The sequence below is a fragment of the Ixodes scapularis genome, unplaced genomic scaffold (assembly GCF_016920785.2).
Source record: "Ixodes scapularis isolate PalLabHiFi unplaced genomic scaffold, ASM1692078v2 PGA_scaffold5__190_contigs__length_132052651, whole genome shotgun sequence".
Classification (NCBI taxonomy): Eukaryota; Metazoa; Arthropoda; class Arachnida; order Ixodida; family Ixodidae; genus Ixodes; species Ixodes scapularis.
In genome coordinates, this window is record NW_024609880.1 from 106204406 (window position 1) to 106348584 (window position 144179).

Genomic DNA, 144179 nt, shown 5'->3' on the forward strand with positions numbered 1-144179 from the left:
CGATAATTGTAGATGTAATCGCTGCATGCTTTCATCAGCTGGGTGGTTGCTACAACGTCCTTTATTTTGCATTGCATGTTCTTGCTTACAACCAGAGTGTCGAACCGATATTTTTATCGGTTCGGTTCGGGTTCGGGTTCATGGATTTCGGTTCAGTTCCGGTTCAGTTCCGGGGCGCAAAAAATAACGGTTCAAACCGGTTTGAACCGGTTCAAACCGGTTTGAACCGCTAAATTAGGAATATATTTTTCGCGTTGTTCTGTCAATTAGCACTATTCAGACCTGATTTTTGCGAGGACCTAATTTTTGAGAATTTCGCGAATCGCCTACAATTCACGAAAAATGGGGCCCGCGAGCAATTTCGGTAAAATGTAAACACATCGGAATTTATATTGAGATTCCACCGCGTCGAGAAAATTACAACCCCCGAATTATTCCAAAACTTCAGCTTTGACGTAAATCGCGAAATATTGAGCCCACGAAAAATAAGTCGTTTACAGTATATCGCTTTTTTCTATTGTTTGTTCAATCCAGTTTTATTTTCAGGTACCAAAATTTTAAAATTGTTATTTATTTCTACACAACAACAAAAAAAATCTACATTAACATACAAAACGTCGTGTTTATACGACTCAACATCCCCTCGTTTTCCAGAGTCACATACATTGTACCTGAATCGCAATGTTTTCGCGAAGTGAAGTAGGTTGCCTAAATACCCGTGATTGGTACAACTTTGCATCGCAGTATTAGAGGTTGAATCGTGGTTTTGCCCTTGAACTTAGGAATTAATTATAGTGAATAAAATCATGAAATGGGCACCTCGTCGCCATATATATCATGAAATGTGTTTTACGGATTACGTTTCACAGTATATATATGGTGACGAGACGACTGAGCTTAAAGCAATATAATTTTCAAAATGTCACGAAAATCACAGGACAAGCCCTTCCAGTCTATATTTTATAGAAACACTGAGCGATAATCGCATTGCTTGTTTTTTAACCAGCATTGTTTGCTGTCAGCACCGTGATGCGGGCGACGAATCATGCAAAAAGGAGTGACTGAAATTGTTCACTCTAACCTATGAGCACCTTAGTACTGAGATATAATCTGGCCTAAAACAGTGCTTACTTATGTGAAGATTTTCTTATATTGGATAAACTGGCATAGCCTGGATGTTGAGGTTTGTTCTTGACAAGGTGCCGGTGAATTCAATTTGCAAATAAGCATCACCCTCGCTAATTGATGTTTTTTGTTAAATAGAACAAAGTGGTATTTCATGCTCTACTCGATTGGGGAGCTACTTAATTGGACACTTTCTCACAGTTTGCGTGTGTAATCGCCATAGTTCCACAATTCGTCCCAGTGTATTTTGTTTTGGCCCGACCCACAGACACGTAAAAGTTATGTTCACCACATAAAAAACGCGATAATAAACTTCTATATATTTTAGAAGTTATATATGCGTGAGGAACATATAGTTATTTAAATTAGCTTCAAAATAAAAAAAAAATATTTAAAGCTTTCCCAAATCACCTATAACGTGTCTATAGAGGATAAAAGCGCCGAAAAATATTTGCAGAACATCTTTCAGATAATTTGAAGGTGCATTTACTTATATATTTTTGAGATGAGGATCTTCTATTTATGATGCCAAATCTTCAGACAGGAATTAAGTATATTTTTATTATCATCGATAAATCTGACTTTATGGAGTTCACATAACCGCCCAAGACCGACACGGAAGGACGATACTCGAAAATGCGCCAGCTGTTGCGTCTTCGGAAACGTGCTTTTGTTAGCTGTTTTGCAGTGTAAAATACCCAGGGCCGGCCTTTGGGGTGGGCGACCTGTGCAGCCGCACAGGGCGTTATTCACAGGGGGGCGCCGAAAGGGCCGCCTGGTCATGCAGGGCTCAAACCTCGAGGGGAAATAATAAAAAACAAAAAAACGACCGCATCGCGAAGAGCGCCCCCCCCCCCCCTTCCTCTCCCCTCCCCCTATATGTAGAAGAAGGTGGTGTCGCTCGCCGTTTGGCATTTCGGCCGGAAAAGCAACGACTACGTTCTCGTTATAACTTACGTCCATCAACTCGCAGCCACCTGCGGATGTTTCACTATAGAGAACCTCTCCTCCGTGAGATTCAAAGCGCCATGGAATAAATCATGAACGACTAGGCAAGCGATCACCTCCGCACAGCTCTCGAATTACGAGCGGACTAAAACCTACTAGCAAAAAGTGATGGAGCCAGCATGCCGCACTCTTAGCGCAAGTTATCAAACGGTGGCGCCAAACTCATCGGCGAGCAAATCAGTGTGTCGGAGCGAGTCACGGGCCAAAATACTAATGGAACGGATTTTTGCTCTTAGTTATTACGTGCTTCGGTCATAGTCCCTGATTGACTCGCAGGAAATGTAGGCTTCGCCCTTTGCCAAGTTATTCTGAGCCGAAGAATGCCTTCGCTCAGGAGGTCCGACCGGGGGCAAAATGAATCCGATTCCTCCCGGAATTCAAGCTGTCCTTTGGGTAACGCTCGCTCTGGAGTCTCTAGCAGTAAGCTAAACGAATTAATGCCCCCTGGGCATCAGGTGAGTCTCTGTGCCCAGAGGCTACAAACCGACTGAAAATAATATGTGTAAAGAACTTTTGGATCCGCAGCTCTTTCTTTTTTGTGTGTGTGTGAGCGACCAGCGACGACTCTGGACTCGCTATGCCGACCAGTGTTGCCAACTCAAAATTCAGAAACCCGCCGCAAGAATCCCGAAAACCGCTAAAAACAACTAGATTTATAATGTTGCGCAAGAATGGCCGAATCACAGCAGGCAGACCGTTGCGTCCAACATGAAGACCGAACTCTTGCAGAGAAGCTCACAGACCTTAAGTTTCTCGTTTACATTGTTGTATGGTACGACATTTCTTTTTTCAAGTTAATGTTGTAAGCAAGAACATGCAATGCAAAATAAAGGACATCGTAGCAACCACCCAGCTGATGAAAGCATGCAGCGATTACATCTACAATTATCGCGATGTCGGGTACGAAACTTCAACTGGAAACTGCGAACGGTCTTCCCTAGAACATGGGTGTTGACATTGTGATGAAACCGGCCCCCCAACTGCGGCGGAAAAAACGTCAATTCTGTTATGAGTGCCAAGACGAGGTTAATGATATCGAGACAAAATTCAAGCGAGAGTTCTTCTACGAGATGATTGACATCGTAAGATTTCGATTGAAGAACGCTTCACGCAGATGGAGCAGCACGTGAGCTTCTGGGGGTTCCTTTACGGCCTCACCCGACTTCCCGATAAAGCAGGACTTCTTAAACTTTGCAAAGGCCTTGACCATCCACTGAGAGTCTGAGACACATAGAAAGTGCAGGCATCCACGGTACAGATCTCTGCGAGGAGCTGATCTAGCTATGCAGCCTGCTTCCCACTGGATGCAGGGCTAGCCAGGACATCCTCCAGTCATTCTGGACAACCATCTATGTGACAAATTCCCGTATACGTGGGTGTCACTGAGGATCCTCCTCACTTTGCCAGTGTCAGTGGCCACCGCTGAGAGTAGTTTCTCAAAATTAAAGCTACTTAAGGCATACCTAAGATCAGCCCTGGCAGATGGCAGCATATCGCTATTGGCAATTTTGTCCATTGAAAACAGGATAGCGCCTAGCCTGGATATGATGCAAGACGTAGACCAATTTGCGATGTTGAAGGCTTGGAAGTTTGCCTTCTAGGGTATTTGACATGGTTAACTTGTGCTTTTGTTTTCTCTGTCCATCAGACGTTAGCTTCCTATGAGAGACCCACAGCTGAAGTTTGGTTAATCTAAGAAATAATTGATTCTTGAACCTTTGAACCCGGTGCCGACAAACTCTCAATGCTTGCGAACGTCGTTCGTTTTTAGGATGTGGTTTTCGACTGACAACGACAAAATCGCGACCATTCGCGCTGGGTCACTGTGGCATGTTTGCAAACAACGTAGTGTTGGGTGCGAAAATAGTGTGGGGGGGGGGGGGGGGGCGCCACGGGTGCAGTTTGCCCAGGGCGCTTACTGCTCTAAGGCCGGCCCTGAAAATACTGGGTTGCAGGGTATGCCAAAAAAGACTGTGGTCACATGATATATCGAAAGGCAAATACACGAAATGTGCAGAAATAAGGAGATGACAGGTAATTTTTCTAAATAATCCCTTACACAACGCTTTACTGCAAAAAAAGATGCATAGAAATCCATAAAATGATATTCCTAATTAAACATAAATTGCGCGCAGGGCAAACGAAGATTCATAGAATCCTAATATAAATCGCTTTTGGGCATCAGCTTACCTCAGCTCGAAACGTCGCGAGATACTGCCTCGGGAGGCTAATGTTATCGTAGGTTTTACGTGCACTTGTTTTGGGACCTTACTTCACGACTCTGTTCTTTACCAGTCATGTGCTCTAAGATTTCACTAGGCTGCCGTATATCATCGCGAGACTGCCATAAATACTACACAACTTTACACCTTGGACGTTTACTGCTAGTGTTGCGGACGTCGCACTTCACCAGAAAGCTGAAGTGTTTAAAATGGTTTGCACGCGACGTAATCGCACTAAATGCTGGTGGTCCTTGCGAGTTGTTCTTGCTGAGAAAATCAAATCCGGTGGGGCGAAATGCACGCTGCAAAAGGTTCGCGCTGAGTGCAAGCTATGTATTTGAGAGGCACACATTTTTCTTGTTGGTGCATCGCCGTTAGGCACGGCGCGAGTATCTGGCGCGACGAAAACGTGCTTTCTGGCAGGAGTGTCTTTACAAATAAAAGTTGTACCAACTACCCATCTGTCACTATCGCTTCCAGGCCACGCTTTCTGGTCTGCGCCGAAAGTGCGGGGCAGAGGAACCTCTACGACACAGTATGCTCTAAAACTAACCCCCCCCTCCCCACTCCTTTTTCTTTTAGAGCGCAGCTCTTAGGGGCCCGTTCCCGGCTTGAGCGGCGTCGGCGTCGGCGTCGGCGTAACCAAAATCATCCCAAGGTCACGTGACCCCTCCCAAGGTCTTCTCAAGGTCACGTGACCCCACGTGACCCCCTGAAGGTCACGTGACCTTGGGGGTCACGTGACCTTGGGGTCACGTGGGGTCATCTTGGGGGCACGTGACCCCCAAGGTCACGTGACTCCTCCAGGTCACGTGACCCCTCCCAAGGTCATCTCAAGGTCACGTGACCCCAAGATGACCCCACGTGACCCTGTAAGGTCACATGACCCCCAAAGTCACGTTGTGACGTTGCTATCCGTCACAACACCTGAGTGTGTGTATGTTATAGAGGGTCGTTTCAAATTGGGAGACCATGTGAATATGAACAAGTTTTACTTTGAGAATTAGAATAAAATTAAGAAATCGGGAAGAAAACGTAGGAAAAATAAGAAAGTAAACTGGAATAAATGAAGAAGAAATACTATCTACACGAAGCAAGAGTAAATGTCATAGTCCGTAGATATCCACAGATCAACGTAGGTGACTCGGTCAGTGTTCGTCAGCATCACTCACAGTCAGCCGTCTTCCTTCTGTGTCTGCTCGTCGCGGGAGAAGAATGGAGGTCGACGTCGATGGAGGTCGACGACCCTTCGCAAAGTCGCGGGAGAAGAATGGAGGTCGACGACCCTTCGCAAAGTCCCAGGGTCGATGACGGCGTCTGTTCAGGCTTCCGAAGGTCGGCTTCCACCGCCTGCCCAACCGGCCCTTTTTGTTCGGTCCTCTTCTTCCTTTTTTTTTTCTCTTCTTCTTTCTTCTCTACCCCCACCGTCGCACCATTCTCGCACACCACACACGCTCAACCCAAAAAAAAATTTTCCTTCTAGAAAACATAGACATCTAGAAACAAGAATCCCCTTTGTACCTTCAACTAACCGCCTAAACATTCAATTAAGTTCTGCGGGAAACTAACTTTCACACTAAGAATTCAACACTATGTCGCGCCCTAAAACAACCACGGGTAACTAACTATCTGTCAGTATAAGAGAACTCTGTTCACACTGGTCCCCGACTGCGGAGGGCGTAAGAATGGGACATTCCAGAAGGTTCTGAGGGTGCCATTGGCAACTCTTCTATACGTTCAACCGAAGACATTGGGGGCATTGTCTGCTGCACATTGGTGGTCATTCTCCCGGTCACGTCGAGCTCTTCGAAAATCCCCGGTGCGATCTGCTCTCTATCTGGGTACCCGACCGTTGTTCCTTCGTTTCCGGCAGGTCCCCGTGGCGCCAAATTGTGAGGTAAGGATGCGAAAGAGCATCCCTCGTCTTGAGAGCGTTTGTGGTGGTTGTCTGCTAACTCCGGGATTCGCGTTTCGCCTGCCGTCGTTTTCCTCATCCTGTTCACGTGGAGCACTTTCCGCTCCCCAGTGCGGGCATTCTTGACACAATACGTAACCTCAGATAGTTTTTGAATCACGTGGGACGGGCCTTCTCACTTAGGAAACAGCTTCTTTGATATTCCTCGTTTAACGGCCTTTACTTCAATGTACACGAGATCGCCTATGTTGTAAGTTGCTCTTTGCGAATTTCGATCGTACAGTTCTTTTCTGTGTTCAGCTTATTTGGCTAGTTTCTCTCGTGCTGTTTCATGAGCCATTGTAAGTCTGTGACGTAGTTCATGGCAGTAATTCTGAGGTGTATCGTAATTGACAGGTGGTGGCTCATATAAGAGATCCGGCAAATCAGCGTTGCGTCCGTATAGTAAGTAGAAAGGCGTCTCATCTGTACTTTCATGTTTGGCTGTGTTGTATGCGAACATACAATATGGAATCCATTGGTCCCAGTCTTTCTGGTCAGCACGCACATAGTGGGATAGCATTGAGACCAAGGTTTGGTTAAGTCGCTCTACGGCTCCGTTGCACTGGGGATGATATGCTGTTGTTTGTAGCTTCCGTATCCTTAGCAATGTGCATACATCCTGGAACTGTCTTGATGTAAAATTAGGGCCTTGATCTGTCAAGATTTGCTGAGGCACCCCATGGCGAAGGATTACGAGTTCCACAAACGTTTTAGCAACAGTTTCGGCTTTCTGGTCTGGCATCGCGACGACTTCTGAATATTTGGTAAGATGGTCTACAAACACCAGAAAATAACGATTTCCTTCCGTCGTAGTCGGAAATGGCCCCGCAATATCCATTCCTGCCCTTTGAAATGGGTGTGCAACCTCTTCGAATACTTGTAGAGGGGCTCGCCTTCTGTTGTGGGACGCTTTGTGACGTATGCACGACACACACTGGGCACAGTAGTTCTGTACCTTCTTTTGCATTCCGTGCCAGAAGTACTTTTCTCGGACCCTTTCACTTGTCTTGCCCGTCCCTCGGTGTCCGGAGTAAGGTGTGTCATGATATAGTTGGATCACGTAATTTTTTAGCGATTCGGGGGCAACAATTCGGTTCTTCACAAGGCGGTCTTGCTTCAACGTAGTCTGCTCGCTCCGACAAAGAAGGCCTCGAGAGTCGATAACATAGCATCCGAACGTCTTATCCGGTTGCTCTTCGCACTTGGAGATGAGCGTGATTAACTTTCGATCCTCTCGCTGTGCACCAATAAAACGATCGACATCACAATGTGGTTCATATTGAATAACTTCTCTGACCACAGCTCTGCTTAATGCGTCCGCGTTCTGATTCATTTTTCCAGCCCGATGCTCCACTTCAAAGTTATATTCTTGCAGCAGTAAATTCCAGCGTGATAAACGAGAACTGGGGTCACGTGCGTTCATCAGCCATTTGAGTGCACGACAGTCGGTTAACACCTTGAACTTTCTTCCATACAGGTAACACCGGAACTGCCTGACTGCCCAGACTACCGCCAAACATTCTTGTTCCGTTGCTGCATATTTTTGTTCGGCCGGATTCAATTTCCTGCTTGCATATGCAATGGGGTGCTCGTTTCCTTCGAACTCTTGCGTCAACACGGCTCCCAGTGCACTTTGAGAAGCGTTCGTTATCAGAATAAATGGTTTCGAAAAGTCTGGGAACCTCAACAGAGGAGCTTGCGTCAGTTCATGTTTCAGAACCTCAAAAGCCGCTTCAGCTTCCGTGCTCCAGCTGAAAGTGACCTTCTTTGACGTGAGCGCAGTCAAAGGTTTGGCTTTTTCGGCAAACTCTGGTATGTGACGCCTGTAATATCCAATGAGACCAAGAAATTGGCGAACTTCTTTGACTGTTGTTGGTCTTGGAAATTCATTAACACAGCGCGTCTTTTCTGGATCTGGTCGAACCCCGTTTTTCGACAAAATGTGTCCGAGGTACTTCACTTCTTGTTTAAGAAATTGACATTTTAGGGTTTTAATTTCAGTCCTGCCGCTTGTAGTCTCCTCAGGACAGTCTCGATATCTTTAAGATGTTGGTCGAAGCTCTGGCTGAAAATGATGATGTCATCTAGATAGACGTAGCATGTCTTCCCAAGAATGCCAGCCAAAATTGCATCCGCCGTACGCTGAAAAATGGCGGAGCTATTAACCGATCCCATTGGCATCCTCTTCCACTGATAGTGCCCACTTGGTGTATTGAAAGCGGTCTTCTCTTTATCGCTCGGTTCCATCTCTATTTGCCAGTAACCGGCGGCCATATCTACGACAGAGAAGTAGTGAGCAGACCCCAAGAGAGCAAGCGTTTCCTCAATATTGGGCAGTGGGTAAGGATCAACTCGAGTCACTTTGTTCAAATCTCTGTAGTCGATCACAAACCTGAATGACCCATCTGCCTTCTGTACCAACAAAGCAGGAGCGCCCCACGGGGATGTCGAGTGTTCAATTATGTCCTTCTCCAGCATTTCCTTGACCTGCTGTTCCATATCTTCTCTCTTTGCATAAGGGATTCTATAGGCTCTTCTGTATACAGGTGCGTCTACTAAGGTTGGCACGCGGTGCTTTATCACGTCGCAACGTCCAAGGTCTAGTTTATGAAGAGAGAATGCGCTCTTGTACTTTGTAAGAAGATCTAGGACTGACGTTTTTTCTTCCTCTTGCAGATGGTCAAGATCGAATTGCTCAGTAGGACGCCACCCTTCTCTTGCCTGTGCGCTGCAACGCAAAACGGGCTCTCCAGTCGACCCTTCGTTCACAATACTTATGAAATCTCCAACTAGCTGATTCTTGGCTACACGAAGTTCCTGTAATGTCAGGTTGGCCATTCTCACCGGTACCTCGCCATCGCTATTGATTCGAACGGCCACATCTGCTCCTAATAGTCCGTGTGTACCTATTTCGCGCATCTCTACAACACCATCTCCTGAAATCGGCATCAAATGCTTCACTCTGGCAAGCGCCATCGTCTCCGACATTGGTGGTATTACACATTCCCTCGTAAGAAATACAGGAGAACGTACACTTTCGGTTGATGGTACATCAGATAGTGCGGGGTGATCGTCGTCTTTTCTCCAGTTAAGAATAGGGACGCTTTGCCCTCCTATCCTAAGAATGCCCTCCGATGCCAGAATATCTATGCCATACTTTCGCACAACATCTTGGCCGAATATTCCAGCAACTGGAAGCATAACATCGTCCGCGCATGCAAAACAGGGATGTTGAAAAGTAGTGGTTCCTATCTTGAAAGGAACGTCAAAACAACCGCTCGTTTTCAATGGCTTCCCCGTAATTCCAATCAGTTCGGTGTGGGCATGCGCTTCTGAAAGGCTGAAAGGAGCACCTCCCTTAAGATTTCGTAACACAGACTCTTTCATGAGCGTTACCTTAGATCCAGTATCGATAATAAATTCGGCCACTGTTGTTCCTACTTGGCACTGAACCATTGGACTGCTCTCACCACATAATCTAACTAACCCCGCTTTCGTATCGGCTTCCTTCTAGATGGGGTCATTTGAGAGGAGCCGTTCTAGTTTTCCTGGCGTCTCCCCGTGACTTGCCCACCTTTTTTTTTGACCCCGTCCTTTTCCCGTGTTTCCATCACTTCGAAACATCAAGGCCTGACAATTTCGTGCAATGTGGCCTAGTTGTCCACAGTTGAAACACCTGGGAGAGTAACATCTCTGTGCATAGTTCGAACTACTCTGGTCCCTAGTCTCCCGAGCTGCCGTTCCTTCCTGCAGCATTGCTTCGATTCGTTCAAGACGGCTTCGCACTTCTTTAAGTTCAGAGTCATTTGCAGCTACTGTCCGTACCGCTTGGTTTGATGTAACCTGTTGGTCATTCCTCTCCTCCTTATGTGCTAACGCTGACAGCCTCCTCAAAGGACTTAGGATCTCTAGAGAGAACAAACCGCCTCACTGGATCTCTTAGGCCATGCACATATTGCGTGAGCATTTGATCTTCCAACAATTCTCTAGCAGCGTCCTCCTTCTGTTTGGCCCGTTCACCTTCGTAAAGGACCAAAGTTCGCTGCCCCAGTCTTTGCACACGGGTCGCGAAGGCTCTGACATCCTCATCTGCTTGTTGATGAGCCCCCATAAACTTCTCAAGTCGAGCGCTTCGTGATTCGCTATTGAATCGTCCAAGGAGCAACTGTTTGAAGTCTGTAAATGATGCGACGGATTTCATCCTCTCTTCATGCCACGCGAACTCGTATGCCCTCTCTGACATTTTGCACTTGGCAATTCCTATTTTCTGCGTGTCGTTCCAGCCACCCACCTGTGCGACCTGTTCGAGCACTAAAATAAAATCGTTTACGGAGGTTCCGTTACCATCCCCGGAAAATATGGGCACCATTCCTCCCAATGCCAGTACAGTTGCCCCCAGAGATCCTGTCATTGCTTGTCCATTCCCTTCTCCAGGGCCTGAGGTTGCTTGATTCATTTTCACAAGGCTCGCAAGTAGGAGGGTTGCTCCCACCACTTTAGGATGTCGAAATTATTTGAAGTATCCCACCGCTGCCAGCATTTGTGACGTTGCTATCCGTCACAACACCTGAGTGTGTGTATGTTATAGAGGGTCGTTTCAAATTAGGAGACCTTGTGAATATGAACAAGTTTTACTTTGAGAATTAGAATAAAATTAAGAAATCGGGAAGAAAACGTAGGAAAAATAAGAATGTAAACTGGAATAAATGAAGAAGAAATACTATCTACACGAAGCAAGAGTAAATGTCATAGTCCGTAGATATCCACAGATCAACGTAGGTGACTCAGTCAGTGTTCGTCAGCATCACTCACAGTCAGCCGTCTTCCTTCTGTGTCTGCTCGTCGCGGGAGAAGAATGGAGGTCGACGTCGATCGGGACCCCTTCGCAAAGTCCCAGGGTCGATGACGGCGTCTGTTCAGGCTTCCGAAGGTCGGCTTCCACCGCCTGCCCAACCGGCCCTTTTTGTTCGGTCCTCTTCCTTTTTTTTTCTCTTCTTCTTTCTTCTCTACCCCCACCGTCGCACCATTCTCGCACACCACAACGTGACCCCCAGGTCACGTGACCCCTCTGAGGTCACGTGTCCCCTCTGAGGTCACGTGACCCCCGAGGTCACGTGGTCTCCTCCCCAAGGTCACGTGACCCCTCCAGGTCACGTGACCCCCAATGTCACGTGACCCCCTGAGGTTACGTGACCCCTCCCAAGGTCAACTCAAGGTCACGTGACCCCAAGATGACCCCCACGTGACCCCCCAGGTCACGTGACCCCTCTAAGGTCACGTGACCCCCGAGGTCACGTGGTCTCTTCCCCAAGGTCACGTGACCCCCCGAGGTCACGTGACCCCTCTAGGTCACGTGACCCCCTGAGGTCACGTGGGGGTCACCTTGGGGGTCACGTGACCTTGAGGTGACCCCCACGTGACACCCAAGGTCACGTGACCCCCAGGTCACGCCTCCCCGAGGTCACGTGACCCCCCTCCCCGAAGTCACGTGACACCCCCCACGAGGTCACGTGACCCCCCCCCCCGGAGCATATTAAAGAATGGGGGGAGGAGGAGGAGAAGGAGGAGGGGTCTACCCTCCCCGCAGTACCCTTCCCTCCTCCTCCTCAAGAGCTGCGCTCCAATTCGGCGTTACAGGGATTTGTAAACGGCTTTCACTTTTTTTTAGCTGCTCCTCAAGATACTTTTTATTCCTCAAGGATTGCCTGCTCCGTATTGAGTGGTGTTCATTCGACAATTATATTTGTGTCACTTGTTAACAGTAATACTTTTTTGCTTTTACTTTGCACCAAACTGTGAAGTTTAAACAAAATACAGGGCGGTCGAATCTTGGAGAACTTGAGAACGACACTCCTGTGAGACTTAGTTCGGCTATCCCCCTGAGGCCACTAGGATCTTTCTTTTCAGGTATCCCTCCCGTACACACTAATAGTTCTATGTAACGTCGGACTAATATGTCACATTTAGACCTTTCAACACTTCTATTCTCGGAACAACTTTCTGAGGCAGTTCAGCAACAACGAAAACATGTTTGGGAGCCTCAATGGTGTGTATACATGTAAAATGGGTTGTACAGCATTTTTAGAGCGCAGCTCTTAGGGGCCCGTTTCCGGCTTGAGCGGCGTCGGCGTCGCCGTCGCCGTCGCCGTCGGCGTCGGCGTCGGCGTCGGCGTAACCGCGCGGTGCATCATGGGAAATGTCCCATAATGCACCGCGCGAGCCCCCCACTGGGGTCACGTGACCTCGTGGGGGGCACGTGACCCCCCGAGGTCACGTGACCCCGGTGCATCATGGGAAATGTCCCATAATGCACCGCGCGAGCCCCCCACTGGGGTCAGGTGACCTCGTGGGGGGCACGTGACCCCCCCTCGAGGTCACGTGACCCCCCGAAGTCACGTGACTCCCCTGAGGTCACGTGACCCCCGCCGATGTCGCGTGACCCCCCAATGACGTCATCGTCACTGATGACGTCACCGGCATCCACATCGTCATCGTCATCATCACTGATGACGTCATCATCACTGATGACTCACCGGCATCCACATCGTCATCGTCGTCATCACTGATGACGTCACCGGCATCCACATCGTCATCGTCATCATCACTGATGACGTCACCGGCATCCGCATCGTCATCGTCATCATCACTGATGACGTTACCGACATCCGCATCGTCATCGTCATTATCACTGATGACGTCATCAGTGACGTCACTGATGTCGTCACCGGCATCCGCATCGTCATCGTCATCATCACTGATGACGTCACCGGCATCCGCATCGTCATCGTCATCATCACTGATGACGTTACCGACATCCGCATCGTCATCGTAATCATCACTGATGACGTCATCAGTGATGATCAGTGACGTCAGTGATGACATCATCGGCATTGGGGGTCACCCCCAAGGTCACGTGACCCCCCCCTGGTTAGTTTAACCCCCCCCCAGTGCCCTTCCCTCCTCCTCCTCAAGAGCTGCGCTCTAATTCGGCGTTACAGGGAGTTGTAAACGGCTTTCACTTTTTTTCACCTTAAGTTCAGTAGATACCGCTAAGATGTAATCCTTGACGTTGAAAACTTGCAAAAACATCCATTAGTTTGCCTCTCCGCGAAATGGGAGACGCAGTCAAAAGAAAGAAATGAAACAGCTTTCCCTCCTCAACTCGCAATTAGAACTATCAGCCACGTGATTTGATGCTAATATATACACCGTCAGTGTTTATCATAGTTATACGCAGGGTTGGCAAAGCATAGAGCATGGGCTGATCTTCAGACATAGTTTAAGTTGGGCTATAATGCCCGAGCCCCACTAAAGCGACAAACAGAAACAAACGACAGCGGAAAGCCTTAAACCAGAGTCTTTGGCAATTTGACAGCCTTTGTAGGATAAAGTAAGGCTATGCTCAAACACGAGCATTATGCACACGAGCGTACCATTTGCAGGCTTGTAAACACACGTGCTAACTTCACGAGCACCGAACAACTCAAAGCCGTATAAAGGTACTATCGCGAGCATGCTGCATGAGTCTGAAGTTGTCGCTGTCGTTTGTTTCTGTTTCTAGCTCTAGTGGGACTCGGGCCCATTATGATCTTTGAGTTGAACACGAGCCGTTACCCGAATGTTTGGCGATGCTGGTTGTCATGAACCAGAGAATTCGACTCGGGATCATGACAATCGGGTACATAATGGTGTCACGTGACTCTCAGTGCGAAGTTCTGATGTCATGTGACGTCACGGTATCAACAACGTTAATAGATCTAGCGACGTCCTCAATTTGAATCGACTTAACGCGGTGAGTCACGTGACGTCACGGGGTCACGTGATGTGACATTACTTGACATCATGACGTCACGTCACGTGACGACGTGACATATGGCTCATAGTTCCAATAAGAAAGCGCCGCAAAAACCCAGGAATTTATACATTGCAATTCTGTATATGACGATTTGATCAATACGTGGAGGAATGCATGTGCCAATTTTTTCTTCCCAAATATTAAATTTGTAATACAAAAAAAAATACCGTGAACCGTCTTGAACCGGTTACCGTTATATTTTTTTCCGGTTCAGTTCCGGTTCAGTTCCAAGATGGCGGCAAAGATTTCGGTTCGGTTCAGTTCCGGTTCGGCTCGAAATAACGGTTCGGTTCCGGTTTTCGGTTCGGTTCAGTTCCGGTTCGACACCCTGCTTACAACATTAACTTGAAAAAAGAAATGTCGTACCATACAACAATGTAAACGAGAAACTTAAGGTCCGTGAGCTTCTCTGCAAGAGTTCGGTCTTCATGTTGGACGCAACGGTCTGCCTGCTGTGATTCGGCCATTCTTGCGCAACATTATAAATCTAGTTGTTTTTAGCGGTTTTCGGGATTCTTGCGGCGGGTTTCTGAATTTTGAGTTGGCAACACTGGTCGGCATTGCGAGTCCAGAGTCGTCGCTGGTCGCTCACACACACACAAAAAAGAAAGAGCTGCGGATCCAAAAGTTCTTTACACATATTATTTTCAGTCGGTTTGTAGCCTCTGGGCACAGAGACTCACCTGATGCCCAGGGGGCATTAATTCGTTTAGCTTACTGCTAGAGACTCCAGAGCGAGCGTTACCCAAAGGGCAGCTCGAATTCCGGGAGGAATCGGATTCATTTTGCCCCCGGTCGGACCTCCTGAGCGAAGGCATTCTTCGGCTCAGAATAACTTGGCAAAGGGCGAAGCCTACATTTCCTGCGAGTCAATCAGGGACTATGACCGAAGCACGTAATAACTAAGAGCAAAAATCCGTTCCATTAGTATTTTGGCCCGTGACTCGCTCCGACACACTGATTTGCTCGCCGATGAGTTTGGCGCCACCGTTTGATAACTTGCGCTAAGAGTGCGGCATGCTGCCTCCATCACTTTTTGCTAGTAGGTTTTAGTCCGCTCGTAATTCGAGAGCTGTGCGGAGGTGATCGCTTGCCTAGTCGTTCATGATTTATTCCATGGCGCTTTGAATCTCACGGAGGAGAGGTTCTCTATAGTGAAACATCCGCAGGTGGCTGCGAGTTGATGGACGTAAGTTATAACGAGAACGTAGTCGTTGCTTTTCCGGCCGAAATGCCAAACGGCGAGCGACACCACCTTCTTCTACATATAGGGGGAGGGGAGAGGAAGGGGGGGGGGGGGGCGCTCTTCGCGATGCGGTCGTTTTTTTGTTTTTTATTATTTCCCCTCGAGGTTTGAGCCCTGCATGACCAGGCGGCCCTTTCGGCGCCCCCCTGTGAATAACGCCCTGTGCGGCTGCACAGGTCGCCCACCCCAAAGGCCGGCCCTGGGTATTTTACACTGCAAAACAGCTAACAAAAGCACGTTTCCGAAGACGCAACAGCTGGCGCATTTTCGAGTATCGTCCTTCCGTGTCGGTCTCGGGCGGTTATGTGAACTTCATAAAGTCAGATTTATCGATGATAATAAAAATATACTTAATTCCTGTCTGAAGATTTGGCATCATAAATAGAAGATCCTCATCTCAAAAATATATAAGTAAATGCACCTTCAAATTATCTGAAAGATGTTCTGCAAATATTTTTCGGCGCTTTTATCCTCTATAGACACGTTATAGGTGATTTGGGAAAGCTTTAAATATTTTTTTTTATTTTGAAGCTAATTTAAATAACTATATGTTCCTCACGCATATATAACTTCTAAAATATATAGAAGTTTATTATCGCGTTTTTTATGTGGTGAACATAACTTTTACGTGTCTGTGGGTCGGGCCAAAACGAAATACACTGGGACGAATTGTGGAACTATGGCGATTACACACGCAAACTGTGAGAAAGTGTCCAATTAAGTAGCTCCCCAATCGAGTAGAGCATGAAATACCACTTTGTTCTATTTAACAAAAAACATCAATTAGCGAGGGTGATGCTTATTTGCAAATTAAATTCATCGGCACCTTGTCAAGAACAAACCTCAACATCCAGGCTATGCCAGTTTATCCAATATAAGAAAATCTTCACATAAGTAAGCACTGTTTTAGGCCAGATTATATCTCAGTACTAAGGTGCTCATAGGTTAGAGTGAACAATTTCAGTCACTCCTTTTTGCATGATTCGTCGCCCGCATCACGGTGCTGACAGCAAACAATGCTGGTTAAAAAACAAGCAATGCGATTATCGCTCAGTGTTTCTATAAAATATAGACTGGAAGGGCTTGTCCTGTGATTTTCGTGACATTTTGAAAATTATATTGCTTTAAGCTCAGTCGTCTCGTCACCATATATATACTGTGAAACGTAATCCGTAAAACACATTTCATGATATATATGGCGACGAGGTGCCCATTTCATGATTTTATTCACTATAATTAATTCCTAAGTTCAAGGGCAAAACCACGATTCAACCTCTAATACTGCGATGCAAAGTTGTACCAATCACGGGTATTTAGGCAACCTACTTCACTTCGCGAAAACATTGCGATTCAGGTACAATGTATGTGACTCTGGAAAACGAGGGGATGTTGAGTCGTATAAACACGACGTTTTGTATGTTAATGTAGATTTTTTTTGTTGTTGTGTAGAAATAAATAACAATTTTAAAATTTTGGTACCTGAAAATAAAACTGGATTGAACAAACGATAGAAAAAAGCGATATACTGTAAACGACTTATTTTTCGTGGGCTCAATATTTCGCGATTTACGTCAAAGCTGAAGTTTTGGAATGATTCGGGGGTTGTAATTTTCTCGACGCGGTGGAATCTCAATATAAATTCCGATGTGTTTACATTTTACCGAAATTGCTCGCGGGCCCCATTTTTCGTGAATTGTAGGCGATTCGCGAAATTCTCAAAAATTAGGTCCTCGCAAAAATCAGGTCTGAATAGTGCCAATTGACAGAACAACGCGAAAAATATATTCCTAATTTAGCGGTTCAAACCGGTTTGAACCGGTTCAAACCGGTTTGAACCGTTATTTTTTGCGCCCCGGAACTGAACCGGAACTGAACCGAAATCCATGAACCCGAACCCGAACCGAACCGATAAAAATATCGGTTCGACACTCTGGTTGCAGCGCTCTCGAGTCGTGCGCTTTAACGTCGCGGCGCTTTCGTGTTGCGCGGGCTAACGTCGTGGCGCGCTACTATCGGCGCTCTACTGTCGGCGCTCTTGTGTCATGCGCTCTAGTGCTGTAGAGCCCTTTTTCAAAGATTTCTGGCTCGATGGCACACCCAGAGGTATCGTCAGTCAAGCTTGATGGGTTAAAATATCTCCGCCGTTCGTCGCGGATGATGGCGCGGATCTGTTGCAGGAGGTTCATGTTGGAAACGGGGCTAAGGGAAACTTCAGGAAGCCGTTTAAAACGCCCCTTGTTGATCTAGGTGCTCTGCATCTCTTCATACGTTTTACATTCTGATGAGTCGCTGTACGGTCGCGGGTATTTTCGGGGCTACAACAAAGAGAAGTTTCTGGGACAAACCTTTAAATAGGTGTCGCATCTTATCCTCCTCGGACATTTGCTCACCAACTCGTCGGCAGAGAAGAAGGACGTCTTCGATGTGACTCGTGGAAGTCTCCGTTGCAGCTTGGATGCGGTGTGTCAGCTTTTATTTTGCCTGCTGTTTGCAGCTCTCCGGCTTGCGGAACGCTTCTGGAAATAATGTCTTGAAGCCATCCCACGAGTTGATGTCCTCTTCGTGGTTGTCAAACCACTGAAAGGCCGCGTCATTTAGAGAGAACACCACATGAGAGTCGTCCCAATGGTTATGGACGCTTGCGCGGACGTAGTGTTTCAACCAGTCGTCGACGCCCCCTTGTTGGCAGCCGCTGAAGGTTGGAGGGTCCCGCTGGCGGTTCTTCACGTAGTTGCGAGGCAGCCGTGAGGGTTCACTTGATGTAGTTTGTCGCTGGTCTGGCATGGCGATGGTATGGTGAGTCCGCTTTAAAGCTCCAGAGCATGTTTTGGGGTAGCAGACACGAAAAAGGTAGGGGAACCTGAGCGCCTTCACCACTTGTAAGGGTATTTAATGAGGTTTTTAAGGTGGTAATGGGTGACCAAAACAGAACAGTTCCGACGGTTGAGTCCAGTACAATAAGCTGCTCCGTCGGCCCCGGCACGTGACTTGCTCTAGTGCGCCAACACTTCCCCTTTATCTTCCTGACAATATATATAAATATATATACGCTTACTTAACAGCGGTCACATTTAACGGTATTATGAAATAAAAGAGCGAGTATCAAAATGTAGGATTTTTAGGAAAAGTCGATTTCAACCAGAGTGAACATGTTACGTGACTACGTACGTCGTGATCTCTACCATTCCGGCAACTCAAATGTCTTCCCCAGCTGAAGGAGACGACGCTAGCTACAATTAAAAAGCAGACGAACTTTTCGCTGTAATTTAGTTATAAGGAAGTCGTAGATAGGTTCGGACCAACTTGGTGGAGTGGTTTACATAGACAACCGGGGTTTCGGTCCGCATACCGAAGTGACCGTCGCCCAATACGACAAGCACACGTAGTGCACAATAAAGTCATCATGCCCGTTCCTCGCGATTTACCAGGTCGATATATTTGTGGCAACATTTTACCAGCCCAAGAAGAGTCAGATATGCTACATTTTTCCTTAGGCTGTACTTAAAAGCGCGGAAAACTTTCAATATTGGTTTTGGAACCGCCTTTGATTGCCGTATATTTAACAGCTAGTGTAAATTTTGAGATAATACATAGCATACCAGAAAGAGTAAAATCCGGAAATTTTGAAAATGTAGTTTGTTGGAATAGCCACAAAACAGGACGGGAACTATATTTAGAATCGAAACCGCTTCGAATATATGCCATGGCAGTCGAGAAACACAGACAAAAAACAAATTTGAAAACACTCTTCGGTGTATGACATTTAATCGCCGTCATTCTATTGTATGTCTCCATGTCTTTCTCTGTTATTTCTTTATAAAAAAATCACTGACAGATTTTACCCTTGACATATCGTCCTAGTTGCGATAGTGTAAATTCGGAACCAACATCGACTGAAAGCACTGCAGAAGTTTTATTCACTAACGTTAACTTCGTCGAAGTTTAGTAACCTTATAGATACGCATAGAAGGGCGCTATATTTTAAATTTAAGCGCTTATATATACATTTGTTTTAAGCAAATAATACCTAAGTGGCAGGTTCAGAAATTTGGTTTACGTAATTACACGATTGATTCATTTGATTAGAGAACACATTCAAAGAAAAACCAAATTGACAAAATAAGCAGCTCTACGAACCTCACACACATGCCAATGTGCTGAGCAGTTATTTAAATTCACATCAAACTAAATATCCTTTACACTTTTTATTTTCGCCTTTAAAGTTTTGGTGAAGTCGAGATTGTCCTATTTCACGAATACGACACTCCATTAAAACATCTGTTTTTTTTCAGCTATACGACTATTCAGTATATTGTCGCGCGCGCAATATATCATTGCAGCGTATTAAGGTAATGTTATACTCTATAATCTACTTTTCAATAATGCTGCTCAATGAGTTATGCATTGAAACGAAGCGAAATATACTAAAAAAAATCGGCGTGCAAAAATTCGATTTGCTAATATTACTATTGTCAAAATATATAGTCACCTTCCTATATTCAAAAAAAATATCCCGCTATATTTTCATTTCAATGTTTTTTTTTTTGTGTTTCTTTTTTTTGTTTTACCCAGATAATACCTGGCTGGCATGTTCACCAGTACTGCTTACGCAATTATGTGATACATTTGTTACCCACACCTCATTCGAGATGCATCACCGGCTTCGCGTATCTAACGTGGTTTACACACTCAATTTAGTGGTATCTATATTTCTAGTACAAACCTGTTTTCGGAGAAGCATAATGTTTACCCCCGACCTTTAAATGCTACACAAACATCCTGCTGTGCTCTCATGTTGCTTTCGTTTCACCATTACATCCACAGCTGCGTGGCAGAAGATCAAAGACGGTTCTATGTACAGCGCTCATGTGTCACGGCTTTATGAAATAAAAGAGCGAGTATCAAACTGTAAGATTTCAAGAAGATCAAGATTCTAACATCAGTGAACATGCAGCGTGACTTTGCATATGTCGTGGTTTGTACCATTCTGGCATCTCAAATCTCTTCCCGGGCTGAAGAAAACTACGCTGACGACAAGGGGAATGCAGACAAACTTTTTCAGGTAATGTGTTTATAAAAAAGACGTATATAGGTTAGTAACAACGAGTTAGAGGGTCTTAGAGCGATAAACCGGGGTTCCTGCCCGCACACTTTTGTGTTCGGACCGTAACTCTCCCCCAGGCCGTCACCATAGTACGCCAATGTGGCGCTACCAAATACGAGACGTCAGAGGCAAGAGGGCAGCTCCCAGGCAATGCTTGCCCCAGCTGGGCTGGAGCTTATCGGATACGTCGTTCGCTGTTGTTGGTCCAAGCGAGTTGATTTTAGATGAGGGAGCCGTGATCTGAAGCCGGTCGAAAACAACTTCAGAGTTCGGCGTGGTTTCTCGCATAAGTTTTAACTGAAGACACGGCAGAACGGTGTGCATTTCGCTGGTTATTGGCGAAAATATTTAATAAAAATAGACATAATCGGTCCTGCATTGCTCGGTCATCAGATTGATTCGGATATCGCTAGAATAAATTTTCACGAGACGTTTTTGCGCTCTCCATGACTATCGGAATCTCCGAAGTCGTCAGTGAGGCGTTTGCGATGTATTTGGATACACAGTTGAGCTCCGCAAATTTCAGTCGTGCTTGGCAGTGTGCAGTCGTGGTGTCGTTCGTCCAAATAACCGGTAGCTTGCCTCGGTGTGCAGCGTAGCGAAGAACTGCTTTGAAGCTAGTAGTTTCTGTGGCGTGCCTGATGATTTTGTGCTGTTTTGTAAATTGCTCTGGCGTAGACTTGAGCTTTCACGAAATAGAGTCGTGGCAGTTCAATGCCAGAAAAGTGGTCACACACCTGTTTTTGTTCGGTTCGTCCACGGCAGTCGTCAAGACACCGAAGGACGGGGTGTTTTTGACAAGCTTGCCACTCAAGCAATGCATCTTCTTTACTGTTCAGGGTAAACGCTGTCTTGTAAGTTTCGTTATATCGTCACGGATGCCTTGTCCAGTCCCTACTTTTATCAGTCTTTACTATTCTGGACAGTATTCTGCTCTCATCGTGTGTTCCAGTGGAGGTGCTGGGTACTTTACTTTATGCCTTTTCCTCGTTCACCCCAAGAAGCCGTGAACTAAGTTTCGGCAGAAAAAACCGCACGACGAGCGAGTCCCACAAGAAAGGCGAGTCCCACAAGTAGACCGCGAAGAACCTAAACCCCGAGCCAGTCATAACAACCAGGGGGAACAAGCGGAATTTGGTTTCCGGTCGGAAAAAAAAAGTGAAAGCCGTTTACAACTTCCTGTAACACCGGATTAGAGCGCAGCTCTTGAGGAGGAGGAGGGAAGGGTACTGGGGGGATTGAAGTGACCTGGGGGGTCACGTGACCTTGGGGGGTCACGTGACGATGCCGATGATGTCATCAGTGACGTCACTGATGACGTCATCCGCGATGATGACGATGGCGATGCGGATGCCGGTGACGTCATCAGTGACGCCACTGATGACGTCATCAGTGATGATGACGATGACGATGCGGATGCCGGTGAGGTCATCAGTGACGTCACTGATGACGTCATAAGTGACGATGACGATGTGGACTCCGATGACGTCATCAGCGATGATGACGATGACGATGCGGATGTCGGTGACGTCACCAGTGACGCAACTGATGGCGTCATAAGTGACGATGACGATGTGGACTCCAATGACGTCATCAGCGATGATGATGATGACGATGCGGATGTCGGTGACGTCACCAGTGGCGTCACTGATGACGTAATCCGTGATGATGACGACGATGCGGATGCCGGTAACGTCATCAGTGACGTAACTGATGACGTCATCAGTGATGATGACGATGACGATGCGGATGCCGGTGAGGTCATCAGTAACGATGACGTCATCGAGAAGGTCACGTGACCTCGGCGGGGTGGTCACGTGACCTCGGGGGGTCACGTGACCTTCCGGGTCACGTGACCCTGGGGGAGGGGTCACGTGACCTTGGCGTGACCTTGGGGGCCACGTGACCTTGGGATGACCTTGGTGTCGCGTGACCTTGGGATGACCTTGGTTACGCCGACGCCGACGCCGCTCAAGCCGGGAACAGGCCCCTAAGAGCTGCGCTCTAAAGATGGTTTGATGCACCATGACTCACGGGACATCACAAAGTCAGGTGACTTCCTTTTACGTTGCAACGCAAAGTGACAGCGTGGCGCCGCGTGACTAATCATGGCCTGAGACGCATCAAGTAGTCAAGCGTGCCCTAAGGGTGTCCTATGCAAGTTACCAGCCTTCCCATAGATGGAAAGTAAAAATGAAAGCCGCTTACAACTCCCTGTAACACCGAATTAGAGCGCAGCTCTTGAGGAGGAGGAGGGAAGGGCACTGGGGGGGGGGGGTTAAACTAACCAGTGGGGGGTCACGTGACCTTGGGGGTCACGTGACCCCCAGTGCCGATGATGTCATCACTGACGTCACTGATGACGTCATTAGTGACGTCACTGATGACTTCACCAGTGATGATGACGATGCGAATGTCGGTGACGTCATCAGTGACGTCGCTGATGACGTCATCAGTGATGATGACGTCATCAGCGAGTGATGAGTGATGATGACGATGCGGATGCCGGTGACGACATCAGTGACGTCACTGATGATGTCATCAGTGATGATGACGATGACGATGCGGATGTCGGTGACGTCATCAGTGATGATGACGATGACGATGCGGATACCGGTGACGTCATCAGTGATGATGACGATGACGATGTGGATGCCGGTGACGTCATCAGTGATGATGACGATGTGGATGCCGGTGACGTCATCAGTGATGATGACGATGACGATGTGGATGCCGGTGACGTCATCAGTGATGATGACGATGACGATGTGGATGCCGGTGACGTCATCAGTGAGGATGACGTCATCGGGGGGTCACGCGACATCGGCGGGGGTCACGTGACCTCGGGGGGTCACGTGACCTCGAGGAGGGGGTCACGTGACCTCAGGGGAGTCACGTGACTTCGGGGGGTCACGTGACCTCGGGGGGTCACGTGCCCCCCACGAGGTCACGTGACCCCGGTGGGGGGCTCGCGCGGTGCATTATGGGACATTTCCCATGATGCACCGGGGTCACGTGCCCCCCACGAGGTCACGTGACCCCGGTGGGGGGCTCGCGCGGTGCATTATGGGACATTTCCCATGATGCACCGCGCGGTTACGCCGACGCCGACGGCGACGGCGACGCCGACGGCGACGGCGACGGCGACGCCGACGGCGACGCCGCTCAAGCCGGAAACGGGCCCCTAAGAGCTGGGCTCTAAAAAAGTGAAAGCCGTTTACAACTCCCTGTAACACCGAATTAGAGCGCAGCTCTTGAGAAGGAGGAGGGAAGGGTACTGCGGGGGTGAAGTGACCTGGGGGGTCACGTGACGATGCCGATGATGTCATCAGTGACGTCACTGATGACGTCATCAGTGACGATGACGATGCGGACTCCGATGACGTCACCAGCGATGATGACGATGACGATGCGGATGTCGGTGACGTCATCAGTGACGTCACTGATGACGTCATCTGTGATGATGACGATGACGATGCGGATGCCCCCCCCGAAGTCACGTGACACCCCCAGGTCACGTGACCACCCCCAGGGTTACGTGACCCCCGCCGAGGTCACGTAACCTCCCCGATGACGTCATCGTCACTGATGACGTCACCGGCATCCGCATCGTCATCGTCATCATCACTGATGACGTCAGCAGTGACGTCACTGATGACCTCACCGGCATCCGCATCGTCATCATCATCACTGATGACGTCATCAGTGACGTCACTGATGACGTCACCAGTGATGATGACGATGACGATGCGGATGCCGGTGATGTCATCAGTGACGATGACGTCATCTGGGAGGTCACGTGACCTCGGCGGGGGTCACGTGACCCTGGGGGTGGTCACGTGACCTGGGGGTGTCACGTGACTTCGGGGGGTCACGTGACCAGGGGGTCACATGACTGAGTGTCACGTGACCTTTGGGGGTCACGTGACCTTGGGGTGACCTTGGGGGTCACGTCACCGTGGGATGACTTTGGGGGGCCACGTGACCTTGGGATGACCTTGGCTACGCCGACGCCGACGCCGCTCAAGCCGGGAACGGGCCCCTAAGAGCTGCGCTCACGTCACTGATGACGTCACCAGTGATGATGACGATAACGATGCGGATGCCGGTGATGTCATCAGTGACGATGACGTCATCTGGGAGGTCACGTGACCTCGGCGGGGGCCACGTGACCCTGGGGGTGGTCACGTGACCTGGGGGTGTCACGTGACTTCGAAGGGGGGGTGGGGGTCGCGTGACCTCGGGGGTCACGTGACCAGGGGGTCACGTGACCCTGGGGGAGGGGGTCACGTGACCTCTGGGGGTCACGTGACCTTGGGGTGACCTTGGGGGTCACGTGACCTTGGGGTGACCTTGGGGGTCACGTGACCGTGGGATGACCTCGGGGGCCACGTGACCTTGGGATGACCTTGGCTACGCCGACGCCGCTCAAGCCGGGAACGGGCCCCTAAGAGCTGCGCTCTAAAAAGTGAAAGCTGCTTACAACTCCCTGTAACGCCGAATTAGAGCGCAGCTCTTGAGGAGGAGGAGGGAAGGGCACTGGGGGGGGTTAAACTAACCAGGGGGGGGTCACGTGACCTTGGGGGTCACGTGACCCCCAATGCCGATGATGTCATCACTGAGGTCACTGATGACGTCATCATTGACGATGACGATGCGGGTACCGATGACGTCATTAGTGACGTCACTGATGACTTCACCAGTGATGATGACGATGACGATGCGAATGTCGGTGACGTCACCAGTGACGTCGCTGATGACGTCATCAGTGATGATGACGATGACGATGCGGATGTCGGTAACGCCATCAGTGATGATGACGATGACGATGCGGATGCCGGTGACGTCATCAGTGATGATGACAATGACGATGCGGATGCCGGTGACGCCATCAGTGACGATGACGATGACGATGTGGATGCCGGTGACGACATCAGTGACGTCACTGATGACGATGACGATGCGGATGTCGGTAACGTCATCAGTGATGATGACGATGACGATGCGGATGCCGGTGACGTCATCAGTGATGATGACGATGACGATGTGGATGCCGGTGACGTCATCAGTGATGATGACGATGACGATGTGGATGCCGGTAACGTCATCAGTGATGATGACGTCATCAGTGATGATGACGATGACGATGTGGATGCCGGTGACGTCATCAGTGACGATGACGTCATTGGGGGTCACGCGACATCGGCGGGGGTCACGTGACCTCAGGGGAGTCACGTGACTTCGGGGGTCACGTGACCTCGGGGGGGTCACGTGCCCCACGAGGTCACGTGACCCAGGTGGGGGCTCGCGCGGTGCATTATGGGACATTTCCCATGATGCACCGGGGTCACGTGACCTCGGGGGGTCACGTGCCCCCCCACGAGGTCACGTGACCCCGGTGGGGGGCTCGCGCGGTGCATTATGGGACATTTCCCATGATGCACCGCGCGGTTACGCCGACGCCGACGGCGACGCCGACGCCGCTCAAGCCGGAAACGGGCCCCTAAGAGCTGCGCTCTAAAAAGCGGACTAAACTAACGATGACCAACTCGTTGAAGCAGGCCTCGGCGGCTCCCACCGCTATTCACATACCCGTCGCATCTCGCATTCGACGCCTTTCCACAGCGAGGTTTACGAAGATGTCGAGGACTGCATGGATTGACCAATACGACCCTGTTTCCCGTCACAACGGGTGGACAGACGACCAGAACCTCCGGAACGTGTATTTCTTGCTCGGAGAAACTGCCAGGCACTGGTTTGAAAACCCGAATCCTCCTTCACATTTGCCGGTGGTGACATGGTGCATGTGTCGGCACGGCGGATGTGATGGATCAACATGAACGTATTAGCTCCATGGATGGGATGGCACGATGAATGCATTGGTCCCAAGCGGTAGTGTGCCACATATGAAGATTGTCTCCGACCCAACGAAATAGAGGGGCTTAGGGTGACAAACCAAAGGTTCGAAAGTGGCACCCCCTGGTCGCAGCCATGTTGTACGCAAAAGTGACTACTCGTCACGCGACATCACAAGACCCGTGACGTTACCGGTAAGATGGTAGCTCTCAGGAAAAGGGGGGGGGGGGTTGGATCGGTACGCGGTAGTCGTGATGTGCCGCTGCTTGTAGTTGATTTCGGGCTTCTTCGAGCTCTCTGACGCATGTATAACGGGACGATCTGAAGGAATGAGTCTACATAGTGTTTTTGTGAAAACTGTCTGAAGATTAGCATCTGTGAGACAGCATCAGTCCTATCGCAATAGCGGAGCTAGGATTCAAGATGTGTTTGAGGTTTGATAGAGCTTTGAGCATAAAATTTACGCATTATCTTTGCTATGTTCGAACGTTGGAGTGTCTGAAAATCAAAGCGAAAGGTATGCGGCGCGTGTAGGGCCTCGGAGACGTTTATCCAGCCCAAGGTTGCCCCATAATGACAAGCAACGTTTTTAGTTCGGAAGCTCCTGCGATTTTTATCTTTTGAACTAGTCAGCGATTTTACGACAGCTTTGTGCATTAGGCTTTCACATTTTCCCAGTTGTGTTTGAACGTTGGAATATCTGAGGATCAAGCTAAAAGTACGCACCGCGTGTAGGGCCTAAGGGAAGTTGTTTCTGCCCTAGGTGACCCCGTACTCACAGCAACGTTTAGCGAGGAAGCATCTGCTATCTTTAACTTTTTATACTAATCAGTGATTTTAGGAATTGGCAGTTCTCAAGATTTTGATATAATGTTATTTTATTGCAGTAGCTTGCATTCTATCCCTGAATTTCTTTTAAGAAAATGATGGCGCTTGCTTAAAGGGGTACGTAGTCTGGCGATTTTTTAACTACCCGAAATAACTATCACCCGTATTCACCAGGCGCGACTAACTAGCGCCGTTTTAAGGTTAGTAGCGTGACTAGGTAGTGGCGAGCTAAACGAGAAATCCGCGACTAACGAGCGATTATTTCAGGCGGTATTCACGAGCACCGACTTGCTCTGTGCGAGTGGGCGACTATCTAGTCAGGAGCTACACGGCGGAAGTGACGTCAGCGGACTTTGCACGCACGCGCTCAGGCCCTAAAGGAAAAATAAAAACCGGATGTCAACAGTGCGACGCGCACAGTTGACATCCGGTTGTCGAGTTTAGCCGACAGAATTCAGTTCAATCCAATCCGACGTCAGCCGCCGCGCCAATTTGGTCAGGTGTTTTTAACTTTGGTCGTGCTTTGTTTCGTGCGTGATGGGTTCCTCCTCGGCTTCGAAGCAAAAAAGACCGCGAGGTGAAAACTGGGACCAGGCGGGGAAGTTAAGGCTCTTGGATCTGATTCTACCTTACGTTGCTGTCACCCAGGACAAGTGGTGCGACCACGCAGTCAACGTACAAAAAAAAATATTCCTGGCGAGTAATTGATTCAAACTTCAGAGCGGAGTCGACGACAAAAGTTCGCGACCTCGATCGTATAAAAGAGCGATGGAGACGCGTAAAGCTGACAACAAAAAAGAATTGGCGGAATTACTCAAAAGAACTCTCGAGGACGGGAGGGAGTGCACCACCGAAGGAGACATCCGCCGTGAACACCGGATAAAAGATGCTCTCCCTCACGAATATCTTAGAGACACGAGTGTTTTCGACTACGACGTGGAGATGGACGGAGAAACGTGAGTTCATCGAGTTATTTTACTCCGTTCTTAAAATAAATGTGAAACCCTACTTTTATACTTTTTTTTTAGAACGACCGCACCAGAGCAACGTTTCAACTGCGTCGAAGAAACTTGCGTACTGGTTGAAGAGGCCACACTGGAGCATGTACTTGCACCAGTGGAGTTGCTGCTGAGCACGTATGTCCTACTTTTGGGTGTATTTAAAATATAAATATTAAAGAAATGTCTATTTTATTGACTTTGCTTTAGTCGAGTAGGCTTTATCAAACTTTATTGCACAGGATTCCAAATTGCCGAGGCATTTTTATTTCTTGATATTTCCTACAAAAATGATGACGACGCAGATGAAAGAGTAAAAAAATTTCGCCAGTGCACAGAAAAAGACGATTACAACCCCCCCCCCCCCCCCCCCCCCCGAAAAAAAAAATTATGACGATGCAAACTATTAGTGGATTGGTTAGCTGCGAACAATAACTAACCAAGTATGGGTGCAATCCAAGCGAGAAGAAGCGTGAATCTTGTAATAGAGGTTACTCTACTACCTGCAGCCAAGTGCCTGCGCCGGAACCTGGAACGAATGTGTCACCCCGTCTTGAGGCCGTTGCAAGCACAATCGGCAGCAGGTAACCAGAGATTACGCTAAGTTTTGCATTCCCATGCTGTGGAACTTTTTTTCAATATTAGTTCATTTGCATACCCACAACTATGAATGTCCCATCTACAAAAAAGACTGGTGCACTGTTACTGATTTCTACTTCTAAAATGTGCTCCATCAGCTCATTCGAAACTAGAATTCTGCCTACAGCGTGTTCCCAAGACACGCAACTGGGCACACAGGAAATTCAGCTGGAACACCTTGATGAAACGGGAGAGTAGCTGCTGAACACGTAAATATGCTGATGCTGATACTGTTACCTGACAGGCAACATATCTGATGCAGGCTGAATGTGAAATAGTTTATTTATCTTCGGTAAGGAAATAAAAAAGAACCTGTATTGAAGTGAGTGCTCACTATCTTGACTTTTTTCTGGAGGTTGTGTGATGTCCGAAGTAACCTCACTAGTTTTCCTATGCAAAAGCATATTTTTGAGCTTTTATCTTTATCCTTGCAGCAAATTTGCCAATTTTTTAAAAAAGGACGGAAGTAGAAGCTGGTAGGGAAACTTGAATTTTGTCTTGAGAGTACCGATCTAATTAATCAATGATGGGACCTAGTATTTATGCATATGTGTGTGCGGTTTCTACTGTGTTGTGTTGTGAATGTAAGAAATTTAACAGTGCATCATCACTGATTGAACGTCCAGTGCGGTGCCTGTAAAACCACTGCACTCTTGTGCGTTCAGGGACTTACTTCCTTGTGATGTGCTTGGTCAAGTGCGTCCTACTTGTGCGAGCTTCAATGTGTGCATTGAGTGCTCCCCCTAGACCTGAAACTGCTCCCTGTTTTCTTCCTTTTTCTTGTCCAAGCAAGCCTACCACAAACGTTACCGGTCTCATCTATTTGTTCTATTTCCGTAATAATAAAAATACCTTAAAAGAATCTTTTGAGCTCTAGAATGGCTGAATGCGTTTTGCTAGTCATTTAGTAATTTGTCATTCCTAGATCATAAATCTATTCTTTTTCAGCCTGATATGCACCATCATGCCCAGGCTAGGGTGGCCGAGTCATGACATAGTAATCTGAAATGTCTTTAACAACGTGGTATGCAGCCAACCACCCAACCTTCATTTACCTCCTGCTGGATCCTTGGCTGTCAGAAGGAACAACGGTACTGCAGCTACAATGCTGCAACGTGCTGGGATCGGGCATCACAGAAGGTGTGCATTTTTGTGCTTGTTGCGAAACTTCGCGATAGGGAGTGAGTATTGCGTACGCTAAAAATAGCGTTGTCATATAAAACCTATGCTGACACTATTCTTTGCATACACAAAACGCTTGCGAATGCTATACTAAATCTCTCTAGTAGCATCACAGACAATACTTTGTCAGGGGCGGCAGTTGAGTTACTCTAGGACAAAACGTTTTTCTTGAAGCATTATACGCCTGAATTTTGGGGAAAAAAAAGAAGGCCTTGGAGCTCTTACTTTCAACCTTCCTTGGGTGACGTGTTCCCTCAAAAGCATTTCTCAGATTTTTCCCCAAAGACCCTTTCCCAGGTTTCAGTTACCCCAAGGCACAGAAGCAGCTAATTATATCATGTTTATTGTATTTCCACCGCTGAAATCACTTGCATTTTTGTAAAACGCTTTTGTGAGTGCAAACACGTTTTCTTTTGTTTAGGCAGCCAGGTCACCGTGGCAGTGCAACAAAGGGTGCCGAGCTCGTAGCCGACTGCTATAATGAAAAATTATAGCAGCAGATGCAGTTCGAACAGCAACAACACGATCTTCAAATGAAGATTTTACAGCATCAATTCAAAAGGGAGGTCTAGCAGCAACAATTCCTGGAAGAGAAAAACAAGCTACAGCTGAGTGTGCTTAGCGAACAGTTAAAATACTGTAAGCGAAAGAATCAGACAATGCTAGCAGAGGACTAAAACAACCGTGATGACTTGTGAGAAGAAAAAAAAAACATCTTTGTCGCATAACTTCGTTTCAGGCCGTGTTTTATTTTGGCAACTGGCAGGTGTTTGTTTCGGGCTAAAACTTGGACAACATTGCCTAGGTCATGCCTACGACATGTTTTAATAGTGAAATAAAACGTTCAAATCATCTTCATTGTTCATTTAAGCAGCATTATGTGGCAAGTATGCTTTCGTTTACAGGCAACCATAAATGTCTGATGTCCATAGTGTAAACCCTGTATTTTTTGGACCAACAACATGTGCTTTTTGTTATTTTTCAGTTATATCTCTAATACACTCTAGTTGCTTGTCAGCGCTTCTGTATTATATGGAAGTGTAGTCTATACTGCACAACACGCGCCTAATACGCCAAGTTAGTAGTTGTACTGGACTGGTAGCATTGTTCACGCCAGGGTGTCGCCATGCTTCTATGGCAGGCCAACTTCTCTTCGCCTAAACATTTATTTTTCTTGTGTTTGACCGGGTTGGCCGTGCTCTTTTCGTGATTTTCATCACTAGGTTTACATTTGTTTCAAGTACCTGGAGAAAAATGGGTTTGTATGAACTGCGACCTGAACGCAGTTCCACTTGGAGGATCCTCAGTAGTTTTATCACTTTCGGAGCTAGTGTCGCTTGAATCGCTTGATTCATAGTCCGTGTCAGAGTCTGAACTAAAATCAACTTCACTTAAAACAAAAAAAAAGATGTAGGACACATTGAGACGAGTTTTAAGTATGGATGTCTATTCCATTCATACTTTGTAATCTTACTACCGATGTGGTCCTTCGCAATGTAGAAGAGCACACATGCCGCTACTATCGCAGCCTTGGTTGTGTCTAAGGAGATTTCAAGTTTTCGGATAAGGCACCTGAACTTGTTTTTCAATTGCCCGATCACTCTTTCAATGGCATTCCTTGTAGATTTGTGTCGTATGTTGTGCTCTTCTTCTGGACTATTCGGCCATGCACCGAGGACTGGTGTCAAGAGATGCTCATGCACGCATATCTATTGCCTGCCAGTTGGAGGCCTGTCATTTTTTGTCTGTAAATATGTATAAAGTGCATAAACATTAAAATATGTTCACAAAAGAGAGATGTGTCTTTATTTCAGAGTGATTGAATCCCAATATTTATTATTTTTTTAAGGTTAGGCAGTAATGAGGCTATTATGTATCACTTTAGAATGTTGGCGAACAATAATCAGAGTGAACACTAGCTTACACCCTCTTGAAACTTCTCCCGAAGGGCACATTCCTCCCAGATCCTTGAATCGTGAGCACTAGCACGCCACCGTGCCACCACGTTGGTTATTTTCTCCTTAGCATCACAAACCAGCTGGAAAGGAAAATGCAGTGTTGCACATAACATACTCGTCTCAAGTTGCCCCACCCGAAATACTCTTAAGGGCGAGTTGATACTTTTCAAATAATTTCAAAAGCAAATAATTGGTAGACTAACCTATCTATACCTTTTGCAACTACGTTGTACTCATTTGCTACTTTGATCGTAAGATACTCCCACATTTTTCATCGGAAGGCGAGAAGGTAAAAATATGACTATAATTGTGGTGCTTTGCAATCACAGGCTTGTTTTTTTTCTGATATTCTTGGGTCGAGATGCAGCACCTACCTTTGAGGTAAGTACTGCATCTCGGTAAACAAATGTGCCACCACAGTGTAAGCAGACAAACGTCTCTTGGCAGGGCAGGACATCAAAGACATCTGCTGGCCGTTCAATTGTCGCTTTTCACGCCCGAAGGCGTTAGACACAGCCTAGATGTTGAAGTAGGAATGCCTGGAAGCGAGCACCAGGGTACGTATACAAAGCCAGGGTGGAAGGACGTATTCCTTATAGGCTCGTAGCCAGAAAGCACTGCCACAAAACACAGGTAAAAGCCAACAGTAAACTGATGTTCTATTTCCTGTATAGGAATCTGCTAAGAAAGGTGAAGTGACAAGGCACCTTTCTCTCTAAAGCTCTAGGCAGGTTTTTACTGGTTAGTGATTTAAATGGGTTCTACTTGATTACTTTCTTGAGAGATGAGTATTAGGTAGTTGCTGTTTTGCCTGGTACTCACTAATTTAGCTTAAATACTCTTTTTGGATATCGTATTGAATGTCCAGGAAAACGTAATGAATTTGCTATCGTACTAGGAGCGGTGAAAATAAATTTGTTTTCAGCTAGCTCACCTAAACATTTAGGGCATGGAACTTCTTCCTGCAGATGTGCAGGTTTCCTCAAAGTAAAACCGAGCGCCAGAGCGGCGTCCGAACTGCATCGCCGCGCTATCTGGCAGCGCCGACTGGAACTGATACGCTACATCTGCGCATGCGAATGTGCCTTCCGCTGTGGCCTTCGTTTTCTTCTTCCAACCCGCACGTTATCGGTGGTTCGAGCGGCGCAACGATCTTCCTAAAATCGACGCCTGATAGCACAAGGGGCGGTGCTCATCGACAACACTGGCCCTTTCCCACCTGCACTCAACGTTATCTCCGAGTGTGGGCCGAACACCTAGCGGTGTTTATTGGAACAGCGTTTGGCAGCTCGAGACGCCAATAATGGGAGGATCAAACAAGAAAGACAAAGGACACCGCGAACGGCACGCGCGCATGCGCAGACGGCACCTATCAGTTCCAGCATTGGCCCTCCTGGATTCTTTATCCGTATGTGAGTGCCGTCGGTAAGCCCAACTACAGAGGGAAACCAGTATCGTTCGAAGAAGTGCTGGATCGTAGAGCGCTGCTCTTTGCGGTTTTCAGGAAAGTGCACAGACTGGCGCGTCTTCGCGCGAGAGCCCGAGAGACCCGACCTACGATCCGCGACTGGGTGGGCTGGCTGAAGCCGTGGATGTCTCCAGCGTCGTCTTGATAGCTGCCTTTCGCAAAAAAGCGGAGGGCGCTGAGAACTTGAAGCTCCTGCTAGATTGCGTTGTTCACCGAAGTTTCGTTGAGGTCTGACCAAAGCAGGTTTGCAACAAACATCACAGACTCCTTCCTCAGCCTGTACCGTCTTTTTAAATTGTCGTCGCTCCATATAATAAATGGGTTCTGCAGGTCGCGTACAGTACGGGGCATCACGCGAAGCGCTTGCACTTGTGAAAGCTCTTTGAGCTCGAAAAGATCTCGCAGGTCGGCCATATTTGCCGCTAAACGCCCACTAGGGGCCCGCTAAACTAGCCCTACCCTATGACTAAGATTTGTTAGTCGGCTCCTCAGTCGCGGGGGCGACTAGACCCTAAACACGACCGGTGAATACCAAGCGCTCACGTAGCGGCGACTATCGCTCGCCACGTGATCATTTTAGTCGACGACGTCGCTAGTCAGTGGTTAAACAGGCGCTACTCGCGCTTGGTGAATATGGGTGTATATATTCAAAATCACCGGCCTTTACCCTTTCCAATATTCTATTTAGCATCGAGAAATTTAGAATGGTTCTCGTAAAATGGGCAAGTGTAAATGATGCCAAAGCCAACACAAAAATATGCCCGTGTTTTTAAATGCCGTGATGACAGGGGAACGTACGCATGCAGGTCGAGCGGGCAGTCGAAAAAGGAACTATGTCGGGCATTTCTTTCGTGCTGCTGGGCGGATGATGTAGCGAGCTTCCAAATCGTTCATTTGACTCCGTGAAACTGCTGGTAATCCGTCGGAAACAAAGACTAAATTTCAAAAAGTGAACTCCTGCTGCCCCTGACGTCACTTATGATTGTTGCGAATGGAAACTTTCACTTTGGAAAACGCCGTGAAAACCAAGATTCAGTAACTTTGCGAAAAAGAAATGGTTGTGCCCCAGTATTTTGGTCGCTATTTAGGCGATGCTTGAGGGCGTGTTTAAGACATTTTCAGATAAATCGAAGACTAGAAAAAAAAAAGAAAAAAAAAACGCCGAAGCACTTTTTTATATTCCATTCGCCCTTAAGGGGTGACTCAGATTTATCTTCACAGTCCCAGGTTTTCCTGAAAAGTTGCTCAACGAAGCAACAAACAATCGCTGAAATAGTCACCCAAATGTTGAGGTAAATGTTTATATTTTTGCGCGAAGTTTTTTAATTTATAATATTGACCCTCAAATTGTGCTTTTTTTTTAAGTAAAAATAAAAAGATGACGTCAGGGGAAGGCAAGGTTTCACTCTTCGGACTGTGCACTTCGTTCCAAACGGTTTTCAAGCAGCTTCATGGTGTCATCTGAATGCTTTGGAAGCTCCTTCTAGCACTAATGGAGCACTATAATACGTGTGTTCGGCATAGTCAATATTTAGAGTGCTCGCTTGGCCTAGCAGCCTGCTTTCTTCTGACGTCAAGCTACTGACAAGCCCGGGCATATTTGAATGTTAATTTTGGAATCATGTTCACTTGCCGATTTCACAATAACTATCCTAAATTTTACAATACTAAATAGCATACAGGAAAGGGTAAAGGCCGGTGATCCCGAAATTATAGTTAGTTACGGTAGCAAGAAAAATCGCACAGAGTACCCTTTTAAATTGAGACTCAAGCCAAAGCTAGAAGCGCGAGCTAGCCCGCGTTCCTGACTTTGATACGTGCCTTTCTAGCGCGTGTGCTCGTTCTGTGGAAGATCGCTTCAAAACAGCGACTTGGAGTTCTCGTGCTTGTGGCATGGCTGCTGTCTCAGCTTAAGGTGCAAAGGAGTATAAGTGACGTGCATGCGGATTCAAGCTAGTAATTTGGGAAACAGTTGATTACCAACGTCCTAAAATAGTTTATTTATCCCCTTGGAATCTACAAGACAGTCAGAAAGTACTCGCATTTTTGATTGGTCAGTACACAAATTACTGCACCCAACGCCCACACCGTTCGTCAGTTACGTAATATTCTATTACGAGGAAATCGAAATGAGAAAGAATAGAAACCAAGAAAAGGGGGTGTTGCTATTCCAAACTAATGAGAACGCAAAAAAGTCAATAAAGCTTCTTAACAAAAAAAGAAGCATAATTGCGTACGCTCTATTGTAACGCTAATAAAAAGTTGTTAATTAAACAATCTTCAAAATATTAAATTTGGAAATTTCCGTACTTCCACATTGTTTTCAGTGATCGATTGATTAATCTAGCTTCCTTCTTAAAAATACGCCTAGTAATAAGTGATCAATTTTTCTATCTACGGTGATAGGTATTGAATAAATCTTATTTACACTATAGATAAATATGTTTTAAATAAAATTAATTTGATCAAAATCAAAGAAATACGAACCAATCAGTTTTATAAACAAGCATTATTTTCCACCTTCGGTAGCAACGACAGTGAAGTCGGCGGGGTAGCCTAAATTCTGCAAGACCAAAGCAACGACTCCGGTCACCGACTGCCATGACGGCGCTTGGCGAAAGGTGCTAGCGTCGTCTGGAGGACGCAGGGGCGGCCACTGACAAACAGCGACTCCAAGAGGAAAATTATCAAGGGAACGTTTAGCTACACATTACACAGCTAATCCTCATCTGGGGCCCGTGGGAATCGTCTGTCATAGCTGGAGTGGAACCACATCCCCTGAATAAGCGGTAACCATTGTACGGTTTGCGCAATGTCGTGTAGGCTCTTTTTTATAGTATCGCACTGCAAGCCAGCGGATTGTACTTTGGTATTCTGAATGTGAATGGACTGTCGAGAACACGATATCAGCTGAGGCGCTTGGTGCTAGAATATTTACGCACAAGTGGTGGTATTTCGAAAATCAGCGAGGTGCAGAAGAAACAATAGGCACATCAGTGTGTACCGCAAAGTGCGACTAGGAGGTCGGGGGTGTCCGTTTATTTTTTAAGACTTCCGTTACCATCACGGTAGAAGTAACGGTAGATTCACACGGTGCATCTTCGTGGCGAGTCTAGTGCCACCAAACCAGGTTTCGGGAAACAGATGCACCATTTGAATGAGACCGGAAGATACGCGCTGATCCGGAAAAAGATGGGCGCGCTCCTCGCTCATGAAGCGAGATTTTGCTGAAACTTCACCGAGGCCGGTGGATCACCCGAAGGAGAAACACGGACGCTGCCACGGGCCGTTCGATAATGTTGTGACGTCGGATCATCGAGGTGAAGCGAGCTTTTGAAGGAACCTGGTCTTTGGCCAATCCCGTAACCGAGCCAAAGCCAAAAAAAGAAAACAAACAACCTGGTGAGCGACGAGCAAAAAGCGGCGTGTATACGGGCATTATCGGATTAAAATACGGGTTGGAAGCGCGGTGCAGGTTCCTCAACAGTCACGACGAACGGAAGCACCGCATATTGTGACGGACGGGGGAGTTGGTAAATGAATTTAAAACGACACGTTTCATGAGGCAAACTTGTGCCTACAAATGTAAAACGAAAATACCACACACATCTCGTGTCGGACACTGAACGGCGACTGTCCCGGCGCTGCCAGTCTAAGCTTCGTCTATACGTAGTGCGTAATCTAGAACATTCTGCAGAGGAGCGAGCGATACGTTAAAAGATTTTACGAGAACGTTTCTGGAAAAGCTGCCAAAGATAAAATAAAGGACTGCGCTGGTGGGGATCGAATCCCGTGCCTTCGTGTGGGTTCCGCGCGTGATGCCAACTTGGCCATGCCATCGGCAATGTGAACATAATGACTGGGAATTACCAGTCATTTGGCGGAGTAAAACAATCCGACATACTTCGAGGTGATCCTCCTGTTGTTTGAAATTTGCGATCTTCAAATATTTGAAGTTCGCGGCACTCGGCCCTGACGTCGCGCCGCCGAGGTGGCGCTACTATCGGCAGTACGCGTGCGCAAGGACGCTACACTTGACGCGAATCTTTCGTCTGCGCAGGCGCAGTGCCCACTCCTCGCGCGGGAACTGCATGTTTGTTCACACCTTGTTCGGGCTTGTTCGTAAACTGCGCGTTGGCCTATTAGCCCCGAGAAGTTCACGTGGCGTTCCTCACGGCGAACCGGGGTGACGTCACGGCAAGGAGAGAATTTTTGTCCGATTCGCCCCGCTCGCCCTGTGGAGGCTGTGACGACGCTAGCTGTCGGCGCGCTCGTTTCTATTTAATTATTTGTTGTGTGCGTTTTGCGTAGGAAGTGTAATGAATGAATTGGCAGGTTATGTATACTATTTTTTTTTGTATCTCTGTTTTTAAACAAGATCGCCGAAGCAGAAAAGCTGCATGTTGCGCGAGCAACATATCAAATACAGTCTGGGCCATGGGGAGAGAATCACAAGTAAGACAGCCCAAGTGCAGGGGCAAAGTAAAAAAACAAGGAACATTAATTATATACATTTCTCGCATTTCACTTTTGCTGGATTCGGATAGTATTTCAATAAGGGTGGTATCTGTGGACTTGTTTATATCAACCCTCAAGTAATGTATAACAGACGTAAGTGAAGGTGTCTAGCTCGTTATTAGTGTCTTAAGCCCTAAAATTGAGATTTTACTTAAATCGAATTGTCCTGAAGCTAAAATACCAGAAGCTTTTGTCACGCAGACTGTTGCCCTTCGTAGGTTCTACATTTTCTGCTACTGGTGCTGCATCTACCATTGGACAGACCTTGGAATGCTTGCTTTTACTCCTGTTTTCCTCTGCTGTCAGAGAGTCCAGCTGTAGGGAGTTTGGAGGCTGAGGAAGCTTTTGGGGAACTGCACAGTGTCTCTTTTAATTGGAAATGACAATTCAGACTAAACGGTGTATTTTCCGAATACCCAAGGCTGGAATGAAGAATGTCAGGAAAAAGTGTAAACATTCCAAATTACGGCACTATTGCTGCGCATATTTTGGGAAGTTCAATACTTATCATACAGGCAACTGGGGGCAATTCGGCCGTTTTTGCTGCAACCATACAAGCTAATTTCCAGCAATTGTGCTTCTTCTAAGAAATATGCCTGCATACGTGTATAAACTATACAACCAATTAACGAAGAAGTTACATTTATTTAAAACAACCCTGTTCCACGAGCACTTCCAAGATCATCAGACGCAGGGCCTTTAAAACATCTGCGAACCAGCGCATGCAGAGTGGCAGCGCACAGTCGGGGTCGCGAGCTAATTTGCCGACCACTTAAAGGCCCATGATATCAATGCCACCTCAAATGCCTTGAAAGCGGGATTTAATATCGTCCTAAATCATGAACATGCAAGGAACGGAATTCCAGCGGCTGAAACACTTGCGCCACCGCTTCACCGACCCCTCGCATGATTGCCTTGTGTCGTGTGGACGGACGGGGAGGCTCATCGGCGGATTTGCCTTCGCAGATAGCTTTCGGTATTTGTAACCCAAATTTAAAGGTAAAAGGAACATGCAGGCTTATAAAATGTACTGAAGCACGTCAATATCGGCCTAACTCAACGTCTTGCACACCGGGTAAACGAAGTCCAGCTCCTCGAAGCGCTCGCGGCACGCAACGCCAAACCAGGAAACCGGTGCTGTGAAGCGAGCCGATGCGAGATCGCGGAGCGGAGTCCTCTTCCTGACGTCACAATACGCCTCACCCAATCAGGGCGCGGCGACCGCAGCGACGCTTGCGTTCGCTCTCGGGGCTAATAGTAAACCGAGTGAGCCATATCGGTCGAGTTCATTGCGCGAAATTATCAAAGCAGACTGTCTCTCCACATTGTGCATACCGCATATAATTTGCTGCGAAACGCCTAATATTCCCAAGTGAGATGACAAGATTTGGTGAAATTCTCGCCAATCAATTCGTCAAGTTACCGCGCGTCAACCGTTGAAAATATTCACCGTGTGCATAAACCTTAACTTCTGAAAAAGGTGCTTGACTTTTTTTCTTTCTCTGGGTGTGATTTTTGTAGTTTATAACGGATGTCTTGTGTGATGATCATATACCATTCAGTCTATGAACGACGGGCGTTCGTTGAGAGTATTGTTGTTGTTGTTTTTAATGAGATCTAATGTTGATTGTGATTTTTGATTTTAAACTAACCTTACGCACATGAAAACATGACGCCTTAATGAAGGTGGAGGGACGGCAGCGGCGGTGTATGGAATGACCTAGCAGAGGACCACGATCATGAGGACTTGGCGCATTGTGATACAGCCGCGAAAGGAGGGCTTTCATTTGTAAGAAAATATGATTGCGCTTTATGACAAAGACAGAGAAAAAACAGACACCACAAAGCGCTAGCGCTAGCGCTCTGTGGTGTCTGTTTTTGCTCTGTTCTTGTCTTAAAGCGCAGTCATTTTTCTCACCTGCAATAACAACTCGCCCAACAATCAGCGCTTGATTTTCATTCATTTTCAACGGAGCAGCCACACGCAAGTAGGCAGGGCGTACGCTTTAATCGATCTTCCACTTCTGTGTGAAGCCTACAAGATCAATAAGTCACCACTGCCTTCAGTTACCACTGCCTGGTGGGTTTAGAGCTAAAGGAAAAAAAGGGGGAAAAAGGAAACCCCGGTTTAATTGGGAGAAAGGAAAATTTAACATTAACCTCCGTGAGGAAGATGCTTCTATGAAAGGTTAAAAAAGACAGAAAATTGAGGAACGTTTGAATATCGTACAATAAGCCACAAATGGGGATCGGTAAGACATGTTAGTGAAATGTGTTAAAAAGATCCAGTAAATTTAAGTACGTAGAAATGAAAGGAGAAAAATTGCTGCGGAAAAATCTTAAGAGGTTGGTTATAAGTATGCAAACCCTCAGTGTTATTCGTAGAAACATAAAGATATAGTAAAAATAACTAGAGTTTTTTGCTGTTGTTCTTTTTTTTTTTTTGACAGAGTGCTATAAATGTGTAATTGCACTTTCACCCGCAGAAGACAGATATCTCAAATCACGACTGAATACATGCAGCCTTTTTTTACAGCACGTATCTCAAACGCAAATTGCTCGAATTCTCCTTGGAATTTTTCTGCTTTGTTACAGTATCTTCAAACACACCAAAAGGATACGGATTTGGTTTTTTACACTGTAAAACGCTCCTATGCGAGCAATCTCCTAGCTACTCAAGGTAAAACTGAAACTTGCATCAAGGCTACAATAATATCTGCCAACGAAAGTGCTGCACAACTGTGTACGACATTTAAGACGGTTGGCGAAAATTCTGAGTAAGTATTTTACAACTCCTGAAATCGCAAACAACACGTGGGTTTATTTCCCAGTTGAAGAAACAATAAGGTAAAATATCACTTTCAGTAATTTTTCTGACAATTCGAGACACTTTCATCTTGTCAAAACGGTTATCTTTGTAGTCCTCGAAAGTGGAAAAGCAGGGGAACAAACCAGAAAGTAAATTTCTTTACTGCTCCACTATATAAAGCAAATTCAGGTAAACATGCGGAGAATCCCACGTAAAAAGGTTCTTTCTTTTAATACATTGTGCGGTTTTACGTAGGTCAAGAAGTCGACTGCGCAGGGATACCTCGTTGTACTGAACCAGCCGTTAACATATTTCTGCTTGTGTAGTGTCTTTCTTTTTGTACCGCTTCAGAGTTTCTACAAAATATCAGCACAATGTTACTGTTTTTGACGTCCAAGAAAGGTTAGTAATAAAAGAGTGTACATCGAAAAATCCGGAGTCAGGGTGTGAGAAGGCTTGTGCGAAAATACATTAGAAAGAGCGCTTTGCATACATTTTTATATACCATGTTTAAATAAATTTTAAGAAAAACGAGAATTATGTATTTAACCAAGCTCCCGATAAATTCGACATCAAAGTAAACGCATCATTCCCCCCACTCCAAAAAAAAAAGGAATTGGTACAGCGAAAAAAAATGAAAGCCGTTTTCAACTCCTTGTAATGCCAAATTAGAGCGCAGCTCTTGCGGAGGAGGAGGGGAGGGGTACGGATGCTAGGGTATGCCTCTCCTCCCCATCCTCCCCTCCCCTCCTGGTCTTCGGCTCCACTCGCATTTAGCGGGAAAAAATCCCCACTAAAGTTAGCAAAAATATTTTCCCGCTAAGTTCAGCGGAAAAAAATTTCTGCTAAATTTGGCGGAAAATTTTTCCGCTAAATTTAATGGGGACGTTTTTCCCCTAAAATTAGCGGGAAAATTTTTCTGCTAAGTTTAGCGGCGAATTTTTTCTGCTAAATTTATCCGGGAAAATTTGTCTGCTAAATTTAGCGGCGACTTTTTTTCGCTAAATTTAGTTGGGAGGTTTTCCCGCTAAATTTAGCGGATAAATTTTTCCGTTAAATTTAGCGGGGAATTGTTTCCGCTAAATCTAGCGGGAACATTCTCCCGCCAAATTAAGTAGGGGAATTTTTCCGTGAAATTTAGCGGGACATGTTTTGAGCTAAACTTAGAGAGAAAATTTTCCCCTGAATTTAGCGGTGAAATTTTTCCGCTATATATAGGGGAATTTTCGCCCTAAATTTGGAGTGGAATTTTTCCGCTAAATTTAGGGCGGAATATTTCTACTAATTGTAGCCGGAAATTTTTCCGCTAAATTTAGCGGAAACATTTACTCCTCCTCCTCCCTCGTGACGTCGCATGTGACGTCATTATGGAAAACATCCCATAATGCAACGCGCGGTTAAGCCGACGCTGGCGGCAACGCCGCTGAAGCCCGAAACGAACGCTTAAAAGCTACGCTCTAAAAAAAACGCATCGCTGAACATTTGCTTTTGTGCCAAAATCAAGAACAGTTCCACCAAAATACCTTTGAAGTATCAGAGAAAACCGTTGCCTTATTGAAAAGTTATAAGTGGTTTTTTAACGTCTTATTCAGGAAACTGTACCCGTCCCTGTAGCTGGCGCTATTAGTCTTCATGTATTTCTAGTTTAATCTTTGAAAACTATTTAATCATAAACCGACCAGCTCTGAAACTTTGGCATACGTACGGTCCGGACAACTACTGTTATATTTGGGCAGAGACATCTTCGGCGACGTGAAGTTTATTTTCGCGATGACAGGAACACGAAAGCGTTTCCGGGGATTGTACACAGAAAAAAAAATGCCGACTCCCTGATATTACTCGGCTATTGAAGTGCGGAATGTCAAGTTAAGTCAGAGGTCATAGAACAGCTGGGTAGCACGCCAGAAGAGTAGTCGCTAGGCGAAATTCAAAGATCGCACAAGAGCTTGGTTGCACAGGTTGTGACACGTCACCAGTTTAGTCCTTAGCGTTATCAGGGACGTCGGAGGTGTGATGACGCTGGCGATCGAAAAGGCAGTGCATTTGTTTTCCCGAATATCCAAGTAGGCATTTTCAAGGTCTTCTCTGAGGCACCCGGGGATACCTTGAAGAAAACATTATTAATTCTACTATTTACCAAATTAATAAAAGAAAACCTTATTTTCTTAGTGTGCCTCGAAAGAAATCAAAATGGATTTATTTCTAGAGGTCGCGCAGAGTAAATTAATAAAAATATAATCCCGAATGAAGTATTTGTATGAACAGCTTCTATAAATGTATGGTGATTCATGTTTTTTTGTTGTTTTTTTTTTAATATGACGAGCCTTTATAGTTAACAGATGCTTCAGTCTTCTATAACAAATTGTTTTGGAGTTCTAGACAATGAGTGAATAGAGTTTTAGTGCTGTCAATAATTTTACATTATGGTGTTCTCTGCTATTTTAGTGATATGGATTTGCATACGAATATTGGTTAAACTATCTATTGATATACGTCATGCTGTTCCCGAGTGCTTTTTTTATGACTTTTTGTTTTATGGGCAATAGTTTTGCGTGTGGTCAATATCATTGCGTGCCTGCAAGCTGTGCTTCTGCATAAGAAATTCAGAATACCTGTCTCTGCTTTAAACAGTGGCAGGGCATAGAACATATCGTGTTGCTATTTGTTTTTAGTGGTACTGCAAGAAAAGTGTAGTTGGAGTAACGTGGTAATTTGACCTAGTTGGTACATCACTAATATTAATAATATAATATTAGTGATAAATAAATATAAATAATATAATATTAGACAATCAGATACGGATACTACAAGCATACAAGGAAGGTTCCTTTGTGTTCATCCCAGAGGGAATGTTCCAAGACAAAGCTAATGCGGCCGTTAACAAGAACTTTCGTCCAAAGCCTGTTTCTCCCAAAGAGGCTAAACGTAGACAGTGAACCTCTGTTCTACGATATCGTTGCCCCAACTGGCAGCCAACATCAAGAAAGCGGAGGGGTTGCACCTCCAGGTGTTTTCTGCCAAGACACATAAGGAGGCCTGTCCTTTCCGGGCTATTGCCACGGAGCGAGGTACCTGGCGGCGCCAAGTGGCTGCCTACGTCCAAAAGCACCTCTCCAGATTAAGCCTCTCGGATCCATTTCTGGTCCACAATCGTGAGGCAGCGGTGCCGTCACTGCGGTTTGAGAAATATGGTCATCATGAGATTTTAGTGTGGATGTTCAAGATCTCTTTCATTTCATCCCCCATCCACCTCTGCTCGCCATGGTTCAATCGTGTATTCAAAGCAACGGAGGGCTCGCATTTCGAAATGCTGCCGGCATCTCCATCGAGGACTTCCGAGAACTTTTAATTTACTATCTTATGTCAACGTACATCGGGTGGAAGGACGACCTTTACCTACAAAAGTCCGGTGTGTGTATTGGGTCGTGCATAGCCTTTGTTCTCAGCGAGATCTTCCTCTCCAGGGTTGATCGAACTAGCCATGATTCCCTCAGTACCCTGCCTGTACAAACAGTGTTTCGATATGTCGATGATTTTTTATTGTGTACGAGAAAGGGGTGGAAGGTCATGGTGTACATTAGGTAGTCGAAACCTTCGTTAAGTGCGGTTCGGGACTAAAGTTCACGTTTGAGGAACCCAAGGATGCGACCCTGCAGTTTTTGGATTTATCGCTATCGGCCCAAGCCAACCACTTATGCTGGTCCTACTTTCCCCAGTCAAAAAAATCCATTCTGTCCTACACATCCTCCCACCCCAAGATTGTGAAAAGGGGCATAGCCATGTCCATTCTAGGCTCGGTCTGGGAAAAATCATGTTTTCATACCGTGAAGGCCAGTTGTCGCTCTCAACTTGAACGCCTTTAGGCATCCGGTTACCCTCACGCAGTTTTAATAGACGTCCTGGGGTACTCGTTGAAGAAGGTTAAAGGGGATAGCAGCGGCATGCAAAATATACAAAAGAAGCGCCCGGTCGTAGTACCGTACCGGCATAAATTGTCTGACAATTTAAAGCAATTCGCTTTGTGTTCCCGTGGTGTTTTCGGCCCTTCTACGGTTATCCAAGATCTGCGCGAAAGAGGGGTTCGTCCTCGACAATTGTTTACGAGCTGTATGCCACAAGAGGCACAAGAACAAATTCGTTACCTGCACGGACGGTGTGGTCTACAATATCCTTCTGACGTGTGGTAGATGCTACATAAGACAGACTGAACGATGCGTCAACAACCGGCTTAGAGAACATTTCTATTCACTTCAAGCTACGATAGGCGGGCACTTGCCAACACACTGTCGCTCCTGCCAGTGCACACCGACTTTCGGTGAAACAACTGTTCTTGGGAGATTTCAAGACCGGACCACTCGAGAGATCTACGAGGCTTTTCAAATTCAAAAAACAGGACAGCAATGCGTCAGCCATCCGTCCCTGTCGCCGGGTGCTAAGGAGGTGTCTTTTTTGGCCAAGGCCTATGCGCAGTAACTTTGGCCGGCCAAGGGCGAAAGTACCGTTTTCTAATTTTCCCATTTATATCTCTTCCTTCCTTTTTCTTTTCTTTTTTTTTTTTTCTTAAATCTATCGATCTAGTCTGTACATATTTTCTTCCTCTTCTTTTTTTTTTTTTTTCTTTTTTTTTTGATACCTTGTTTTTACGAGGGTTCAATTTCCGTTGCTTCTTTTTCCTCCTTTTCTCTTCTTTCTAAATAAATCAGTTGGGAGTCAACGCTCCCAACTGCTGTCCTTTTCTCTTCCGCCGACGTTTTGTACGCTGTTTAATATTATTAATTAGAAATTATACTTTTTCACTTTTAATGTTCCACACTACCTGGGCCTGCCATAGCCTGAAGTGTATTGTAAATCAATTAATCAATAAATAGAAAATATGTGTTTAATTAACTGAATGGTATACCATGGCTTACGTGTGGATCCATGAACAAACTAATATTTGAGCAGAAGAAACGGTTATAAATAAACGTCCATCCATGCTTTCAACCCTTAGCCAATCAGTATCAATATTTTGGGGGCTACAAATACAAAATGTAAAATACGTGTAGCAGAGGTCTTCTGAAAGAAAGGTAAAGTAGAGCAGGCCTGCATCTGGTCTAGCCAATATTGTTGGGTAGTCTACCCGAGGGACCAGATGCAGGTTTCCCGCTACTTGTCTTCTCCTGTTTTTGCTTGCGGTAAAAACGTTATTACCGCTCGAAACACTTTCAGTGCGGTTACTCAAACGTTAAACATCAGTGCATATGTAAAGTGAATTCGTTTTACGCGTAAAAGAGGAATAACACAAGTATTATAATATTATTTTCGTGTGTGTGAAACCATACGGGAATATTTTTTATTACAATTACGCGTAGAAAAAGCTAATAAATACATAAATTTGTAATGCGTTGACATACGTATTAAAATAAGATTTGACATTCAATGAAAACATGCGCGATAACGCGGTTAAATACGCAAGAGTCTAAGAGCAGAAGACGATCTGGCAACAAGAACCTTTGATCGTATTCCTGATACTCTTTCAATGCTTCATCTGAAAGAATGAGTGTAGACCATGAATAATTAATAAGAACTCCTTATTGTAGGTCTGAACGCCTCGTCCGAACTGTGGCCGGTACAGAAATATAAAGTTTTCCGAGCTGCTTCCGTGCTTTTCGACCCAGCATACACTGCGGCATCTATAAAGCGCTGGTCCTAAACCAAAACTTCTGGGATTAAAAAAAGAGAAGCTTCAATTCCAAGATTTCTGACTGCATATACTAAAGACTTTGGTGCCACGTATTAAGGGGACCAATATTGAGTTTGCGATTAGTAAAGATAAGACTTTTATCCCTAAAGGCTGCAACAGGAGAGTTACATAAAATGTTATACTGGTCACTTGCATGTGGAATATGGGGAAATATGCAAAACTGATCAACATGGGAACCATGCGGCGACTTCTACAAAAGATCACATTAAAAAAAAAAATTGTACGCCAATCAAAGGTGACAGACTTTTTGAAAAAGAACGAGCGTGACTGTTGCGTGCTAGGGCAGAATATGGCATTCATGCAAATTATGGTAAAGAAAATAAAATGTTGTGAACCTACTATCTCACATACTGCGCTGCCAAATAGCTAACACCAAGATGAAAGTAAGCTCTTAGTGGGCTTGAAGGACCCACGGATCTTTATACTTGGCGAAAGAACGAGAACGTTGTATCTGAATATTACTATGATTTAAAGATGAAATTCAATTTTTCGGAATAACTAAAACATCACTAAGGGGCGTGTATTACCAGCCTAGTGCTGTCTTTTAAGGGTGCATCAACGGCGACTTAAAAAAGTCACAGAACGTTGTCGTTGTTGTTGTTTTCTTGTAAAGTGTTCATTTCATATTTTGATGCCTTAGTTTTAATTATCTTGAATTACCAAGCGCTATAAAACAGCAGGATGATCTAGAGCTGAACCACTAGAGGGACCGGCTGATCACGATTCCTCGCGCTGTCCTCCAAAAGCCGGGACTTCAGGACGCTCGCGACCGTCGCTTTCGTAAAGAGGAGTGGGCGAAACATTTGCGGAATTTGAACAAACCTGATGGGAACGGCCCGTACCCGAAGTGATGCCATGGAACCGGAAGGCTTTCGTCTTCGTGGTCATGCAGTAGTTCGTCCATTATGAAGCCAAAATTGACAAACTCGGCGAAAAATCGGTTGGCATTCATGAGACCGAGGAGAAGATTCGAGTCTGGAGGACATTTTTGAAGTAGCGCCGACCTCACCTCGAGATTTCCGAAGAAACTGTTGGGTATTTTCATAGTAGAGTTAAATTTCATTCGAGCGTAAATTATAAAGCGCAATACAAGCTTCAAGTGGAGTTTCGAATGGGATATGTATCTGAGTACCGTTTAAGAATAGGACTGTGAGGCTGTTGCGTATATTTTTTTATTATGAGAAAAAATGAATGGTTATGAAGGCTCTTAGATTTTGCATATACGACATAAATAGTTTCTAAAGCAAATGATCACGTCCCATGGTAGCCTCAAAAATACAACATTTAAAAAAAAATTCTTATATTTCCACGCGTCTCTCCGAGCTACTGCGGCGTAGGTGCGCCGCTATGGTGCAGGAGCCTCCTGTTGAATTGCCCGCTCAACTTCTTAGCGGACAACGTCGGCTATCGACAGGGAAGCCGGCTGGTTAGCAGCAGGCAGGAGCTTCCTTAGCTCTTCTCAAACGACATCACGAATGATCTCGCGAATGTCTCGGATGCTGGAGCCAAGGAATGAGCTAGACAGCCCGAGGGCAGCGTCGCCGGGTATTTGCTTCTAGTGACGGGCTCGGGCTTGCAAGGCACGCTTGATGTTCATAACCTCGGCGAGAATATCATCGATTGTTGTCGGAGGGCTGCGGGCAGTGCCTCCAAAGATGTCGTCTCTGAGCCCATGCATGAGGAGCTGTCGGGCAGTATTCGATGCCTTTACGACATGAGCTACCAACGTCTCAGACATTCCGACGTCGGGAACGGCAGCCCCTAGGTCCTCCGCACCAAACAATTAGGGCCTAGGAACACGTATCTGTGTGTGTCACGGCCGGTCGACGACCAGTGCGTTATCACTACAGCGAGGCCGACCATGTCTACCGGAGCTGCCCATACCAACAAAATGGGCCTGCAAGGTTTTGCGCTGAGCGACACGCTACCCTGCCTTGAAGAGCGATCAAGGGACATCGAGGAGTACCTCCGACGACCTCTGTCTCCGGTGCCCACTCTACCACGATTTTGCCATTCGTCTTCGCCTCGACGAGCGATTTTGCCCTCCCGCCACTTGCGGCGGGACAGCCTGTTCTGCCTATCTCGACGGGAAAACTAAGTGCGGTAACGCCTGGAGGTGGAGTTTCCGAAGACGACCAAAGTAAAGAGCCCCCAAGAACGCCGGAGCGCTCCCACTCTCCTGACTTCAAGCTTTTTAACGACGCTCTTTTAACGGTACAAAGCACCCTAAACGTTTTATTGACGGCCACGATGCGTCGGCACTCGTCGACGTCGGAGCAGAATACTCAGCTTGAGAGGGAGGCTCTCTCCGCCTGCGAAACATAACGATGCCATGGGTTTGAGCTCAAAGACGATCCGCTGCAGGGGACCTTATCACACCAGTCGGGAGATTTACCGCTCACGTCGAGATTCATAGTGAGACGTGCACTGTTGAGTTCGTCGTTTTGCAAGACTGTGCGAGGGACGTTATCCTCGGAATGATTTTTCTCTTCGAGTATGGCGCCGCCATCGATCTTAGACCAAACCAGTTGACGCTGCGAAAGCCTGTTCCGCCGCCAGTGGATCCCAACGCTACGTCAAACGCAATCCGAGTAATTGCCGACCATAGGAACCCGCCGCCGCGATCGAGTGCTTTCGCAACCGTCATAATTGGCGCAGCCTTATGCGGTGAAGCTTTTCTGGAAGGTAGCGTCTAACTCCTCATTTGAAAAAGGAATTGGCGTCACACGGGACGTAAAGATCTTCAAGAAGGACGTACTGCTCAATTTGTGAAGAAATTTCGAGAGCAGCTGCAGCACATAACGAAGAGTACCACCATGGGCCACACCCAGGGGCTAAAAGCTCCAACCGAGGTCACCACAATCTCTGAGTAAACTTCTTCGTCGCAGTACAAAACCATGTAGCCGCCGCAGGTTTACATCAACCCCGAATTCCCAGCGCAAAATCACCGGAAACTTGTTGATCTCCTCGCTGAATACAGTGACTGTTTGGCCACGTCCTCGAAAGTCCGCCAAACACCAGAGGCAGAACATTGCATTGTTACAGTCAGTGACATGCATCCAGTCCCCTAGTCACCGTAGCGTGTCTTTTTAAAATAGAGAGAAGTTATCCAAGAACACGTTCATGAAACGCTTGACGGTGACATTATCCAGCCGTCAAGCAGTCCATGGGCTTCACTAGTCATGCTCGCAAAGAAGAACGAAAAAGCCCTGAGATTCTTTGTGGACTATCGTAGAACTAATGCTGTGACAAGAAGGACTTTTACCCGATCCCCTCCATCGGCAATACTCTGTACCGTCTACGCCACTCCCGATACATTCCGTCGATGGACATGAAGAATGGCTACTGCCAGATCGAGGTTGACTAACGGAACCAAGAAAGAACTGCCTTCCTCACGCCCGACGGACTGTACGGATTTTTCGCCCTTCGAACTATGCACAGCGCCGGCGGCCGCGCTGCGTGTTTTGGACACAGTGGTATCAGGCTTAAAATGGTGGAGCTGGCTCGTCTACCTCCGCGGCGTTATGGTGCTGGCCAGCAACATCGATAAGCACTTACGATGACTCCGTGCCGCACTTGAAGCCATCAAGGCCGCTGGACTAGCTCTCAAGCCAACGAAATATCGGTTCGCTTATGGTGAGTTCAAGTTCCTATTCCACGTTGTGAGCAGCGAGGATGTTCGTCCTGACTCCATGAAGACGCGCGCCGTTGCCGCAATTTTTTCGCCTACGGACAAAGGGCCGTAACTGCGCCTACTCCAGGCGCTTCGTTGGAGATTTTGCGAAGCTTTCTGCGCCACTGACTTATCTTACGAAGGACGCTGTAAAGTTTCAGTGGCAAGAGGGGTACCAGCGGGTGTTCGATGAGTTTAAACGAAGACTGCAATCACCTCCCGTCCTTGGTCATTTGGACCCACATGCGCAAACAAAAATTCACACGGATGCAAGTAACACTGTGCTTGGTGCGGTGTGTGTTCAAATACTGGAGCGAACAGAGTGGGTACTCGCCTATGCAAGCCGAACACTGTCCGAGGAGGAGAGTAATTACTCTATGGCGAAGAAAGAATGCCTCGCCATCGTCTGGGCCATTACCGAATTTCGCCCGTACTTGCATGGAAGACCGTTCCGAGTGGCTAGGGACCACCACTCGTTCTGCTGGCTCGCCAATCTGAAGGAGCACTTAGGACGCCTCGTCCTGTGGACTCTATGACTACAGGAGTTTGACATGACCGTGGTGTACAAGTCCGTCCGAAAGCGCAGTGACGCCGATTAGCTGCCAAGAGCCCCCGTGGATGCCGGTCCTGCCGATACGGAAGACAATGACGACGAATGTTTATTTGGCGCACTAGATGTCAGTGACATGGAAGCACTCCAAAAAGATGATCCTGAACTTGAAAGATTCATCGAGCACCTAGAAGAACAAGAAAGTGCGGTTCCCCACGTTTTGATACGAACACTGCCGACCTCCTCAGTCCAAGGTGTGCTGTACAAGGAGACCTTCAGCGACAACAACACGGCGTGGCTGTTTGTCATCCCTTCCAGTATTTGGGAAGACATATTTCAAGCCTGCCATGATGACCCGACGGTGGGACACGCTGGATACAGTAGGACTTTTGCCAGGATACACGAGACTGACTCCGGCTCGCCACTCGGAGCCCCTCATGTACACGCGTCGACTTCAGGAACAATCGACGCGAAAGGTTAGGCGCGTAGAACATTTAGATTTCGAATAAGCAACAGGGTGCTCGAATTCACCAGAACGCGACATTTACAGAGACAACAAAAAGGTGCGTCTGCTCCTAGGCATTGAACCTCGTGCCTTAGCCTTGGAGCCAGGCACAACTACATTGTGTCACAAAAGAAAATGTACACGGTCTTTTTTACCGCAAAAATAAACTAGGCATCGCCGAGCGCTCATTCTCCGCCCAAAGGTAGAGCTATAGGTCACAACCGGATGCCAAAGTTTTAGCTCGATCCGATAACTTAATCAAAAGTTATAAATGATTTTCTGAAAATTTTAATTGGAATATAGAGCCCACTTTTGTTCGTTTTTATTTTCTGGTGCCAAGAGCCCCATGTGTTCGAAAACTCCGTCGGCCGCCATTTTCCCATTGAAATTTTCAGAAAATCAGTAATAACTTTTGATTAAGTTATCGGATCGGGCTGAAACTTTGGCATCTGGTTGTGACCTCTAGCTCTACCTTTGAGCTGAGAATGAGCGTTCGGCGATGCCTAGTTTATTTTTTCGGTAAAAAAGACCGTGAAAATTTTCTTTTGTGACACCCTGTATATTCGGCCACGGGCGGGCTTGCTCGGAGACGCGCGTCGCAATACAGTGACATAATATTTTGATGAAATACTTCAAAAATAGCCCGCTTAGTGCTTAAAGAGATGAGAAAAAGTTAAAGCTGAAAATTAGTTTTCGTGACCCATTAACTTAAAACTGCGAATGCTTATTTCTTTTGGGTTAACTTTAGTTTGTTCTACCACAAAATAAAAAGAAATATCAAATTTTAGATTTATTTAAATTTCATAAAAGCAAAAATACGATCATAATATTGTCTTGTTAATTTAAACCGTTTTGCGTGACAACTTGTTTACATTCAAATTAACGTAAAAGTAATATGTTTGTTTTAACACATCTGTTACATTTATATATTGTATCAAAATATCCAAGCACCTATACTCCAACGAAAAGGGCAACACATTTTCATATTATAAATGTTTCATATAATGTTACAACACTAGAGAATTTCGACGACAGTTTTATATTTAAGTCTGAGGGAAACTGAAATATACTTTCACATTGCGTAGAGGTGAAAATGGCATTCGAAGTCCTCACAGATTGAAAATAATCTGAACGATGCAACGTGCACCTAGTCAACACCCCTCCTCCCCCCCCCCCCCCCCCCCCCCCCTTCGCCGTGCACAAAAGGCGTGCGCGCAGCTTCGTAAAAAAACTTCCATAAATTGCTTCTTGAGCCACACTGAAAACGTTTGCTGAAATCTACATTTTTCTGTGATTTAAATTTTGTAATAGCCTGCACTCGCTTTTAGACATTGGTGATGTCTGCTTTGCAGGGATCCATTTGTGATCACATATAAAACGACTGGCTCTGATACAATGGAAGGGGAACCTGGTAAGTACCAGTGGTTTCAGAAACGGATATACTACATATATATTACAGTCCTAAAACAACTGTCTTTCAAGGGAACGTTTAAGGGCAGTAAGTACCGGGTGTTTGTGAGAGATCGGAACCCGGCTTTTCGCACCGCAAGAATAAACTAGACATTGCGCGGACCTCCAACTTTGTCAAAACGTAGCCCCAGCCGTTCGAGCAAGATGCCAAAATGTCAATAGTTACTGCTACAGGAATAAAAAGTAGGAGGTAAAATGCTGTTTTCGCTTATGAGAGAACGCCGTCCGTGAGAAGCACCAGACAAAATTACCCTGTTTGCAACGCCTCTCACAGATGGCGGCTCAATCAGCCAAGGCTTTTGGGTGGTCAGTTTACGTGTTGGTCTGGCGGTTTGGGGCACAGCACCGCCACACCGTTTCTCACGCGCTTCGCTCGGTTTGGGTACAATTCCAGGTTGTTGGTGGACTGTTTTTTTAAACTCAGGTTAGGCTCGCTAAGTTGTTTATTTGTATAATTAAATTGTTTATCGTGGATAAAAATGTTTTGTTGCTTCATCAGCTGGCTCTGCGTTTTTGTTGTTGTGACCTGAGCCTTACACTGATTTACAGGTATAACATTATGCGCGACACCGGACTGTAAAAAGATGAAGGTAATAAAGCGAGTGATATTTGGGGAGGGAAGGGGCCACATACAAAAAATCCAGTTTGCAGGGGCATTCAGAGACCCGGGGGAGCAGGGTACCCCCCCCCCCCCTACCCCCCTAGATATTTCGGACTGATAAAGAAAACAATACGGAAAAAGAGGACGTGGTCGAGCTTGTTTTAATCTGAAATTATTTATGCATATGTATCGCTACTGTCGCTCTCCACTGCATAGAAGATAGCGCAGATGGTAATTGTTAGCAACTCATTGTCAGAAGGCACTAGTCGTGACATGCTTAGTGGTTCGGAGGTTCAAAGCTATGTCCTTTCGACCTAAATATTTAAGCTATTTGTAAAAAAAAATAATTATAAACATAACAATAAATACCAGGATGAAAAGCTGGAGAGAAAAACAAAAAAAAACTATCAAGAACCCGCCGGAAGTGTTCTATTCTTGCATATTCAGAGGCCCGGAACTTCGACACAAGTTTATTCTACCAAAATGTGTGCACGCTAAAAAAAAAAAAAAAACATGTCCGAAAAAAGTAAAATAATAAAAAAATGCCGCTTTTTTATGACGTGCTGAACTTGAACAATATTAGAAATCTTCCGCCATGAGTTAATTTAGTCCTGAACGTGAAAAAAAACAATAAATATATAATTTTCTATTCTGCACATGGTAATGATATGTACTGCCTGTGGTGTTAATTTAAATGCCATACCTCAAACAATTTAGACTACAAAAATGACCAATTTAGGGCATAATTGCCCACATTTCTTCGAAACACGTCTTGGACAAGAATAATCATATCTTAAGACGACCCTTACCGAGGCTATACATGGGTCATTCTTAAAAACGTTTAACATCTCTACCATAAATAGTTTCTGCTATAGCGCGCTTCAAATATGGCACAAACGACAATCATTAAAAACCCGTCATCCTTCCTCGCCCCTTCGAGAATTTATTTCTTTACAACTAAGCATGCCAGAACATTGAAGTAAACGACATTGTCTTCCGTAAAAAATGCAACACCACATGTAAAAGTGCGAAGAGAAAAATTACAAATGTACCTGCCTGCTTGAATCCAAATGAAACCGCCATCCGGTTTTTTGAAGTTCAACGAACTTCGAACTTTTACCCTATAAGTGCGAAGTTCGTCGAATTTTGACTTCTCAGAATTTGAAAATTCAAAAAATTTCGAATTCTTTATATAATAAGTTCTAAAGTGTTAAAATTATCGAAATTCTTAGCGGAGGAATTTCGAAAGTTCTAAATGCTTCGAACTTGTTAGTGCCAGAAAATAGAAAGTTCGAAAACCATAGAATTTTTTAGTCTATCAAGGCCGAAAGTTCGACAAGCATCAAATTTTGCAGCGTAATAAGGTCGAAAGTCCGAAAAGGATCGACCTCTTTAGCGGAGGAATTTTGAAAGTTCTAAATGCTTCGAACTTTTTAGTGCCAGAAAATCGAAAGTTCGAAAACCATCGAATTTTTTGGTCTATCAAGGTCGAAAGTTGGACAAGCATCAAATTTTGCAGCGTAATAAGGTCGAAAGTTCGAAAAGGATTAAACTTTTTGCGTAATAAGTTCGAAGGTTCGAAAAACACTGCATTTCTCAACGTGCAAGGTTCGAAATTTCGAAAAGCGTCGAACTTCTCAGTTTAAAAAGGTCGAAAATTCGACTTCCGTCGAATTTCTCGATATGGAAAGTTTGAAAACTCAAAATCTTTTTACACCTTTTCGAACCGCTTTATTCTATCACAGAACCTTCGGTTCGAAAAATGTTCGTGGCATCCCTAGTTTTGACGAAGTTGGATCTCCTCGCAAAATCTAGTTTATATTGTCGGTGCCAAAAGTCGGGCTCGGATTTCTTACAAACACCCGGTACACTAAATTGAAGGTTATATAAACAGCGCATATTAGAGTGAACAAGATAGGGTTAGGCTTAACGCACCAGACGCACTGCATATGTTGAAGAAATTGTGATGCTTAAAAGGAATAGCGAGACCGATAATTATTTCACATGTGTCAAAACATCTACAAGTTCATGTTTTCTTAATAAAAGCGGCGCTATCATGTAGGCGCACTTAAAGCTTCATGTTGCCAGTCGGCCTTCTCGCAGCTAGCTAGGGTCGACATGCGATTTCGCGGCGAGGGGTACACTGCTTAAGTAAGAACAGCACCATTTACTCAGAAGCCAGACAGTAGAAGAGCTTATTAGCAAACGAAACAATTGTGAACCTTGAGACTGGATTGATAAAAAAATGGCAAATAACGGACAACAGAACAAAATAACAGCGTTGTTTTGTTCTTTTTTTTTTTTTAATCTTCCACATTTCAGGTTTCAGAACCATATTATATACGATTCACTGATGGCCATTGTTGGCGAAGCCTACAATTGGCATAATTAGAATAAGTATTTTGCATATTCCTAAGACACGTTCAACTTCAAAAAATAGAAGAAAATTGTAATATATTATAAATTTCATAAAAGACGCAGTAGCCCTCCAAGTTTAAACATATTAGATGGTAGCATAGCAATTATTTTAGTTACGTAAATAGTTAAGGCTAGCAAATTAAACAAATATAACCACTCATTACGTAATTTAACTTCAATTTTAAAACCACACCTATCATTCAGCGAAACGTTGGTAACATCTAGATCAATTGAAAAGAGAGAACTAAGACATGTTATTTTATTAAGTTCGTTATAAAATCAAATAACCTGGCACCCCATTTTAGATGTAAGCACATAAATATGGGCCTTTTAAAATAAATTGAATTATGTTTGTCGATTTTTGTAAGTTATCTAGCTTGGCGAGATTAATTAGGTTATATTTAGCGTATTAATGTACCGGCCTGGTGTCCGAAACCCCGACGCTGGCTCTAAAACCGACTGGAAAATTTAGAGCTAGCACTTAGCGAACTTTAGGGTTTACCAAATGTGTATTTTATTGGTGCATTTCATCTTGTAAGACACCAAGGCGTATCTCTCGTTATGAAAAATCAGACCAGTAAACTTGCCAGGATCAATGGTGGGCGTCGATGGAGACGACCGAGCTGGGCAAGGGACACATGCGCGGTGAAATTGGGTGCGTCGCGGCACATATACCGCACGACGCATCACCTACCGATACACGGCGATATTTCAAATATTTCAATTTGAAATCAAAGATATCAAAATCGTTCCAAAAGGTACCTCTGTATATTGTACAAAACGTCCTTGAAGATATAATATGCATGGCTGTTCCACTTCGTTGTGAAAACTGGACACTTAGACATATATATATATATAGTAGTACGAAGTCCCAGGTGATGTTTGCATAGAGGCCCAAATTGGACAACAAAGGCTATGTATATATGTATATATATATATATATATATATATATATATATATATATATATATATATATATATATATATATATAGTAGTAATAAAGTCCCAGGTGATGTTTGCATAGAGGCCCAAACTGGACAACAAAGGCTTGAGCGAATTGCTTGTGTGAGATGTGACCAATTTTTATAACAGACACTTGAGCGCTTTCGTTTGAAATTACACGGAGATATTTGATTAACTTTATGCGAAGCAGGTCACACCGAATAATATAATGAATAGATGATAAATCTCCGTGACATTTAAATGAGCACCGTGAGAAGTGCTATCAGTCAGCTTCGTGATAACAATATGCAGAGGAGAAAACTGCCATCGATACAGTTCAAGATACTAACCCAGCAAAGATGAATTTCGTGCCACACACAATACACGTTTCTTCGCATCCCGGCGGCATTTAATGGCTGGCCCGACAAACCTGACGACACCAAAAATCTCTCCAGTGCAAATGGCAGTGCCTCGGTATTCTTTCTACACTCTTACCGTAATCGCTTTGCTGTACTCTGGAGTTAGCATTCTGCCAAGCCTTGAAGTTTGAAGTCAACCGCCCAAACAGATCTCGCCGTCGTAGCACCAATTCTCGGCACCGTCGTCGTCCATCAGGAAGACTTGCAGGTTGCTAGTTGAGGTAGTCATTTCGCAACAGCTTCCGTGTCAATCACGGGGCTTCGAAAACATATTCACGAGTGTGTTCGAGTCGCACACAGCACCGAACACAAACCGAACTGATCAAACAAACGGCCGCCATCGTTGCATTTAGGGCGCTCGCGGCAGTTTTCTAAACTGATCAGGTGAAAATTGTGTAGGGGCGTTAGTGACGGTTGTTTGAAAACAGCCCTGCGGCGGCACTCGGTTTCATCATAGACGCGGTCCCTGCTTTGATCGGACGTCTGCGTCGGCATCCGCCGCTGATCCTGGCAGGTTTGTTGGTCTCACTTTTCCCAGAAAAAGAGCTACGTCTCGAAATTTGTGAGTCTAAAATGCCTCATTAAAAGGCAAATTTAATGGAAGTTTGAGGTCGCTATGGGCAGGACCCAATTTTACGGCTAGTTTTGGAGCCATCCTCGGGATTTCTGACACCGTATATATCAGCTTAAGAAATAATGTTGCAAATGTAGGTTACACCATATTTGTTCATTAAACCCACCTCGCTCAATATTCCTTCTGGTTTTGTGGTTGCCCACAGCACGGTGTGCTTTGAATAAAGGTAAAATTATGTACTAACTAATGTGAAATACTATCGCGCGCAACATGAGCTGAAGTGTCATGGCGCGCTGCGCACGGTACAATCTGATACACCTGCTGCATTGTTCTGCAAACTGTGATGCACGCTGTGGCCAAGACAAACCTCCAACTACGCTCATAGTACTATTCTGCACTTCCGTGTAATCTCGTAGTGAACAAGTGGAGGTGACAACCCCTTCTTTCATCGAAACGTAAAAACAATGCATGACACAGCATAAATCTATCAAGCTCTTTCTCGAAGCAATTTTTGCGGGTTCACACAATCATTAGTTCGCATCTGAGTGGCTCACACACGGATCAATATCCGTAATTTGAAACTCGTCGAAACCGTCAAGAATGCCGGAAGAAGTGCGCCATACATCTCATCATTGGAGAGGCAATAGTTGACACAACGAAACGGCTTTTAGCGAACGTGCAATAAAGAATTCATGCGGGGATGAAGGTCAACCTAGGGATGCTCCCTCAACAAAAAGCGTTCTCAGGCTACAAGTGAGTAAGAGGACCACCCCTCATCGCAGCTCTATCAGTTAAATATCAGTTCATTATTTCCAATTGGCGCAGGAGCTTCGAGGTATCCACCCAGAAAGTGCTGTCAATACTGCCGCCAAACTGTACTTCGTCCGCCGCTACAGGCGAACTGAAGAGGTTCCTGAAAAACAAAAACGAGTTAGAGGTAAATTGTAAAGCATTTTATTACTGTGATTATGAATATCACGTTCGTCTTCCCCAAATATGTAACTAGACTAGAGAAAACACGAAAAACCTTCGACCAGTCGTGACGTCATACCCAGATCTTCCGGGCGCCAAGCGCGTGTCGCTGGTGTAGGAAGAGTGTGCAATTGCAACGGTGCCAGGTATATTCTATCGCACGAACACCAGTCGTGACGTCTTTTTCTGACCTTTTTCAAATAGTAAGAGTGCTCGCATAGTTTTGGTAGGCGGAGAAAATTCGCGCGAGCTGAGATTCCGAAAAATCTGGATATGACGTCGCGCTCCGGCAGGAAAGGGCTTCCTAAGTTCTTTGACTTTCTGCAGCCGCCGCGCACTAAATAGAAAAATAATCTTGATATTCGTAATCGTGCAGGCCCAAGGAAGACGATTTAAGTGTTTTTATTTCAATATGAAATTGTTTCAGTTTCCCTTTAAGCCGGGGTTGTATCCAATGCTACAAACGCCAGAGCACGATGTCGAGCCTTGGAAACGTTCTTCGGCAGAACAAGCGCTGCAGCCAGAAAAACACTTCTCAAAGTCGGGAGAGCGGGCCACCTCGCGCTTGCAGGTTTGGCTGTAGTCTCAGCTTAAAGTGGTCATGGGACGATATCAAGTTCGAATTTTCATGACTTTGCAGATGCGCACTAGTCCCAGTCTGGACTAAGTATACTCGCAGAGTCCGCTACTAATTCGGAAACTTCTTTGTCGCGGTGAAATTGCGAGCATAAAAAGGCATTATATCTTTCAGTTTTGCCTTTGCAAAGATGGATGGCGCAATTGTGAGATCGAATCGCCGGACTGATGACAGTCGATCGCGGCTCATGGATGGGACACGAGAACTGTGTGCGCACTCCGACTTCGGGTCCTAACAATCAATGCCTCGGCTGACACTCGGGTAGTGGCTCGTGTCCAACCATTGGGATCATGAAAATAGCCGAACTCTAACAACGCCTTGAGTTCAGCGCGCATTTTCTACTTTGCCAACCCCAGCGCGTGGGTATGATTAAGGTTAGAGGCATGGGATAGGCACCAGGCCACGTGGCCAATTGTTTCTCGCTCCGAGTTGAGAGGATGAAAAATGTTCATGTTTCGCGAATTTTTTTTTTAGCGACTGCAATTGCCTAAAAAGAAAACCCCAGACGAGTTCATTCAGTTATGAACGTTAAGGGTAGATTCTAAGCAGTATTTACCGAAAGTAGAGAGATCGTTTCATGGCTTCTTTAAGCGTGAACGGAGTATAGCAGATTACACGGAAGTGTAGAGTCGTGCAATGAGTGCAGGAGGGAGGAGTTGTCTTGTCTCAGCGCACATCACAGGTAGCAGAAAAATGCGACAGGCGGTTTTAATGGTACCACGCTCCACACGTCGTGGCCTTTCAGCTCTTGTTGGCCGCGATAGTACTTTAAGAAATTAAGCTTCCCCATTTCCATACCATAACTTTAGGCCTGAAGTGTGAATCTGGCGACCATCCACCAGTGCAAGTTTGATGCTTTCCGACTTGCAATTTTTGACAGTTTATAAGACTGGTTAATTTATTATTATTACTAAACACTTATTCAGTGAAATGGCTCTCCCCAATTTCACTTCTACTGACCAGGGAGAACGGGAGGAAGAGAAATGAGGGAGAGGGGGTGATGAGGCAAGGGACGGGGGTATTAGAAATTTTCTCGCATAGATAGAAACTTGTAGTTTGGCTGCCCCACTAAAGTCGAGCAGAGAGCCAAAGACTACCTTGCGGTGCTGTGGGGCACCCCTATAATGCCTTAGTTTTTATTATGGCTGCTTATTACTCGGCAAGTTAGGCAACCACAGCGACGTAAGGCGTGTAATCTCCAGAAGAAAATTTGACCACTTCATTAAGCGACCACTGTATGTTAAGGATACATATTCTCAAGTTTAAACGTCATCGAAGTGCGAAGGGGAAAAAAATGAATGAGTAGTAATAATAGTTACATAAAGTGCAATAGACTTTGGACAGTCACTATTGAGGTAAGATGTTAATGGTTGTTTGCGCAGTCAGGGAATCTAAGGTGTGCCTGAAATGCCGAGTCTTAATCTAAAATGGGCCGTAAAGTTTGGCGCCTGCATATAGCAATCTAAGCTTTTTGTCAAAGGTGTATTTCACACGTGGGTTTTACCTATAATTGCAAGGCCTAGCTTCATTTCTATAATAAATAAGGTCAAAAGTTGCCAGGGTGAACGGCGGATGGCGATGCAGACGACCAAGACATGTACGTAACGCCTTGGTAGTATCGAGTTACTTTTACCTAGTTTCATTTTTAGGTACCGAGTAACTTATTTAGTTACTTTTCTAGAAAAAGAGCGAGTAAAGTACTTGGTTACTTTTTAGTTCAAGTAACGTGCAACGGTATTTCGTTATATTTTAGGGGTAACATGTACAACACCATTTAAGCAGCTTCGTTTTTGATTTTAACCTAGGTATTCATCTATTACGACGAAGCCAGATGGGCTACCAGAAAAACAACGAAACAGGATGACAGTATAGCAACGTTTATCGCTGAACACGTCGGTCGAACTTTACAGGTGAAAATGCCCTTCTCCCAGCGAACACAATAAGGATCGTCGGTTGAATCCTCTAGAATCTTGTAGAGACCAAATGTAAACCCAGAGGTTGCCGGCGCGGCAAGGCACAGAACTCATGGTCAGGTTGGAACTTTAGCAGAAAAGAGAGCGAACGATAGAGGGGAATCCCAGATTCACCTGCTCTTCCTGAAGCACAACACTGTCGTTCTTTCGAGCGCGTCAGTAGAACGACTTCCTCTTCAATTTTACATGTGCAAAAACTTAGGGCTTGGAAACGATGGAGACGGGGGGGTGGGGGGTTTTAAACATATGATAAGCTACCCTACACCTGACCCCCCCCCCCCCCCCTCCCCCTCTGGAAATACCTGCGACCGCCCCTGCGTGCACCTGACGACTACTACGGTCCGTTTTGGATCGAGCCTCGGCTACGTTTTTTCTTTGCCTTCCCGTATATTGGTTTGGTCTTGAACCATTGTGGAGTATATTAGCCCAGATATATTTATTTTTATTCCTCTCGTAATTTGAAAGTTTGCTCAGTAATTATGAAACTTGCTGTGAGTAATTCTGTTCCGTTCGCAGTTCTTGATAGAATGGTGGTTCAATATGTCAACGAGAAAGAAAAATGTCTTATCGTTCAACATATGGGGAAAGAAACACGTAAGTACAAGCAGCATTTTTGAAACTTAAATAATTAATACGTAATTTCCTTGCTGGAAGGGTAAACTTATTGCAGCATATATCCTAAAAATAATGTTTATCCATGTTGCTAAGAAAACTTACGCCTACGAGTGATTTACATTGTTTTAATGTGGAATTAAGGCTGGTTCCCAGACTTGCGACTGTTTGCTACCGTGTGCCTTAAAACCTTTTAAAATCTATTATGATGAGGGAATACACTGGCGCCATCTATGGGGTGGCCGTGGAGCACTTGGTCGGTCCCGTATATTTTTTTTATTTCCGAGCATCATCTTTTTTATTATTTGAAAAACATCTGGCAATGTTATAAACAACCCTTTTCCACAAATAGTTTGCGCATTTAATCTCGTAAATACAACTAAACCTTCGCTCCAGTGCAATGCGGTTCCAGTTTTGCCTCATGAATTTCTCCAGCGTGCCAATATGTTGTAAGGTCATGAGAGATCGAAAAAGCTTGGTCTTAAGAAAACAGTCGTAAGCTTGATTGTATCCAAACGGGCCGACAAAGAGACACAGAGATACGCAAAACTCTATTGTAATTTGGCGTAATGTCAATCTACAGAGAGCAAGAAACATATGTAATTGCGTTAACTTGAAAGTGCTCTAGTTCCAATTCGTCTTATTTTCAAGCACATTTCCTTTTTCAGAGTAAATACTCTATTCGTAAAAAACAAAATGTGCATATTCCTCGGTGTGTAGGTTAAAATCCTTTTTTCTGCCTTGTGCTTTTAAGACATCAAATATCAGTGAAAAACCTGAGCTAAATAACAAAAGCCCCTTGTTCCATTAGACTAAGTTTTCTTGTAAACAAAAATTAATACGATATACTAGAAGCAGCGTGGTTCAAAGATTTAAAAAAAAACGCATATTTTATATAACTTTTGAAGTGTTAATTGCTTAAGCTTAATTTGTAGAGAGAGTTATTAGGTGTAGCCAAATAACCAGATTATTTTTACGTTCTAAAAGGTTTCTGGGCCGGGCTGCCCGCCGAGCCTTTACCGCACTTTGATGTCCACCCCATATGAATTCGGTGACGATTATTCCATCTTTTTTCCGCTGATTGTTTGAGAGTTCTCAAAAACAATTTTATACTGCACGTTCTAGTTGTTCTTTACTGTGTTAATCTTTGCGACCGCGCAGCTAATTAAATTATACAATAGAGCACAAACAAATAACCTATTTTATGGTTATGCTTTAATAATAAAATGGTAAATTTGAATCAACTTTCCTATATTTAGTTATGAAAACACGTAACCCTGCCCATCAATATTGTTGATAGAGTTTGGTCAAATTATTAGTCTAGATTTTTGTTTTCATTTAAAATCATCAAATTGTTTTCGAACGACATGCTTTTTTAAATGAATATCATGCGAAGTAATTGGATCAAAGGCTTTTTGGAGATAGCTCATAAATCGGTTTCTGAACATATTGAGCTAAGGTTTTGTAGTTCAGAGGTGGCAGAAGAACGTGCAGTAAGTTATAAATCTTCCACCGAACGAGCTTAGCTGAGTAAAAAGCTGAAAATGGAGAACTTGAAATCCCTAACTACGACGTCCATCTCCAAATGAAAGCATGACCTAAAAGATTTTTCACGCGCTGGCTGCGCTCCTCAGACCATTGCATTCGTCGGTAGAGACTGCTACTGTGGCGCGCTTGGCGGCGCTCGCAACCAAACCAAACAATACAAAGACATAGTCGCGGCTTATTATTATCACCATTATCACGGGACTACGGAACCTCGGAGCAGTGCAAAATGTGCTCTCCGCCTCTCGTAGCAACACACGGGCCCTTTGGCACGGAAGAAGTTGATCAAAATTTGAAGGTTCATATTTTGAATGCGCGAAATGTGTAGAACACATGTCTGCGCACGCCGGTGAAGTTCAGAAAGCTGTTCCCATGGATGATGACAAAACTATTTCTACGTCTGTCTCGCTGGCCCAGAAGAAACATATAGATTCGCACTAAATCTTGAATTCTGAGGTACGTCCTAGCGATACAAAGCAAAGTCCGGAGCAGCGAATAAAAATTACGAAACAGAGACCGACTTAACCTGTTTCTATTCTGATGATGACAACAATAAAAATGCAAGCTTCATCCCGCGGGCACACACTAGACAGCGTGCTTTGAGGCGATTTTGATTCCGTTTCTGGTTTGATTATAAGCACCGCTTATAATCAAAACGCTGCGAAGATCTACCGAACAGGCTCAGGTCGCATTTTCTGCTGGGCAGCCGAGCGTTAGCACAGGCTGGAGCAGAGCGCGCGAACAATTTAAGAGGCCATAACGAAAAGCGTCTGATTGGCGCAACAGCTGACAGCGACACGTAAGATCTCAGGGGGCTAGAGAGCCTAGTAATACAGGCTCTTTGGAGGCGGCCGCACGGGCGCTTCCTTCGAGCTCGGCGGTGTCTTCGGTGCGACCTCTCTTCAGAGTTCGATCAGAAGAAAGGTTTGATGTGAGATCCGTAGAAAAATGGGAGATATTCGACATCTATAGTGTGCCGCCCACCATGGAACCCCACGTGGGAAAGGATAACACACAAGAAAAATAAAGTTGCCCTACGCCGTTACTCCAGTAGCCCATATTTATTAGTCCTGCTAATACATATGGGCGCGCCTCACCAGGGGCAGGAGTGGCGCTGCGTATGAGCGGCGAAATTTCAGCCGCTCAGCCCTAAGGTCATGCAGGAAAGAAGAAGTGGAGGCGAGATACCAGCTCAAGCCAGTCAAACGAGAAAAGCTCAAGTGAAGCCTGAAGTAGAAGTCGCGTTCAGTGGCAACTCCTCAAGGGTGCTAAAGTCCACTAGCGTTTTTGGCTTTGGTCATCGTTGGGGCGTGTTCCTCCAAACATCCCCCCCCCCTTTTTTTATCTCTGGTGACGTCATGCATCGTATCGTTATCGGCAGTGTGTCGAACCGAAAAAAATATGGGTTCGGTTACGGTTCAGGTTCAGGTAATAAGGTGAGCTGGCGGGCTAGACTATGATGAACAGGTTCAGGTAAATTTATTTTGTTCCGGTTCAGTTCCGGTTCGATCAATTCGATCCGCGAACCGGTTCGCGAACCGGTTCGGAAATTATAAATGACAAATTGCAACATCAAAATAATACAAACCCTAGTCGCTTCTCCGCGAGCGACTAGGGTTTGTATCCCTGTTTTTTTTTTTTTTTTTTTTTTTTTTCCCCGCATTTATTGAGTTTCCGGTACGAAAAAATACGGCATGTAATTCTTGACACTTCATAGCTCGATATACTCTGACCGGTGGTTGGGGCAGCGAAGAGCAGATATAATTCATGAATGCTCATTTCAACTGTAAATAAAGTTTCTTTCTCTTTCTCAAACATTATCAAACTCCACAGCCTTTTCTTTTCTCATTCCGATGGAAGCAAGCTTCAAGAACTCGCGCGTTCTAGAAACATGTTATGAAATGAGCACACAGCAGCATTTAGGATTTACGAAATTGTAGCAAAATAAAATCCCGTGACGCGTTTTTTTTTTTTTTTTTTTTTTTTTTTTTTTTTGCACAGCCTTTCAATTTTTTTTTTTTTTTCGTGCAAGCCGCGACCAGCGCAATACTGGTTCCTATATCAAGTTTCATGGATGCAGCGTTTGTCAAGATTCGTGGATGCAGCGTTTATATTCCTAAGACTGAGTGGAGAAGAAAAATACGTAAGCGAAGTGTGTGTCAGTTGACGGTACTTAAAAAACAAGTGGCATTGATAGCACATCCATTGTCAACAGCGCGTGGCCGAACCGTTTTGACATGAGCCGGTAACCGTTATTTTTTTCCGGTTCAGTTCCGGTTCGGGTTCATCGCGATAACAATATAACGGTTCGGATTCGGGTTCAGTTCCGGAAAAAATACCTGTTCGGTTCCGGTTTTCGATTCGGTTCGGTTCCGGTTCGACACCCTGGTTATCGGGTACCGTTTTCTGAATATCTGCAGTATCGGTTCAATCTACTAAAATTCAATAACTGTCTTTCGAAGTAATAATGTCTATAAGTGAACGTTTTCTACCTCGCAGAACCTTTGGGAAGTCAATCCCTGAGACTAAACACAAAAATAAAAATGAAGAAAAGAAATAAAGGCGTTTACCATTTTCTCTAACTCCGAATTAGAGTGCAGCTTTTGAGGAGGAGGAGGGGAGCGTACGGAGAGGAGGGTATGCCCCTCTTCCTTCACCGCTAAATTTAGTGGAGAAATGTTTCCGCTAAATATAGCGGGAAACGTTTGCCCTCAAGACGTCATACGTCACGTCATGCACGACGTCAGATTTGTCGTCGCACGTGACGCCACGAGGGTAAATTTAGTGGGAATATTTTTTCGCCAAATTTAGCGGAAACATTTCCCCGCTAAATTCAGCGGGAATATTGACAATGTTAGACGCGCGTGACGTCACGGGACGTTATACGCCACGTATCTCGATCCTATAATGACGTCAAATGTGACGTCACGTGTGACGTCACGAGGCTAACCCTCGTGAGGGTGACCCTCGTAATGGAAATCCTCGTAACCCTCGTGAGGGTATCCCCTGTGAGGTTAAGCCTCGTCACCGTGTGAGGGTAACTCTCGTCACCCCCGTGAGGGTAACCCTCGTAACCCTCTTGAGGGTAACCCTCGTAGTCCTCATGAGGGTCAGCCTCGTGACCGTGTGAGGGTAACTCTCGTGACCCTGTGAGGGTAACGCTCGTAACCATCACGAGGGTATCCCTTTTGACGTCACACATGACGCCAGCTTTCACGTCATTATGGGGAACGTCCCATAATGCAACGCGCGGTTTCGCCGACAACGACGCCGCTGAAGCCAGAAACGGGTGCCTAAGAGCTGTGCTCTAAAAACTCTAGGCGCTTCATGAGGGCGAAAATATGACTAGACCTAAAAACCGTGTGAAGATGATAAATGTTCCTCTCTCGTTATCGGCTGGCGAAGAGCGGTTATTTGATCGAGAGTTTTAGGGAACCGTTTTTGCACATCCGATACGGTACGAATTGTCCTCCGGTATGAACTGCGCATTTGGTACCGCAGAAGGCTCGCGCACGCGCAGTTCGGGCCGGAGGGCCCATCGCACCGCATCATTTGTGCAAAAAAAAAAAAAGAAAGATGTTTACAATTCCCTGTAATGCCGCATTAGAGCGCAACTCCTGAGAAGGAGGAGGGGAGAGTACGGAGAGAAAGTACCCTCTCGTTCTCCTCTCCCCTCCTCCTCCTCCTCCACTCCTTCTCCTCTTGCTCCTTTCGCTCCTCCATACTCCCTGTAATGATGTGATTAATACGGCGACGAAAAGAGGAAGATAATCGGTAAAACGAGAAAAGGGGAAAAAAGCAATAAGCAGAGACAGAACGACGAGGTTCGGGGCGGAGAGCGAAGTGATTCAGAAAAGCTTGGCTCCGGAATACACCGGTGAAGCTGTCGTCCACAGAAGTCTGCCGACCTGTCCCCACTGTCAACACTGAACAGCAAGCCGGGCTCAAGAACGCTCCGGCGAGGCCATTGCAACAACTAGTCGACTGGTCACCATCGGTGCACTCACCGATGGAGCCAAACGAGACCGGCTTCTGCTGCCGGGGAAGCGCCTAGAAACAGCGTAAACAAGCGTTAGCTTCGGCAAGTTGAATTTTGGATGTACGCTCTTTTATTTGTTTGCCAATAAGTTTCCTTTTGTTTTCTTTACTTTGATTCGGAAAGAAGAACAATTACTCGCAAATATATTATTTTGGTCGAAAATATCAAACAAACCTTTCAGTTTCCTTTTCTTGTTAACATATAGAACCTGACAATAACTGGCGTCCGCGACAAGACACTGATCATCAGTCTGGTTTTTGGTGCAACATATAAGTTATGAATTTAAAGGAGTTGATGGCCTTGAGTAAAAAGCTGGGGATCGCAGGAGCAGAATTGCGAACATGGAGTGATCAGGAACGAGCTTGGCAAAAAGAGGACAGAGTGGCAAAACTAGAAGATCTCCGGCAGAAAGCGGAACTGGAGGAAAGAACGGAGAAAACACTCCTACTTAAGCTTAGGGTATTTGAAACCGAGGGGTCTGCAAATAACAGGTATGGTGCGGGCGGCGGTGAAGGACCCTGAGGAGCTACTGCGTCACAATGCCTCAGTCCTCATAATCTAATGCCATCGTTTGACGATCAAAGAGATTGCATGTATGCGTACTTGAAAAGATTCGAGGTTTTAGCAATGGGACAGTAGTGGCACCCACCAAGCCTGTGCTTGGTGGGTGAGGCCCTGAACGTATTCGGAAGGATGTTCCTCGACGACTCCTTAGATAATAAAAAAGTAAAGATGGTCCTTTACAACGATTTCGCTTTTCAACCGAAGGATATCGCGAAAGATTTCGAGGAAGCTCTCCAGATAACGGCAAGACAGGCAGCCAGTACGCTGCGAGGCTAGAGGAATTATTCGATCACTGGGTGGAGGTGGGCCTTCGCACCAAAATGTACGTCGATCTGTGGGACCTTGTGATCGTCGAACAATTCATCAAGGGCTGTCATTCCAAGCTTGTCGTGTTCCTCAAGGAGCGGATTTGCAATACACTTAACTTGATCGCCACGGCAGCGGATAAGTTCATGGAGGATCACTGGCAAGACAATCTGGCTTACTTCAAAAACGACCATAGCCTGAATGATAATAATTTAAAAGATGACCGGCAAAGGTGCAAGCAGTAAACAAAAATCAGGTGCTTCTTATGGGGCAGAGTTGGTCACAAAGCGACCGATTGCTTGTCCAGGCCATAACAGCGACACCGAATACCAGATTCGTCAGAGATCGGGACACAATGCCACAGCATGCTTTCAGCGGAAGGGCGACAAAACTCAGCTCTCATGCTTTACGGTACCTGAATCTAGAAGCAAAAAAGGCGAGTGTGAGGAAAGCCGCATACATAACGATGGAACGCACGATGTGGAGCATAACAACGAAGCACTAGTGAGTGTGGTGTGCGAAATAAAGAAGCAACAACTATAGGGACGCGCTCCAATAGAACATGGACTACTGGACGGAAAACCCGCTAAGATGCTACGGGATACTGGCTGCAATACCGTTATCGTGCGCAGAAAGCTGGTTGTTCCTCAGCACCTGACGGGCAAACGACGCCAAGTGGTCCTAGTAGACGAAACATGCAGTTTATTGCAAGAAGCAATCGTTAGAATAGCTTCTCCGTACTTTACTGGAGAGGTTGTCGCAAAATGTATGGACGAACCACTTTACGACGTGATTATCGGAAACGTCCAGGCAGACAGGCATGCGTTAGACCTCGATCCAAATTAGAGAATTGAGGGTGAGGCTGAAGCAGAAAAGATTTTATAAATTGACAGGAACATAATCGCCGCATTCAAGAGCCATGTTCCTTCTATTCCAAATCCTGAACCCAGCCTCGAGATTGAAAATGTTACAAGAGACGTCCTTGAAAGAAAACAGTTGAAAGACACGTCATTGGATATCTGTCGCGAAAGGATTGCCGATGCTTACGTGACAAAAGGGGGTAACACTTACAGATTTTATTTGAGTAAGAGAGTTCTTTCGCAGATGCCACCTCGCAAACGGGAAGGAGTTCCGCCAAGTGGTGGTCCCCAGAACGTTGCGCCACAGTATCCTTCCACTGGCGCATGTTATCGCAATGCAGGCCCCCAGGGTGTCAAGCGCACGAGTGACAAAGTCCTGGAATATTTTTACTGGCCCGGAGTCTTAGCAGATGTTAAGCGGTTTGTGTGTTCATGGGACATGTGCGAGAGAACGATTTCTAAAGGAATGGTGTCAAAAGCACCATTGGGGCACATGCCCATAATTGAGACACCTTTCGAACGAGTTTCCCTCGACCTTATTGGACCGCTGTCGCCCACGCCTAAGAAAGGAAATTGGTTCATCCTCAAACTAGTGAATTTTGCGACTAGAGGCCGTCGCTCTACCATCCACTGACCCGAAGACAGCAGCGGAGGGTTTAATCGAAATGTTCTCCAGACTGGGCCTACCAGGCAATATTCTTTCCGACAGGGGTACGAGCTTTACCTCGGAGTTGATGAATTAGGTAATGGAGCTGCTCTCGATCAAGCACTTCATGTGAAATGGTCTGGTCAAAACATGTAATGGTATGTTCAGGCAAATTCTGAAGAAGATGTGCGAGGAGAAATTTCAGTCATGGGATGAATACTCGGCTTCGGTGCTCTTCGCCTACCGCGAAGCACCACAGGCAAGTTTAGGCTCTTCTCTTTTTGAGTTGATTTATGGACGACAAGTACGAAGCCCGTTGTCGGTGCTGAAAGAAATCTAGACGAAAGATACAATCAGCCAGCATCTGAAGACAACACATGGCTAAGTCTTAGAGCTAGATAGTCGGTTAGAGCAAACAATGGAATTAGCTGACCAGAAACGGGACGAAACAAGAAAGAGTCAAAAGCGATACTATGACAGAAAACCGAGAGGCCGACAGTTGAAATTAGGAGATATGGCCCTGATCTTGCTGACTACCAGCCACGATCAATTGGTTTATGCACTAAAATGGCCCTTTTCCCGGTGTCGAAAAGAAAAACGAGGTTGACTAAAAGTTAAATTTAGGTCAGACTTAGAAGGTTTTTCATATCAACATGTTGAAGCGGGCACTTTAGGAATCACCTATTCTCAAAATCGCAGGCTTCTCGAACGTTTGTGCTAAGAACTGATGCCTCCGAACACAGCTTGGAGGCGGTGCTTATGCAAGAACACGAGGAGATTCTGCACCATTTAGCGTATGCCAGTAAGCAGCTCCTTCTGAGAAAGAAAAACATTTCTACGATTAAGAGAGAGTGCCTGACACCCAGTATAGACAGTGGAAACAATTTATATGTACTTATACGGTAGCCAGTTTGTGGTGCAAACAGATCATCAGCCACTACAGTACTAAACAAACAAAGCAGCTCAAAGAGGCGTGCACCGCTGGAGTTCGTTATTGCAAGAAAGTTCGTTTCGAATGGAACACAATAAGGACACCGAAAATGTAGGAGCGGATGACCTTAGTCGGTTGTGCTTGTTTTGTACTTGGCAAAAAAATTCATCATTACGAATCTTTTTAGTGCTTTTTTTTTTTTTTTTTGCATGAAAAAAATTTTGTTTTTATTTTTCGATTTGGTGAAGGAAGACCAGCAAAGCTGTAGGTGGGGATGAAGCGATGGCCGGCTGCAAGTCGGCAGGCCAGAGTGGAAAGGCTCGAAAGGTTGCCTCCATCTATGAGCGACGGTGGCAACCAGACAACCGGCAAGCTGGTTGTCTGGTTGCCGCGTTCGCTTATAAAAGGCGGTAGCTGTCCAGAGTTCTGTGTCACCAGGTCATTTGAGGGCGGACACGATCCTGGGGAAACTAGCCCTTAAGAGCAGGGCCGGCGCTACATAACGCGGGCCCAGGGCAAGAAAGCAAAAAAAAAAATGTCAACAAAAGTTTAAAAAGCAAAATCTGAAATTTAAAAATAACTTCGCTTATACTAAACATGAAGAAAAACGAGACGGGCACATTATCATGTGGGATATCTCTGGTGTGTATTTATTCAGTAGTGCTATGTGCAGATTGGCTTGGTTTTTTATATATGCAATAAATGAACAGAACAGAGAACTGAGCAATTACAAAGGTGCTATCGACGCACGCCAGCCATAAAGTCACAACAAGGAAAACGAGAAAATAACATTACAAAACATAGACTATACGAAGATATGAAGGAAAGCAACAATACACTACGCAAGTGCCCAGCCCAAGGGGAATATCACACAGTCTAGGACGGGCAAGTTCATCGCTTCGGAGAGCTAACACGGCACGTGCCACGTCCATGATGGCGCTATCGAAAAGCTCTTTCTTGAAAATTTTTATATACATTGCAGCGCGTCTTGTAATGTAAATATACTTTTTGTAAAAGTATATTTTCGTCATCATTCGCCGTGCTTGGCTCACCGCGTGCTGTATGTGCAGACAGGCGGGAGCGGACCTTTTGCCTGTCTGCAAACTTAAAAGGCAACTTTTCTCACCTTTCTTGCACTGAACATATTTACAACACTAGTTTTATCAATGGTCGACAAAATTTCCTGCTCTATGGAGAGCGTAGCCAAGCCAGACAGACGTTCTTGTTTCATCGTTGAGCGGAGGTATGTCTTGATCAGTTTCAACTTCGAAAAGCTCCTTTCCGCGGAGGCGACGGAGAGCGGTATGGTTAGCAAAATTCGGAGAGCAATGCATGTGTTCGGGTAGAAGCTTCGGAGTTCGCTTTGCAGCAAGTATACCAAGCATTCATTGACTGACGAGCGCTCTTTTAAAACAAAAGACGAAAGATGAAGCTCCTCCGCCAGTGAGGTGCCACATACGTCAGAGCTACTGGCGTGCTTCAGGCACGCCTCGAGAGTGGTACATTTTTCAAGAATGTCGCTTTTTCTAAGTTTCTGAAGGGCCGGAATGTCATAAAGAAAACCAAATACAGACGAGTGACTTTGGAGTTGTGTAAAGCGTTCTTTCATCTGAAAAATGCCAAGCTGTGGCATTTTTCTGTCCGGGTGGAACAGTCCGGGTGGCATTGTGGCAACACAGGCATTTTTCTGTCCGGGTGGAACAGTCTGCAAATTGGCGAAGGGCCCCGCGCCCGTCGGTCAGCTAACTATTTTTTTTTCCTTTGGAAAATTCAGCAATGAAAGTTATCTGTAGTGGCGATGTTGAAATTTTAGAAAAAGTTGAACCGGCGAGTGACCGCGGGGCCCCTCTGTCACTTGCGGGGCCCTGTCTTAAGCGCGGGGCCCGGAGCGCCCGCCCCGCTCGCCCATGCCTAACGCCGGCCCTGCTTAAGAGCTTCACTGTAAAAACTTAAAAGGCGGGTCATTGTAATGATGTGGTTATTACGGCGGCGAAAAGGTGAAGAAAATAAAAAAACAAGAAAAAGGCAAAAAAAAAAAGAAAAAAAAAAGAAGCGGGCAGAGAACGACGAGGTTTGCGACTACGTGTTTGGGACGGAGGAAAGCTTGGCTCCGGAATACACCGGTGAAGCTGTCGTCCGCAGAAGTCAGCCAACCTGTCCCCACCGTCAATACTGAACAGCAAGCTTGGCTCAAAAACGCACCGGCGAAGCCCTTACAACAATAAATCGACTGATCACCATCGGTACGCCGGCAGCAGGAGCCAAAGGAGACCTGCTTCTGCAGCTGGGGAAGCGCCTAGAACCAGCGTAAACCAGTGCCCACCTCGGCAAGTTGAACTTTGGACTTAGGCCCTTTTAGTTTGTTTTTTTACCACTAAGTGTCTTTTTGTTTTTTTTTACTTGGATTTGGAAAGAACAATTAGTCGCAAATGTATTTTTTGATATCGAAAATAAAACGGACCTTTCAGTTTCCTCTCTTTGTTACCATATAGGTCCTGACACCCCCTTCTCCTCCTCTTCACCCTCCTTCCCTCGTTCTTGTCCCCCTCCCTCCCTCCTCCCTCATGAAAGCCTCGTGAAGGTCACCGAAGGTCCTGACCTTCGTCGTGACCTTCACAAGTGACCTTCGTGACGTCCCTAGTGAAGGTCACTGTGAAGGCCGTGACCGTCGTGACTTTCACGGGTGACCTTCGTGACGTCACACGTGACGTAACGTGTGACGTCATTATGGAAAACGTCCTATAGTGCAACGCGCGGTTACACCGACCGCGACGCCGCTCAGGCCGTAAAAGGCCGCTTAAGAGCTGCGCTCTAAAACGGTTGGCTGAAACTCTGTATTAGCTTTGCCCCATTATCGTACGGAATGGCGTACGCAACGACCTACCTCACATGGAGGAGGGCTTTTGCGCAGGCATTTGCGGTTATCATTGCGTAATTCGCCGGTTTGAGTAGCAAATAGAGAGTCGCGTATCTTAGAATATGGGATGTTTTCGAGCATTCTAAGAAATGAAGCAGCCTTAGAATACGGTGGCCTTGAAGTTTCCAATATAAGCATATATCATGATGGCAGTAAATAAACGTTTAATATTGAATTTAATTAATAGGGAAATGACAGCCTCGACTATCTTTGCACGACTATCGTAGCAGGACTATCCTTGCACTTTCCTGGGGGCGTACCCTAGGTACACTGACAGAATTCGCGTAGCTTCCATAGTTTTTTTTAAAACGTGGAAAACTTCATTCACAAGTTCTAAAGCTGTACACGGAAGTAAAAAACAAAATCCTTGTGCAGTCTGTAAACGGGAACTAGATAGGTTTTAGGAAGCTAATAAATGGGCGAAAATTTCAACAGGAATTAATAAATACTATGCCAGCATGCACAGAATAAAAAAAAAATTTAAAGTTTCAGAGGACAGATTATTGCATTTAATGTTAAACTGACGTTGCTTATAATGTTAGCGCGGAGGTTTTTTAGTACGTACTTATTGTAGACCGTTCGCAACAAGACATTAAAAAATGCAATATTAAATTTAAGTGTCTTTGCGTAGCAATGAACTAAGCTTCAATATAATTTTATAAGCGGCGGACAATTTCGATGTCAAAATTTGTAGAATATTAAATTAAATCTTAGCGTTGCAATAAAATAGAGTAGAAATATTTTTCGTCGATTTTATGCATCGGTTTAGTTCTGCTTAAATGCTCATTCTTTCATTCAAGAAAAAATTATAAATGTAATTAAGCATTTAAAGTCAGACGTAGATATTAAATGAATTACTACCGTTTCATTTATCTCTTGAGTTTAACCCTGTGTGTGAAGGCTATATGAATCTTTATCAGAAAAGTATTTCGCATCACGGTTTGTAAACAAAACTTATGGGGAAGAGAAGTGGTTATTTGCGCTTTTTACCATGTAAACTTAATTAACCCAACCTAAAAAGCAATTTAAAACATACGTTAGCCTAATTATTAATACCTGAGGTCAGATAGATTGTTGAAATGTGTGAGCCATCTGAAATATTAAACGTTTTAGTGTTCTAAACAAATAAAGGCGCTAAAGTTACTTGTGAGCTCATTGGAGTAATAAAACGCAGTTTAATGCGTCGGACAATCGATTGAAAGTAAATGTAGGGTTCGATAGGTAGTCATATGTTTCTGTTTGCTACATTATTAAATCTAGAAGGCCTTATGTTCTCATTCTGAAAATCTTATTTTTTGAGCTTCGTGTTAAGATTTAAACCAAGTTAAGTCTTATTTGGGGAGCCATATAGGAACAGAATGACCTGGCCTAAATCAGAGACTAATTTCAGAAAAGTTTTGCAGCTAAAGTTTTAAGTAGTATATTTTATAATAATACTACTGGTTTATAATAGTGCAATATTTCTGAAGCTATAAGAAGAGATTATAATATCTGTGAACCTGATTTCTCCTTGTTTATGTAACGAATTTTAGATGAATAAGTGATTTTATTTGCTGCTATAAATTGGATGAGTTTCAATAGCAGGTGTTCATCATAACATGATAATTTTCATTTATTCCTTTAATATTTACCATTAAACATAGCACATCGTCGTCTTTTTGTTACCCGTGTTTGTGTACATTTTCTTCGGTGTTGGAGAGGCTAAGTTAAGAGATGATTGCACTTCAATTTCTAATGTAAATAATAAAAGTACTTAACACAAAATAATTCCAATTCTTGAGCATCGAGCAGAAATATTTTAAGCAGCTGTAGATATGATCTTGGTATGCGGAAAAGTCTAAATATTTACTCTTTAATTGGTGGGGTTCTTTATGGAGGTCGCTCTACTACTAATCGCCGCTCGATCGGTATGTGTTTCACTCGGCCGTCAGGGAGTGGCATGACGCAACGAGAAGACAGCGAACGTTTACTATACCTCCCGGTTGCCCGTCGTCGAGAGCCGGCAGTCGGGGCCCGCCGACCCTTGTCGCCCGTCCATCAGAGCTCGCAGTCGGAGTCCGTGTCCAGTACTAAAGTGGCGAAGCGGGCGAGTTGGTTCGTGATATAAAATTTAAAAGCGCTAACGAAGACGAGGACAAAAAGGAAGGCGAGGACAAAAAGGAAAGCGCTCGTCCTGTTTGCCTTCCTTTTTGTCCTCGTCTTTGTTAGCGCTTTTAAATTTTATATTCCGTGTCCAGGCCTGCGGATCACCCTTCCCACGCCAGCGCTGCGTAGGCTGTCTGTCCCTGGCTATCATATTCCGAGTCTCGCTGAGGAATCACCCCGGGATATTCATAGCCGAGGTTGGTATGGGCAGAACTTGCCGTTTCCACCGGTCCCCCTGCAAACCTCACTGGTGGACCGCTCCGGGGTTCGCCATGGGCCAGGCCAGGCAGCCCGGCTCCGTCACTCCTGCCCAGCTCCAGCCTCGTTCAGCACGCACTGTCCCGCGCCACCTTGGCACTTCTCCGCCGACGGCCTGTCACGTGCCCTCTGCCTCGTCTTTCACCCTCGGCTCCAACACTCTCGCCCCTCAAGGCCCGGACTTCGATGGACTTCCAAAACATGGGACTTCATGGGCTTAAGGGAGCAGTTTTTCCACGTCGAGGCACGGGGGAACAGGTGGACACTCTGGTCGGCGCCGTGTGAGATGTTGAAGAGGCGGCCGCTGTTGTTGCTGGACTGGCCACGTTGCAGCGTCCGAAGGCGGCGTAGGTGGTAGTGGGACCCTCGGCGTCGGTCTTTCTTGGTGCCGGCATCAGCTGGCTCTTCTAGCGATGCCGGCAGACAATGCCGACCTGTCCGTCGCTCGCTGTCCCACTCACCGCGATGCAGCAGAGGGCTTGCTCTAAGCTGGTTCGCCCGACGCGGACAGACTTGCCCCGTTCCGCTTAGAGGTCGCAGCGGGCTTAGAACTGCCCGCCTGAACCGTTCGTCAGGCCGAACAACTGTCAGCCTTCCTGAGCACTTGGGAAAACGAATGGGCCCGTGTTTCCTCACGGTGGGCTTCCTGGGTTACGCCGTCTATGGCCGTCTTTCCAAGAAGCTATTCTGCGCAGAACAAAGTTAAAACAACACACAACGAACAAATACTCTGCCGCAGATAGTGGTAGTGGCCATTGCCTCCGCCGCCAAATTGCTTCCCGAAGGGTTTGTGTACCATGCGGCTAACTCGGCGAGTCCGCATTCCAGAGCTCGCTCCTGGGTTGCCAGGAACAGGGGATTTCTTGTGTCCTACTGCAATCTCATGTTAATCGTCTTCCCCATCGCGACGGCGGTAATATCCTTTCAAGTCAGCGTTGTGAACCGGGCAAGCCTCCCCTTTTATATCTCGCCGAGTAAGCCTAGAAGTAAGACACGAGGCTCGCGTCTTTATACCTCGGGTGCCCTTCTCACCTTGAAGCAAGCGATGCGGTGAAACCACTAGCTGCGTTGCTCAAAGCGTGAGTTTCCTTCAGAACAGGTAACGATGGGGTAAACCCAGTCCATTTTTTGCGCAAGCGAAGGGATTGAAAACCTGTGGCGGGATGGCCATATACCATATATCCGCGTTCCGCAACGGCTACATATACCATGTGCTACTCGATGTGAGCGTCAGCGTCCTGTTCCGTTCACGTGCATACGAGCTCTAGGGACTGACCGGTCCTAGGAGGGGGCGGCAGCTCAGCGAGCGAGCCCGCTTGAACCGTTCACGCCTCAAGGCAAGCTGGACAGCTACAAGCCACCTAAATGTCTACCGCCTCATCCCCGGCCAGGTCGTGACGTGACATACCTTATTAAACGTCTTGCCGTCACTGCCACGACCGGCCACAGTAAAGTCGCAAAAGAATCCTTTCAGTCGGCTCTGTAGTTTTCTATAGGGACGACCCCCTGAAGGAAGAGCCGTTCCTCTACCCTTCGTCGATTGTTGGAATGACGCGAAGCAACTAGCCGTCTTGGCCCAGCAGTTACAAATCATTGGCTCATTAACTCGCCTGCCAGCGTTCCCGGTGTCAACTGCAATTTCCGCCAGTTTACCCAACACCCACTGACAATCTCGTCCGCAGTGTTCCCGGTGTAAACTGCCATTTCCGCAATCTCTCCGACGCCCACTGACAAAAACCCATCTGCACCCTGGGTCTCGAACAGCGCTTACTTGCCTACCGCATCACCCCAAGGCTAAATCGCAAATCTTCAATGAGTCCTGGCTGTTTCTCCTACTACCAGTCGTTATCCTGCCTTCCAGCGAGCATGCCGTGCCTCTCCTCTGCCTCCGAAGACGACTTTCTTACATCTTAACCGCGCTCTTCATCTTGCACCCGGCTGCATCACCTCCTGGCCACCACTATTCTGAAGTACCCGAGAAAACGCGTCCTCAACCTCGTCCTTCGAGCCCTTTAAGTACTCGATTCGAGGAGACACCTGCTGAGCTCTGCCGTGAGGCAAGTCGTCAAAATTCCACCATACTTTGCTTCAACGGGCATCGTTAGCGTTAGTGAACAACCCGCTCAACGAATCCGTGGGACTCCCTGGGGACGGCTGGAAGCAGAGGCATACCGAACGGGGCCCACGTTGGGCGCCATTTTAATGTGGGGTTCTTTATGGAGGGCGCTTTACTAATAATCGCCGCCCGATCGGTATGCGTTTCGCTCGTCACCCGGGGAGTGGCATAACACAACGAGAAGACAGTGAATGGGTTCAATAGCTCCCGGTCGCCCGTCGTCGAGAGCCGGCAGTCGGGGCCCGCCGACCCTTGTTGTCGCCTGTCGATCAGAGCTCGCAGTCGGAGTGCGTAGGCTGGCTGTTCCGGGCTATCATAGGCCGAGTCTCCCTGCGGAACCACCCCGGTATCGTCATAGTCCAGGTCGGTATGGCCAGGGCTCGCCGTTTATTACTGGTCCGTCTCCAAACCTCGCTGGTGGACCGCTCCGTGTTCGCCATGGGCCAGGCCAGGCAGCCCGGCTCCGTCGTTCCTGCCCAGCTCCAGCCTGGCTCAGCACGCACTCCCTCGTGCCAGCTCGTGACTTCTCCGCCGACCGCTTGTCATGTGCCCTCTGCCTCGTCTTTCACTCTCGGCTCCCACAAATTAAGATTTACAAATTATATCGATTATAATTTATAAAGAAGGGGAACAAAAATCCCATAAACAAACACAAATCTCCAAAAATAAAAAGATTTGTGTTTGTCTTTTCTCCCCCTTGTTCCCCTTCCCCAGGGAATATTATGTTGTAATTTTTGGGTTGTTTTTTTTTTTTTTTGTTTTTTTTTTTGTCAAGCTCGCTGCACCTTTGAATTGATTGCTTTATCATCAGTGACAATGGTGCCGTTTTTGATATATTGTTTTCATATAAATCACAATATTCTTTAATTTTCAAGGGTTATTATATATTCTACTTATTTTAATTTTGTATGATATATAAATCATTATATCCTATTTTTATAGAACTGTACTACCTTTTTTTTCCTTGTTCCCGCCTTCAAATCAAACTAAATCAATGTTTATTTTTTTCTTGTGCTAACCAACAGCTCAAAAGCCTACAGGGTTCAGCAGGCAGTATGTGAGAAGACCTCTTATAGGAGGGAACTACATATTATTAATTATACGGCATATTATTTGCACTGCAAAAGTGAAATACAGTATTCGGAGATTGTGTGACAACCGGTTCACCGCTATAAAATGCGTCACCCAAAAACAAAAAACGCGTAGTGAGAAGGTGAATTAGGAACATTCAATTGTATTACACTATATTTAATTAAAATTTTAGCTGTTTATACCTAGAAAATTTATTCTAATAGTCAAACTTTAATTATTTTTCAGTGGATGCATCCATGAAATCGTGCGATATGGTCAGAGCAAGCATTGATGCTACCGGTGTGGAATGCAACAAAGAGTTTAGCAGAATGTGTGGATCATCGACAAAAATAATATCCACTACAGATGGCTGTAACGATGTCCCCACTCCTCGATGCAGTGAGACATCACAACCTCCTTCAAGTGCTAACGAGCAGGTTTGATTACAACGTGATTGTGAAAAAAAAAACGTAACATCACGACAATAAACAATACCTCGAAGGTATTGCAGTCTTTTCTATGTTTGTCTTGCAATCAGTTCGCATATTTTAAGCATTTTTGTATACCGTTAGGGTTGGCACAATCACTAATTACGGTAAATACAGGGTGTTTATTTTTACTTGCGACATGTTTAAAAAAAAGATGTGATCGGTGACCCTTACATGTGAGCTTTGTTCACGGTGTATTTAACTGGCTCGGCGGACGTTAGACGAAGCAATCTTCATCAACATCTATTGGCTAATGAACATTTTAAATATTGGATTTATGAGTAATGTTCGAATAGCAGTTTTAAAACCAAACGCTAATAACGGCTAGATATATTTAAAAAAATTTCGAAAAGGCAATCGTTTTTTTAGATATTCGTATGCCTCCGCATGTTTTTCTGCAGTTCAAGAAGTGCGGGCATAGAAGCGCGCCTGATTATTTAGAGTGGGACGGCCCTAAATATTACTGAGAAGAGTGACTGGCAATTTGTCGTTGTCTAGGCAGCGTCCGGCCCCACCAACGACGCGCTGCCGAGGTAAAAAAGAGGGAATCGGCTCGGGTGCGTCACTCTTGTACCAATTGATAATAGGGACTTCTAGCAAAGCGTTACCGTCTTCCGCGCACCGCACCGCAAGAGAATTCAAAGCATGCTTCTAAACGCGCGCCCCGAGTTCACGGTATCACCCGGGCGCGCGTTTAAAACCATGTTTCAAAGCCTCCGGTGTGCGGTACCCGGCACACGCTAACGGTTTGCTAAAGGACACCTTTGATGTGCTCTCCATGGGCACGCTTATTGAATTGCCGACAAACATTCATAAACGTATCACTAAATTTCTCAAAGGTCATTCCCTTTTCGCAAATTGTATAAATTGTGAGAGATCAACTTTCAAACTGCAATCGGAACATGGATCATAAAACCAATACTCAGAAAGTTCATTAGGTAACTTTAGTTAATTAGCTGACGTATCGTGATGAATTTAGCCACGTCTAACACCCGCCGAGTTCGTTAAATACGCAGTCAAAAGAGCACCCATGTAAAGGTCAACCACATTCTTTAATGCGTTAGCATTACAACGCTCGTTTCGACGAAAACCCTGCCGTGTCTTTCGTTTTCCAGTTGTCGCGCGCGACGCTCCCATTGGTCCGAAGCGCTGACGTGAGCACGCATCAACCCCTCCCTCTCTCCCCGGCACTGACAAACTGACAGACATCACCGGGTTTTCGTCAAATCGAGCCCTTTCGTTTTCGGCAAAGTCACGCGCAAAGTTGGCGCGGAGCCATACAGGCGAAATCGCCGCGCAACACATCCAGATTACAAAACCGTAGCGCTGAATAAGGTGGTTTAACCAGAGACGGCCAACGCAGGACACAGATTGAAACGAGTGCTGCGTCAGCACTCGGCTTTGAGTCGTCAAGTTTGAGCCGAACGCTGACGTAACCGTCGTGTCCAATCTGTCTCAGTTGAGACACTAGAGAGTTTTAGGATAGGGGGCCCCAAAGCTTGGGGGTCCCAAAGAAATAGGGACTCGCCACTGCGCATGCGCAGAACCCAAACTCTGTTTGGGGCTTTGGGTTGGTGCTTGGGCCCCCAGTTGCTTGGGGCCGGGTTCCATCGACGAACATGGCGGCACCCTTTCCGCTCGCTTCGGAGCGAATTCGTCATGGTCTCTGCAGTATTAGCCCATTTCAATGCCAATAAATAGTGCAACCGGCTTTCGCTTTGCTTTATCTCGCTCAAAACACAAAGAATGAGCGGTGAGCTCACCCCATTTTAAAGATCGTCACCGATTCTGGCCGTTTCTAAGCCTAAACATACTGTTGACATGGCAACGTATTGCTACCCCGTGGCTCCGAGTGGATTTCGTTCGTGGCACGATACCTGGAGCTTGAAAACAAGTATTTCAAGGCTTCAAAGTCGCTCCAGCTCAGATCTAAATAATAGTGCAGCCGCTCGCAGAGTATGCGCGCTCGCGTTCGTCTCAGTGTCGGCAGAGTTGAAGGCCTAAATCTTCGGTTGCAAATAGTCAAAGCGCAGACGAACGCCCAAAAAATTTTACAAGGAGGCATACTTAAAACAGCGTGCAAGCACAGGAGGAAGAAAATAGAACACAGGGAAGAGCGCTGACTCCCAACGTATGTATTGTGAAAAACAAATAGAAAGAGGAAGCTTCAGACATGAAGCCCACGCGCGCCCACAAGGTAAAAAGAAAGAATAAAAACAGGTACATTGCTAAGTTCCAGTAGAAAAGGAAAAAACTAACATTATAAGATCAAGACGAAAAAAAAAAGAGGAGAAAAAGAAGAAAAAAAACAACAACAACGTGGGCTTCATATCTGAAGCTTCCTCTTTCTCTTTCTTTCACAATACATAAGTTGGGAGTCAGCGCCCCTTCCTGTGTTCTGCTATCTTCCTCCTGTGCTTGTGCGCTGTTTTAGGTATGTCTTCTAAGTACCAGCTAGCTGATCAACTCTCTATGTTACTACGAGAACACGCGCCAAATTAGAGCGCTACGGATTAGATTGTTTCGGCTACACCCGAAGCGGGATGGCCGAACGAGTCGAGGCCGATCCAAGGTCAGAAGAAAATGGCGGAAGACAAGGCTCCCGCGCGCGTTCGCTTCTTGATCGACAACATAATTTACGTGCTACGCGAAACGTACGCCACTAACCCATTCCAGGATTTAGGAGATGGACTTCAATAGACCATTTGCTATACTACCCAAGCATCAAAGAGAATGCAGGTATTGGTGTTCCACGCGCCACACGCGCACGCCTCCCCCGTATAAAATATTCGAAGTAAATAACCAAAATAAAGCTTTGACGAACGTGCTTGCAAGATACAATTTGTTTTGGGTGTTTGCTTCAGAAAAGTTACAACTGATGACGCCAGCACGTGCGGCGCGTGGAACACCAATCCCTGCATTCTCCTTGATGCTTGGGTAATATAGCAATAGGACTATTGCCGAAAGGGTCTCCGAAGCAATCGGAAGAAATTTCTCCACGCGGGCCCTTCGCGACCGGGTCGACCTGCTGCTGGCACAGTTTAATACGAAGCAAAGATTTCCCGGTGACTTTTCGTAACGTTACGTAAAAATAAAAAAAAACTGGTCTGTGTGAACGAATTTTCCGCCACGGAGTTGCAATTGGCGACGTGCGCGACCGAAAGCGTCGCTGTGGTCGGCCTTCCACGATTGGCCCAAAAGCTGACTATGACGTCGGAAAGGGTATACCATCGACGGAAATAAGAGGAATGAAATAACTTTAATTTCGACGGTGTTGGTAGTGTTGCTTTGAGAGCGCAATGATTTCAGGCTTCCACCATGCTATTTACAAATACCATGGAACTTGTTGTTCGCAAGGTAATGACGTCACAAGGGGGAACCATAGGAGGGCGCCACCAAAACATCTCGCCGCTAATAGGCCCGTCTCTCTCAAGTAGAGTTCCTGTATAGGCTCCCTACGGAAGCCAGAGTTGCGCGTTCATGCATGGCACGTGGATACAGCTCCTCACGTGACTGAATTCGGCGAATAGCAGCGCCGCGCGTTCGAGGCACGCGGCGCGCTCAAAAGCCGGGGAAGATACGCCGGGGCACGAGCAACGTCTACTTTGCTGCACGACACTGGATACGGCTCCTCACGTGATCGGATCTCGGCGAATAGCGCCGAGGGCGGCACGCGGCACGTGGAATCAAACGCGCAACTCTGGCTCCCGTACCGCTCATTCACACTGGAAGCGGATCCGCGTTCACAAAGCGGTTGCGAACGCGGTTGTATAAAGATCCAGTACAATTGCACGCGCACTCGATGACATCAAGTACGCGTGCAATTGTACTGAATCTTTATACAACCGCGTTCGCAACCGCTTTGCGAACACGGATCCGCTTCCAGTGTGAATGAGCGGGTAGGGAGCCTATACAGGAACTCAACTCTCGAGCAGAGCCGTTTATTGAGAGAGTTTGGTCATACACTGGTTTGAAAAGGCGAGCATCTCGGGGCCAACCACAGGCCGCGAAACAGCCCCTAGCGGTGGTCATGGGCTCTAAATATGTGACACGACTAGTTTGAGCCGTTTTAGGGTCGCTAGAGTGAAAAGGTTTAGCTCTCGGCGACTGAAAACTTCGTGCTTGTGAGGTTTTAGTCACGCCAATATTCAAGTGTAGAATAAACGAACTTGCGCTCCAAACCGGGGCCGACTTGCTAGAAACAGCGTCTCAGCCAACCTTACTAGAACCACTCAGTTGGGAAACTGCCATAGAGACTGCTCTGAAAAAATGGCCCCGAACTGTCCTCGAGAACCGAGCTAATGGCGAACACAACGCCGCCATTTCTCCCGCAGCCGCCACTTGAGGAACTGCACGTTACTCCTATTTTGGCTTTAATCGGCCATTTTGGCGCCGAAACAGATACAGCGGAAGAGGTTACAGGGGTACCACCCCCGTCTCCCCAGCGGACGCGCCGCGAATTACTACCGAAGTTAAAATGCACCTAGATCGGGATGCGCTACCTGAAAGCACCGCTGAGGCATGGTTCTATAAAAACAATATTAATTGTTCCGCAAAGCCTTGCAAACTAAAGATTATAATAACATCACGCGCCCTTCCTTTTGTACTAAACTCCAAAACATTTCATACAAAAAGAGTCTTTTCCGTTTGTTTTTACGCAAAGACATGCTTTCTAAAAGCTCAATGTGACCACAGTACAGACAAATGATAAAGAGTGGCACTGTTGTCGTATATAGCTCGGTCTCCGTGGACGCCAGCGGCCCAGGTTTCGACGGCGAGTCTCCCAACTGAGTGTTTTAGTAACGTTGGTCTCAGCTGAGACGGGGAAAGAAAGCACTGCCAAAGCCAGCACACGAGCCGAGCGGGACTCCGCGTCTCAAGACGCTCGCGCGCCCCACCCTTTGCACTCCTTTCTTTCAGCCAGTCTCAGGATGCTGTTCTAGCAAGCCAACATCAGCAGTGCAGACAAAGGCATGGGCACGAGCGCGTGGCTTTGGCAAGTGCCTCCTATGCACGAGTTTTCGTACAAACAAAAGCGTCTTGCTGAGCTAGGCTCGCGCGCCTGTGCCTTTGTCTTCACTGCAGACATTTGTGAGATGGAGCAGAGAGGCCGGGATTGAACGCTTCTATTTAACGCTTTGAATGCCGTTTGCAATATTGTGACGTCGCGGTCTCCTGATTGGTCGACGCTGTGTCACAAATTTTGTTTACGCTCTAAGCGCGGGGGGAATATTCGGCGCTGGCGGCGGCCTTTGCTCCGCCTATTGGCCAAACTCTCCCAATACACGGCTCTGCTCTTAAGCTTTCAGCAGCGCTCCAGGCGAGCAAAATACAATATTTGGCTCGCGTTTCGAACGTGCGTCATCACGCTTCCCGACTACAGTTTTTTAAACTCCGCTCCATTCTGTATGTTTAGGCTTAGGAACGGCCAGAATCAGGTACGATCTTTAAAATGGGGCTAGCCCACCAGTCATTCTTTGTGACTTGAGTGAGATAAAGCAAAGCGAAAGCCGGTTGCACTATTCATTGGCAATGAAATTAGCTAATACTACAGCGACCATGACGAATTTGCTCCGAAGCGAGCGGAAAGGGTGCCGCCATGTTCGCCGATGGAACCCGGCCCCAAGCAACTGGGGGCCCCACGCTATTTCTCAAATGCGCGCCAACCCAAAACCCCCAACGGAGTTTGAATTCTGTGCATGCGCAGTGCTGAGCTCCTATTTCTTTGGGGCCCAAAGCTTTGGGACCCCCTATTATAAAAGTATCTATAACTGTCGTGCTGCTTTAGCTACAGGATGGGCTAAAAGCAAGCTACACCTACCAGCGTCATGCCTGTGATCGGGGAATGGCCCCGTCGAGTTCGCAGATAATTCCATTGGCGCACATGATAGCCTGGTATTTGAGGGCGTGCACTCTCTTGTGACCAGAGAGTAAATCTTCTGATTCAGAGGCGGTCGGCAGAAGGGTCTTGCTGTGCCGTTCCAACTGGTGTTACCCTCCCTATTATTTGAACCGCAAGCCACAATAAAGTGTCGTTTTAGCGCAAATATTTTGCGTTTTAATATTTTTTTACTGTTAAGAAGTTCGTTCGTTGTCCACAATGGCGCTGCATGCGAAAAAGGCGAGCGTGCCGCGTTGCGTCGTTTTCTACGCAATCACGTTTCATATGGATATCTTACAGGTTTCGGGTAAAATGTTATTGGGTAAAATATTTAAAGGACTATTGTTCAGAAACATTTTTCTTTTCTACATGACCAAGCAACGTGCCACTATTTAGCTGTTAATTCAAAGCTAACAATATACATGCTCTCACTTTGATAATAGTTTAAGTAAGCAGTCCAAATAGACGCTACTGTAAACGACTTTCTTTCCGCGAGCTCAATATTTTGTAAATTTCGGAAAGTCTGAGTTTGGAGAATGTTTCGGTGGCACAAAATTTCGCGATTTGGAGTGATAGACTAGGCGTTCGTTACAGCTGGCTGATATATTCACGAGACTAATTTTTCGCGGTAGATTTAAAGTCGCGAAATTTACAAAAGTTCGGCCCTCGCGAAAGTTTCCAAGCAGCACGAATCTACTATGAACGTCCACAGGACATCCATGGAACGTTAAGATATTTTAAAGACATTCCCAGGACTAAGTGGGCTACTAAGTTTAAGTCGTTGACATCATAAGTGTATGTTAAGTATGCGCCAGAGGTTCCGCCTCCAGCTCGAGCTTTCTACATACGGTATGCACTCAGGAGTCACTTATCATTCCAAGCCAAGTTGCGTAGACAGGCAACGAACACGTGCTGGGACTCTAATGTGGACAATTGGCAAAATAATCGGCCAGGCATCCGGCGGTCGTGATTGGCCTGCATGCAGATTGGCCTGCACCATGCTTGATCTTGGCGCCTACCAATCACGACGGTCAAATTTCTCGCCGACGTTTTTGCCATGTGTCCATATCAGAGCCCCTGAAGGCAGAACTTTTGTCGCATTTTTACCTTGTATCTGTCCAATAGCAAGTTCCATTAAAACCATTGGGGTAAGCACGGACAAAATGACTGCATTCGAAGCATGTTAAAACGACTCGAGACATGTAACCTTTATTTCAAGCCAGACACACTTCATCGGGCCGAGAGAGTTCGATACTTTTCAAAGGCAGTCTCCAGTGTGCGTAGCATGTGCAGCGCCCCCTCCATGGATGGGACATCGCGACGCCGGCGACCGGCGACGGTCGTGCTGACCGCGGCCCCCGCGGTACCAGCCGCGAGTGTGGCGAACATGGCTCCCAAGACCGGCAAGAAGATGATTCCTGCTCCGAAGATGATGATCAGCGGAACCCAGTAGATGAGATCTGAGAATCCCTGCAAACGATGGGGTCATCACTAGTCAGTAATATCCTAGAAAAGTGTTGTATGGTCCAACTAATATTACAGTAATACCCGAGTTCCTCGCACGTATTAAGTGAAATGAGGTATTCAGCAAAGCCCTCGTACGAATAAAACAACCTTCAAGACCAACTCAGTAATATTTTTCGAAATTTGGCCAAACGGTCAACCAGCATGCCCCCCTCCCCCTCTAACCGCACCCCTCTAATCTTCCCCATTAATGCAATAAACTTATTATAATCCCAATTCATCAGCAAACCTGTAGTACGACTGCCGATTAAATCTGGCTCAGTTTACTGTCGGCCTGCCTCAATTTATTTCGTTGACTCCCAGTAGATGATGGCGTTATGTTGAATCAGTCCATTGTCGATTGCGTGGTGCTGCTGAAAAAGGCAAAACGAAATACCATTCCCATTTTATTGAAGTTTCTTGTTTCCCTCAAAAGACAGACATAGTCTCGAATATTCTGCTGCATAGTCCGCTGCCCGTTAAAAATAGCAGGACACATTCCTGCAACAAAGCTCTCTGCTCACCATAATTGGGGGATTTCTTCTCTCCAGAGTTCGCTCTACACTAAAGTGACAAGAGTGGAGGGCTTTGAGAGATGGGTTTTTCATGTTCTTAGCATTAGTACCCACACGACAGCGAAGAGCCGTCTGTGGAAAAAACAGTGAAAAGGAAAGCGCGCGGCGTAGAGACGAGGAGATTAGAGAAGGACAAAGGCGAGAGGGCGGTGACGTCACGGGGCGGAAGCCAACGCGCGCGCGGATGCTGGGGCGAGTTCTAACTTGCAAGTGTGCGGTGCGCGTACGCCTTGGTTTGTGCTACAAAATGGAGTGTGAACCAAGTACTAGAGCTGGTTCAAGCAGGCGGCAAAATAAGACGGATTGCGAACGAAGGAGACAAGTAGAAATTACAGAGAAGATGCAAGCGAGCTGGTGAACTTGTAACGTCGTAAAACCCGAGACGTAGGACAAAAAAAAAAAGAGAGGGGGGGGGGGGGGGGGGGGCGGAGGACGGACTGCCGAAACCGGCGAATAGCGAAAGCAGCGTCAGGCAGAATCTTCCATGTGTCGTCAAAAAAAGAAACACAACGTATAATCTGTCCTCGAAAAAAAAAAAAAAGATTCACAGCATACGTCACAAAACACCCTTCTAAAAGAGATTTCCAAAAAAGAAACCCTAAAGCCGAAAAAAAAAATTAAAGGAAGATCCACTGGTGGATCATTAGGAAATACGTTAGCATGACCCCTGGGATGCATAACACGCGTCCCCCTTTAGGAAACGCTAACACTGACCCCATCCGAAGCCAAAGAGAAAACAGCAAAAATAGAGGAAGCAAAATAGAAAGCCAAAAGAGAAAAGCGAAGGGATCAGCGCTAGCGTTTCCCAAAGCGGGACGTGTGTGGAATTTTTCAATGGTCATGCAAACGCATTCCCTAGAAATTTATCAATGAATCTTCTTTTATTTGTTTTTAACCGGCAACAAACTACAGTGTGGTAGACACGGTAATGTAAAACCACAGAGTTACATATTTCGCTTAGCCGTTTCTGGATGCTTAGAGAGTCTCATCTAAAAGCTTCGTGGAAACGCGTATACCATTGCGAAGTCATACTTAGGACAAATTGGTTGTGCTAAATAAATGTTTAAATATGTTACCCTAGGAAAAGTACCGAAACAAAGTGGTACCGTGTCGCTTTAAGCTGACAATTAATCTTCGCCCACCTTGTCATAGCCTCCTTGGTAGAGGTCATAGTACCCATGGCTTTTGGAACTTCTGGGTTCAGAGGCGGCGGCACCCTGCGTGACATCGGGCTTCTGGTGACCTGGTGTTCTGTTCGGTGTCACCTTGCCTGTTCCCCTGTCTTGAGGGTGTTTGGGTACTCCGGTATTGTATGCCTCCAGCAGCGGGCTGACCAGCAGCAAGAGAGCCAGCACCGCTGGCGGCGCGCTGGATGCTTCGTTGGATCAAACATGAATCATGTCATATGTGTTACTTATACAGGTTCTCTTTCCAAGAAGTTGAAATACAGCCCTTTCTGTAGGGATGAGTATTATATAATGCTTTTCTGTGGAATAGGAAACGAGTCTGTGCAGAACATTTCCATATAATAATCGTCACCACATATATACTTAACCAGGGTGTGACGCTTCAATCCAATTCAAGGAATGGTCAATAAATGATCATAGCGATAACCACATCAAGATTTCTGATCAGGTGAGTCTATTCAGGATTATATGGAATAAGGGATATATTTCCGTCCTCCTTCGAGGTGCAGAACAAGCGGTGACAACAGTTGTCTAAATCTTTCGTGGGTTCCTAAACTATATTCACAAAAGAGCGGCATATTCGGTTTGAAATCGGGGTCATTGAAGTATTAGTTGAGCTTCGATTTGGAGCTATAATGCATCATGAGTTGTTCTTTTTTTCTAGGCGCATTAAGAGAAAGATTAAGAATATCAATGACACTTTTCTCTCCTTCCATATCGTAATTCGAAAGTATAACCCACTGCTTCCAGTCACTGCTCAAACGTAGACGCGATTTCACGCCCTAAATGTTTTCTTTCGACTGATTATTTTGCCATCAATAGAACTCGTGCCTTAAGTGTAATACGCAATACATTCAAGAAATACTGTAATACCCAGACAGAAACTTTCCAGATGCATTAAATTCCAGAAAGCTTGCTTAACCAGGGGTTCAAGAATATGAAAATAGCATGTTCTAGAAAATAATTTGCGTATGTTCTGTAGCATATATAACAATAAAGAATCAAAACATTTATTGTTTATTATATTACTTTAGTTTTCCTGTAGTAGAGGGTTCTCTTTTAAATAAATTAAATTGGCCTAGAACGTTTAGTTCTCCGCGAATTCAAATAATTCTGGCTGACGCATTCAGGGCCCGCAGTTGTAGTTAATTATTAATTTCTAGAATTTCAATGACACCCCTACATACCTTTTTCTATTTTATAGTAATGCTCGCTAGCTCCTGATTTAATAAAATAAGAATGATCTACTTAAACTTAGACGTTCCAAACCTAACCTAATGATTACTTAACTCCCCCGCTAGGACTATCCTATAAAAATGCTGCTGTAATAAGTTATTCTTATAAAAATTAACGGCTAAACATGTAAAAACAATTTGACATATTTCATCATTTTGATTTAGATACTCAATCTGCCAAAGGCTTAGTCGGATATCCTGCATACGAACTAAGTGATTGAATCATAATTTATATGAAAAACACTCTTATCGGATATTAAAACGTTTCTATAAATTTAACAGAACGAAAAGTAGCACCAATAAACAAAAGGAGACGCGTGAGACGAGCATCTGCTTACCCATGCTGGTATCCAAACCCCGAAGCGTCACGCGTTTCCCAAGAAGTCGTCCGCTCTCTTCGCCCCCGTGCCTTATATAGAAGCCCCTCTCGGACAGGCCGCCATTGGAGAACACCGGAGGACCCGGATCCCCGCGGACGTCGTCGAAGTGAGCGAGCGAGCGGGCTAGCGACGACACAGCGGCCCGTCCTGGATCTGTCGCCGCCGCCAAGACGTGTCTCTTCCCCCTCCCACCATCCGCAGCAATCGGCATTCACCAGCGTCGTATTCAGCCACGCATTCAGACCTTGACAGTGGTCTCGGTTCCTTGAACGCCGCTAGGGGACGCTGACCCGGACTGCACGGCCGTGGAACACGTCACCGCGCACGGTCCTCCCTTGCAGTGGCTGCTGCGGGCTTCTACCAGAAGTCTCTGGTCCGTGAGAGAAAGTACAGCCGCCGTCGGCCGGCTTGACCGTTGCTGCGTTGCAATCGCGGATCTCTGCAGCATGGTGGTCATGATACGGGAGGCAATTCAGCGTGGGCACCGGCTGAGACGATTCCTGGTGTCGTCTTAGATTATTAAAAAAACGGCCCCTGTGAATCTGTTTGAGTGTCCGCGTGAAACGGGAGGGGAAAGTTGTGGTCGCCCGATGCGCTGGATGCTCGCGTCCAAAAGGCGTCTCCGTGGTATGAGGAGGACTTGGCGGGTATGTCGTGCGAGACTGTTCGCACCGCAGGTAGAGATAATATACTCGTCTACAAGTTCCTCCTTGGGTTATGAATTCTTGGTTATCAAAAAAAAAAATACGTGTCTTTTTTTTTTATTGAAGCTTGTTCTTTTTGTGTGTGTTTTTTTTTTTTTTTTTTTCTGCACCGAATTGTAAGGTAAGAGCTGTTTCTTGACAAGAAAAACTAAAGACGTTTTTTCAGCTCATCGTATCTGCACCGAACCTTTAACTGCAATTTTTACAATACAATTGGCGCTGTCTCTGTTAATAATTTTTACCAAATGAGTGTATACAATAGCTCACATCTTGGCCAAGTGAATTGCAGAAAAATAATGTAACCGGCGATTATTCTGTGTAGTCCATGCATGCTTCTTCGCTCTGCCGTACCATAGCTTATGTTTATCAATTGTTTTAAACACTTTGACTGATATTAAAATATCTGTTTTATCTTTGGGCTACTTTGCGGTCAACTGAAAGAGCATCTAGTTGTTAATTTTCTTTATTATCAGTTTATAGTTTATATAAAATTAAAATTTGTTATCACCTCCACGGAGAAATTTCGTATGTCAGTGGTTGGTCAAAACCTAATTCATGCAAAATTGGGACAGTTAAAAAAATGCTGCTATTACAATCGCAGGCCTTAAAACATCATAAGATAAGTTGAATGACCAACGAGTAAATATTAAAAGCTACTAGGAACACGCATCGTGCGGAACCTGATAACAAAAATGATAGAACGTTAATGCCATAAGACACGATATTAGCTAGATTTGGATCATGATACAGAAAACAGCACCTGCACACAGAAGAACACAAGACGGTACGTTAAAAAAAGACGTCAAGAGAATGTATAGTCCGGCTTCGCACTTCACGAGTAACCAATGCAAGGTTAGAAAAAGAATGTATATATATATATATATATATATGAACAAATATGTGCAGATGAATGAACCGTACTTAATCCAATGAATCAAAGAATCAAAGTTTCCACGAACCCGCCGAAAGCCAAAAATTGGCGGAGCCAGGATCCTGGCTCCGCCAATTTTTGGCTTTCGGCGGGTTCGTGGAAACTTTGATTCTTTGATTCATTGGATTAAGTACGGTTCATTCATCTGCACATATTTGTTCATATCCTCCTCGGAGACCACGTACGATGACGTGAAGTGCCCGTGTTGTATACTCAATAACGTGGCTCTTGATTCTCGCAGATGATGATGATACCGTGTCTCTAAAAGCTCATAAACAAAGAATATTACATGTGCACGGGGCGAGACAAACAGTGGGAGGATTTCTGGAGCACAAACGAGCACGTACCACGTGACACTAAGCGTCGTACCGCGTTCCACGCGGCGGCGTGTGTTTCCAGAACACCTCCGATTGGATACATTTCGTTTCTTGTGCATTAATAAGACAGGTAGGAAACGCCAGAAAGCCAAGGTGGAGTGGTGTAGTGGTTAGCACACCCGACCGGACATTGGGAGGCCCAGAGTTCATATCCTGGCTCCGCCAATTTTTGGCTTTCGGCGGGTTCGTGGAAACTTTGATTCTTTGATTCATTGGATTAAGTACGGTTCATTCATCTGCACATATTTGTTCATATCCTCCTCGGAGACCACGTACGATGACGTGAAGTGCCCGTGTTGTATATATATATATATATATATATATATATATATATATATATATATATATATATATATATTCGTGTAAGGTGCTCACTAGCCTTCAGGAGCACTCGATAAAGCATCACAGAGTGAAAACCGGCATACACATGCAGCGCCGCGTTCAAGTAGCGCCAAGTCAGTGCAGCATGGGCGCCAATGTTACCGCTAATTCAGCGCTGAATTAAAGCTGTGTTATGTCTGGCAATAGGAAAAGGTCCAATCACATTCGACGGCGTGTTAATGCAACGCTGGTATAAAGCAAAAAACACAGGGCTGTAACTATGCCACTGAGTTAACGATCCGGTGTATGTGTGAACGGGCCATCACGGAAATATCAAAAAGTATTGCAATGCCGAGTTCAGATTTTCTAGGCATTGCGCCAATTTGTTACCCAGACATATCGCGTATAAAACGAAGAACAGTGAAGACACTATTTAAAAATAGGACAGTATCTCGTATTACCCTTACTGCGCCTGTGCCATCTTTGTTCAACAACGGGAAAACCCAAACGTTAAAAATGGCTGCCTGTCTTTGCGCTGATAGAAATGTTTGCTGCGTCGTTATAAACAGAACATTCGTCCCATACGTTTTATTTTAATCTTTGCGTGAGCTTCTGATATTAAAGTTGATGCTGTTTTTGTTGTTTTGGGGCTTTTTTTTATTTAATTAGGCAGCTGTGCAACACTTTTTTGGTCGCTTAAAAACTTTCAACGTGCGGGGACCGGTCTAAGTAAGGGGACACCGCGGCAAATGGTTCACCCATAACGGCTAAATCACGGAATATCCACACTCTCCGACCCTTAAATATGGTCAGATGAGGTTATGAAATTATACAAATGATACCTATATTAAAAAGACTCATGCCCTCCAAATCACACTCCGTTACATTAAGTTATAAGTGCTTCATATGCGTCAAGCTGCTGTCATTTAAATGATCGCAAATGTTACTCACCATATGCGTCCTTGCACACTTCAAGAGGCTAGACTGGCTACACTGGTAGCATTCGAAGATAGTGTGATGTATCTCATAGACTCCAACTACTAGATTTAGAAACAGCCTTTTGGACACGCGAACAGAAATGAAAGATAAGTTTATCACTTTCCTAACATACAAACAATGACGTTCAAATGTGCTTCACACGCAATAAATACGTCTTTCAAAATCTAAGTAACACGGGAATATTACCACGTGCCCTCGATCTTATCAACTGTCGAGCTTTTAACGGGGCAAGCGAACAGCTCGATTAACAACTGCAATTTTCAAGCACTACCTACGCAATGTCACGCCCACAATCCCCAGCATCCCCTTTATACGCCACCGCATCATCCGCCATCAACGTTCGCCGCCGTGGAACAACGCCCAGACCGTGGTATATACATTTCATCCCATCACGGGTCACTTCCAAAAGAGCACGACAAGTGGGCGATGTCCCTCCCGGCAGCGGCGGACCGCGAAACCCTCCGAACCTGACCACCGTAACCGATATTGTCTTCCGATGCTCCCCATCCCTACAATACGACCCCCACGGACGAAATTAATCGCGGCAGCGCTCGGGCAAGATTCGTGTTCGCCGCTAATCAAACAGGCCAAGACAGACGCGCAGCGGCGTGTCCCGTATCAGGTCCCCGTCGTGCATCCCTCGACTCTGCCCTTTGTCCGAAGAACAGACCGCCATTTGTCCGCGCCGTAGTAGCGTTCTCCCTGCTGGAGTGTCTCTGCTCCAAAAATCCAGTGCGTTACCAAGGGCGGCCATTGTTGGGACAGGTCTCCTACCGCTGAGCGATGCACGTGTCCCTGGGCTTTGTGGCGGCGGCCATGGCTCGCTGACCAGGTGTGAGATCTCGATAGAGCGTGGCATCACTTCTTCCGGAAGGTGGCCTGCGCTCAGGAAACGACGCCATGACGTCGACCCCCCTTGCCTCGAGGATGTTCGTGGTCTTTGGTTCTGCAGAACGAGACCACGCCTCTCGTTTCGGACACTTCTCTAGTGGGGTGCTGGCTTCCGTCTGGGCGTCCCCCGGGGTCGTTCCGATTTCCGACACGGATCTCATTAGCCCGTCTGGTGCGCGTTCCTTCAAGCGTCTCACACCGCTGGCCCCGTGACGCGAGTTTAGTCCGTCTCGGGTGCAGGGGTGACGGGTGCCGTCTAACAGTTGTTGGTGGCAGGAACGGGTGTCATCTTGCCGGCGGGCAAAAGGTAAGCGTGTTTGTTTTTGCTTCCTTTGCGCAGATTCGTTAATGTGTCTCTTGTAAATTACAGAGGGTTAATTGTGGTTTGTTCGGCGTTAATCTTCTCGGAAGAAACACGTGGAAAAGATTCTAGAGGACACTAAACATGGATCGTAGAAGAAAATCGTAATATATCACTAAAATGGGTTTTCAAACATAAAAAGCGTTTTAGTGGGTGGACCTCAATATTTCTCCGAGGTTGTTCTCAAATGTACTCAATCTTCTTTTTTTTTTATCTAGGTGGCAGAAACGGATGTTTTGCCGTTTCCTTTCTTTGGGTTATATTCGATACAGCATTTCATTGCCGTCAAAGTTCTGTCGCATCTTTATTGAATGGGAATAAAATCTAACATCAGCACTAACGTAATATTTGTCCAAAGGCACGCAACTGAGCTTCCTCGAAACATCAGATATTAAGTTAACGAGAGCCACACAGTATACCTCTTTCGGTTATGATGTCTTAAGTTTTACGGTCAACGCCTAAAACCAAATGGCTTGTACAACGAACGTTTTCCACGGTCTCGCCGTGATGTTTGTTTTAAAAACCATCTTACTATTTTGCCAATCGCATTCATATCGATCACCAGGATCAGTAAAACAATCTCAAGAAAACCTTCAAACTTCCGTAATGAATGCGGGCTTCTCCCACACTAAGGCATGTGCTACATCCCTCAGGTTTGAACATGTATGAGAAAATGATCATACAGCCCACTCAGGATCCGTCAATTACGGGAGTCAACTTAAAATCTGGGGAGATAGCTTTTACCGACCTGCCTATGTCAACATCGTTCAGCATGTTTCACAGAGATCATTTAAAGGCAAAAACACGTCGGCGCTGAAGTTTCTATATTCACCGATAACCCAAGACACGCAGGGCGTGACGAGTCGCAGTCAGTTGATTATAGCTCCGCCAAAATGTAGCGCTAGCGGGCCGAACCAGATGCCAAGGTTTTAGCACTAATCGTTATATTTTTCAAGAGTTACACATGATTTTCAAAAATTTTCATTGGAAAATTGGCGGCCGACGGCTGTCTCGAATACATGTACCTCTATGGCGCCAGTTACCAAAAACAAGCAAAAATGACGCAGATTTTTTTTTTTTTTCGCTTAAATTTTTGGAAAATCTCCCGTCACTGTTGAATAAAATAACGGTCGGTGCTGCAACTTTCGCATCTGGCTCGAACCGCTAGCACTACATTTGAACGGAGAATGGGCGTTCGTTTATTGCTGCGACATATAAAACACTGTACGTTGGTCTGAAGGGACACGCTGTCTATCACTCAAATAAATCTGGAACGTTTCCTTCTCCCCAAAGCACTTCGGATAGTCAATCACAGCAATCTGAGGAGGAAGCTCAGCCAATGACGAGGTTGAAAGTATCTTTAGGCATACTTGTTTGCGCTTTGGCACAAAGCACGGTGAAATGTCATGCTCAGTACTACAATGTAGACTGTTCTTTCCTTAATTTTTAAACCTGATCATTTTTTTTTTTTTTTTTTTTTTTTTAGGGTTGTTTTTTGCCGAGTTCCTTCCACAGATTGCTGAGATTGGCTCTCCCGCGAGTGCTTTGTAGAGAAGCAAGCGTTCTAGACTTTTCGAATGCACGTCGTTCGTTGTGCGCCGTTCATCGTAATGCCCGTTCATTTCCTCCAGGTTTCCTGTTGCCTCAAACACGGCGGCTGTGGCGAGCCTGCCGACCATTGCCCCGGAACGATGTGCCCGCAGTCGTCGGGCCTGCTGTGCGTCGCCCTGGCCGTCGGACTCATGGCGCTCCCCGTGGGAGTCCTGTCGCGGAAAGGCTCCAAGAAGACCTACTACTACGTGAAGCCGGAGTACCGCGACGATTGGTACTACCCGTGGAAGGACGGCCTCAACAGGAGGTCGTACTCTTCTTGGGAAGAACCCTACGACGACTGGTTGCCCTGGAAAGGCTACAAGTACGGGAGGCTTCTCTAGCTCTGCTGTAATCGCACGCTAACACAGCTGCATTCACGTAAAAGAGTTGCTTCTCGCTTGGTCGGCCTGTATCTAACGATGCTCGCGTTTTGTAATATTTAACCTTTATGTCGGGGGGGATCTTCTGGGGGCCACAACTTACCCCTGGCTGTCTGCTATTAGAGCCGAGTAGTTTTGGTGGTGTCCACTTGCGGCTTCCGTTCGTGACGTCTTGATAAGAATTTGCTTCCCCGTGACGTCATGACTGTAATCTTGACTACTTATCATCAGCTGCGGTTCAATGACGTGCATAAAAATAACAATAGAAGCTTGGATTCGTCGCATTCTTAAACCAATATCGTCCCAGTGGACAGCCTGACATTGAGCTGATTTGTGTTGTGAAAAGATTTAGTCCAAATAAGGACGTCACAGTGAGAGTTTGGACAATCGCGAATTGCGACCACAACGACAATTCTGGTCGCGGACGTCGCTACTATAAGTTCGATAGCACGTACCTTTGTTCATTTGTTTATTTTCAAAAAATGCCCGCATTTCTTTATTTCTTTTTTATGAATGAAAATGTGTTGCGCATTATGGTCGGCCAATGCGCGCCTCGGACGTGTATCGGAGCTGCTTATGGCATGACGCATCTGCTTATGATTCAGATCTCGCAGAGCTGGTTCATGTGCAGGTGCTGAGCACACGGCTTGCATGGGCGGATCGAGTTTATTTGAAAAGAGCGTTAGCCTACGTCATTTGCATCCACTGAATGTTTTTTTTTTTTTTTTCATTTTTGTTGTGATGTTTTCTACCTACGACATGCAAACCGTAACAGCGCGTACCATGATTGCGTAACCAAAACCTCCCTTATAAACCCGTGTGTAAGATGTTCTGTACCAATTGAAGAGAACCACTTGGGCTCCAGAACCAAATCATCGCAGTATGCGGACCAAATCGGGGGACAAAGCAAAAAGAAAAGGAAGGGAGTAATAGCCTACAAGGGAGGAGTCACCTCCCAAGACTTGATTGTATAACAACTTAACAAGAACGGTGCCCAAACGAAAACTTTGTCTCGGGCGTCCGGTTCATTTTATACCCCTGACTCACAATGTCATAAAGATATGCTGGATATGCACTCACGTCTAATTACTTTTCGTGCTTCGCTTTCTGCTATCGGGGCAACATAAAATGCTATAAATAACGAAATAAATTATCATTTCGCGGACGTAAAGATATCTTGATCTAAAATCATGCTACTTCCTGCCTTCTTCCTCCCTACAGATACACGCTGGCTCTGCCGAAATTTGGGTAAACCAAAAATTGCACATTATCGCTCTTTTATCACTCGAAGAGATGTGGAGCGTCTTCTTTTCCGCGCACAGCTCGGTGGTAGCCAGACGAATTCAGCTCTCTGACGCCACGCCCCACCGGTGGCGCTGCGGGCTTGTTTATGAACAGCGTTTTTTCGTCGATGCCCAAAGAAACAGCCTACGTTGTGACGCGGGAAAAAGCGCTTCAAATTTCTTAGAGTGTACGGTCACTGACACCCTAAGAAATGCAGGACGTTGGCGAGTCCCGAACAAATTATTCCTGCTCGGCAGCCAATTATATCGAGGCGTGAGCCGATCGAAATGCACGACATATATCACGAAGTAAGAAACCCGAACGTAAGCTTACGCCCTGTGCTTCTTATCCTGTCTATGACATATAGTTGTGCCTCATGATTAAATCGGTGCAATGTTGATAAGTCGTTCATTTCCCCAACCGAAATCAAAGGTTTAGGACGTTGATACCGCGATGACGGCGTCTATGTAGCCAGTATTGCAGGTGCGTCGATCTAAATGCCCACAGCGTTTCTCACGCGAAGGAAGTAATATAAGTAACATCATCATTGTCAATTTTGCGTTGTCATTGCTGAAGAGACTTAGACTCGAACGGGAGGTTTTGAACGTGTCTCTCAGCTGTGTATTGTCTTGCGTGTCTAACTTTCCGAAAATATTGGCAATGGTGCCATTGACGCGGAAGATTGTGGAGATTTTTTTTCTTACAATAAATGAAATTTCATATTGACATCTAACCGAAACTAAGCTGCTTCATTTCATTAATTATATTCTTAAAGGAGAACGCATTTTCCCCTTCTAATTATTTTTGTTGCGTTTATCGAGGTAACCCACAGCCCTTTCGCAATGCGCTACTAACGCTAATCGGAGGGTCTCCTTTTGTTCCAGCATGCAGCTGTAGAAAAAATATTACTAGTAGCTAAATCTGCTGTAAAATCCAACTACTAAACCAAAATTCAAAAAAAAAAAGAAAAACACACGATGCTTACGTTTTGGCTTGTAAGCCGAGCGTGCGAATCGCTTACGTACTCGTTCTTTGTTTATCGGTTCCCCCAAGTTACAAGTCACTGTTGTCGCACAAGCATCATCATCTTCATCACGGCTTCCACGGACACGGACGGTCCGGATGCGGAATAGAACTTGCCGTCATCGGCGTGCTCCTCATCATGCCTCTGGTAAGTGCATGGGTATATTCATAAATTGCCCCAATACTAACATAACTGCTTGCGAGTCTAATGCATGTAATATCGCTGCTTATCATCCGCGCAAAAAAATAAAAAGATGCATTGTGTCACTTGACTGCGAACTTGTGCGCGGCGTCTGGCATTTCACAAACGAGATCTGCCGCGCATGCGCAGATTGCGTTCCACAGTCCAATGTGGAGAGCAAGTCGTCCGCTTCTTTCGCGAGAGTTGCGGTAAGGTCAGAAAGACGTCAAGCTCTGATTGGCTCTGATTGAAGGATTGTGGGTAGACCTCAAAGCAATCTGCCTGGAGGTCTACCCACTATCTTCCCTTCAGAACCAATCGGAGCTCGACTTTCTCACTTCACCACAAGCCGTGCGAAAAAAGCAGACGAATTTTCTGCCCGCATACACAAAGGTGACGCCGCACTGCGGGTCGTATGCGTTCACCATCAAACATTTATTTTTACTTGCGTTAAACGTTTCGTGTTTTTTGTTTTTTTTTTTTGTTAAGAATTGCTGGAAATAGCTTTAATTGTCAATACCTCAACACAGCGGAACTGCGATATAAAAATAAATATAAGTCTGGTTTTTGCATCATGTAACGCCAATAGGGTTGGTTCCTGCGGCCCCCGCTCTGAATGCATAGAGTCATAGACCATCGCGTTTTTGCATCATGTGACACTGGGGTCTACGCGAGACCCCAGTGTCACTCCTCTGTGGTGGTGCCGCTGTCGGTTCGTCAGATGCGTAGGCGGGTCACGTAACACAAGTCGGGTCTCTGGGCGCGCGCTGTGCCCACAATCCACGTAAACGAACTCCGGCTTGTTCGTAAAATTAAAAAAACGTGTTGGAGAAAACGCGGATGATAGGATTATCATCTTCTTTTGCGCATCGCCAGCCTTGTGCCCGTAGTGCAAACGATAACTTTAGCGCACCACCGCTCTTCGCAGGCGTTTTCTAAATTAAGAAATTTTAGTTAATTATTTAACTTATCGTCGCGATTAGCGCCCTGTATTATGTCCCCTTGGCCGTTTACACAAAACGCCTGCACAGCGTTCACGGACTTTTTTTTTTATGCATAAAATTTTATTTTGAGCACCATTAGTATAACTATATGTTCTGAGTGGCTAGTTTTGACCTTTGAAGATCAACAAAACTCACGCATTAATTTGCGAATTTTCTCGGGCTCTGTACTGGGATTTTTAATTTCTTTGCTATTCGTGAATCAAAAAAAAATATACAGAAAAAAAAACATGCGAGCATAGGAACGACCGATACATTACGAAAAGTAGGAAACCTTTCATCTGCTCGCAAGATTAAAACAAAAAGTAAAACTATTATAACAAGAAAGCATTACACTGTCCTCTGTAAGCGCTCGATTATCTGTTTTTTTATATATGTTACATTGTTCCTTCACTCATATGTTGTGTTTCTTCTGCGGATGTAAAGGGGAGGCGGGGGCTTCATCAAGTAGCGACATGCTGCTTTTTTCCATGTCTTCCCCTCTCAGATGGAGAGGAAATAAATTGATTGATTGATTGATAATAGGAAAATAATGGCTTATACGGTACGTGGTCATAATTACCAAATTTCGCTTCATTTCATTTATTTTTTTCTCGGGCCCGAAGTCATTACAGAGAGGCGCAGGCACTGTAGATAAAAAGAAAAGTTTTTTTTTTTAATAAACAGTAAAAAGGCAAAAATACAGAAAATGTACGAAACATTTAACAAATTAGTAGTAATTGCAATTCTAAAATCAGCGGTGTTAGTAATTGAAACTATGACTGCGGGAAGGAGATTTCAATCAATTGTTGTTAGGGGCAGGGGGGCATTAAAAATACATGGGCTGCAATGGGGGATTCTAACTTTTAGTTCATGATTGGTACGTTATGATATGTAAGGGGGTTCTGAAAGCAGTGCTTGGCGAAGTGTTGGGTTAGAGCAGGGGAGGCCAAGCTGCGGCTCTTCGCGTGTTGAAGTGCGGCTCGCGGCCAGTCCCTCGGTCACACGAGCACTTCCCCAAAAAGAGAAATGGAACGCGCGTTAAATCGAAAGACAGGTTGCGGTTTGGTAGTGTTGTGCTACTGCTACCTCACGTACAGTTGGCCTGCTTTTGGTGCGAATAGGTTGAAATTACGAGTTTTGTTTATTGCTATAAATTCGCTCGCCCTCCCCCCCCCCCCCCCCCCCCCCCCCCTTTTGCGGCTCTTGGAAGTTTCGTGGTGTTGTTTGCGGCTCTTAGGCCGGGTCAGCGTGGCCACCCCTGAGTTAGAGCGATAAATGTTTTTAAACAAACATAGGCGAAATATATTTTTCTACGAAGGGAGAGGTTAGGTAAGAATACGGATGCAATCATCGAGGCAAGTTGTTCGGTGAAAGTTATAAAATATAAAATTAGCGGATCCTTTTTAGACGGATTCGATTGTAGATATAAGGGTGATTCCAGTGTCCCAGGTTGAAGCTGCAATTTCGAGTTTAGTACAACAATTTTTTTTTTCGAGTCGTTTTAACGAAATGGTAGCAAGACAAAAATTACTCTTCATGTAACCAAATATTTGATTGACCATGTTAGTGACGTAGGCGCCTAGGGGTTTTTAGGGAAAATAATGGACCTTTTCCGAGAAGCGTTCTGCGCAAGCGCGAGCGCTTGATGCCAAGCGGCGGAAGTCGGCACGAAAAATGGAGAATATTTGGAAGGAGGCTGTGGATCAGCGAGTAGAACACGTAATTGCAGCATATATATAATTGTGTTACACAAGTGGACGGATAGAAAAACACGACGTTTAGGTGGACGCCACGGATGCTCCTCTTTAAAGTCGCGTTGGGCACGCGCCGCAGCTCAGACTGCGAAGAAACTGGTAGCCTAGCTCCCGTTATCGATTGGTAGCGCAGGTAGGTCACTTCCTCGATTTTTAGTTCGTGCAGCCACCGCCTGGTGCCGTCGGCATGTGGAAAAGGTCTATTTGTTCTGTGAACACCGAGGTATTTATAGTAGGGCACACTAAGGGAGATAGATTTGGTGACGAAGTAGGAGGGGCAAGCATTATCTCGACGAGAGTCTCTCATGGATTTATATTTAGAGATGCTCCATATTCCAGTCATCGCACCATTGGGTAACATCGCTAATGTCGGAATAAAGAGCATAGATGTCAGAAAACAGAAGTAAGTTAACACCAACACCATCAGAGCCAATAACAGCCTACTGTATGCTCGTTCAAACCCGTGTTGAGGCACCTTCGCTCGCTATTTTTGTTTTTTCTTGCTTTGTTTTTTAGGTTCTGCTCTTGGGCCTGATGCTCCCGCTCGTCCTGATCACAATCACCCTCATGCTGGGGCTTCCGATGCTGATTCCGGCCATTCCGGCGCCATTGCCTCCCCTAGCGGCCGAACTCGGGAACCAGGGACGTCGGAGGCGAGCTTCGGGCGCCGGAGTGCCCGAAGAGGAGTTTCTCTCGACAGCGTTGCGCATGTTTCTAGTCGCCCTCGCCAAGTATGGCGACTTGTGAAGGAAGCCTTCGTTCGGCGTTATCGTCTGCAGTTACTGACAGCTTCAAAAACGAAAGGCGGAGCTTAATATGTCCACGCTACTTGTTTAGTGAATCGCTCTCTGGTTTAATCGGCGAATGGAGTTATCTCATTGGGTGCGGGGCGTTAATGAGATGTTAGGGTCTCGCCACGCCCCGCGTTTCTTACGCTGTCACTGAATGAATGGATGCAAATGTTTGTAGTCTTTATAACGGGCGGTAGCTTGCGCCACCTAGCCCATTGTTGCCATCAGACATCACGAGGAACAGCTTACATTTGAGCGCAACTCGCTGATCTCTATTGTAGTAGGCTGGATCGCGGACCGTGGCCTCGGCAGCTGGGATCGAGTGTCGCCACCGGCGGCCATTGATTGACACCAGCCAATGCATGGGACTCTATGGGAAAAACAACAAAAAGTGCCGTTTGCCCCGTTTATAAGCTGTTGTCGGCACTGAAACTTTTTGGATGCTTTTCGATAAGCCCGTGAAATATCTTGCGTACTAACATTAAAACTGACAGCCCTCGCAGCTCCTATAAATAAATAGTTTGTGGTCGAGAGTGACTCCGCTGTAGTGCAGCTCATTGAGGCGAGAGTTACCTAGAGTTACCGCGGAGTCAGTGGCGGTTTCGTTGAGCTGGGTTTAGCAGACGAGAAGCTCGGAGGCTTTGCTACGATGAATTCGCTCTCTCCCAAAGAGCCGCTGTCGAGATGGAACTTCTTTGTTATTCATCAACTTTCGGCTTCCCCGAGGACGGTCTCATTGACGCAAATTCCTTTGTTTACTCTACTACGAGAGCAAGCTTGCCAGCTCAGCCGTAGGTGAGCTAGCCGTCACCCGACATAAGGATCGCAGCACACCATAGAATACTCGCCTCCGAGCACAGCGTACATGCTTCAATATTCTTACTTTTGTGCGTTCCTCCCTTAGACTTGCGTGCATTGCCTGGTGTTAAGTAATGGCATAGCCTCCTCTATGGCTATGGTAATGGCCGCCGGTGGCGACGCCGACGGGCTCCTAATCCGCGATCCAGCCTACTACAATAGAGATCAGTGGCGGAACTATAACCGCCGTGAAGTAAACAAGACTGTCTGTCCTCAATGAGAGAGAAATAAATAAAAATGTTTTATTCGATACACCGATTGGCTCGCGTATCGGACGAACATTTTGGGTAACAAATTTAGACAATATTTGTATTACTCTACAAAATCTCCAAACTAGAAAATCCCTCCTTTTTCGCCTGCCTTTGTGCAATTATTAAAATTTCCCGCTCAATTTAGCGGAGAAACTGTGTTGATGTTTTGGCCTCAAAACGTCACTTTCCCCGCTAAATTTTGCGACAATTGCACGGACGGACGGACGGATGGACAAAACATTTTAGGATGGGGGAAGCGTTAAAAGCATCGCATGCTTTAAAACCCGCAATGGATCGTTTTTTACCAGTAGAAAGCACTGCGCCGGTGCAGCCTGAACGAATATGGCGGAGAAGCACGGAACGTAGCACTAAGGACGCCATGTCTAATTTTTGTTTGTAACATTTGTTTTATTTTTTTTTTTTTTCTTAGGGAACTTGTTTTAACGTATGTGCCTTGAGAAACAGCACGAGACACGTGTCATGCCGTGATTGGGAACAAGTGATGCTCTGGCCCCTGCGGTAGTCTGTGACATAGCTCGTGAGGTCCTTGCGAGATAAAATTATTGCCGTTGCCGATCGGAATTGCATTGGAGCTGCTGTATGCTGTATCTAGGAGGGAAAGGGCATTCATCGATTCCCACTGCAACAACTTCCATTAGGCTCGGATGCCAATCGCAAGTGGAGACTAGACGCACGATGTTACAGCTGGGCGCATTATGACATTTATTTTCAGGTAGAGGTTTATTATTAAGCTAAGGAGAGTTCACGAGGCCGCCAATCACCTTACTTTAATTATTAAGATTTCTGGTGCTCTACAATATTCCTCCAAGTGTTTTCGCCAGTCATGACATAATCATCTTCATTATTGACTCTTACAAAGATATACAAAACGTCCAGTGATGTGGGACTCAGCGAGTGTTTGTTTTATTTAAACGTTTATTTATTTAACATTCCTAAGTTCACTATAAACTATTTCTTCGGGTTTATATTTTGGTGTTGCTGAGGGAGCTTAGTCGGTTTGATCCTTCGTAGTACTTCTTGAAATGGAATTGCGCACCCTATGTGTATCAGTGACGTGAATGCTTTTTGTGTGAGATATTCTTTGACTCCTTGAATCGTGTACCCTCATTTTCATAAATCACGTCACGTGCCATGTGGGCTAGGGTATTTTGTTAGAGCCGATCGCACGTAAAAAATGTCTAGGCTCTCATTTAGCATTTACATCGTTTGAAGCTTTTTTACTTCAAACAACTTTAATGTTCAGTGTGGATCACCGTATGCATCATCCTACATTTTTCTTCCGGCGTCTTATTGAATTCAATTTTTTTTAGAAAACTTTCTATGACACGAAAAAGTTTTCTACACTGACTTTGATCTTATTTCGAGGAAAAACATCAGAGATACATTCTAGTTTCTCGCGTGTCACGTGGTTCGCCGGTCCCATGCCATATTTTCCTGGATTGTATTTCTAACCTCCGGGCCACGGCCGACACCAAGAAATGGAACAAGGTATAAATTATTCAGTAAAAACAAACCAAAATTATTTTAGCCTAGCAGTTACATTCCTTTATATAAATACACGTGTTTATTTTTTTACTTTTTTTTTTACTTGTCACAGAAAAAAAAAACAAGTTCACCTGCGAGAGCGAAGCTTCGTGGATTATTCGCCATTAAACACTCCAAGAGATTTCGAGCGTATACTTACTCGGAAAGCAATTCGCACAGCCAATCACATCGCAGACTGTTTCATTTTATTTTTTCTTAAGTTTAAACATTTTTTGCTGCGATTAGCTCTTTCAAGTGTTTTGCGGGAAAGTAGACACTCCAGATTGTTTAGACTGAAGTGTCATTGTGGCAATATAAAAAAAAAATAGACGCCAAGTTGCTGGTTCTTATTAGCCACTGCTGGTGTCTTCATGAGCTGCCTTCACAAGATTGTACAGGCTTCACTTCGCTAATGTCAGTTTGTCTGTGTATTGTGTGTGTGTGGGAGGGGAGAAGAGGGGACGGCCTTGTTTTCTGACTACTTTTTCTGTTGTTGTTTTTTTCTTTATGTGCATACACTCAGCGATCTTGAACCTTCTGCCCGTGCCAGGGAGACTGCCTGATTATGAGCCAAACTCCTCATCGGGATGTTCACACAAATGAAACCGACGCTTTAAGACCAATTCAAGTTCTAATAAATCGACTGCCGATTGACCTCTTTAACGATTACATTTTAAACAACTATGTATAAACTAAAATATTTTAAAAGTTTTTTTTTGTTTTTTTTTTTTGTTTTTTTTAATTTGCAGTTTTTTTAGACGACGCGGACACGGCAGAGGTAGTGTGATGTTTTCCATGTATCTGTAAACAAAAATAAAACAATTATTTATTGTGAGCAACAAAAAAAAAGCATTCGGCGAAAAAAAAAAGAATTCATATAGCTAACTTGCTTCGGAGAACGCTGCGTTAATAAGCCCTTTTCAAAAGTCCATCAAGCAACATTGGCAGTCGCCATTGACACGAAGCGCGTGACTGGGTCCGAGTCCTCGCCGAGCGCTGACGTCATCACTCGTGTCCAATACATGCTCGGAGTATGTGATCAGGCAAAGACGGGCAGGAGTTGACGCGGGGTTTTGAAAGCGGCCTATTAAAACGCAGAATTGATTGTGCGATAACATAGAATTTATTACAGCTGCAATGAATGTGATTTGTGTACAGCCGGTGATTGACACTAATAAACGTTTGGAAACTCTGTTTTGTTTTGATTTTCCCGACTAATTCGAATGACATAATGGTTTCCCTCTTGCCCCATGCCATTGCTTCTTGGCTGCGGACGGGAACTCTGTGAGTCCTTCTATGCACTGGAATGGAAAATACGTGTCGTTCTAGCATTTCTGTTCATATTCAGTTTACAAAATGACAGGTAACTTCACAGTTCACTCATACCCCCATCAGACGGGCTAATTTTGTGCACTTCGCCTTTAGTGTCCTTTCTGTAGTGTGCCACTCGGCTTCGTTCTCAAAGAACAAACTTGGTTTCAAATGAGTTTGGCGAACTCACTTTACTCGATCGAACGCGTGGCCCCGATAGCAGTTTTTCCAACTGTAAAACATAGCAACACAGAACCCAAAAATGTGGAGTAAATTTTATTTAAAACAAAGATCAGAAATTCGTAAAAAAAAAATGTGACATTGCAAAAAAAAAAATTTTGTAGGGTGGATTTAGCCTTACAGTGTAGGCTGATCTGTGCCAAGATTAGCGCCGCGGTGAAGAGGTAAAAGACGACGCCAAAGTCCGTCATTCCAATGCTATCATGGTTAACGGAGGAGGATAGAGCCCACATTTGTTTCAGCACAGCTGCACGAGACAAGACGACCATCGTGATCTAATGAGGCAGTGTCAGGTCTTCCTCGTAGACCTCCCTGGGTTGAAGCGGAACGCCAAGTTTGGATATTCTTCGATCCTTTTCTTGGCTCGCGATGATCGATCCCAGTTATCTAATAAGCTAGTTCCACAAATCCGTCACCACGCGTTTTGCATTTTGGGAACCTGTGGGTCAGGAGAAGACCGCAGATGCATTTTGCTTTCTTCTGATTCCCACAATGCATAACATGGCATTACGCCGTGATGAGGCGCTTCAAGTTTTGGAGTAAGTCTATTGGCGTTAAGATGGTTCGTTGACTTAACGCTGTTTCGTAACGTGTCTTCATTATATCGACAGAAAATTGTTGATACATCCATGTCTTTAGTTTAACATTTTACGTGTCGAATAGTACTTTACCCATCGCTATTGCCATAATTTGCGAGTGACACTAATTTTTCCCCGTGTCGCCGGAACCAGCGTTACTAGAGCAAGCTTGCTCCACTAACATTAACCTGGGCCACTCGCCTCTGCAGGCGAGGATATAGAGCTCCGAAACTGCGCTTGCTCCAGTAACGTTGGTCGGTGACATACCGGCGGCCATACTTGACACCAAAAGCAATATACGCAAGTCTATGGAAGAAACAATAAAAATTAGTATTATTGAAGCTTGTACGCTGCGCTCGAAAGCGAGTATTTTGTGATGTGTTGTGATAAATATATCGGGTGTTTGGAGATTAAATCGGTATTTGTCAAGCGTTCGAACGCCGATTAAGAAAATCAAACGTGCTGGAGCATTCACCGCTCAGCTGGCCAGGTTGCTCTCGTAGTGGAATAAGCAAAGAAACTTGCCGTCAATAAGACCGCCCTCGGGAGAGCCCAGAAGTTGATGAATATCTAAAAAGTTTGATGTTGACAGCGGCTTTCCGGGAGTGAGCGAATTCCGCGTAGCAAAGCCTTCGAGCTTGTCGTCTGCTAAATTCAACTCATCGAAACCGCCACAGAATCCGCGGTAACTCTAGGTGACTCTTGTCTCATTGAGCTGCACTACATTTTTCGCCCAGCGGAGTCTCTCTCGACCGCAAAACATTAATTTATAAAAAAAAAACTGTGAGGGCTGTCAGTTTTAATGTTTGTGCACAAGCTATTCGGCTGGCTTCCTGAACAGCAGCCAAAAAGTTTCAGTGCCGACAACAGCTTAGAAGCGGGGGAAATGATACTTTTTCTCGTTTTCCCCTTAGAATCCTATGCATTATCTGTTGTCAAGTGATGGCTTCCGGTGGTGTCACTCGACCTTAGCAAGGCAAGCCTCCATCCGCGATCCAGCCTACTGCAAAAGAGATCAGTGACCGGAACACGAAGTAACAACCGGTAAGCTGAAGTGCACTCGCTTGAAGTGCACTAAATTAGCCCGTCTGACGGCGATAGAAGGCATTAGCACGTAAAACATTAGGTCAAGAGTCTTCACGCGATCGAACTTTTCAGTCAAAAGCTTACCCGTTAATTGTTTGGTCAATAGACCCTTCCCAAAAAGCCCGTCAAGCAACATTGGCGGTCGCCATTTCTTGTGGCACGAAGCGTGCTGTTGGATCCAAGTCCTCGCCGCACCGCTGACGTCATCACTCGTCTCCAATACGAGCTGAGCCGAGATCACGCCAAACGTTGACGGAGTCCTCGTGTCCAATAGATGCTAAAAATACGTGCCCAAAACAATGGCGGGTTCGGAGAAGTAGCGCACCTGCTCCTAGATGGCGTGCACTTTCGAAAAGCGTCTGTTGCGACTCCATTGCCGTAGGTCTCTGCTGTTCGCAAGAAAAGAGGTTCCCGCGTTCCGATAATAATTGAGGTGATCCATTTTTACACCATTGTGCGTAATAAGTCGGCGTTAATTTTATGTGTATATGAACGTCGTTATTAAACTCTTCTAAAGGGGGTGTGACCAGTCTGCAGTCTGTCAAAAATATTATATAAACGTCGAGAAAGCAGTAGCGCACAAAAACCGAGAAAGTGTTGGAGGCCTCCTTTTTCGCTGGATTTCTTAATCCTTTTTTATCCCTTTTTCATGGACACGCAAGGATATCAAAATCCAAGTTTCAATTAATAACGCACCCGGTACCATACAGGTACCGAATTAACTAATTCGGTACGTAAATTAGGAAGAAAACGTACTTTGACTGGTTCACATCTCGCAGTCTAAAACTTCTAGTCACTTGCAAGTGCTGCGATCCGGAAGTAGGCTGAAATTATGTTTATACCTTAAAAAAATTAGGTCTTCTCTGTGACACTGAACATGACGTAGGCAAGTGAAAAGCCATGCTCAATGCCAAGACGCACAGTTTCTGTCGTTTGTTTTATATCATAATGCTTTATTATTCGCCAAGTTTCTATATTCTCTCGTCGAAATGAAGAGTGCTGGTTAAGTTACGGTGTTAGAGGAAAATAACATAAAGGACGAAGACCGGGCGACACGACACGCAGCGAGAAGTTTGGGAATCGCCACCTGGCGGAAATTTTTCACAACACAGAGTGAGGATACTTTATCTTTTTCTACTGGTGCAAGCGCGTGTAATGCCAATCATCTATGCACTATGATAATTAAAACATATAACCGCGTGGGTAGCACGTGCACTACCAGTAGTGAGAAAAGCAGAAGCGGCCCCGCGAGCTTCTCTCGCGAATAGCAGCGATTGGTTCACCCGATTTCATCTGGGAAAAGCAGACGCAGCAGCTTTTTTAAACCAGCGTCACTAGGGTGCCTTCATGTGCGCTTTGCTTGGGTTGATGACATCTGGCCATTTTGTTTCGAACGCTTATTTTTATTTTTTGTTCTGAAGCGCGTGAAAGAGCGTGTCCTTGCACGCGCTCGTGGCGCAGACTGCGCTACGGCGACATTTTGTTTCGTGCGATTTCTTTGTATTTTCCTCGTGAGCGCGTCCTGTCGGCATTGGGTACAACAAACGATGGCATCACTCTAAACAGAAGGAAATTGAGGCACTCTAAGCGTCACACTTCTCATGCATCATGCAAAGGACAGTCTGTAAAGACGAGTCACCGCAATATCCGTCGTTCGAACGCCGCGTGCCAAGTTTTCTCCTTGAACTCATTGCCATGCGGCATTCGAAGCACGGACCTCGCGGTAACTGGCGTTCGGATCTGTATGCAGACTGTCTTTTGTATGACGTATAAGCCTGCGACCACCGCTTTACGCTCATTCACACTGGAAGCGGATCCGCGTTCGCAAAGCGGTTGCGAACGCGGTGGTATAAAGATCTAGTACAATTGCACGCACACTTGATGTCATCGAGTGCGCGTGCTATTGTGTTGGATCTTTATACCACCGCGTTCGCAACAGCTTTGCGAACGCGAATCCGCTTTCAGAGTGAATGAGCGATTAGAGTGCGGCTTTCAGCGGCGCATGCGAGGCACTTGGATACCATCGAGTTCAGAAACAAATGAAACATTTTTATTATGCACGAACTCATCTCTGTTACGTCACGGCGCGGTGGTGGCGCGTCGGGCGCACTTCCGGTCTTGGGCTGTGGGGGGAAGTCGCCATGGGGGACGCGCATTCCTGTGTTACTTTGGAAGAAACCGGACAAAAACCTGCCTTCTCGTCAGAACGCCGTGACTGTGACTGTACCAAAAGAGTCGGGAAAGGTTTGAAGGTCAGTTTCCATGCCTTTTATGCCTGCTCGGTTCGTCCGAGAACGTGAATAGGGGCCGTGAAAAAGAAAAAAAAAAAACAGACGCCGTCGGACCACGATTGGTTGGGCGAGAAGCACTTTTGGTTGAATTCACGGATACTTGTGGTCATCAGATTTATTTGCTTTTGTTCCAACATGAACGCGGGAAAACTGTCAAGTTGCACGGACCACCTGCGGACTACTTTCCGTAAGTCATCAAGTTCAAACGGCCGCCTCATCGTTCGAGCTGTCGTCTGCTTTCTTAAATGTTTCTGCTTTTTATCTACTCGTTCAAACGACAGCGTTCAGTATACCAAACGTTGACCCGGTAATTGCGATAAGAAGCACAGACCTCAAAAGTCGTTTAAGTTTGAAGGTTGCTTCGGGTGAGTAGACTCGGTGTAAAGAGTATATATAAGGAGATGTTTATAATTGTTACCAGTGGCCATCACCGACTTGTTATGCCTGATTCACTCGGTCCGATTCTGCTTGAAATTTTCAGAATCGACGTCGACATCTCAGCTACGGTTCAGGCTTTTGCAGGCCGAGCGACGTCATGACTTAAAATAGCGAGCAGAACCTCACCATGTGAATCAGGCTTTAGCGTCCATTCAGTGGCGTCCCCGCGAAATGAATCGCCGCATGTTACACTATTCACGGGAATTTTTGCGGTGTAACGAGCCTTATTAATTTCTCTGAGGCCACTCAAGTTGTCAGATATTGCCAGGAAGACGTGGAATCAATTCCAACGCGAAAAAGAGCGTGGGACTCACACCGACACCGACAATATCCCCTTTCAATGGTTTGTTTATGGGCGACGGCGAGCTTCTTGCCCACACCCCCATCGCGCATGCGCGGCGTCGGTGGCGTCCGCTAGGGGCGCTCCGGTTTGTTTGTAAACATGAGTTAGTGTATAGGCAAAAAAACTATCTTTAATTTGCGATTAGTTACAGATGAACTAGATGTCGAGCCTCACCTTTCCCGAGTCGCAATGCGTCGTTAAAATATGTACTCACGCAACACACTGCAAACGTACGACGTAAGCTTTTTCCTTTTCTTTTTCTTTTCTCTTTTGTGAGACAAACTTTTATTTGTAACCTTGTAAGCAGAGCACGGGGCCACGTGGCTACGTTGTTTGTTTCAGGAGACCCCAGGAAGGGAGAGCATAAACCGATTTCCTTCTTTCTCGGACCACAGTATCAAAAGAGAGACTCCAGTTGCGTGTCCTGCGAGGAACAAAGGAAGAAACCCGTATCAAAGGCTACGGACACGCCAGCTGCCATAGCGCGTGGCGAAAGACGCTTCTTCGGAGCCTGCCATTGTCGTCAGGCCATCCGAGACGCGACTCAGAAACCGGCGGCGGGAAAGGGGAGGGGGAAATCAACAACGGCTCTTGTGCCGCTGCGTCTTCATTGAAAAGCGCTCGTCCGTGACTTTCTGGACAAAACGCCCAAGCGCCCGAGTTTGTTCCGTCGTCCGTAAAGGAGGAAAGTAATGCGTACAACATAACTTTTTTTTTTCTTTTTTTCTTAGCGAAAGGCGTATGTATTGAATCTTCATGTCCCGTTCGAAACTCGTTTCATTTATTATATCCGCTCCTTTGGGCGCGGTATGTTCGGCAGCCTTGTTTGTCCCGAACAATTTGTTTAAATATTGGTAACTATACGAAAAAAACGATGAATTTTTGTACCGATTGGGGGGCGTTTCTTTTTTTTATTTTGTTTTAGATTCGGTGTTTTTGCGTAAATTTGGTATGTTATAAGCAATTAACACAAAAAACGCCCAATCTGTAAAAAGAAAAAATACCCGAGGATGGCGTCCGTGTTTTTCGTCCGTGTTTTATTTATTTTTTTTTGCGCTTTTTAGTTTTTAGATCACAATAAACTATCTAGCCCAATCCAAAGCTAAAAAAATACGCCCCTCAAAAAAAAAAAAAAAGACTAATTCGAAAAAATCAAAGTAAACACCGGAAACAGGAAACCCTACTTATAGTTACGTCCGCTCTATGTTTCTTTATTTCTTATTTTTTTTGTAGGGGGGAGGGGGGCATAGTTTTGTTTTAACTTGCATTACGGTTTTTTAGCTCTCGGTTATGGGGGGCGCGAAGGAGCCACTAGAAAAGAAGCAAAGTCTATTAACTATTGTCGCTGACAAGGTGAGAACGTCAGGGCGTCTGTTTCGAACGTACGGCCTACAGTACGTGCTTGTTGCCTTCCGTCGTGCTTTTCTTGGCTGCACGTGCACGTTTGAGTCCACGAGACGCCCAAGCGCCATCGAAGGTTGGAAGCTTGCTCTGGAGGCGGGCCAACTCAGACTCCTCTCTACCGTTTTTATCCTGTCGGGGACTTTAGCTAGCTAACTAATCCCAACGTTTCGATGGCCTCGGTCTTTTTCATTTGTTTTAGTTTTGGGAGGATATAATGCGGTTGAATTGACGCTCGACCTCGTTAGTCTAGTCGGTGCGTTAAGTAATAATTAAAATATTTGTAGCGGGCGCTGTGAGGCGAGAAGTGTCACCCGTGCACGAAGCTTCAAACCGAAACTAAGCGAGCAAAGAGCGCCTGTGACGTCGATCCCTTCTTTCTCTGCCTGCAGTGCGACGCAAGCGCAGAGCGGAGTGTATATAGACGGCACGAGCGCACTTCGCTGGTAGTTTCGGTTTTGATGCAGTGTTCGAGAATTACATTTCTCGCCCAACAATGCCAACTGCGATTTTCCTTTAATTTTATCGGACTGCGGTGGTGTAGTCAAACTGGCTGGTGAGATTGGTCTACTGCAATACCACTTCTCTGTATTGACCGGAAAAGCTGTCTCGGATAGCTATAGCTATTCGGCTCGAGACAATATAATCTTTATTGCTTCGCAACAGAGATATTGCTAAATTACCCAAGGATCAAGGAGAATGCAGGGATTGGTGTTCCACGCGCCACACGCGCTGGCTTCAGCAGTAACTTTTCTAAAGCAAAAGCCTAAATCAAATTGCATCTTGCACGCGCGTTCGTCAACGCTTTATTTTTGGTTATTTACTTCCAATCATTTATACGGAGAAGGCGTGCGCGTGTGGCGCGTGGAACACCAATCCATGCATTCTCCTTGATGCTTGGGTAATTTAGCATTAGGTCTGTAGACCGATCTCTACAGAAGTTTGACTACGCCACCGCTGCCGCGATGCGTGGAAGGAAGTTTAGTCTTTCTGCACATGGGATAAACTCGCTTTATCTCTGCGCGTGTAGAGTACGAGACGGCACGAGCCCTCTCGTGCACTGCCGTCTGTCTCCTGTAAACTAAAGTTATGGCGGTGTTACGCGGGCGCAAAACGTTTAGTGTGATTGGTCTAATAGTTTCTCACTGAGCATATCCGGTGATTCAGCGATCTAATGTACTTCAACATGCACTCTAAAAAAAGCCCGTGCGTCCGCTTTCCCGCACAACACTGGGAGAGCCAATCACGGCAACTGACGAAAGCAGGTCGGCGAATGACGATGGGGAAACATATCTTTAGACCAAAAAACGCAGTCTGAGTTCTGATATTAAGCAATACAAGCGTGACGTTTTGCATTGCTTAATGTCACAACTCGGACAGCGTTTTTTGCTGTCCGAGTTCTGACGTCCCTACCTTCGGTAAAATTGCAAGACGATTTTACCGAAGGTAGGGACGTTAATTATTAATCCGAGATTAAATAAATTCGGTGTTTGAAAACGCTTTGTTTGTTTGTTTGTTTTTTGTTTGTCTGTTTGTTTGTTTGTTTGTTTGTTTTTGTAAGTACAGCTAATAAAGATTGGAGGACGCGTAAGCTTCGCCTTTAACCCCTTGCCTACTCATTTATTTATTTTTTAATTCAAGACACGTACAGGAAACTTTTATTTTAAACGGGCAATTTGATTTAAAATAAGACAACAAATATTTCGTCGACTTCCAGGTGTCATATCTCGCTCTAAATCAGGACTACTGGTCTGAGTCCCACTGACGAGCACACGCCGAAGTTGATGGAACGCTTGCAGGATTCACATCGCTTTTGATCGTTCCTGTCACTGTCCATCAGACTATCGTCCGATTTTTAAAAATTGGAAAGGGACAGTATTTGTCGTCACATATATGACCGAGCATTATTCCCTTTCAGAAAGAAGGTTTTGTATCTCTTTGTCGTCTAAAATGGACTTCCGCGCCAAATTGTTTTAGAATGAAACCTCAAAAGCGATTTTTTTTTTTTTTTTTCCTTTATTTGTTTCGCGGAAAAATCCGCGTGGGGGGCAGAGATAAAGGCCTGGTGCCTGACAGAGCCTCTGCCCCCCCCCCGTACAGTTCAGCAGTGCAATACAAAAAAACACGGTGGAAAATGCATCAGAAAACAAAACAAAATGCGCCATTTGCCAAAACCGATATAAAAATAGAGAGAAGCATTTGTGCAACATTATAAAAATATATAACAAAATTAGCATTTCTTATACCATGAAAAATAAAAAAAATAATAAAAAGACACTGATCATTGAAAATGACCAGGAACAAAGACATGCTTCCGTTGTAGACTGCAAAAAAATACAAGTATACAATACATCACATTAAAATTTGCCACAGCACAGTGGTATTAATAAAAAATCAATAAAAGGTTTTTCTCTCATACTTAAACATCAAGAAACAAGGAATGGAAATATGCACAAAAATTAAAGACATTTATAACACTCATGAAGTTTACGGCACTAACAAAGATGAAAAAGCAATTTCACTTGTCACGAGCATCCTTCTACAAGAAAATTTAAAGCTATTAAAGGGTTGGTGGAAATCCAGAGACATATCTTTTCTATTCAAAGTTTTATTTATCTGGAAATTCAGCCTTTGTCGGCCATAGTTAGTTCTTATTGCCGGCATCTTCCTTATTGGGTCTCGAATATTGTACGTGCTCAGATTGTATGTTGGCGTAGTGTGGAGCTTATTTCTGTGTATGAATTGTAATAATTTGAAATAAAATACTTGATCTGCTTTTAGCATATTATATTTATTAAAAAGTGGTTGCGTGCTTAAATTTCTTCTGTCTCCTTTATAATTTTCATACATACGCAAGATTTTTTTCTGCAAGATAATTAGTTTGTTGTAATTAGTTTCTGTCGTAGTTCCCCACACCAAGATGCCATAGCTCATTTTTGAGTAAAATAGAGAGTAGTATAATGTTTGTTTAAGCCAAGTCGGTAGTAAACTGTGCACTTTGTATATGCTTCCAGTAACTCGGGACAGTTCAGCCTTGAGCATTTTAACATGGGTTGACCAAGAGAGGTCCTCAGTAAACCACACCCCCAAAAATTTTTGCTCTGTAGCTTGCTCGAGCAACGTACCTTCAAATGTTATGTTGATAGTACTGTGATCGCGTTTGTTTATCGGCTTAAAAATAACATATTTTGTTTTACTGGTATTTAAAGCTAAGCGATTTGTTTCTAACCATTTTGAGAGTTTTAATAGATAATCATTGGCTAATTTTTCTACGACCTGTTTCGTCTCACCAGCAAAAAATACATTTGTGTCGTCGGCGTACATTATTAACTGAGGGGAGCCAGGTATTTCCGTTATATCGTTTATGTAGACAAGGAATAGCAGAGGCCCTAGTATAGAGCCTTGGGGAACGCCATGTTTTATTTTCATTTTGCTGGATGATCCATTATTTAGGCATACATATTGGTAGCGTTCATTTAGATAGCTTTTAATTAATTTTAGCGCTATTCCTCGTATACCATATACATTAAGTTTTGTAAGTAAAATATCATGTTGCACAGTGTCGAACGCCTTTTTTAAATCCAAAAACAATCCCAGTGTGACCAATTTGTTTTCAATGTTTTCCGCAATTTTATCTTTTATGTCGATTAGCGCTGATTCTGCAGACTTTTCCTTCTGAAAACCATACTGAGCAGGAGTTATTATATGATATTTTTTAAAAAAAGCTGTTATCCTGTCGTTGATTACACGCTCGAAAACCTTGGAAAAAACCGGGAGTACTGAAATGGGCCTATAATTATTAATCAAGGTCTCTCCACCACCCTTGTAGACAGGAGTCACTTTCGCGATTTTTAATTCATCAGGAAAATTACCGCATTCAAGCATCATATTTATTATGTGGGATAATATAGGACCTATTATGTTCGCGGTGTACTTAATTGGTAGCACTTTTATTTCATCGTCCCCAGCTGCAACATCATTTTTTAGACTACATATTATCTTATCAATCTCAGTTGGTGTCGTTGGAAAAAGCATAATAGATTCCATTTGATTTCCTGCCAACATGGAGTTATCTGAGTTTGCATATTTTCCAGTGCACGTGCCTATGCTAGTAAAGTGCCGATTCATTTCGTCAGCAAGTTCTGTACCGACAATAGTTTTGTTATTTATCAACATTTCCTTCACGCTGCTGCGTGTTTGCTTTCTGCTCGTTAGATAGTTAATCGTCTCCCACACTTTCTTGTGGTCATTGTGAATATGCAGAAATTTATTTTGATAATAATCACACTTTGCTTTTTTGAGGTCGGAATTCAATTTGTTTCTAAACTTTTTGAAGTCATCCAATAGAGCGGGATCACGATTTTTTACAAAAACATGATACATGCAGTTTTTTTTTCGTATTCTTTTATACAGTTTGCCAGTTATCCACGGTTTTCTAATTTTTCTAGGCCCTTGCTTACTTTCCCGAAGAGGAAAAGCAGAATCATAACAGTGTTTAAATTTCGTCAAGAAGCTTTTATAGGCAACTGCAGGATTGCGTTCTCTAAAGACGTCGACCCAACTTTCCCGCTCTATTAGGCAGCCAAAAGTACTAAGCGTTTCTTCGTTTATTATGCGGTACCAAAACTTGTCCATACAACGATTTTGTTTCCAATTTGTAAAAGACCTTATGCAGAATATGGGTAGATGGTCACTGATATCGTATAAAATAGCACCGGCCGTAACATGATTTATATCTACGTTTGTGAGGCAGATGTCAAGGGCCGTTGCAGTGTCTGGAGTGACTCTGGTTGGTACTGTTATTATATTGCTACATGCATACTGATGAATAACGTCTCGGAATTCTCTCGCGTGGTGATCGTCCGATAGCGTGTTAATATTTATGTCCCCGAGAATTATAAATGAGGCGGATACAGATCCCAAAAAACACAGCATGATTTCAATAAAAGCCATAAATTCATACACATTTCCCGACGGTGGCCTGTACAAAGCACCAACTATGGTGTTTGAGACTTCAACAATTAAGCTTTCTATATCTTCATTTATTTTCGTTAGATTGTCCATAACCTGGTACCGCAAGTTATCTTTGAGGTAGATAGCTATACCGCCACCCCTCTTGTTTTCTCGGCACACACTTTCACACTTGTATCCGTGTAGGTATGGTGGTTTGTCATCTTTCGTTAACCAGGTTTCTGTTAGTACAATAACACTAAATTCCACACTCAGAGACTGCAAAAATATTTCGAGATTGTCAACCTTATTTTTAATACTTCTCACGTTTAGATGTATTGTTGAAAACTGTCCATCCGCTCCTTTATACTTTTTATTGAATGCTTGACAGTCAAAGTAGTCACACTCTGGATGAAATTCTTCCATCATCATGTCTTTGTGTGTTATCCGAGGGATTAGTTACGTTTCAGTTTGTTATTTTTTCCACATCAGTCATGCAAGCGATTTTAAGAACACTTGCCGTTTCATTCTTTCGGGCAAAGATTTTCCCCCCGGCAGTCCAGACGAACTTCCACCCCACGCCCTTTTTCTTGGCAATGGCAGCACCAAGTAGCCTCTTGTTTGAATTCGTTAAGTGTTCGTTCACATAAACAGGGCTGCCATGCCCACCGTAATCAAGGTCTTTAGTTGTAATCCTCTGCTTTTTGCATTTCTGCAGGATTTTGTCTCGCTTTGTGCGCTGCACAAAGCGGACGATTATGTTCTTTTCGAGAGGGTTAAATGTGGGAACCCGGTGACACACATCAATATCCGAATCCAGAATCGGCTCCTCCAGAAGGGTCCCAATTCTTCTGACAATGTCATGTGCGTCTCCCGTTACTGGTACACCTTTTATCTCTACGTTGTTAGAGCGTTGGTACTGCTCAAGCTCTTCGATTTTATCGCTTAACCTTTGGTTCTCTGCGGTTAGCTCTTCGTTTTTTTTCGAAAGCTTCTGCATATCTTTTCGAAGCTCCTTCACATCATTCATAATTGCGTTCACGCCATCACAGGTTTCATCACAGTTTTTAACGCTATCTTTTAGAGTTCTAAGCTCAGCCCTTAGTTCACGTTTAAGATCATCAAGGGCTTTCATAATATCCTTCCCTTCTTTAGTCATGTCGATCAGGAAGGCAGTGAATGACCTAGGATGACACGGTACTTCAGCGCTTACAAATCAACAATCCTACAACACTAACAGTCGTTGCTGTGTTCGGCAGCAGTGCACAGAAAAAATTCGAGGTTTTTAAACAGAAAGTAATTCTCACCTGCGAAAGCAGAGGCGATTAGATACGTGCCCGATACGCACTGCTGCCGAACTGAAGGCCGGTCCGGTGCGTTGGCCTCCTTTATGGCACTTGTCTTCGTCAGTGGCGCCCTCTTCCTGCCTTCTTCCGTCACGAAGTGGTATCTGGGGCGAACGATGACTTGTCGGTGTTGTGGCGACTTGTCGATGACTTGTCGATGTCGTGGTGATGCTCGGCGCAGATGGTCCACGTGCGGTCAGGGAACTGCGAAAGCAGAGGCGATTAGATACGTGCCCGATACGCACTGCTGCCGAACTGAAGGCCGGTCCGGTGCGTTGGCCTCCTTTATGGCACTTGTCTTCGTCAGTGGCGCCCTCTTCCTGCCTTCTTCCGTCACGAAGTGGTATCTGGGGCGAACGATGACTTGTCGGTGTTGTGGTGACTTGTCGATGACTTGTCGATGTCGTGGTGATGCTCGGCGCAGATGGTCCACGTGCGGTCAGGGAACTGCGAAAGCAGAGGCGATTAGATACGTGCCCGATACGCACTGCTGCCGAACTTGTCTAAATACTGCGTTTTTTGTTTGTTTGTTTTTTTGCTTTTTTGTCAAACCGCAAAGCAAACGAGCGAACTACACGAGGTAAATGGAGCAACAGGGTGGTTTTGCCATCTGCCAGAAAGCGCGCTAAACGAGCGTCGAAACCGAAACGCGAGTCATACTCGTGGTCCGGTTTCATGGTCCGTAATTGTGCCACCCCTTGAGCCTAGAGCTACAAAAGTGGCAAAAGCTGTGAGCGATTCGAAAAACGTTACTTTAAAGGCCTTTTTGAATGTAAAGACGCATAAGGACGGTTTTCCGGTCAGAAGTATTGTTAGCGAGAAAGGTATTTGGCAACAGCGGGTAAGCAAATATCTGCTAAACCATTTTAATTTACTTACTCTGGATGCTCTGGATGACCCCTTCGCGACCATAAACTTGTCGGAAGTGATTGAAGAATTAAGAATTAACAGCTCTGTAGGCTGCGCTTTCTCTATTGATGTAGCGGATTTGTTTTATTTAGTGCCGTGTGAAGAAATGTACGGTCCTGTTATCGCGTGTATCGAAGCAAATGGCGCGGTGGCTTTCCAGAATGCTCCTGGTATTCCTATGGACAGCTTTATGGCATTACTGGAATTTTATCTAGGTAGCACGTTTCTGTCGTTCAATGACAAGCTGTTTATCCAGAGCAACGGCATTTGTACTGGGTCATGCGTCGCTCCTATGGTTTGTAACATTTTTTGACCGCTGTTGATCGTGACTTGAGTCGTGCTTTAGACGCCAGCAATGTTCTTAAGGATTCTTAGATACGCGGACGATTTTCTTGTACTTATAAAAACTAACATTTCAGTGACGCACTTTGATACAGTACAAAGCATTATGTCAGCTTTTGAACAACATGGGAAAGCTTTCCTAGCTTTTACTAATGAGTCCCCTGACGACAATCATTTGCAGTTTTTAGATATTAACATCACCATCAACGACGGACGTATGTGTCCAATAACCGACCTCGCGCACGGAAAGAGTTCCTTCCTTTTTATTTAGCTCATTCGAAGACGGTTAAGACAGCTATTGTGACTTCGTGCCTGGTGTCTGCACTCCTGAAGTATTGTGACCACCAAGCGGATGCTAGTTTTAAATACCAGATTTCTAGACTGGAATTGGCTGGCTTCCTGTGCTTGGTCTTGGTTTTTGTGGCGGAGACCACCCTTAAAAAATTAAGGGGTTTAAAAAAAAGGTCTTAACGAGGCCGAGAACAAAACGACTGGAAGTTATTTCGCACATCTACAAGGTCGCCTACAATCTGAAGAAAGTGGCAAGCAAGTACGAGTTCCCGCTGTGTTCTCTGCCCCAAAGATGTTGGCTGGGTTGTGCTCCTGCATTTCTGACGAGAAGGCAAAAAGGCCATGTGGTAAGAAACACGTCACCCCTTACGTGGACTGCACAGTGGGTCTGGTGTACGAAATCCCACTGAGTTGTGGTAAGGTATACATCGGCCATACGGGGTGATGCATCAATGAACGAGCACAAGAGCAAGCATTATCAGTAAAAAAAAGTAATATGTCTATTACAACACGTGTGACTGTGTTCCGCGACTTCAGCAAATAAGGATTCTGGGGAGGAGCCGAGAGACGGTCGCTCGTGAGCTATTGGAGGCGTTCTTGATCCAAAAAAAAGTGGAAAGGCATGTGTCAGCTACGCTTCTATTGTACTTCATAGTAATAAATTTTAGCTTTTGAATGATGGGGTACTAAATTAACCAACTTTTATCTGGTACTGCTTCTCCTGTCATGTGTATATGTGCTTGGTTTTCCTGAGTAAAACTAGTTGAAAGTTAGCACTTGTCCTGTACACTTCTTGTCCTTGTCTATTCTGCGCTATTTTATATGTTTAACAGAGTGAGACTCGTTATTCTTCTCCGTCTCACTAGTGTGCAGTGCAAGGGAAGGCAACGCCAGGCGAAGAGAGGAATGGCGAGCACTATTAAAGCGGAACAGGAGAGGAGAGCACTGAAGGACTAGGGGAGAAAGGGAGAGCACTAGGAGCGTTAGAGAGGGAAGGAGGTTTCTCTCTTCTGCCCCAGCCTTTCTAGTGCTTCCTCCTTTCTCCCCTCCCCTGGCCTTGCCTTCGCCTGTACTGCACGCAACTGGTAACTTTCCTAAAATTCTTCGAAGTCTTCTTTAAGGTAAATGAATTACTTTATGAAGTAAAATCATTTGAGACGTGCGGCGACCTTTAATTCACATGACATGCCATGTTTTTTAATCACTCTCATTCCACGCATGACGTCGTGCTTCACGTGAGCGTTGTGGGTTGTTTGAAATTCCCGCGCGACCGTGTCGACTAATCAGGAATCACGTGTCACGCCACCGTGGCTCGCGTGAAAATCTAGAAATGACGCTGAGCAAGCCGGTAGTAGGGTGCCTACATCTTGCGCGTGTGTATGAAGGCACTTTAGCCGGTAGGGACAGATAGCGCCCTCCGGAGGCTCTTTTAAGTACTTTCTTTCTCTGGTGGTTGTCACGCAACACACGGATAGACCAAGGGCAGAAAGGTACCTCCAGCAGGCAATGGATGGCGCTGTGTGTCCTTCAAGTCGTCGCTGACTTCTCTGCATCCGCCAAGAGTTGTGAGGAGGTCGGAAAAAACAAACCTGTTACTACAGGGTCGTTACTAGTGCACCGCACCAAAAGCCGAAATCGGCTCTAGCGCGTGCAGATGAACATAATCCGCCGAGTGTTTGTGACTGAATCAGGGATCTGAAAATGTAAGTCTGACATCAGCAGTAACGTAATATATAAAAAAACTCACACAAAAAAAAAAACATGTTTTTCACAACAAAAATTTTTTGAACGAGTAGAAAGTAAGAAACTGGCTTTTATTCGAATGTATGAATTGTTTCAGATGTGCTGTCTTTTATTTTAAGTATTATGGTATGTTATTTTACAATATTACCGGCATAATATATATATTTTTGCTTTCTCCCTTTCTTGTCGTCTCTCTCTCTCTCTCCTTGTGTATTTACTCTTTCTTTCTTTCTATCTCTCTATCTTTGTGCATTTACTCTTTCTTTCTCCCTCTCTCCCTTTATTTATTTATTTAATCCTCAGGGTGCGATCGTTGCAGGGGGAGAAATGGTCGGCATAATTTTTGGTAAACGGACACACATACAGGAAAATACAATCAGTGTCAATTAGAAAGAAAAACGACATTCCAAAGCTTTTTTTTAAGTTCATGATTTATAATAGAGACTACGGGCACAGCAAGGTGGTTCCAGTCACTCATCAGATGCATGCATCTGATGAGTGAAAAATTTACTTTTTAAGTATCAGAACGTTCGCAGCTTGCAAACAAATTCAAACTACTGTTTCAAAGGTGTCGGGACCTCAGACTTTGATGTATACTAAGTTACCGAAACGTGGCTTCATGATGACATTGCTTCCGTAGATTATTTTCCGGTTGCCTGCAATGTGTTTCATAGCGACAGAGACTACAAAGTCGTCGGTCAGCGCTATGCTGGAGGCAATTTGATTGCTGTGAACGATGCAGTGCCGGCTCTACGCCGTTTTGATCTTGACATGTACAACGAGAGTGTCTGGATAAAAGTTAAACTCGCAGGTGGAAAGCATTTGTTGGTACGAAACTACTGTTTGCCTCCTTCCATATCTATAGCGTCGAGTTCGGTGCTGTTCCCCTGGACTTATCGAGCAAGCTTAATCCTAGAAATTACGAAATCGCTTTTTTTTTAGATTTTCATGTTCTTGGTACATGGAAGACATGTAAAACAGACCAGGCAAGGTGTTGCGCCTTGTTAGCTTCTTCAGTTTCAATGGGTTCAACCTGGGCGATTTCCCGGCAAATACCTGCGGTAATGTATGGACCTATTTTTCACTAACCCGTACGAATATTGAACAGTGCCAGTCACCGAGCCGCTCGCTCCCATTGATATTTGGCACGTCCCGTTTGGTGTCAATCTAAACATGTAGAGATATATGGTGCGGCGTAGATCAGTTGATAGATTCGACTACTGCAAGGGCGATTACCTTGGTCTTTATCGGTTTTTGGAGGCTGCAGCAGTTGGGAGGGCGTTTATAGCGCTGCCTCTGTCGATATGGCAGTTTTTGAATCAACCGGTAATGTAACTGAAGGCATGACAAGCTACATACAAAGGAAATTATGTCGCTCTCAAAAATATCCGGCGTAATTTTCTTTTGAATTTAGCCGAGTCTTACGTAAGACACCCCATCTACACTGGTTGTCAAAAGGATCACACACCGGCATTGTGCGTGAAAGATTCTGAGAGTGCAGAGCTCTAGCCAAACATCTTATCAATCATGACAACAGAGAGGCCTACCATTACTTTGTTCAGCAGAACGTGACTCGTCGCCCTGAAGGGTTTTGGCACTCCGTGCGCAGTCACACTAAACATAAAAACAGCGGACATAACATCACCTTGCTAGATGATACAGAGTATATTTCAGATACCGATGACGCCTGTAATCACTTCGTCAAACCTTTTTTGTCTGTCTATTTATCGTCAACATTTGAGTGACACCGCTCCATCATTTTGTAATAATTTCGCATCACCCTTGACGACGTCCTAGTGGCCATTAAGAAGCTTCCCCCAAAAGAAGTCTAGAGGTCATGTTGGTATCCCCTTTTTTATTTTAAACGGATGCGCAGATATTTTTGCTCCTTTGCAGGTTCACATATTTACATTGTTCTCTAAATGATCCGTGTTCCCAAATGCTTAGAAGAAAGGCGTTTTGATTCCGTTAATGAAATCAGCAACCCTACATATGTAGCAAACTACATGCTCATTTCTTTGTTGCCGGCATTTTCTTCAGTTTTTTTAAATGTTTTTATTTTTCACATGCATATGTGCATCATCTCCCAATGGATCATAGTTCAGAATCAGCATGGCTTTATGAGCGGCCGTTTCGTTGCAACTGACCTTGTCACTTCCCTGAGTGACGTGGCACCGAGCGTTTGCTGTCGAGAACAAACTGATCCAGCCTATTTTAATTGCAGAAAGGCCTTTGGTCGTGTCAAGCATGAAATCTTACTAAGCAAATTGTCATTTCACGGATTAAGTGTACATTACTGTTCGTGGTTTTCTGGCTATCTTTAAGACAGACTAAACTTGCATTTCCCACGGGGAAGCCAAGTCGCATTTTTTTCCGGTTCCTTCCGGAGTGCCGCAGTGTTCAAATCTAGGGCCTTTGCTCTTTAACGTGTTTGTAAACGACATTTAGGAGGCGACACAGCACCCCGTCTTGTCCCAGTTTGCTGACGACATGGAGCTATATCGCAAATTGCAATGTTTTAATTACTGTGCCTTGTTGGAAACTTATTGCAAACTGACAATAATGATATGTGTACATGGTGTGCAAACAATCAGATCGACCTAAATCTTCGAAAAAAACGCGTCAAATTGTCAATACGCAAAACCCTGCTAGTTCTATTTGGCTACCACCTAAACGACGCTCTTATTGAACGTGTGTCGGTTTTGTGGGATCTTGACGTTATGCTATAGATGAGAAACTTAACTTCAACAGTCATGTTGGAATGATCCTGTTAGCCTCTATTAAAGTGTTACGCATAGTTTCTCTCCTTAGTCCTCTGTTCCGCGATCCTTCATGTGTTTTTGTTTTGTACAGAAGCCTTGTGTGTACAACACAACACAAAGACTTTGTGTTGTCTCCCCCCCCCCCCCCAGAGACTCGGGGTATTGTCCAGAATGTTAAACCTTCACCAGATTGTTTGCGCCCTAACTTTTTGTTCGTTAGTATTTTGTCGCTTTAGGATTCACCTATTCCCATTTACTCCGCCGGTGAAAAGACAGAACTCTCCAACACTCGTGGTGCATCACCGGTCGACTGTTACATCGTGGACTCGATGTCAATTGACAGGCCCAGCATCCGGGTCAGTCGAACTCCTCTGTAGAACTAAACACGCTCGAGCCCCTCCATCCCCTCACCAGGTCAGAGTAGCGACACCTGGAAACCACCTCTCCTTCGACGTCGACGTCAGCAAGCGTCACCGCGACCAGGAGCAACCGGCTCCCAAGCCGCCCCTCCGCTCCTCGGTCTCTCTCCACGCCCTTCTCGCCGAAGCGACTTTTCTTGTGCAAGGGCGACCCAGACCGTGCCGAAAAGTCCTCTTCCGGAACCGCCCTCTCCCCTTGACCCCGTATATTCACTGCCAAGGCGAACGAACGTACGCTCTCTACCTCTGCTTGATTGAGGTGCATCATCATCGCATTGGTGTGCGTGCCTGTGTGTGTATGTGCGCGTGTATGTGTGCGTATATGTGTGCGTGTGTTTGTGTATGTGTGTGTATATGTGTGTGTGCGCTTGCGTCCGTGCGTGCGTGCGTGCGTGCGTGTGTGTGTGTGTGTGTGTGTATGCGCGTGCGTCCGTGCGTGCGTGCGTGCGTGCGTGTGTGTGTGTGTGTGTGTGTGTATGCGTGTGTGTGTGCGTGTTTGGATTGAGAAAGAGGGATGTGGACCCGTTTACGGTTCCACGGTTGCCTCTAGGGGTGTCGCGGAGCTCTTCGTGGAAATCAAGGCCAATGTCGGCTGACGGCATGAGCCGTTACCACTTGGCGAAGGGTGCGTAAGAATACACGCGCCTACTTTGACGACGGTTGTTTGCGTGTGCCGCGGCCGGGGATACATTCGGGCCGCGTGATTGGTCGAGTTGGTGGCGACTGTTTTTTCTTGCTTCGGTGGGGGTTCGTTTCGGCGGCGAATGCACCGAGTTCGCGCAGTGGTGAAAATGTTATCTGCGACGGGAAAACGGTTTATTGCCTTCGCTTTCGGCGCCGACGTGATGACGGCTCGAAGGTTCCTCGATGTCTAGCTGTGTGCGCGCGTGTGTGTTCATTTGTATCCGTGTATTTGTTCTGGTGATCGAAAAACCGGTGACTTTCGAAGCACGTGGTCGTCTGGTTCTTTGTGGACCTCTAGAGCGTTTGTTATTTTTGGGCAGGCTGGGTTGACGTTATCTCGTGTTTGTTTGTTTACTTTCGCCGTGACATAACGTAGGCATAAAGACAGGCATGCTGTTTACAAACAAGACAAGGTCTGCTTACACCGGCTGCGGGCACTGTGCGTGCTCAGAAACTAGATACGTGGGAAGTGTCCGCGCGTGACGTAAGGGCCGGGTGCTGGTGTATGAACTCTATGGCACAATTCTTCTCGAAGATTCCTGTAAAGGTGACCAGATCTGTGATTGTCCGCTTCCGATGCTGCATCGCGTCGGTGACGGGTTAAAAGTGCAGGGGGAGGGTAAGAAAGGATGGGGAGGAGGCGGAATGTTGGAGCGAAGGGGGTGCTTCCTCCTCTCCAGAAACCCATGTGCTTCCTCCTCCCTAGCCTTCCTTTTCCTGGCCCTGAACTTTTAACCCATCACCAACTATAGGACTATGAGTGAGACGCTCCGAGACATTTCAGTTAGCAGAATATAGCTAACTAAAAATAATGCGAACAAATGTTGTTTTTGTACAGGAGAGCAAACGGGTCCTATCTATCTGTTTTACAATCCTATAGTAGGTTACAGGTCAAAGTATACCATGTTTTTAAAAAACATGGTATACTCAAGGCTAACCAAATTTATGATTTCAAGTTAATGCAACGTATCAAAACTGAGAAACTTTATGATAGAAATACAAGTGATGTAGAGCACAGATACACCTTTCGGCACTCTTTAAGACGACCCCCACAGATTCGAACAAATTACGGAAAGCAAACTAAAGATTATCAGGTGACCAAATTATTAAATTCACTTGGGACCTTCGTGGATTTTAATAACTCATTTTCTAAATTTAAAAAACAGCTGAGGACACTCTTGGTGGGCAGTGACACTGTTTTATAGCCATTTTTATACATGTACAATTTGATGGTTTTTATTTTTGAACTTGTGAAAAAGTTTCTTTCATAATCTATATTACTAGTTGCGATCCTCATGATGATGTATTATAAAGCCATGACATTATTTGAATTGCTGATTGTTCTACATTTGCATGAGTGTATAGTATACTGTGTACCGTATGTACGAACTGCAAAGGGGACAGAGACCTTCGTCAGGCATTTTCTGCCTTTAGTCTCTGTTCCCCTTTCGGTTGATTCGAAAGAAATAAAGACTTCAATTCAATTCAATTCAATTCAAGAAGGTAGTGGGAAATGCCCCTCAAAGGGAATCATACCTCCCTCCGCCACCTCCGCATCCAATAGCGTCCCATCGTTTCCGTGACGTCACGGCCAACGCGCGAGGAGGGTCTTGCCTTCCTGTACATATTTGCTTTATCTTTCGACTTTGACTTAGCGTTGTGGAAGTCACGAGAGGGAGATTAGAGTTTTCCCCCTCAGGTGGAAACAAATAAGACTTTCGGGGATTAGGTTCCCCCACCGATGAATACAAAGGCCGCTTTCAGGGGCTCGGTTCCCCCTCCTATGAATACAAAGGTCAAGTGAGATCGGAGACAAATCGGCACCACTCTGTAGCCAATTTCTGTCAATTGAAGTGGAACAAGGAGCGTTACCAGTGAACTCTTCTTTCGGTTGTGGAGAGATTTGAAACGGGCGCATCACGCCTGTGGGAGGAGCGTCTCCTACCTTCTTGACTTGTAACCGACTATAGTGAATTTAAAACAATATAAAGAGAGATGCTCACTAAAACTGCATGTCTGAATAGATACGGAAAAGTCTACACACACGAGCCCCCTTATATTTTCTACGCGTATTTAAAGCCGGGTTCACATCGCGTATACATCATACAAAAGACAGTCTGCATACAGAATCGAACGCGAGTCAGCGCGAGATCCCTGCCTTCAATGCCGCATGGCAATCAGTTCAAGGAGAAAACTTGGCACGCGGCATTCGAACCACGGATATTGCGGTGGCTTGTGTTTGCAGACAGTCTTTTGTATGATGTATGAGCAGTGTGGCCCCGGCTATACGCGTGAGCCCATTCATGTGAGGACATAAAAATACATCTGTTAAATAAAGCAATGCCACCTCATCAACTGTATCTTCTACACTGAGAAACGCATTTCATATCAAATCCAAATGGTTCATTCTCCCATTCAACAAAATTGCGGGGAGGCCGAAGAAAACAGCTGACAAATCAGCTTGACATGATCCTCGGCCACCCTTCAGGGGCAGTGGCGGCGGCAATAGAAAAATATACACTAAAGAGTTTAGAAGTAAAAGAGTTAGTGAAAATACAAAAGGGCGTGTCAGGAGCAATGGGGAGAAGTATTAAACAACATTGAAAAACTGACTCCCCCCTGGCAAAAAAAAATAATAAAAAATTAGCGCATGCATTGTTCCGAAACGCTTAAAAAATCAGTTTATATCGGCATTCACTGGCTTTATACGAGCCCTTTTGAGGCGTGACTCTCTCGAACATCACTCAAAATTTTTATCTATTATCTTCTCCCAACTGATGAGGCGTGCCAAACAAACGTAGTCCTTTTCTTTTATCTAGTAGCAACTCCGGACTCTTCTATCTACTCAGACTATACTTTACCGGCGCGTTAGCTCAATTATAGACAACGACAACTTCAGAAACGCAGGCTGATGCAAATCCCGAAGTATTTCATTATATTCATCCGCAGTCAACCAGGTTTCGTCATGATACCGATAAGATTTCTTGCCAGGTCCGTTTTATTTGGAACAATATTTCCAAATAATGAACTGACCATTGCTGCTGTGACTCTACTGCCAGTTTACAGATTATACCGTGGCGAAATAGTGAGACGTGAGGTATAAGCGTGGGGATCATTCTCGACCGCTGGCCGATCGCTGCACCTCCCCGTCTAATCATGGCGATCTGTATCTCTATTCCTTTTACTTTCCCGTGTGTCTTTTCTTTTTTTCGCGGCTGTAGTTTTCGTTTATCATATTCATTAGATCTGAAAAATTGGCTAAACATGCGTGCCTCATTAGCATTTGCAACCAGAAAACGAGCAGGGCCAGGAAGAAACGACCTCATTGCAATTTTAGGCGCGCCACTGCTTTCTGTTTAAGTAGAGACTTTTTGAGTGTATGTGTGTTTTGTATAATGTTCCTTTGCGGCACAGACGAAACTTATCGATAATTTCCAGCTTTCCGCCCGAGATAACGCCAACCTTCAGCTGCATTCAAATGAAGAGCACCGATAGTTTTATGTTTATGATTACTTAATGACTATCTTGAAGGGAATTAGGTGACACAGATTCGTGACTCAGAAAGGTTGGTTACAGGAGAAACACGCATCAATAGTTTAGTCTCGTTAATAGAATGTAGATATATGTACAATATCCGGTACAAATTCAAATCTTCGGGATTTTTTTTTTTTTTTTAGTGCGAGCTTGCTTGTCGCAGGCAAATGAAATTGTCTGCTGAAAAAGGACCGAAGATCGAATTTTATATATATATATATATATAACGCCACGCAATCAGATCTACAATCTTTATTGCTTTCGTCGGGAACCCCAAACTCGGAAAAACACGTATATTGTTTTTGTTCTGTTGCTGTCTTTGCTTTGAAAATTGGGACTACTATGTCCAATGGGAAGTTTCGGGTCCTTTTCGGCAAAGAGAGACCAGTCTTTGCTTCCGTGTAATTGCTACCACTTGTTACGTGTGTTATTCTTTATTCATTTACTGATAGGAAAACGCGTTTATTTCGCTCTTTGAAGCTTGAAAGAGGAATTGAGAGCCGAGTCGGAAGCTCAGAAGAGCAATTATGAGGGCAAGAGCTGGCGTCCCGAATCAAGAAACATTTGTAACGTTGAGGCTTGCTCTCTGTAAACGGAAGAATGACATTCTTAGCTGGTATTTCCAACCGATCACAGTCATGGCCGCTCTGCCCTTTTTCCCTAGCTACAGTGACATATCTCAGCCAATAGGCACGCGGGAAGCCAAGCATCATCCGTTATCAGAGACCGATATCCCGCCCAGGTCTTGCCTTCACACTTCCCGTTTTCAACCGTACTTCTATAATACACTACGACGTCATTTTTTACATTCCCTAATAACCCACAAAATCTGCTAACCAACGATCGTAAGAGGTACTGACAGCTTAACAAAAGCAGAGCATGTCGAGTCCCGTGCTAGTCGGTGAACGTTATAGAGCTTGGTTTAAGGAGAAAAAAACAAACGGACACAAGGAAGAAAGCACACACACACAGGTGCCACTCACAATCATATTTGAAAAGTGCAGAAAAGAAAGAAATACCTATCTCGTCACCTTCACCATGTCCACGCATGAGCTTGAGCAGGGGATACAAGCTTTATCATCAATTCACAGGAACGTCTAAAAAAAAAAGTCTTATCTCCGCACTATGTAGTGCAATAGTTGTTTAACTTACACATTGTGCGCCCCATTTTTTTATTTGAAGTATAGCTTTCATTAACGCGTGCGCTTTCTGGTTCTTGCCCTTACACAGAATCGTTTTCTTAGAAAGGCGCTGCTCACATTTACATTTCCTGCAGTGTTCAGGGAAATTAGCCTCACCATTAGTCTTTGTATTGTGCTCTTACTCCCTTAGTTGGTGATTCGCACAGCTTCCCGCTTGTCTTACGTTGAACTTTCCACACGTAAGGCGAATTTCATGTAGTACCCCCCCCCCCCCCCCCCCCCCCCCCCCGGTGATGCATTGAACATGCTGCGCGACATGCTTTGTGGTCCAATTGTGTGTGCACACAGGGTGCAGACAAGATTTAAGAAACCGGTGACCAGGCTATTGTCAGTGGGCTACCCTGAAATAGTCGTGACGAATGTGGTAGAAGGCACCCTTGAACAAGTAAAATGACACACCAGTACGGGAAACACGCAAACGGCACAAGAGCAAAATGAGGCCTGAGGTGGCACCGTGTGTGCTCAAAATGTCGCACAACCTCAAAAAGGTGGCGAACCACTTTGGTGTACCGCTCGCTTTTTTAAGCTCCGAGCCAACTCGAACAACTCTGCTCTCGCATTACCGGTGGCGACGGTATGAGAAGAGGTTGCACCGCAAAGGCATGTCAGGCCCTATGTTGAATGCGTCACGGAGGGGTACTAAAGGGAGTATGCACTGGCGTCCATAGCTGTGTGCGTGAATGCTGAGAGCGTGCTGATGGCGAGCTTCCACAGTTCTTTTGCAACGCGCATTCCGCACCATCAAGAGTGCCGGTCTTAGCAGCCTATTGATGCGAGCTCGTTCTGAGCATGCACTCTAAACAGCACGCCCCAATACGGCGTCCAGTGAATACTCCCCATAGGAAGTCCCTTTTATGCGTGGAAAGTCCTACGTGGGACAAAAGGGAACCTGTGCAAATGACCCACTAAGCGTGGACGCGCAAACTTTAAAGACGAAAGATGGGGCTCATTCGTCTGAACACTGCAGAAAATGTAAGTGTGAGCCGCGCGTTTCTGAGACAACAATTCCGGGTAAGGGCAAGAGCCAGAAAGCGCACGAGTTAATGGCAGCATTCTTTATAATAAAAAGGGGCGCACAATACGTGCAAGTAAAGCATCTATTGCGCTGTATAATGCGACCATGATATATTTTTAGAAGTTTCTGTGACTGGATGATAAAGCGCATGCGGGAACATGATGAAAGTGACGAGATATGTATTTCTTTCTTGTATGCACAGTTCAAATTTAGTTGTGAGTGACGCTTGTGCGTGTGTCTTCTTCCTTGTGTACGTTGCTTTTTTTTTTTTGTGCCTTACACATTGCTTCATAACATCTTATTATGACTACGGTAAGGCTGCGGGATTATCCGGTAAAAACGCCGAAGGATAAATCACGATGCAGGAAGAGTAAACTTAATAAACCACGCTCTGCGTTTTTTGAAGTTGCCAGTGACTATGGAAACAATAGGAAGGGCATCTTTACCTATCCCTGATGTGAATTAGAGCAGTTTTTAATACCTGTCGCGTTGGCAAACCGCCCCTTTTGCTGCGCGGCGCGTTCGTGTACGCGCGAACGTCGTGAAATCGGCGCTCTCCGCCTTCACACCGCAGTTTACGAGTCGAGAGCCAGAACTGTCAACGCAATCACCGCTTTCATCGGTACTCACGCCTACGGTATCTGGAACACGAGGAAAAGTAGCTTCCTGACTGCTTGCACGAACCTCGTGCAAATAGAACGCGAAGTCCACTGCATCAAAATTAAGCTCAAAGAAACGCAGAAAGAATCAGCTAGCGAAGTTCTCGATGAAAGTGAGCGAAGACGAAACGCCTTCCACAAGATGAATCAACAACTGACAGAGACATCAACAGCATCACACATCCCGCCACCCCTTCTTGCCTGAGTTTTCAAGGACACAATGGAACATTGCGGACAGGTCGTTCAACCCGTCCATCAAGTGCAGTCGTTGCGCAGGGGACGAGCAGTCTGTTTCTTACATAAGGACAGCAACAAGTTACGTCACGACACCAACCGCGTAATCAGACCAACGGGTCTCGACGCCTATACGGCGCCCGTTTCGGCAACAAGAGTTGGACACGCATCTCGACAGCCGTGAGTGACACCGACGACGCCGCGTGCCGTAAGAGACGTGACTCTCCGCGAGACAACTTTGCGTGCCGTTGTTCCAGGACTGCGGTGACCGCGGTGTGTCTTCTCGTGTGAGTCGTGCTTCTTCGGTGTCCTTGCGGGGATGTCGGCCAGTTGCTGAACTCTGTTCTTGACCGCGAGGGCCTTTCAACAAGAGGGGCGAGGGGCGGACGAGCGATTGGACGCAAGAGCCGGCCGTGCTGAGCACGGAGGCCCGGTCGGCAAATCGTCGTAAGGGCCGCTTCCGCGTCCACGGGGACCGGATTTTGCAACCGGCGCAGGCTCGTCGGACTCGGTGAAGGCTGCCGGCGTGCACGGGTTGTTATGCAAAGTAAAATACAAAAATCATACGCTGTAATAAGAAATAAAAAAGAAACGGTAACGGGGTCCTCCCCGGGTGCCTCCTTCCTCTAGGTCGTCCCATAACACGCCCGGGTTGTTTGGGCTTTCTGGCTCGTCGCGAGTGCCCTCGTGCTCGCAGAAGGAGCTCAGACTCGCCGACGAACGCCACGCCAGTGACCCGGCTCAGAGCAGCAACGTTCCCAGAAAACGCCTCTGTAGAACCTGGCTGGGTAAGTACCGTTTAGAAACCCATTTTCAGTAGTAACGAGGATTAACCTGGCTTCCGAACTTTTTTTCTATTTTCATGCCCCTTCTTTTTTTAAACTTGTTTTACTGTTGTTTTTCTTCCTAGAATTGATTTATGGTTTTGATGGCTGGCATCTAGGCCGATTTTCATCATGCAAAACTAATGCCTGCCAAAGAGAAAGTTGAGAGGCATTTTGTTTAGCTTCGGACGATCCTTTAAGGAAGCATTTTGTGGTCAGAATATCCGTGAATTTAGATCACATAGCGCTCATTTTTTGCAACAATGTTCAATCTTATGCCTTTTGCAATATCACAAATGTTTCGCATACACGATGCTAAGCACGAGAAAAAACTGCGTGGTTATTTCAAGCTACACAAGCATATCCCCCCGGAGTTTTCGCAACGGGATTTAGTGTGTCCAGCATGAGATGCCTTCCCTGCCGCAAGGTCACCCTCCTAACTGTTAATTCTCCTATTCCGAATACCCAGACGTCTACAACGTTTCTTGCCAATTAATAATAATTAACTTCCAAAAAGATATATATATATATATATATATATATATATATATATATATATATATATATATATATATATATATATATATATATATATATATATATATATACATATACTTTTTCTGTGTACTCTCGTCCCCAGCTACCCAATAGGCATATCCGGTATGGGCGACGAAAAAATAATCCAACCTTTCAACCTGCAAATAGTAAAAAAATAGAGAGCAGGCAAAACGAGAAAGTGTGACGGTTACGCTTAAATCTTAAATGCCTTCTATTGTCGTGGCAAAGGCAAAACAATGTTTTCGCCCATACTGGAAGTGACGACACTTAAAGATGGCGGCGCACTTGCAAAAAAGGTCTATATATATATATATATTGCCGCGCGCGCGCGCAGCGGGCCAATGAGGCAGCGCGCGCGTGGCCTAATCGTTATCGCGCTTGTCTCCCACTCGGAAAGCTAGGGTTCGATTCCTGGGAGCGACGTGTCTTTTGTTTATTCCTGCAATTTAGTGTTCTGGAGAATTCGAGAATCATGTCGGCTTGTTCCAGGCCCTAATGTTCTACGCGTCGAACCTTCTATGCCGATTATTCCAGAAGCCCACGCGTGTACATAAGGGGCTTCGCGTGGCGATCCAGAGGCAGTCTCGCGCACCTGCGCTCGATCCTGCGGTTTCGCCGACATCGACGCCCGCGACGCTCTGTTTTCTTCTGTTTCCTTCTTTTGGTTTGAGCACAAGTTCGCCCCATTAATCGTTTAGTTTCTTCAGTTATCTTTGCCTCATCAATCGTCATTCGTGACAATATATATAATTGTACCCGGGACATTGATTCCCATAGATTTACCCTGTGGTCAGCCATGGTTACTCTGACATTTCAATGTACAAGTTCAGGTAATGACAGTTTAACTTTATGGCCTTGCATCTGGTAACACAGGTCATTATCAAGGTTGCTGCTTGCTAGCCTTCACTCTGATCCACATAAGTTACAGCATCAAGAATACCTGCGAGAAGAGGCATTAGCGGTTTCACCGAGCAAAGCAGAAGCACGTAATTTGTTTTACTTGCCTGTCTGTTTTTCTAAAAAGGTAAATACAATTTGCTCTCTCATCTCAAATTTTTCGTCTACGATTTCACATACGTCTCAACAGGAATTACCACTTCAGAAGACAAAGTCACCATGAACCCGCGATCCCTGCTGCTCGTAATCGCGCTCTGCTGGCCGCTGGAGTCCCTGGGTGCCCCGCCGGTGACGCGGCAGCAGGAGTCCCTGTGGGCGAGCCTGCAGCGGTACTCGCCCATCGCCCTGGCGCTGTCGCTCATGGCACTGCCTCTGCTGCCGCTCGTGCTCACCGGACCGGCTAGCCTCGCCGGCACGGGACAAGCCATAAACAACCTCGCCCTTAACCCAGGTATATGCGGCCGCCGCCTGGACTGTCTGCGACACACCCCTATCTCTGAACAACGGTGTGCGCGCTACATCCGTATGTTTCTAAAAATTTTTTTTTTAAATAGTAGGCTTGTGGGCAGCACAGTTACCTTTGTTGTTACTCAATGGCTACGAGATTGCAAGATCACCTTAGAAGAAAATTCAGAAATCAATCGGGAAATTAGACAGCAAATAATCGGTGTAAATTATCGGGAATTACTTTGGAAGCAGCGGACGCTTGGAGTAGCTGCTCCTTATGCTTTGAAGATGTATCTGGCCACGACCTGGGAAGACGTTCCCCGCCTACATTCACTGAGAAACGCGGGACGTAACCTTTAATGCTATGTTTCTTTTTTTTTTTTTTTTTTGCCTGCAGTCTCGCGGTTTATGTAATGCTCTATCTTATCATCACACCGCAGCCAATGAGATTACAGCGTCAGCCGATAAGAATTCTGATTGACGAAGCTTGAAAATTAAACGTTTGTTCAGCTGTCAGTAACCATAGCAGATTTCGACCAGAAGATAAGTTTCCCAATTAGTGACTCCGTCTGTGTAGCTATAACTGTGCTGCTATGGAATTGAGAGTCGGTGGCACAATGCCGTGGCCAATCCGGACTCAAAATGTGTGAAGTATTTCTAGTTTCTAGCCGGTAACTCGTCAATAAGACTATAACAGAACCCAGGTATCGATAATCAATTGCTGGAAGGAAACAAAATATTTACCGAGGTGCGTCGCTAAAATTCATGAGCGCCTTCTTGATAAAGTAGACCATGAGTGAGGAATTGACACGTCGCTTGCTTTCGGAGGCAAAATAAATAGAAGGATCGTGTCATTGGTCATCGCGAGCTGTATAAGCTTACGAAAAGCGGCGCCAGGACCGAGTGGTCAAAGAGAAACACGTTGCAAACAGGCGCTGTTTCTTTCAATATGTTTAGCGACCCCTAACTCACCCAACTTATCTAAGCTTATCAGCTTACTGCCGAGTAAGACCTCGCCACTCGTTGTCTCGACCTCGTTGTGTCCCAGGTCTGCTGGTGAAGCGTTCGACCGAGAGGCCCAGCCTGCTCAGCAGCGCTCCGACGTTGCTGGACCTGATGTCGCGCGTCGACGAGGTCCTCGAGAAGTACGACGTCACCGAGCCGGACTGCCGACTGCGGCTCGCCTGTGAGCTGCACAGGGACAGCCTCAGCCCCCAGGCGGCTTCGGTCGCCGACAGACTCGTCCGACTCTTCGGGTGAGCTGAAAACCCCGGAAGCATGCTCCGACCAAACTACATTAAAAACAAAAAAAACATTTATTGAGCTTTAGTTGTTTTTGTAAGTTGCATGTACGTACATGGTATTATGTAGAAGATTCGCATTACATAGTCCACAACACTGGGCCATAGGGGCCAGTGACGTAGAGCGCTAAAGGGCACTGACGCAGTGCACGTGTCCAATGCGTGAGCTAGGGTCGGCTGACGTGATTATATGTAAATATATATATATATATATACATATATATATATATATATATATAGGTTTTTTTTTTTTTAAGCTTAACAGAATTTTTAAAAAGAAACCATGAAAGCTAGGTTAAAGCGGTCTGCGCAGGTGAGCTATACGGCCAGGGGGACATAGTATAGAGGCTAATCGTAACGATCAGTCGGCTAATTCGTTCAAATTCGTTAATTAACTTTTTAATTAATGAAAATAGAGATATAGTTCCAATTATAAACTTGCTCAGCGTCATTGAAAACCACTGAATCAGTAATTTTCAGAAAGACTTTGAACGCGTGAGAAGCGTAGTTGCGCACTAAAGTTACCGCTCATTGAGCAGGTACAATGCTGGGGCTAGATAAGAGACGAAAAAATTGCGCGGGCGCCTTATCGCAACCGCTAGCATTGTACGTGATCCACGAGTGCTAAGTTTAGTGCACTATTACGCTTCTCACGCGCTCAAAGGCTTTCTGAAAATGACTGATATAGGGGTTTTCGATGACGCCCAGCAAGTTTCTAATTGAAACTATATGTCTATTTTCATTAATTAAAAAGGTTATTAACGAATTTTAACTAATTAGCCGACTGATCGTTACGATTAGCCTCCTATATTATGTCCCCCTGGCCGTATAACATACCTGCGCACCGTATTAATCTAGCTTTTATGGCTTTTGAGAAAATAATTCTGTTAAGCTTGTGGGGCGCTCGGCCCGCCACACGGCGGCCAAACCGGCGACTAGCGGGGGGGCGGCACCCGGCGGCGACAGGGTAGAAAAGGGATGGCCCGTGTGGCCGAAAGCAGTGGTTGCCCCGAGTCTGGACCAGAGTCATGGTAATAAACCCTGTTTGACCCCGAAGAACGAGTCGTCTGGTTGATCGCCTGCGGCGGACGGCGGAAGGCGAACCCCACATCTGGCGCCCAACGTGGGGCGGTGGAGCTCCGGCACCCCGCAGACGGGGCACAGCAGGCGGCGCTCCGCCTCGTAGTATACGGCCGCGGGCTCGTGCGGGTGCCGGTCCTCCAGCGTGTTGCCCCGGAAAGGCTCGGGGACTGACTCCGGGGGCGCGCCACGCTCGGGCCGGGGCTGCTCCCTCCAGCGTAGCGGTGAGGCCCAGCCCACCGGGCGGTCCTCTACCAGCACAGTCCAAGTCGCGACGGAGGCACGCTCACGGCGCGGCGGGAAGCGTGCCGCCAATCGCCTGAAATGATAGGCGTGGCGGGAACGCTCTTGGTGGCAGTGACGATCCTGCGGAGGAAATAGAGAACGGGCACACGAAGAAAAAGGACGAATTAACGGGTCTGGTTGTGATACGTCAAACATGCTCGGAGACACTCGCGAACAGAACAATCCCTTTGTGAAAACAAAGGGCAGACCCGCGGGAAGGAGATGGATCCTCTCCCCCCCTCTCCGCGAAGAGACGCAGCCAGCCAAAAAAAGGGATATGAATAGAACAGGTGATGAGTCACCGAGGGCGTAGGTTGTACCGCCTGGGCGTAGTTCCGTGGTCCAAGGGCTGGCTGGGAGCTGGGATGTCCGGGACCTGCGGAAAAACTGCTGGCTCGCAGTAACGCTTGAGCTCAGACACGTGAATTGGGCCGTACTGCTGTGTACCATGCAGTCGTGCTAGGCGGTAGCTCAGCGGGGAAATTGTGTCCGTTATGCGAAAGGGTCCATCCCAACGGTTGGCGAGGGATGCTGCGAAGCCTTTCGACGCATCGCTGAGGGGATGTGTCCGACGAAGTACCAGGTCTCCAACCTGAAAGTGGACACTGCGGCGGCCCTTGTCGTACTGGGCGGCCTGTTGAAGACGAGCGACGTCGAGGTTCTCTCGTGCTTCACGAATGGCCGACGAGAGTCGGTGATGGACGTCCTGGGCGAACTGCGCGTATGGGCGTCCATTCTGCGCAACATCTGTGTATAGAAATGAATTTTCCATTGGGAAGGTTAGCTCCTTACCAAAGTTGAGACGGGCAGGCGTGAAACCAGTGGATCGGTTGACCGTGGTGCGCGTTGCAAATGCCATCTCGTCGAGTTTGGCATCCCAGTCTTTGTGACGGGCTGTGTGGGAAATCAACATCATTTTGAGGTTGCGGTTGATCCTCTCCGTGATGTTGGCTTGCGGATGATACGGCGAAGTCAGCTTGTGCCGTATTCCAAGCGCAGCGCAGGTGTCGACGAAAATCTTGCTTCGAAAGTACGAAGCACCGTCCGTGATGAGCTCTGCAGGAAAGCCGAATCTCGTGAAAACGGACAGAAGGCAGTCCCAGATCCGCTGCGAAAGAAGCTTCCGTAAGGGGAACAGTTCGACCCACTTGGTGAAGTGGTCAGTCACAACAAGTAGGTACTGATTTCCGCGAGGACTACGTGGAAACGGTCCCATGACATCACATGCGACAATCTGCCAAGGCGACTGGCTAACGACTGGCTGCATTAATCCTGGTGGTTGGCCTCCGCGAGGTTTCGCCTTCTGACACACTGGACAACTGCGAGCATACTTCAGTACATCCTGCCTGATTCCTGGCCAAGTCGCAACACGACATAACTTATCGTAAGTCTTACTGCCGCTGCTGTGACCCGCTAATGCTGAATCATGGAAGTACCTGATGAATGATTTGCGCAGCTTCCGAGGTATCACAATCCGGAAAGGCGATCCATCGCTGTCGTCGTCTGCCTGGGGGATGTAGCGGAGAAGAAGTCCGTCCTCGCTCAGCAGGTACGAGTCGGACTCGTCGTCGCTTCCGGTGCCGCTTGCTCTTCGTGCCGCAAGGCTCTCGCACACGCGTCGACAAAGTCCATCTTCCTGCTGGGCCTTGCGGAGGTCTGCTCTGCTCACCAACGTCCCCCACCGTGACTCCGAAGTGCGGGCCACGATGTCGGTTAATCCCACCAACTTCGGTTCCGTCTCAGTGGGAGGGACCTGCAAAGGAGCCCGTGACAGTGCGTCTGCCACAATATTAGTTGCTCCTTTCCTGTAGGCGATAGTGTAGTCGTACACTTGCAGTGTCAGAGCCCATCGTGCAAGACGTCCGGCTGGATTCTGCAAATTCTTCAGCCAGGAGAGCGCTTGGTGATCCGTCTGTATCTGAAAGGAAGCGCCATCGAGATACATGTTAAACTTCTTGAGGGCGAAGATGATGGCGAGACACTCCTTTTCCGTCACGGAGTAGTTTCGCTCGGCCGCTGTCAGCGTGCGGCTAGCGAAGGCGACTGGGCGAAGAACGTTGTCGTGTTCCTGAAGGAGGACTGCGCCCAGGCCGAAGTTGCTGGCATCTGTTTGGACGACAAATTGTCGGTTGAGATCCGGCAACTTCAAAGAGACGACGTCGGTGATCGCTTTCGAGAGCTGAAGGAAAGCGACGCGTTGATCCTCCCCCCACCGCCATTTCTCGCCTTTGCGCAAGAGCAAGGTCAGGGGGTTAGCAATCTCGGCGCAGCGAGGGATGAACTGGCGATAAAACCCAATCAATCCAAGAAACCGCTGCAAACTCTTGACGTCGTGTGGCTGCGGATACTCTGTTATTGCACGCAGCTTGTCCTCGTTGGGGCGAAGAACTCCATTGTCCACTACAAAGCCAAGGAGGTTAATTTGTGGTGAAGCGAGCTGCGCCTTGTCAGGGTGAATCGTCAGGCCGGCGTTGCGCAGGCGCTCGAGGACGATCCCAAGATGCTTCAGGTGTTCCTCGAAAGTCTGGGAAAAAATAACGATGTCATCCATGTATGCCATGGCGAATTTATATTTTGTGTCGCCGAGAAGGATATCCATTAAGCGCTGGAAGCTAGCGGGTGAATTGGAAAGGCCAAAGGGGAGGCGGGTAAATTCAAACAATCCTCTGTGGCAAGTGAACGCAGTCTTTGGCACGTCCTCTGGATCAATCTCAATTTGCAAAAAACCTCGACTGCAGTCCAAAGTGGTGAACACTTTCGCGTTGCCAATCGCGTACATAACCGAGTCAATGGAAGGAAAGGGGTACGAATCTCTCACCGTCACTGCGTTGAGGCGGCGATAATCCACGCAAAGTCGTACCGAGCCGTCCTTCTTCGGAGCCAAGACGACGGGGGAGGCCCATGGACTCTGGGACTCTTGCACTGCTCCGGTATCCAGCATCTCCTGTAGTGCTGCGTCTAGTAGGGCTCGCTTGTGGACGCTGAGGGGCCTAGGGTTGCACCGCAGTGGTCGGGCGTCACCAGTCTCGATGCGGTGTAGCAACACGTCGGTCTTGCCCGGGGTTTCCGTGAACATCGTTGCGAACGGCTGCAGGATGCTCTCGAGCTGCTGCTTTTGCGAGCTGGTTGCTGGGCACGCGTTGAGGGCGTCACGGATGCCATCAGGAAGAACTGCAGCTGGCCGCGCTGTGTAGTGGGTCGGAAGGGTTGCGCCGGTGACGCAGTCTTCACGTCTGGTGAAGGGGGTCACGTGTGGCTGGTTGTCCAGCCGATACCCGCCGGCAGCAAAGTCGAGCGAAATTTTTTCGTCTGCAATGAAATCTCGGCCCAAGATAACAGGTACGGCCAATCCTGGCAGATAAAGGAAACGCTGACGCGGCGTTTTTCCGTCGAAAGAAATCCTCAGCCTTACTGCGCCTGCTGCTTTTGTTTGCGCGCCTGACGCTAACTGCAAAAGCGTGCTCGAACAACGGAGCTTAACATTTTTTGATTTGCAGAGTTCAAAAACCACGTCGCCGATAAGCGAAACTCCCGCGCCGGTATCGAACAGGGCGGCGAAAAGAACTCCGAGCAGAGAAATCGTTATCCTAGGCTCGATGCTGTGGTTCGTAGGTCGTACTCGACATACAGAAGGAAGTATTGCCGGCGACTTACATTTCCCGGGGCTGGTGGCGGCCTTGGGCGGCGAGGTCTCCGGGTTCAGCGCCGCGGGCCGCCTCGGTTTCCCTGGTCAGGCAGTTCTCGCTGCTCACGGGGCCGCCGTTGTGGGCACTGGCTGCGGAAGTGGCCACGCTGTCCGCAGTTGTAGCAGGAGTCATTCTGCCGCTGGGTTCCCACGTTGCCCCGTTCACTCCCACGTCGCCGGCTGCCTCTCGGCTCCGCCGGGTCATTCCCACGTTGCCAGCCGCCTCTCGGCTGGCGCTGGGGCCTTTCGGCCATCTGAAGATCTCGCCGAGGGTCATGCAGCCAGCTTTCGCTGTCCGGGAACTGCAGCCGGCCCCTCTCGGGGTTTCGCGGCACCCGCGGCGGGCTTCCACCCAAGTGCGGGCCCTGGGGGGACCAATCCCAGGCGCCTGGGGCTTCCCTCGGTCGGGAATTTAAGCTCACGCTGACCCCAGCCGGTGATGCAGCACCGAGCCTCCCGTCGCCATCCCGAGTGCACTCAAGGGTGTCCAGGGCGCGGGGCAAGTAGGCGTGGGCGCCGACCCTTTCGGGTGGGCGGTGAGTCGGAGGGGTGCGTTCCAGGGCGGTGCGTGCAGGTGGCGACCACGCGCACGATGGTTCGAGGGCTTCTGTGGCGGGGGGCGGCGGCCGGTAGTCCACGCTGGCCAGGATCATGTCTTGCACGCCGCGCGCCGCACGAACGAGGTCTTCCACGCTCTCGAACCGCCGCCCCTGAAGATAGACGTGGTAACGGGGGTGGCTCTGTCGGATGATGCGTGCAACCCTCTCCGACTCGGGAGCAGCTTTCGCCGCTCGGTTGAACAGCTCCTGCATGGCCCGGATGTATTCGACGAGGCCTTCCTCTGGATGCTGGGTACGTCGTTCGAGCTCCCGCTGGACTCGGGAGTCGTACCCCGGTGGCAGGAACTCTTCTCGGAAGCTACGACGGAACGCCTCTAGGGACGGAAAGGGAGTTTGCAACACCCACCATCGTCTCGCGCTCGCTTGTAAGGCGAGGGGCAGGATGCGCTCGAGCACGTAGCTCTCCGAGGCGCCGGACGCTCGGGCGTAGACGTCCAGCTCTTCCAGGAAGTCGGCGACGGACTTCCTGTCGTCGAACCCCGTGTACACGGGGACCGTGAGCCGAGGGTGAAGCTCGGGCCCACGCTGCTGCACATGGCCGCCGGCTCCTCCCGTGCCGGTTGCGAGGCGCTCCGTCACCAACTGGAGGGTGGCGGACATTCGGGCCATGAGCGCCAGGACCTCAGCCGACGACGGACCGGGCTCCGCGTCTTCTTCGCTGGAGTCGCCGTGGTCGGACGGGGGCTGGGACTGTTTCTTGGGAGGCATGGAAAAAAGAAAAACGCGCGACAAGGGAAAAAAACAGCACACGCGAACACGAGGGAAGAAAAAAAACGCGCCAACAAACTACGCCAAGAAAACCGCACCGTCAGCGACGTGCACACCGCGGTGATAAGCGAGCGCGCAAAAAGTCACAATGAATAAGAAAAACACGACGTGATATAGAAAAAATATAAACGCGAACCGCGACGAATCAACGACCGAAAAGAAATTAAGAAACGCAAAGTAGAAGAAAGGGAGGACGAAC

At 46.0% G+C, this 144179-nt stretch overlaps 3 protein-coding genes across 3 annotated transcripts in view; 2 read left to right on the forward strand and 1 right to left on the reverse strand.

Annotated features, from left to right (window-relative positions):
- Window positions 1-20361: 20361 nt before the first annotated feature.
- Window positions 20362-79704, forward strand: LOC115321315. The gene is made up of 5 exons (XM_029981528.2): window positions 20362-20475; window positions 40560-40741; window positions 52597-52655; window positions 61768-61845; window positions 79508-79704. The coding sequence occupies exons 1-5, from the start codon at window positions 20362-20364 to the stop codon at window positions 79702-79704; spliced, it is 630 nt and encodes a 209-aa protein (XP_029837388.2).
- Window positions 79705-86860: 7156 nt separating this feature from the next.
- Window positions 86861-90472, reverse strand: LOC121838201. Its single transcript, XM_042294296.1, has 3 exons — window positions 90469-90472; window positions 88851-89083; window positions 86861-87100 (listed from the first exon to the last, which is right to left on the reverse strand). Exons 1-3 carry the CDS (start codon window positions 90470-90472, stop codon window positions 86861-86863), a joined length of 477 nt encoding a protein of 158 aa, XP_042150230.1.
- Window positions 90473-136013: 45541 nt separating this feature from the next.
- LOC121047174 overlaps window positions 136014-144179 on the forward strand; it is a 9798-nt gene continuing 1632 nt past the window's right edge. Inside the window, exons 1-2 of the mRNA XM_040502218.1 lie at window positions 136014-136245; window positions 137290-137497. Of these exons, the coding sequence (XP_040358152.1) occupies window positions 136014-136245; window positions 137290-137497 (440 nt within the window). The remainder of the gene's footprint in view (window positions 136246-137289; window positions 137498-144179) is intronic.

Bases quoted from the DNA above. Each gene is read 5' to 3' on its own strand.
- LOC121838201 (XM_042294296.1), bottom strand. The intron at 87,101-88,850 runs GTGGGCGAAGAT...CATCGTTTGCAG, and splicing joins ACCAAGGAGGCTATGACAAG to GGATTCTCAGATCTCATCTA.
- LOC115321315 (XM_029981528.2), top strand. From the start codon at position 20,362: ATGCAGCGTGACTTTGCATATGTCGTGGTTTGTACCATTCTGGCATCT. The intron at 52,656-61,767 runs GTAAGTACCAGT...TTCCGTTCGCAG, and splicing joins TACAATGGAAGGGGAACCTG to TTCTTGATAGAATGGTGGTT. The intron at 61,846-79,507 runs GTAAGTACAAGC...ATTATTTTTCAG, and splicing joins ACATATGGGGAAAGAAACAC to TGGATGCATCCATGAAATCG.